General features: G+C 46.9%; 1 protein-coding gene and 1 long non-coding RNA gene across 2 annotated transcripts; one reads left to right on the top strand and one right to left on the bottom strand.

The window, feature by feature from the left end:
- The first annotated feature begins 11486 nt into the window (after positions 1 to 11486).
- Positions 11487 to 45904, top strand: SLC35H1 (solute carrier family 35 member H1). The gene is made up of 10 exons (XM_075349776.1): positions 11487 to 11810; positions 14899 to 15067; positions 16421 to 16571; positions 20028 to 20091; positions 20184 to 20256; positions 36096 to 36264; positions 38237 to 38320; positions 38706 to 38881; positions 43832 to 43961; positions 44065 to 45904. The coding sequence occupies exons 2-10, from the start codon at positions 14924 to 14926 to the stop codon at positions 44139 to 44141; spliced, it is 1068 nt and encodes a 355-aa protein (XP_075205891.1). The 5' UTR covers positions 11487 to 11810; positions 14899 to 14923; the 3' UTR covers positions 44142 to 45904.
- A 3178-nt stretch (positions 45905 to 49082) lies between these two features.
- LOC142311393 (uncharacterized) lies at positions 49083 to 74833 on the bottom strand. The gene is made up of 3 exons (XR_012754265.1): positions 74722 to 74833; positions 49317 to 49460; positions 49083 to 49227 (listed from the first exon to the last, which is right to left on the bottom strand). It is a non-coding gene; the product is annotated as an uncharacterized LOC142311393 (long non-coding RNA).
- Between the last annotated feature and the right edge of the window lie 41817 nt (positions 74834 to 116650).

Genomic DNA, 116650 nt, shown 5'->3' with positions numbered 1-116650 from the left:
TAATACACTATTCAACAACACAAAGAAATGGCATATTGATGCATAATTGCCGACAGTAACCAAATGGACACTCTTGAAGCCCTATGAATACTTCTGGTATATACAAAAGGAGGATGTAAATGTTTGTGAACACCGCTTTAAGGTAATCTGTCAGCAGGATTCAACTTCCAAGGCTGTGTGCGCACTTTGCTTTTTTTCATGCGTTGCTGCAGCGTTTTAATGCAAAATTGCATGCGTTTTGATTTCCAGGCAAAGTCTATGGAAAATAATGCTTTCTTGTGCGCACAATGCATTTACAAACGCTGCATTTTAGTTGCGGAAAATTTGTTAAAATCCCTGCGTTTGAAGAAGCAACATGTCAATTATTTCTTTATCGTTCCTATGGGAGACCCAGACATTGGGTGTATAGCTTCTGCCTCCGGAGGACACACAAAGTACTACACTAAAAAAGTGTAGCTCCTCCCTCTGAGCATATACACCCCCTGGATAACCAAATCTAGCCAGTTCATTGCTTTGTGTTCAGGAGGCATACATCCACACAGGCATTCTCATCTGATTTTTCATTTTGGAAAGTTTTTGAAGAAAAGCGGGTCCAAGCCTGGACTCCCGGCATGTCCCTTCTCACCCCACTGTGTCGGCGGTGTTGTTAAGGTTGATTCCAGGGCTGGAGCCTTACATGCCGCGCTCCTTCACCATCCCTCGGGCTCTGGCTTGAAGTGGGAGCCAGCACGGTTCTCCCTGCTTTGCAGGAGGCCGGTCTCCATCCGCAGCCCTTCAGGATCCTGCTGGACGGAGCACTCATCCCCAGGGACTTGAAACCCTGCGTCTCACAAGCTAAGTATCTGAGACGTTTATGTTCGGGGGGTCCCTTGTATTTTATTGTTGGGGAGAGTGTGCTGTGTAACTGTTCTGACATTTCCGGCCGGTTCTCTGGTTGTCTCCTGAGAACCGCGCCGATGGAGCCTGCGCGCCGGCCGCATCGCTTAAATTTAGGCCCCGGCTTCGCCTGAGGCCTAGTTTCGATTTCACTGCCCTTGCATGTCAATCATGCAGAGGGACAGTGCGGCTCCGCCCAGCGGCTGTTCGGCACAGGGGAGGGACACTCCTCTCTGAGTAAATGTCCCCTCCCCTGTAAATCTCCTTGGCCCTCCAGATCCCGCTCTCAGAGTAGGTCCCGCCCCCCCTCCTCGCTCCGGCGCCATTTTATCAGCGTTCTCTCAGCGATCGGCGCTGGCTGCAGCATCCCTGCTAATCTGTCTGGGGGTCCGGGCTGTGGGATCTGGAGGGCACACAAACGGTCTGGTAAGCCACAACCTCCGGTTGTGGACCTGCTTATATACTCTCTGGGGGTCATTCTGGCTCAGAGCCCCCACTTCAGCAGCATGTCTCACACAAGGAGCAAGGCTGCAAGGCTGTACTCAATATGCACTGCATGTAAGCTCGTGCTGCCTGAACCGAGCGCATATCCACATTGTGATGCCTGCTCTAACCTGACAATGCCTCAGCCTGGAATCGCACCCACAGTGGTCCCTCCGGCTGCTCCGGCTCCGGTGGCTGAACCCCCGGCTTGGGTAGAATCCTTCTCTAGGTCAATCTCCCAGTCTTTTGCCGACTCCATGGGACAGCTGTCCCGGACTTTGCTGAACATGCATCAGCCCCCTTCTCAGGGCGCCTCTGCTGCTAGGGCTCTCTCAGCGGAGCTCACAGAGGATTCTTCATCTGGTCCCAGACCCCGTCCTCCTAAGAGGAGACGCAGGGCTCCCTCTCTTTCCTCGTCCCGCGGCTCTGATTCAAGAGCTGACTCGCAGGACGAGGAGGATGCCGTTACTGGGGGCTCGGAGGCGGCCTCCATGTGCCCCATTGATCTGTCCGAAAGTGACTCAGATGTTAGTGATTTGATTGCGTCCATTAATTCTGTACTGGACCTCAATCCGCCAGTATCAGAGGAGCAACCCTCTCTGGCAGAAAAGCACCAGTTTACCTTGCCTAAGAGGACAAGGAGTGTGTTCTTTAACCATTCCAGTTTTCAGGCCACTGTGACCAAGCCTAGGGCCTGTCCTGACAAATGCTTCCCAAAGCGTAGTTCTGATGACCGTTTTCCCTTTCCACCAGAGGTGGTCAAGGAGTGGGCTCATTCACCAAAGGTAGACCCTCCGGTGTCTAGACTCTCAGCCTGGACAGTTGTATCAGTGGCTGATGGCACCTCTCTTAAAGATTCCACTGACCGCCAGGTTGACCTTCTGGTCAAATCTGTATATGAGGCGGCAGGGGCCTCGTTCTCCCCATCTTTTGCAGCAGTGTGGGCTCTCAAAGCCATCTTTGCTTCTCTAGAGGAGATGCATTCCCTCACCAGGGAATCTATGCCCGAAATGGTTGCCTTAACTTCCCAAGCTTCAGCTTTTTCATTCTATGCCATGTCTGCCATGCTGGAAGCTTCTCACCGCACTGCGGTGGCTTCGGCTAATTCCCTCGCTATCCGCAGGATCTTGTGGCTTCGAGAGTGGAAGGCAGACGCTTCTACAAAGAAGTACCTTGCTGGGCTCCCTTTTGCTGGGTCCAGGCTGTTCGGTGAACAACTGTATGAAATTATTAAGGAAGCTACTGGCGGGAAGAGTACTTCCATGCCACAAACTAAAACCAGGAAACCTGTCCAGGGCAGGAACCAGTTGAGGTTTCGTTCCTCCAACTGGTCGTCCTCTAAGCCCTCGGCCTCGTCCACTAACTCAGCCAAGGACCAAAAACCCAACTGGCGCACGAAGCTGCGTCCTCAGAAGACCGCAGGAGCTGCTGCCACTAAGGCAGCCTCCTCTTGACTATCTGGCCGCGCCAGCAACGTCCTTGGTCGGTGGCAGGCTCTCCCACTTTGGCGACGTGTGGTTTCAACACGTCTCCGATCAGTGGGTGCGAGATATCATCTCCTACGGCTACAGGATAGAATTCTCTTCCAGCCCGCCAAACAGATTTTTTTCTGTCAACTCTCCCCTGCTCCAAGGCCGCCGCCTTCTCTCAGGCCGTGGCATCCTTGCAGGCCAACGGAGTAATTGTACCGGTTCCCGCCCGGGAACGGTTCAGAGGTTTCTACTCAAATCTCTTCCTAGTTCCCAAAAAGGACGGTTCCTTCCGGCCCATCCTGGATCTCAAGCTTCTCAACAAGCATGTTCAGGTGCGGCATTTTCGCATGGAGTCTCTGCGATCAGTCATTGCCTCAATGACCCAAGGAGATTTCCTGGCATCCATCGACATCAGAGATGCCTATCTGCATGTGCCAATTGTAGTTTCACACCAGCGTTGGCTACGTTTTGCAATCGGAGAGGAACATTTCCAATTCGTGGCTCTCCCCTTCGGGTTAGCCACGGCCCCTCGAGTATTCACCAAGGTCATGGCAGCAGTGGTTGCGGTTCTGCACCTCCAGGGGTTGGCAGTGATTCCTTACCTGGACGACCTTCTAGTCAAGGCTTCATCCAGTGCAGACTGTCAGCGGAGTGTCTCGCTCACTCTCGCCACTCTAGTCCAATTCGGGTGGCTTGTCAATCTGCCCAAATCCACTCTGACTCCGACCCAGAAGCTCACGTACCTAGGGATGCAATTCGAGACTCTGCCGGCACTTGTGAAGCTGCCCTTAGTCAAACAGCAGTCCCTCCATCTGGCGGTGCGCTCTTTGCTGAGGCCCCGCCGTCATTCCATCAGGCACCTAATGCAGGTGCTGGGTCAGATGGTGGCGTCAATGGAAGCGGTTCCCTTTGCCCAGTTCCATCTGCGTCCTCTGCAGCTGGACATTCTCCTCTGTTGGGACAAGCGGACTTCTTCCTTGCACAGGTTAGTGGCTCTGTCGCCACAGACCAGGGGATCCCTTCAGTGGTGGCTTCGGCCCCTCTCTCTGTCTCAGGGACGCTCCTTCCTGGCCCCGTCCTGGGTGATCCTCACCACGGATGCCAGTCTATCCGGCTGGGGAGCAGTATATCTCCACCACAGAGCGCAAGGGCACTTGGACTCCGTCCGAATCAGCCCTCTCGATCAATGTGCTGGAAATCAGAGCTGTGCTTCTAGCTCTCTTAGCCTTTCACCACCTGCTGGCGGGCAAGCACATCCGAGTCCAGTCAGACAACGCGACAGCGGTTGCCTACATCAATCACCAAGGCGGGACACGCAGCCGCCTGGCAATGTTGGAGGTTCAACGCATCCTTCATTGGACGGAGGACTCCAAGTCCACCATATCCGCAGTCCACATCCCAGGCGTGGAAAACTGGGAGGCAGATTATCTCAGCCGTCAAACCGTGGACAGTGGCGAGTCTTCCCTGCATCCGGCAGTGTTTCGGTCAATCTGCCACAAGTGGGGCACTCCGGAAGTGGATCTAATGGCATCCCGGCACAACAACAAGGTTCCGGTTTACGTGGCTCGCTCCCACAATCCTCAGGCCTTTGCAGCGGACGCTCTGGTTCAAGATTGGTCCCAGTTTCGTCTGTCCCACGTGTTTCCCCCTCTAGCTCTCTTGCCCAGAGTCCTGCGCAAGATCAGAATGGAGGGCCGTCGGGTCATCCTCATTGCTCCGGACTGGCCCAGGCGAGCTTGGTACCCAGACCTGCTCCATCTGTCCGTAGAGGTGCCGTGGCATCTCCCGGACCGTCCAGACCTTCTCTCACAAGGTCCGTTTTTCCGCCAGAATTCTGCGGCTCTCAGATTGACGGCGTGGCTCTTGAGTCCTGGATCTTGACGACTTCTGGTATTCCTCCTGAAGTCATCTCCACTATGACTCGGGCTCGGAAGTCTTCCTCGGCCAAAATCTATCACAGGACCTGGAGAATTTTCCTGTCCTGGTGTCGCTCTTCCGGCCATGCTCCTTGGCCTTTTTCCTTGCCGACCCTCCTGTCCTTTCTACAGTCCGGTCTGCAGCTAGGACTATCCCTCAATTCCCTCAAGGGACAGGTCTCGGCTCTGTCAGTGTTGTTCCAGCGGCGTATCGCCCGGCTGGCTCAGGTGCGCACCTTCATGCAGGGCGCGTCTCACATCATTCCGCCTTACCGGCTGCCCTTGGATCCCTGGGACCTCAATCTGGTCCTCACGGCCTTGCAGAAACCCCCCTTTGAGCCTCTTAGGGAGGTTTCTTTGTCTCGTCTTTCACAGAAAGTGGTCTTTCTAGTGGCCATAACTTCCCTCAGGAGAGTCTGTGATTTGGCTGCGCTCTCTTCGGAGTCACCTTTTTTGGTTTTTCATCAAGACAAGGTGGTTCTCCGTCCGACTCCGGACTTTCTCCCTAAGGTGGTTTCTCCTTTCCACCTTAACCAGGACATTTCCCTGCCTTCCTTTTGTCCGGCTCCTGTTCATCGCTTTGAAAAAGCGTTGCATACTCTGGATCTGGTGCGGGCGCTCCGGATCTATGTGTCTCGCACCGCTGTTCTTAGACGGTGCACCTCTCTTTTTGTGCTAACCACAGGTCGGCGTAAGGGCCTCTCGGCTTCTAAGCCGACCTTAGCTCGTTGGATTAGGTCGGCCATTTCCGATGCCTACCAGTGTACTCAGGTGCCTCCCCCGCCGGGGATCAAGGCACACTCGACCAGAGCTGTCGGTGCCTCTTGGGCTTTCAGGCACCAGGCTACGGCTCAGCAGGTCTGTCAGGCTGCCACTTGGACTAGTCTGCATACCTTTTCAAAGCACTACCAAGTGCATGCTCATGCTTCGGCAGATGCGAGCTTGGGCAGACGCATCCTTCAGGCGGCTGTCGCCCATTTGTGAAGTTAGGTTCCACCTACTTCCCAGTTTTCTGTTTATTCCCACCCATGGACTGCTTTGAGACGTCCCAATGTCTGGGTCTCCCATAGGAACGATAAAGAAAAAGAGAATTTTGTTTACTTACCGTAAATTCTTTTTCTTATAGTTCCGTATTGGGAGACCCAGCACCCTCCCTGTTGCCTGTTGGCAGTTTCTTGTTCCGCGTGTTATCACCGGCTGTTGTAGACAGAGGTACCGGTTATTCCGGTTCTTGCTCTATCTCTACTTGTGGGTGGCTATTCTCCTTCAGCTTTTGCACTAAACTGGCTAGATTTGGTTATCCAGGGGGTGTATATGCTCAGAGGGAGGAGCTACACTTTTTTAGTGTAGTACTTTGTGTGTCCTCCGGAGGCAGAAGTTATACACCCAATGTCTGGGTCTCCCAATACGGAACTATAAGAAAAAGAATTTACGGTAAGTAAACAAAATTCTCTTTTTTTGCCATTTTGGCAGCGTTTTAATAACTTTGAAGTCAATGAGAAATGTCTAAACGCATATTTTTCAAGAAAGATTCTGGTTCACTTGCTTTATACTAGCGATCTGCATGTGTTTTTGACATAATAAACGCAGGTCTCTCTCCATATCGGTCTCTCTCTCTCTCACTCTCTCCATATCGGTCTCTCCCTCCCACCCCGTCTCTCATACTCACCGATCCACGATCCCCGGCGCGGCACTGCACGGCGTTCACACTGTGGTGGCTTCTAATCTTTTGAAAATGCCGGCTGCTCATTAATCCATCACGTATTCCTTGCTTCCCCCGCCCACCGGCGCCTATGATTGGTTGCAGTCAGACACGCCCCCACACTGAGTGACAGGTGCCTCACTGCAACCAATCACAGCCGCCGGTGGGCATGTCTATATCGAGCAGTTAAAAAAAAAATAATTAAAAAAAAAAAAGATGAGCAGTCCCCCCCAATTTGGATACCAGCCAGGGTAAAGCTACACGGCTGAAGGTTGGTATTCTCAGGATGGGGAGCCCCCCAGCCTAATAATATCAGCCAGCAGCCGCCCGGAATTGCCGCATCCATTAGATGCGACAGTCCCGGGACTCTACCCAGCTGATCCCGAATTGCCATGGTGCTGTGGCAAATGGGGTAATAAGGAGTTAGTGGCAGCAGCCCATAGCTGCCACTAAGTCCTAGGTTAATCATGGCAGGCGTCTCCCCGAGATACCTTCCATGATTAACCTGTAAGTTAAAGAAAATAAACACACATATCCAAAAAATCCTTTATTTGTAATGAAAGAGAAAAAAAAAACATTTTTCACCACTTTATTAATCCCTCAGAAACAACTCCAGGTCCGACGTAATACACGCAAGGTCCCACGACGCTTCCAGCTCTGCTACATCGGAAGCTGACAGGAGCGGCAGTAGAACACCGCTGCTCCTGTGAGCTCCATGCAGCAACTGAAGTGAGTCGCGCGATCAGCTGTGCTGTCACTGAGGTTACTCGTGGCCACCGCTCTCAGGTGGAGGACTGCAGCTGTGGCCGCGAGTAACCTGAGTGACAGCACAGCTGATTGCGTGGCTCACTGCAGTCACTCAGGGGATTTGCAATTACAGATGAGTCCTTCACGTGTGACCGCAAATCAGGCTGCCACACAGAGAGAGCCGCGCGATGTCAGTGAAATCGGGTGAAGCTCTGACGTTACTGCTGCGGACTCCTGTGTCCTGGCACTGACCTCGGAGGTTCATCTGAGTTCCTGACAGCACACAGAGACAGAGCCGTGGGATGACAATGAAGTCAGGTGCAGTTCATCAGAGTTCATTCTCATCGCCCGACTCTGTGTCTGCTGTCAGCGGACATGTAGCAGAGCTGAATTGTCGGGGGAACGCACTGACAAAAATGCATCCCAAACGCATGCAAAATGCATCCAAAATACATTCATTTTGGATGCATTCTTTCTGTCAACATGCAGCGTCACGTCTGCCAGAGGGTGCGTTCTTTTCCACACTGGTCAGGACGCAACGTGCGCACATAGCCTAAATCTTTACATTATTGATATATAAGGCTGAAGAGCTATTTGTAGATCTGAAGCATCTTGCACTCCAGATCTATTCCCAGATACGCGCAGCCTCCTCCTGCTTGACTGACAGCCCCTACGTTGTGTGACTTCAGGCAACGGAGTCGTCAGTCAACCGGGAGACGGTGGCCATGAGCAGGAAATAGAGCTAGAGTGACAGAGGCTTCAGATCTATCATAGCTCTTCAGGCACATTAGTATGTCAATTGAAATGCTGATTTCTCAGCAGTAGAAGAACCGACTAGCCATGTAAGGCATTGCTGGACTTGAATTTCTTTCTACATGTGCATATTAATAGTTTGAAAAGTGAAATATTGTTGACTGATTCCTGCTCCTTGTACACATAGGAAGAGACCTGTCAGGAGGGAAGAAGCCTCTTGGACTTTTCATCACATACAGATGCTGTCTGAATTCTTTCTGTGATATGCTGCAGTGGGTCAGAGTGAAACATACATGGCTGCAATAAGGGAACCAGTCTAATATAAGTTGCCCATGTTTCAAGCAACAGGAATCACCTGACGGGTTCAGTTTAATGTGTCATGATTCTCTACGTTCGCCTTGGCTAGAATATTAGGGATAGAGTGCCTGGGGCAAGTGTCTGTGCAGCTCTCACCGCTTCTCCATACTAATTCTGATTGACAAGTCTTTGCCTATTCACATGAAGAAAAGGCCCGTGAATCCAGCAGACCAGGAGAAGCCGGAGCAGGGCCGCCTAGTGGATGCTCCCTCATTCCCAGGTATTTGTGATTGACGCAAAATTGTAAGAAGGCTTCTATACTTGTGACGTGCTGGGCAAGTTTTTAGAATGTGCCAGGTATCTGCTTTCAGGAAATATACAAATATCCTATAATTTTTCCATTATATTATTCAGGGGTTATTTAAAGAGAGCCTGTCACCAGGTCAAAAGTCACAAGTTTTTCATTTATTTCATTCCTTGTGTTCCCAAGTATTTAGGTTTTTTTTTTTTCTTTAATGGTTCCAGAAATATTGGCCTTTTATTTTAGTACTGATTAGTGATGAGCGAGCACTACCATTCTCGGGTGTTTGATACTCGGAACAAGCAATGAAAGGCTCAGATAGGTGCAACTCATGTACTGAGTATAATGGAAGTCAATAGGAAACTTGAGCATTTTCGGGAAGATCTTCTGGAAAAATGCTCGAGTTCCTCATTGACTTCCATTATACTCTGTGCACAAGTGCAGCCTGTCTGAGTGTCTGACCTGCTTGTTTCGAGCACCTGAGCATAGTAGAGCTCCCATATCACTACTATCGAGCATGTTGGAGCTCACTTATCACTAGTACCGAGCATGGTAGTGCTCGCTCATGACTAGTACCGAGCACCAGAGCTTGATAAAGCTCACTTATCACTAGTACTGAGCATGATAAAGCTTGCAACACTAGTACCAAGCATGGTAGTGCTTGCTCATCAGTAGTACCAAGCACCCTGGCATGGTAGTGCTCGCTCATGACTAGTACCGAGCACCAGAGCTTGATAGAGCTCACTTATCACTAGTACTGAGCATGATAAAGCTTGCAACACTAGTACCACTAGTAACACTAGTATCTACAGTAGCACAGTTTTTAATCCATGTTTCTCCTAAATACTGCTCCAGTCTCTGGGCTTGTGCACATTGCAGCAGCTGTTTTTACCTGGACTACTGGTTGTGGGTGACACAATCACACAAGGTGAGCACCTTTTTACAAGATAACTATGCAGAGCAGTGCATAGACATGACATCGAATCCTGTTAGCCATGCCACCTTTGTAAAGACCATAATCATTGGCAAAAAAGGGAGAGGCCAATATATATGGAACTGTATGGCAAATTTAAGAAAAAGACGAAAAATCTGAATACTTAGGAGTAGTGGGGGTGAAATAAGACCAAAAATAGTCCACTTTTGCTGTGATGAAAGGCCCCCTTTAAGGGGGTAGTCTGGCTCCGCTTACTTCTGCAATGCAAGGTGGGCAGAACTGGGATCTCATGTCTACAGAAAAATGGCTGGTACATATGGCGGCAGAAATCTATTGGCGTTATGGGATTACTCCCTGTAAACGGTAAACCCAAAGTATACTGGGGCTGGGTAGTCACGGTGGCTGGGCAGAATGACCTAGAAGTCTCACCTGGGCACAGGGGTCTAGTACAGAATAATGGAGGTGTTGCGCCCTGGACTAGCTAGGTCGTCACAGGTACTACAACATACACCCCCACCCCGAGACAGACACATCAGCCAGACACAAAATCCTTGTTGCCTCCCTCCAGGTGCTGATGTCCACACCAGGTGGGGTGGAGCCAGGTGGTTGGCCCCACCCACTGAGGAGTTCACAGTCCTGGAGGCGGGAAAAGGAAGGCAGTTAGTTAGTGAGTGGAGTTTAGGAGTAGAGGAGTGAAGGAGTAAACTGACCGTGTCCGGGTGCGTGGCCCGGGCACTAAGAGCAAGGTTGGCAGACGGTGGTGGCCGTCTGCAGGAGAGGAAGATCAATGTGGAACCGTAGGACTGGGGACGGGCGGTGGCCCACCGGTACCGAACCGGGGAGCGAAGTGAAGCCAGCACACACCGGCAGGGCCTGCGGACCCCGACCAGGCTTGGAGTCGCCGTTAAAGAGGTCAAATCCGTTAGTGATCGGAACCCCAGGGGTTTCCTAACAGCCAAGACCCGATAGAAGGCAACCGTCTGACCAGTAGAAGGAAATACAGCTACCGCCACAGCTAGAGTTCCAAGGGCCAGAGCCTGCGGGCAAAAGGGCTCCTCCGGCGCATAAACACGCTGGGGAGCGGGTTACTGTTGGGAAGCCATCGGGACCGAACATACACAAAGGTGCAGGGAAAGGCGGCCACCACCAACTGTCCGGGAGAAGTCACAGCAGCCGGCTGCGGGACCCGTCCAACCAGCCGTTTGGTTTACCAGAGACTTTGCGTGCATCTGTTGCTGAGTGAGTACACCAGTGCCACCCGGCACCGTGCTGCGCTGTCCCCGCGACCCTGCACCTCACCAACCCTGCCTCCCCGTCACCTCACCGGGCCCCGGGCCCACCAACCCCTACCCACGGAGGGGGAGAACAACATCCCAGCTGCTCCCTGCCATCGCTCCTGGGATCCCCGTCACCAGCAGCGGTGGTGCTCAACCTCACCACAACCCGTGGGTGGCGTCACGGACTAAATCCCCAAACCAAACCACCCCTTTCACTCACGGGCGAGGAGCGCCGCTCGAGTCCCCGGATCCGGCCCACCGCTCGAGCCACCGAGCAGCAGCAGCGCCGGACCCGAGCGTTAGCGAGCGCAGCGCCCCGCCGCCCGCGACAGAGGCGCTTGGGCAGGTGCCTGCTGTGCTGGTGGGTGAGGACTTAAAAAAATGACAATTTACTCAATATTTTAGGTATTTATTCTACTATTTTCTCCAGAACTGCAAGACTTGGCTACTTTATCTAAAATCTGACTGAACTCCTAAATGTATACATGGTATGATGCTGAGCAGAATATGGAAAGTCAGGTCTGCATATTATGGCAAAAACGAATCCTGCCGGCATGCCCTGACTCTGGAAGTCATAGTTACAGACTGATGTCAGTCCATATCAGAAGAGGAAGCAGATAACTTCACAGAGGTTGTCTGTGCGCCTGGTGCCTCTACCAACATGGCGGGACACACAGGACGCGAGCGTGACGTCACGGAGCGCCCCCAGAATGCCGTGCGCTGTGAGCCACGTCTTGGCTAAGGAGCGAACCTTGAGTAGCGGTGTCCGGCGGGCGGAGCTGTCCGGGGCTCAGTGCAGGGTGGTGACCCCTCTCCTGAAGCAGTGCACCCTGTCATGTCCGCGCAGCCTGGTCCTGAGCAGTGCTGGACACTTCCCATCTGGTGCAGGAACTGTGACAAAGAGCTTGCAATCGAATAAGTCAGCGGCCATATGGCAGATGCGAGACTGTCAGACTAATACAGGCTGCAGCTAGGAAGCCCCGAGTACAGGGATGAGGCTCCGCACAGCCAGGTCTGGGACTGCAGGGGAGACACGTGCGGACCCGTCTGGGGTAAGTCAGGTCCTGCTGTGCCCCCCATCATTATGTGCCCCCCATGCCCTCTCCCTGTCCCTGCAGTCTGTATACGTGTGATCAGGGCTTGGTGGCATGGGCATGTGTTCTGCACCCAGGAGCTTGGTGAGGTGTGCTCCCACACGTTTATGGGACAGGGGTACTCCCAGCTGTCAGTCATTCATTTCCACTCATTGACCGGCAACCTGTTACAAACTATCCCACAATGCCCGCACAGTACAGTGTGGATCTATTTCTGACAGGTTGTTGCCCTCCCCAGGTCCAGTGCCATCTCTCCTCTGGTGTTTTGACTGCAGCTCTAACGTCACATTGACAAATCACATTACCTCTATCACTGGGCCTGGCCGCTGTGTTGAGACGATATGAGCCTCTGAGCCTAGTGATCGGCTGCAGCGGTAATGCACGCTGTTGACGGGATGACAGTTATTTAGATATGTATCCATCACACAATACCATCAGGGAGGCGTCTGATTGGTGCTGAATTTATTCTGCAGCAAGACAATGATTCCAAACATAAAGCCAGCCATTAGGAACTATCTTCAGCATGAAGAACTACAAGGAGTCCTGGATGTGATGATATGGCCCCCATAGAGCCCCGATCTCAACATGATTGAGTCTGTTTGAGAGAGATTTCCACTGAGGCCTAAGCCACATGGCATGAAAATCGGTGCGAGTGGATGCGATAAAAAAAATCGCATTCCACTCGGACCAATATTACCCTATGTGCCAGCACCCATGAGAGATTATTGTCTCAGCCCTAATCGGACTGAGAAAACAATCGCAGCATGCAGCGACTGTAATGCGATCCTGGTTTCTCTCGTGCCCATTCAAGTCTATAGGGCGAGCGTAAAATCGCACTGCACTCGCAGTACACCAGTGTACCGCGAGAATTGCAATAGCTGGCAACGGAGGAGAGAGGGAGATAAATCCATCCCGCCCCTCCTCAGCGCGCTGGCCCTCCCCTCATCAGAGGCAGTCCACCCCCCGCAGCTGAGGTCCGCTCGCACGGTCGGACCTCCGTCACAGTGACACTTGGCTCTGCTGTGCTGCCAGCTTGCCAAGTGTCATGCGAGGGGATCGCAGTAATCCTCGTGTGGCCCCAGCCATACCTACTTTCTCAGAAGATCAGTGGTTAGTTCTCAAAGATATTTGGAACAACCTCCCTGCTGAGTTCCTTCAAAACCTGCGTATAAGTGTATAAGTGTATCCAGAATGATTGATGCTTTGATGCTCTTTTGAAGCCAAAGGGTGATTACAGCAAATATTAATTTGATTCTACTTTTATCGTTTGTTCACTCACTTTGCATAGCATCTTGCTAAATGCTATACATAAGCTAACACTTCTAATCTTTAAATCATTCTCACTTTGCAGCATTTTTTTTCCACACCTGCCTAAAACATTTCCACAGGATTGTATTTCTTAAACATTTTTGTCAATCTTATATATTTATAATCTCATGATCTGGATTACTATGTATTAGAAATCTTCAATTTTCACACTGGGCACTGAAGCTTTTTTTTTTTTTTTTTTTTAGCACTTTCTGTTACTCAGGGTTTTTCACATGTACATTAGCAGCAATAGACTGTCTCTGACACTATATTTTGTATTGAACCATCTAATGGGAGTGTACAATGGTAATTATGAATGGAGGGGTAGCTGTGACATCGCCTATTGTGATTCGTGAATCCTTGTTGCTAACTATGTATAGAGGTGTTTTGTGATCATAATCCTGTCTCCTAAGGCGTCTCCGGAAATGTGGTCATGAAACGACAAGTATGAGTCTTAAAAAAAGCCCCAATGAAAATTGAAAAATACTGTTTTAAAAAAAGTGCTCCCTTCAAAATGTTTATCCTTTTATATTACAATCATCATATTTTATAACACAGTGTGCTTACAATTGCTCATTTTTGCATTTCTACCCAGTTAATTCTTCTTTTTTGTCTGCTCTTTGAGGAAAACAGGACGTCTGTTGTCCCTGCGTGAATCTTTACCCTCTTCAACGTCTGACCCAGCTGCTGCCCTTCTCTCCCCTTCCATGGATTTTGCAGTGATGCAGGGAAAAGAGACATCCTGTTTCTAAATAGAAATTAAAAGGATTCAGCTAGTCACATGTCGTCGACCTAAAGAAAAACCGAAGAATTAAGTGGGTAGAAGGTCTAAATGAGCAATTATGAGTACACAGAGCTATATAATATGATGATTGCAATATATTAAGAGGATATAAACTTTGATGGGGGTGCTTCTTCAAAAATAGGATATTTTCTGATGGTACAGTCCCTTTGTCACAATGGTGATAATGGATGGTCATTTCAGGTCTCTGTAAACCTTGAAATTGGTGGTTGGTGTGAGGATGGGGGAAGTGTGTATTTCTCAGCAGCCTATCAAAGATTAGCTTTTATTTGCTAAACTGCACTGGAATTAGAAAATGTGGTGGTCACAGCTTGGCTGCAATAGATGACAAGACCTGTTTAGGCTACTTTCACACCTCCGGTTTCTGCAATGCGGCACTCTGCAGAAAAACCGCAACAGTTTTTTTTGCCGCCGGTTGCGATTTTTTTTGCATAGACTTACGGTACATTAGTGCCGTATTGTGCCGCATGGGCTTGCGTTCGGTCCGGTTTTTGCCGCATGCGGCAGATTTAGCCGATGCCGCGGCCGGATCGAACGTTCCCTGCAACGTTTTTTTCTCCGGCAAAAAAAAACGCATCGCGCCGCATCTGGCCGCTGCGGCGCATTTTCAATGCATGCCTATGGATGCCGGATGCGGCGCGATGCGGAAAAAAATCGCTTCCGGCCGCCACATGCGTTTTTTTCCACTTGGCATGCTCTGTAGCGTGCCGCAACCGGAAAAAAACGGACCGGCCGCATGTAAAAACTTATGCAATGGATGCGGTGTTTTCACCGCATCCGTTGCATAGGTTTCACAGCCGGATTGAGCCGCAGTGCTCAAACCGGATGTGTGAAAGTAGCCTTAGTAGTTTAACTCATTAGTCTTAACCACAGATAAGGGGTCACAGTGTCATTAGTACATCTTCATATATTGTTTTGTTTTTTGTTTTTTCACAGCTCCTTTTTGGCTGTAGATATCTGAATGCAAAAATCTGACGGTGATGAGGAGAAGATGGCATTACCTTGCTGGGCTGTAATATGGAAGAGCTTTCTAACTGTGGGCCTGGTTCTTTTCTACTACTCCTTCTCTATTGGCATCACCTTTTACAACAAGTGGCTGCTAAAGGTAGGAGTGTTGTGTTGCCAACCTGCCATATGGTGATCGAAACTGACAGATGTGGAGTTCTCAAAGTCCAGGACCCATCTGGTTTGGCATTACACATGTGGCCAGACGCTCCAATGATCAGCTGTTATATGCTCTGGCGGGGGCCTTATATAAGCCCCTTGAATACTACAGTGGCCGCCAAAGGAGGTGTTGTGCAGTACCTGGCAGCGGCAGTTACACACAGAATGGATCTGTGCTGTGCAGCTCTGTTCAAAGTGTTTACATCTGGCTACAAATTACAGCAGTTGTTGGGGGAGACGAGCCCCCACTGATCTGATATTGATGACCTATTCTACGGATAGGACTACAATTAATGATAAGCGAGTTTCGAAATACTCGGATTCGCGATACTTGTAACGAATACTGTCTAATACTCGCGTTTGCTTTCCGAATAGTGTGTGTAATGCAAGTCAATGGGGAATACTTGCAATCTAACGAGTAACCGGAATTCTGCACTATTTTCTACTCGCACGAATAGTACAGCATTCAGGTTACTTGTTACATTGCGAGTATTCCCCATTGACTTGCATTGCACACAATATTCGGAATGCATACGCGAGCATTAGGCCTAGGACACACAGCGAGAAAAATGGTGCGAGTGGAATGCGATTAAAAAATCGCATTCCATTCGGACCAATATTAACCTATGTGTCAGCTCCCATGAGTGATTTTCTCAAACCAAATCAGACCGAGAAAACAGTCTCAGCATGCTGTGGGTGGAATGCGATCCTGTTCCAGCCGCACTCATACAAGTCTTTGGGGTGAGAGAAACATCGCACTGCTCTCGCGTTACACCGGTGTAATGCGAGAGCAGTGCGATTCTCGCATCAGCCGGCAACGGAGATGATAGGGAGATAAATCCCTCCCTCCCCTCCACAGCGCCGGCCCTCCCCTCCACAACTGTGGTCTGATCACATGATCGGACCACAGTCGCATGACACTCGGCTCCCGCTATGTTGCGAGCGTGAGCCGAGTGTCATGCGAGGACTCTCAAAAATTCCCATGTGGCCTCAGCCTTAGACAGTACTCGTTACGAGTATCGCACATCCGAGTATTTTGAAATTCACTCATCATTATCTACAATATGTTGTGACTGGACAACCCTTTTAAAGGAAATTGCTAACTGCATTCTTTTTGGGATTAGTACCCATTATATAGCAGACAGTCCTGGCACATATATAGTCCTGTTTGCACTCGCATGGTTTCAGCCGTATATTAGGTGCAAAATGACAAAGCCATTGCTCCTTATTATATAGTGTTATACATTTATACACTCTCCAAATAACACTTTTTCCATTCTTTGCTTTATTACAGCAATTTCACTTCCCTCTGTTCATGACCCTTGTTCATCTCCTGATGATCTTCATTTTGTCTGCATTAAGTAGGACATTGATGTCATGTGTCAGTGGACGGACACGAGTTATCCTGCCATGGTCAGACTACCTCAAAAAGGTGGCCCCCACAGGTAACCTCACATTATTACATGCGGACTGTTTTTACAAATGTATATCTCATAGAAAATGTAATGATATTGACAGAATGGCTTCTCTCTACAATGCTGTCATATCCTCCGAGAATTTGCAGATATGTTATATAATTTAGCATCAGTTGACATGTTGTATACCGTATTTTCCAGCGTGTAAGACGACTGGGCATATAAGACGACCCCCAACTTTTCCAGTTAAAATATAGAGTTTGGGATATACCATATATACTCGAGTATATGACGACCCGAGTAATGAGCCCATTGTTTAGTAATGTGCCCATCCTTGTGCCCCCCTTGTAGTAATGAGCCCATTGTTTAGTATTGTCTTCCCAGTGGTCCCAGTCTTGTCCCCTATTATGCCGTTGTTTCCACACAAAAAAAATATTGTCACCTCTCCTTCGTTACCACGGTGTCCTCAGCTTCTTTTGGCAAACCGCAGGCCCATAGACCCTTCCGTGATAGCGTCTAGTGCACGGAGCCGCCGCTGCAGTCTACTGTCATGGCTTTACTGCAGTTGAATGCTTTTCGGTGCCATAAATCAGTCAACTGCAGTAAAGTGCTGACAGCAGCGGCCCTGTGTACAGGATGCGATCATGGAGGAGTGAGTCTTGCAGACCTCAGGCACATAGATCCCTCCATGATCGTGTCCTGTACACGGGGCCACCGCCGCTGCTGTCAGCGCTTTACTGCAGTTGACTGATTTATGGCACTGCAAAGCATTCAACTGCAGTAAAGTCAAGACGGCAGCCTGCAGTAGCGGCTCCATGCATTGTACGCTATCACAGAGGGGTCTATGGGCCTGCGGTCTGCCAGAAGAAGCGGGTAAGAGGGCACCGCGGGAACGGAGGAGAGGTGAGAATATTTTTTATTGTGGGTAAACAATGGCATAATAGGGAACAAGACGGGGACCAGTAGGAGGGCAATAATAAACAATGGGCTCATGCAGCACCGTGCACTGCTGTATAAGACGACCCCCGACTTTTGAGAAGATTTTCAGTGGAAAATATGGTACACAATATATAGATAAAAGAAGTATTGAGACACATCATATTCATTGAATTCAGGTTTTCTATTCTGTCCCATTGCAGATGTATAAACCTCAGCCCCTAGCCATGCTGTCTGCTGATACTAGGATTTGTAAAAGAATGGCCCATTTTAAAGATGTCAGCGTTGTCCTATAATAGGACATCACTGGAGTCACAAGCCAGATCCTGAAGTCCCCCCCCCCCCCCCCCCTCCCCCTCCCCCTCTCCCTCCCTAAATATTCCACAATACTTTGTGAGTGGTATTCTTGGAATTATTCAGGAATCACGTACAGTATGCGGTAGACCAGTGTGAGGCACATCATGAATAGTCATCCGTGCCCAGCGGACTCAAAAACCGCAGCGTACAAACCTCTGGAAGTAGCACAAAAACTGTGCCAAGAGCCCTTACGTTACCAGCCACAAGCTTCAGAGCTTTGCTAAGCACACTGACACTGGGACGTGCGAACATATTCTGTGACAAATCCCACGTCTGTATCTGGCATTCTGATGGATGAGTCTGGGTTTGGTGAATGCAGGAGAATATTCCCCACCTGATAGCAGGTTTGGAGGAGGGATTCTGCTAATGGGTTTGTTTTACAGGGGTTGTTATAGGCCCCTTAGTAACTGTGAGTGCAAATCTTAATGTTAGAACTGTAGGCATGGACCGCATGTCCAAAATCATACACTGAGCCAATGCCACTAGGCAAAAATTACAAAACGGAACATGAGGTTCTTGGCCACAGGGAAAGAACCACAGCAACAATGGCCGCCATACAGAAATAACATCAAATGGAAAGGTCTAAAGTTGTAGTCTTCACAAAGTCTGCTGCTTCTGTGTTTTGTGTTTTTAGATATCTTTTAGTTAGATGTTTCTATGGTTTCTGAAGGACAATTATCAGCATCTCATAAGTTTTTACTCTTTTCTTGACAAATACGTCAAGTTTATGAAAAAATTCAATGCTTAGTGTTGACCCTGACTAGCTGTAGAGAACCTGTCAGAACCCATATGGCCTCCAACCCAGCAGCGTTCACATCTGTATGACAATTCCCTACCTAACCAGCCCTGTATAATGATACTTAACTAAATGTTTAAAAATAACAAACAAAAAAAAAAACCATTTATACAGTGGAACATTGATTTACGAGAGCAATCTGTTCTGGGAGTGTGCTTGTAAACCAAGTTACTTGTCTAGCAAAGCAAGATTTCCCATAGGAAATAATATAATCTTAGACAATTCGTTCCACAACTTGTGCAGTGTGCCATCCTGGTCCCCTATTGTGCCATTACACACACACACACACACACACACACACACACACACACACACACACACACACACACACTATGCTCACTTTACCTTCCGTTCCCTCGCCGGCCTCCTGGTTCTTGTAGTTCACTGGTACAGGATGTGTATCGGGTAACCATTGCGACCGATGCCGGAGCTTCCGCTGCCAGAGCGCTGACGTCAAAGGCAGGAGCCGCTTGCCTCTGGTCAGCGCGCTTCCTTTGAGAAGCGGCTGACAGCGGAAGTTCCTCCATCGTCGTGATGGTTACCCAGTACACCTCCTGTACCGGTGAACTACAAGAACAAGGAGGTTGGTGAGGGAACGGGAGGTAAGGTGAGCATAATCTGTGTGTTTGTGAGGACTGCAAGAGCGGATCAGAGCGCGGTGAAAGTACGGAACCGGAAGTGTGCGGTATTTGCTCGTACAGCAAAGCTTGCTCATAAACACAGTTACAAATTTACTACAAACTTTGCTCGTAATGCAAAATACTCACACACAAAGTTACTCGTAAACAGAGTTTCCACTGTATATATTTTTCCCTATGCTAATTAGGCCTTTGACTAGTTGAAGGGGCATTGTTTCCCCAGACTAGTTGGTCCTCTTATCATATTATCACGCCCCTGTAGGCATAACAACATATTTTCCACTAGCCGGCGTTGCCTCCAGCTCCTAGAAATCTCGCGCATGTGTGTGGCTCATATTGACAGTGTAACTGTGCCTTTGACTCTAGGTGTACACGCCCTGACTTCTGAGAGGTGCTCTGTGCGTGACCGGAAAATCAGAAGTTGTTTTCCTTTTCAGACTGCATTTTAGTATAATGCACAATAGTACCCTCAGTAGCTCCAACAGCTGCAGCAGGCGTAAGGTCATTCTGAACCAGGGCTATAAAGAGATGAGCGTCAGACGATGATGGCTGACACATACTGCCAGAGCAGGAAGACGGGAGTGGTAAATTGCACCAGAGCTGGACTACATAGAGAAAGACATGACAAACTTCAAAAAGCAAACCTGATTGCATAGCAGTAGAACAATGATAATACAATACTGTAAAATTTCCAGTTCACGGTGCATGACATGACAGTAAAGAACATACCTTTTTATAATTATTTTTTTCTGTTTTCAGCCGTGGCCACCGCTTTGGATATTGGACTTTCCAATTGGAGCTTCCTGTACATCACCGTGTCTCTGTGAGTTCAACCAGATCATGTAATGGAATCAATCAAATCGTAATGGGAAAATGGGAACAATATTTGTAAATTGCCTTTTGTGTGGTCTCCAGGTACACCATGACCAAGTCTTCTGCTGTTCTCTTCATCCTCTTCTTCTCACTGCTCTTCAAGTTGGAGGAATTGGTGAGTGACAGATGCCAGGTGGAGATGATGTATGGGTTCAATGAGTTGTGTCATCGAAATTACATAATAGAATGATGATCATCTGCTAAAATAATTACTTTAATTAATGCATTCCAATAGAGATGAAGTAAGATTGTGGTAATTTATCAGGCTAAAATAAGGTCGTAATTAGGGTGAGGATTAGGATATAGTGTTTAATGGAGAGGACCAAGGACACACAACTATGTGGTGGGAGCAGCTCCAGGGGCTTTGGAAGATTAATATTTGAATTCCCCAACCCAACCCATCTTCTGCCACTAAATCCAGATTCATTATGAATAAAGAACTGGCCACTCATGTTCTCATCGATGTCCATTCAAGTTTATCAGAATTGGGTTGGCTGTGTCCCTTAATGCCATACGAGTGGTACCCAAAATTTCGGACCTTTTTTGGAATGATCATATTTTGTAACTTTGCATTCTTTAACCCCTTCACGACCTTTGACGGATCTAGCCGTCATGGTGCCCTGGTACTTAAAGACCCATGACTGATACATCCGTCATGGCGAAATCGCGGCCCCGAAGCCCCGGGCACCGCGATCGGTTTTAAAAAAACTGTAGATTCGGGAAGGAGAGGACTTGTACCTGACCTCAGGAGGGGTGGTGTCTCCTTCCCGGACCTACGGAGGCTGAGATTGGCTGAGCGGCGTTCGTCAGCCAATCACAGCCAGTGTTATGTTTCAGCCATTGAAAATGGCTGAAGCATTGAAATCCAGCTATGTCAGTGCAGCTGCAGCACTGGCCATTGGCTGGAGCTCAGTGAGCTTTACTGCACCCGCCCCCAGCTCTGATTGGAGAGATCGGCCTTGTGACCGATCTCTCCAAGCACCGTGCATCTGGGACCGGGTGAGCTCGCTGAAGGAGATCGCTCTCCTTAGCTTCTCCCTCCGTGGAATCTGAGGAGAGCGATCCCTGCGGGTGCCCATCTGTGAGTCACAACCCCCGATCCACCGCTGCCCTGCTCCATCTGCTTCGCCCCTGCTCTCCCGCTGCGCCCCTGCCTCTGACGCCGCTACTCTCCCGCTGCGCCCTTACATGTGACGCCGCTACTTTCCCGCTGCGCCCCCCGCATGTTACGCCGCTACTCAGCAGTAAGAGAGCAGCGGCGTCAGATGCAGGGGAGGGCGCAGCGGGAGGAGAGCAGCGGCGTCAGATGCATGGGGGCATCTGACGCCGCTGCTCTACTCACGCTGCGCCCCCCCCTGCATCTGATGCCGCTGCTTTCTTTCTGCTGCCTCCTTGTATCCGCCGCTGCGCCGCCCCTCCACCGCCCCTGCATCAGCCACTGCACTCTCCCTATCAGCCGCTCCACCACCCCTGCATCTGCCGCTGCACTTTCCCCATCAGCCACTGCACTCTCCATTTGCCAAAAATCTCTAATTTATCAACAAATACAGTATAGAAATCGTGCTGGCTCCTTCTTTTTGAATTTTTTTTGGCAGGTGGTTAGCCTCCACCAGGCCGTGTACCCTATTTTGGTTGTTCTATCTGTAAACTGGTTTAGCTATTGGTGACTGTTCACACACAGCCACCGGCCCTGTCCACAGGCTTTTTAATCTTAGCAGCACTTGCCTGGGCCTGTCCCGCCCACAGCTGTGACTCCGTCACAGGTACGGGAATGAAAAGCACCAGGTAAGTGCTGCCTCAAGCAGTTCTGCATTTGATGTGTGAGGCCATATGGCACCCCAAACAAAATATAATATTTAGTGTAGGACTGCCCCATGGGATTTGCCGTGATGTTTGCGGGGTGGCTCAAAATATTGCAATGTTTTGCCAAAAATCTCTAATTTATCAACAAATACAGTATAGAAATTGTGCTGGCTCCTTCTTTTTAAACTCTCCCCATCTGCCGCCGCACTCTCCCCATCTGCTGCCGCGCCCCTGCATCTGCCACCTCACTCCCCCATCAGCCTCTGCCCCCTCCCTGATCTGCTGCCTGCTCGCTCCCATCCCTTTAATCCTCTGCCCCCTCTCCCACCTCTCCCTCTCCCGGATCTGCTGCAATCCTGCTGCCTAGATCCATTCTGTAAGGTAGCTATCCCCAATCTCACCTCCCACTCCCCTTCCACCCTTCCCCTCGCCCCCCCCTTCCTCCGCCGCTCCTGCATCCAATGTGCCCTCACCCATCCTCCGCCGCTCCTCCATCCGCCGCGCCCTCTCCCATCCTCCGCCGCGCCCTCTTCCATCCTCCATCCATCTTTTTTTCCATCCCACCTAGTCCCCCCCCCCCCCCCCCTTTTTTTGCAACACATCCGTGCGTTCGTCCTGATTTTTTTTCCCTTTAAACTAAGAGAGAATTACAAATAAACTTAGTTTAGGGCCAGTAAAATTATACTGTAGTAATTGTCAACTACAGTATTTTTTACTGAATATTGTAAGGGTCAGCCCAGTGCCACACATGAGAGCGATGCACAAGTCTCACACCGCATCATCCGGCACGGTCGCTCTCTTTCAGACAGGAGTGTGCGACTGTGCCGGGTGATGCGATGCGAGATTTGTGCATCGCTCTCACGTGTGGCACTTGCCTTAGTGCCAGTTGCAGGCGCATATATACCGTATATACTGGCGTATAAGACGACTTTTTACCCCCTTAAAATAATGGCTACAGTGGGGGGTCGTCTTATACGCCGGAACGCAGCCTTTGATCTCCTGCACCTGCTCATATAATATGCACAGCCGCTGTCCATCTCCAATGGTGCTGAAATCGCACGCAGTGATGGGCTGAGGGAGCGGTGCATATTATATGAGCCTGCGTCCCAGTGTGATCGCACATGTCCCCCATGTGTTAGATTTGGCCCCCAGGCTGCTGCTCCTTCTAAAATAAAAAAGCTTTACTTACCCCTGCAGCGTGTCTCCCTGTGTCCCTGCTTCCACTGTGATCAGGCAGAGAGCTCAGGCTGCTGTGCCGATCACATGACCGCACTGAGAACCAGGAAGTGGAAGAACAGAAGCACGGAGCCAGACAGGAGGGAGCTCAGCGCTGGGGGAGATAAGGAAAGAGGGTTTTATTTTACTTTGGGCAGCAGCCTAGGGGCCATATCTGACACAGGGGGACTTGTGCGATCTATAGGGGCCATGGGCAGCACTATGGGGGCGATATCTGACACAGGGGGACTTGTGCGATCTATATAGGGGCCATGGGCAGCACTATGGGGGAGTTATCTAACACAGGGGGACTTGTGCCCATTATGGGCCCCGGTGAGCTGCTTCTAACCCCCCAGATGTATGCCCTGCCAATCCTCCCCCCCGCCGATGCCGCGGGTGCTGTACCCGCCGAGCCGCGGGTGCAGGCCCCACAGAGCAGCAGAGTTGTGTGTGTTTGTCTGTATGTAGCAGAGTTGTATGTGTTTGTCTGTATGTAGCAGAGTTGTATGTGTTTGTCTGTATGTAGCAGAGTTGTATGTGTTTGTCTGTATGTAGCAGAGTTCTATGTGTTTGTCTGCATGTAGCAGAGTTGTATGTGTTTGTCTGTATGTAGCAGAGTTGTGTGTGTTTGTCTGCATGTAGCAGAGTTGTATGTGTTTGTCTGTATGTAGCAGAGTTGTATGTGTTTGTCTGTATGTAGCAGAGTTGTATGTGTTTGTCTGCATGTAGCAGAGTTGTATGTGTTTGTCTGTATGTAGCAGAGTTGTGTGTGTTTGTCTGCATGTAGCAGAGTTGTATGTGTTTGTCTGTATGTAGCAGAGTTGTATGTGTTTGTCTGTATGTAGCAGAGTTGTATGTGTTTGAAAGTATGTAGCAGAGTTGTGTGTGTTTGTCTGCATGTAGCAGAGTTGTATGTGTTTGTCTGTATGTAGCAGAATTGTATGTGTTTGTCTGTATGTAGCAGAGTTGTATGTCTGTATGTAGCAGAGTTGTATGTGTTTGTCTGTATGTAGCAGAGTTGTATGTGTTTGTCTGTATGTAGCAGAGTTGTATGTGTTTGAAAGTATGTAGCAGAGTTGTGTGTGTTTGTCTGCATGTAGCAGAGTTGTATGTGTTTGTCTGTATGTAGCAGAGTTGTATGTGTTTGTCTGTATGTAGCAGAGTTGTATGTGTTTGTATGTAGCAGAGTTGTGTGTGTGTTTGTCTGTATGTAGCAGAGTTGTGTGTGTTTGTCTGTTTGTAGCAGAGTTGTGTGTGTTTGTCTGTTTGTAGCAGAGTTGTGTGTGTTTGTCTGTTTGTAGCAGAGTTGTGTGTGTTTGTCTGTTTGTAGCAGAGTTGTGTGTGTCTGTTTGTAGCAGAGTGTAGTACCATTGTTTCAGTCCAGTTGTGGCTTTATACAGCAGGGAGGAGCATTCCTTGCTGTACTAAGTGAACATTGGAGCGATTGATCTGTCAATGGCCCTTTAAAAACATATTGTACGGCTCTCGCGGAATTAAAATTAACATGTTTCAATCAAAGCAGACTTTTTTTCATTTGGGAGCGGGGTAGTCTTATACAGTGAGTATATCCCAAATTCTATATTTTTAGGGCAGAAGTTGGGGGTCGTCTTATACGCCCAGTCGTCTTATACGCCGGCATATACGGTATATTATATATATATATATATATATATATATATATAATATATATATATATATATATATAATATATATATATAATATTTATATATATATTTTTTTTTTTTTTTACTGACGTCTGTATTTTTTATTTTGCCAAACTAATATTTCTTTGTATGGGGGTTTTAATTTCCAACATGGGTCACATGTGGGGGAGCTCCACTGTTTGGGCACATAAGGGGGATCTCCAAACGCAACATGGTGCGGCTAACTATTCCAGCTAATTTTCCATTTAAAAAGTCAAATGACGCTCCTTCCCTCTGGAGCTCTGCCGTGCGCCCAAACAGTGGTTTTCTGACACATATGAGGTATCGGCGTACTCAGAACAAATTGCCCAACAAATTTTGCGGTCCATTTTATCCTGTTACCCCTGTAAAAATTAAAAAATTGAGCCTAAAATAACATTTTTGTGGAAAAAAAAGTACTTTTTTGTTTTTATGCCTCAATGTATGAAGCACGTGAGGGTTCAAAGTGCTCATTACCCATCTAGATTTATGCCATGGGGGGGGTCTAGTTTCCAAAATGAGGTCACTTGTGGGGGAGCTCCATTGTTTAGGCACCTCAGGGGGTCTCCCAATGCAACATGGCGTACGCTAATAATTCCAACCAATTTTGCTGTGAAATGGCGCTCCTTCTCTTCTGAGCCCCGCCGTGTGCCCAGACAATTACTTTCGACCACATATGAGGTATCTGTGTACTCAGGAGAAATTGCACAATACATTTTATGGTGCATTTTTTCCTGATACCCTTGTGGAAAAAAAGCTACCTGGTTGAAATAACAATTTCATGGTAAAAATAAATAAATAAATTATATATATATATATATATATATATATATATATATATATATATATATATATATAATGTATATTAATGTATATGTGTGTATGTATGTATGTATTATTTATATTTATATTTTCACGACTGAACATTCTAAACTATTGTGAAGCCTCCAGGGGTTCAAAGTGTTCAGTAAACATCTAGATAAATTCCATGAGAGGTCTAGTTTCCAAAATGAGGTCACTTGTGGGGGAGCTCCATTGTTTAGGCACCTCAGGGGGTCTCCAAACACAACATGGCATCCACTAACGATTCCAGACAATTTTGCGTTTGAAAAGTCAAATGTCGCTCCTTGCCTTCCGAGCCCTGCTGTGCGCCCAAACATTTGATTTCCACCACATATGAGGTATCTGTGTACTCAGGAGAAAATGCACAATACATTTTATGTTGCAATTTTTCCTGATACCCTTGTGAAAAAAATAGCTACCTGGTTGAAGTAACAATTTCGTGGTAATTTTTTTTTTTTTTTTTTTTTTTATTTTCACGGCTCAAAGTTATTAACTTTTGTGAAGCCCCCAGAGGTTCAAAGTGCTCAATAAACATCTAGATAAATTCCAAGAGGGGTCTAGTTTCCAAAATGGGGTCACTTGTGGGGGAGCTCCATTGTTTAGGCACCTCAGGGGGTCTCCAAAAGCAACATCGCATCTGCTAATTATTCCAGACAATTTTGCTTTCAAAAATTCAAATGATGCTCCTTCTCTTCCGAGCCTTGCCGTGCGCTTAAACAATTGAATTCCCCCATATATGAGATATCGGTGTACTCAGGAGAAATTGCACAATGAATTTTATGGTGCATTTTTCCTGATACCCTTGTAAAAATGCTAAATTTTATGGCTAAAGTAACATTTTTTTTTCTTTGTCGCTCCATTGGGAGACCCAGACAATTGGGTGTATAGCTTCTGCCTCCGGAGGCCACACAAAGTATTACACTTTAAAAAGTGTAACCCCTCCCCTCTGCCTATACACCCTCCCGTGCATCACGGGCTCCTCAGTTTTATGCTTTGTGTTGAAGGAGGCACACATTCACTCAAGCTCCCATTTTAGTCAGCAGCAGCTGCTGATTGTATCGGATGGAAGAAAAGAGGGCCCCAACAGGGCCCCGGGCATGCTCCCTTCTCACCCCACTAAGTCGGCGGTGCTGTTAAGGTTGAGGTACCCATTGCGGGTACAAAGGCTGGAGCCACATGCCGTTTTTCCTTCCCCATCCCTTAGAGGCTCTGGGAGAAGTGGGATCCTAACCGGTCACCATTCACTGGGACCGGGCTCCCTCCGCAGCCCCTGGGGGAATCTGACGGACAGGAGACTGGGTATCATCATGGACAGGCCCTGCATCTAAAAGGTACTCTGTGTCCCCTTGGGGACGGTGCATGGAGCGCCTGTGTTACAGACGCTGCAGCGGCTGCTGTTTTTTTTGTGACGACCGGGACTACCGCGCCGACCGCGCCTGTTTGCCGGCCGCGTTATTAAATTTAGTCCCCGGCTTCTGCGGCCTAGTACCATAACTCCCGCCCCCGGGCCTGCCAGTCAGGGGTATGGGCGGGACGGTCGACTAGACGTCGGCAGTGAGGGCTGGAGCATACTTAGGTGTTCTCCTCCCCCCTCACTGAGCACTGTGGGGCACCAGATTCCCACACCTTATTAGTCACGCCCTCCTCCCCTGAGAGCTCTGGCAGCCATATTTACAATCACTTCTGCCGGTGGAGGATTTCAGAACGAGCTCTACAGCTCTGGGAGGTCCAGGCAGGGAATCTGGTGGACACACAACTGCTTTGGGCGGTCGGTAAGCCACACCGGTTACCCGGTGCTGGCCCCCCTTGGGTGCCGAAGTGTGTATATATATATATATATATATATATATTTATATTATATTATATTATATTATATATAATTTTGTATACATTTTGTATACATTTTCTCTGTTCGGCCGCATTGTTTTGCTTTTGGCTATATACCCTCAGTGATCACTCTGAGGAGACTACAGCATGTCGTCCGCAAAGAGCAAGGGTGCCAAGGCACAGGCTTATTTTGCAACCTGTACCTCTTGTGCGGCTATGTTACCTGCAGGTTCCACCTACCCTCACTGTGTGCAATGCTCGGCCCCTGTGGCACTCACTCAGCCGGAGCCTCGGGCACTGGTGGGACCCTCGGCTCAGGTAGAACCGCCGGCTTCCACTGTCCAGGTGGCAGGGACAGAGTTTGCAGTTTTGGCTGAGAAACTCTCTGAGTCGCTTTCACAATCCATGGCTCAGTCTATGGACAGATGGTCTGCTAGGATACTAGAAGCCTTGCAGTCCAGATCGGTTACACAGGCCCTGGGCACTGTGAGTTCATCACCCCCAGGCCCCTCTCGGTCGGCGCAGCAGAGTGCTCCTGGGGTGACACCTAGGTCCCACGGGGAGGACTCCGACACGGACCGCAGTCCCAGACCGGCTAAGCGGGCTCGCTGGGAACCTTCCCCGGCTTCATCACGCTGTTCGGGGTCTCAGCATGAGGACTCTCTGGAGGATGAAGCGGAGGTCGCAGCTCAGGGCTCTGATCCTGACGTTGCTCTCAATCTTGATACACCTGAAGGGGACGCCATAGTAAATGACCTTATAGCGTCCATCAACCAGGTGCTAGATCTTTCTCCCCCAACTCCACCTATAGAGGAGTCGGCTTCACAGCAGGAGAAGCACCAGTTTAGGTTTCCCAAACGTACACGGAGTGCGTTTTTCGATCACTCTAACTTCAGAGATGCTGTCCAGAAGCACAGAGCATTTCCGGACAAGCGCTTTACTAAGCGCCTTAATGACACACGTTACCCCTTCCCCCCTGACGTAGTTAAGGGTTGGGCTCTGTGTCCCAAGGTGGATCCTCCAGTCTCTAGACTGGCGGCTAGATCCGTAGTATCAGTGGCAGATGGTTCATCGCTCAAGGATGCCACTGACAGGCAAATAGAGCTACTGATGAAATCCATCTATGAAGCCATAGGCGCGTCTTTTGCTCCTGCCTTTGCAGCCGTGTGGGCACTCCAAGCTATCTCAGCTTGTCTGTCTGAGATTAATGCAGTCACACGTACCTCTGCTCCGCAAGTTGTGTCTTTGACTTCTCAGGCATCAGCTTTTTCGTCCTACGCCATGAACGCTGTCCTGGACTCTGCGAGCCGTACAGCGGTAGCGTCCGCCAATTCGGTGGCAGTCCGCTGGGCCATGTGGCTACGCGAATGGAAGGCAGACTCTGCTTCCAAGAAGTTCTTAACCGGTTTGCCATTTTCTGGCGACCGTTTGTTTGGCGAGCAATTGGATGAAATTATTAAACAATCCAAGGGAAAGGACTCGTCCTTACCCCAGTCCAAACCAAAAAGACCTCAGCAACGAAAAATTCAATCGAGGTTTCGGTCCTTTCGGCCCTCAGCCAGGTCCCAATCCTCCACGTCCAACAGGTCAGAGAAAGGCCAGAGGACCTCTTCTGCATGGCGGTCTAAGTCACGTCCTCCAAAGACCGCCGGAGGAACCGCCTCCAAGGCGGCCTCCTCATGACTTTCGGCCTCCCCAAATCGCATCCTCGGTCGGTGGCAGGCTCTCCCGCTTTTGCGACGCCTGGTGGCCACATGTCCAAGACTGATGGGTGAGAGACATTCTGTCGCACGGTTACAGGATAGAGCTCAGCTCTCGTCCTCCGACTCGTTTCTTCAGAACATCTCCGCCCCCCGAGCGAGCCGATGCACTTTTTCAGTTTGTGGCACTGCCTTTCGGCCTGGCGACAGCCCCACGGGTCTTCACCAAGGTCATGGCATCCGTGGTGGCGGTCCTACACTCTCAGGGCCACTCGGTGATCCCTTACTTAGACGATCTCCTAGTCAAGGCACCCTCCCGGGTGGCATGTCAACACAGCCTGACCATTGCTCTGGAGACTCTCCAGAGGTTCGGGTGGATCATCAATTTCCCAAAGTCAAAATTGACACCGACCCAATCACTGACTTACCTCGGGATGGAGTTTCATACTCTCTCAGCGATAGTGAAGCTTCCGCTGGACAAACAGCGTTCGCTGCAGACAGGGGTGCACTCTCTCCTTCGGACCCAGTCACACCCCTTGAGGCGCCTTATGCACTTCCTAGGGAAGATGGTAGCAGCAATGGAGGCAGTTCCCTTTTGCGCAGTTTCATCTGCGTCCACTTCAATGGGACATTCTCCGCAAATGGGACAGGAGGTCGACGTCCCTAGACAGGAACGTCTCTCTTTCACTGGCAGCCAAAACCTCTCTTCAGTGGTGGCTTCTTCCCACTTCTTTGTCGAAGGGAAAATCATTCCTGCCCACATCCTGGGCTGTGGTCACGACGGACGCGAGTCTGTCAGGGTGGGGAGCAGTTTTCCTCCACCACAGGGCTCAGGGAACCTGGACTCCGACAGAGTCCTCCCTTCAGATCAATGTTCTGGAGATAAGGGCAGTGTATCTAGCCCTAAAGGCGTTCCATCGGTGGCTGGAGGGCAGACAGATCCGCATACAGGCGGACAACGCCACGGCGGTCGCGTACATCAACCACCAGGGCGGCACACGCAGTCGTCAAGCCTTCCAAGAAGTTCGGCGGATTCTGCTGTGGGCGGAAGCCACAGCCTCCACCATCTCCGCAGTTCACATCCCGGGCGTAAAAAACTGGGAAGCAGACTTTCTCAGTCGCCAGGGCATGGACGCAGGGGAATGGTCTCTTCACCCGGACGTGTTTCAAGAGATCTGTTGCCGCTGGGGAACGCCGGACGTCGATCTCATGGCGTCTCGGCACAACAACAAAGTCCCGGCATTCATGGCACGGTCTCAAGATCACAGAGCTCTGGCGGCGGACGCATTAGTTCAGGATTGGTCGCAGTTTCGACTGCCTTATGTATTTCCTCCTCTGGCACTGCTGCCCAGAGTGTTGCGCAAGATCAGGTCCGACTGCCGCCGCGCCATCCTCGTCGCTCCAGACTGGCCGAGGAGGTCGTGGTACCCGGATCGGTGGCACCTCACGGTGGGTCAACCGTGGGCACTCCCAGACCGACCAGACTTGCTGTCTCAAGGGCCATTTTTCCATCTGAATTCTGCGGCCCTCAACCTGACTGTGTGGCCATTGAGTCCTGGCTCCTAGCGTCCTCAGGGTTATCTCAAGATGTCATTGCCACTATGAGACAAGCCAGGAAACCAACGTCCGCCAAGATCTATCACAGGGCTTGGAGGATCTTCTTATCCTGGTGCTCTGATCGGGGTTTTACCCCCTGGCCGTTTGCCTTACCCACTTTTCTTTCTTTCCTTCAATCCGGAATGGACAAGGGTTTGTCTCTCGGCTCTCTCAAGGGACAAGTATCGGCGCTTTCCGTGTTTTTTCAAAAGCGTCTAGCCAGGCTTCCGCAGGTCCGCACGTTCCTGCAGGGAGTTTGCCACATAGTCCCACCTTACAAGCGTCCGCTGGAACCCTGGGATCTTAACAGGGTGCTAACGGCTCTTCAGAAACCACCTTTCGAGCCGATGCGGGATGTCTCTCTATCACGCCTTTCGCAGAAGGTGGCCTTCCTAGTGGCAGTCACATCACTTCGGAGAGTGTCTGAGCTAGCAGCGCTGTCATGCAAAGCCCCCTTCCTGGTGTTTCACCAGGATAAGGTGGTTCTGCGTCCGGTCCCGGAATTTCTCCCTAAGGTGGTATCCCCTTTTCATCTCAATCAGGATATCTCCTTACCTTCCTTTTGCCCTCATCCAGTTCACCAATGTGAAAAGGATTTGCACTTGTTAGATCTCATGAGAGCACTCCGGCTCTACATTTCTCGCACGGCGCCCCTGCGCCGTTCGGATGCGCTCTTGTCCTTGTCGCTGGCCAGCGTAAGGGGTCGCAGGCTTCCAAGTCAACCTTGGCTCGGTGGATCAAGGAACCGATTCTTGAAGCCTACCGTTCTTCTGGGCTTCCGATTCCTTCAGGGCTGAAAGCCCATTCTACCAGAGCCGTGGGTGCATCCTGGGCATTGCGGCACCAGGCTACGGCTCAGCAGGTGTGTCAGGCGGCTACCTGGTCGAGTCTGCACACTTTCACTGCACACTTTCACGAAACACTATCAGGTGCATGCCTATGCTTCGGCAGATGCCAGCCTAGGTAGGCGAGTCCTTCAGGCGGCGGTCGCCCACCTGTAAGAGGGGGCCGTTTTTCGGCTCTTTTTATCGAGGTATTCTTTTACCCACCCAGGGACTGCTTTTGGACGTCCCGATTGTCTGGGTCTCCCAATGGAGCGACAAAGAAGAAGGGAATTTTGTTTACTTACCGTAAATTCCTTTTCTTCTAGCTCCTATTGGGAGACCCAGCACCCGCCCCTGTTCCCTTCGGGCTGTTGTTCTTTTGTGTACACATGTTGTTCATGTTGAATTGTTCTTTTGGTTCATGGTTTCAGTTCTCCGAACATCCTTCGGATTGAATTTACCTTAGACCAATTTATAAGTTTCCTCCTTCCTGCTTTTGCACCAAAACTGAGGAGCCCGTGATGCACGGGAGGGTGTATAGGCAGAGGGGAGGGGTTACACTTTTTAAAGTGTAATACTTTGTGTGGCCTCCGGAGGCAGAAGCTATACACCCAATTGTCTGGGTCTCCCAATAGGAGCTAGAAGAAAAGGAATTTACGGTAAGTAAACAAAATTCCCTTCTTTTTTTACACAAAAAAGTAAAATTTTCATTTTTTCCTTCCACATTGCTTTGGTTGCTGTAAAGCTCCTAAAGGGTTAATAAACTTTTTGGATGTAGTTTTGAGCAGTGTGAGGGGTGCAGATTTTAGAATGGGGTCACTTTTGGGTATTTTCTGTCACCTAGGCCTCTCAAAGTCACTCCAAATGTGATGTGATGTACCTAAAAATCTTTTTTTGTAAATTTTGTTGGAAAAATGAAAAATTGCTGATGAACTTTGAACCCTTCTAACTTCCTAACGGAAAAAAAAATTGTTTCGAAAATTGCCCTGGTGTAAAGTAGACAAGTGGGAAATGTTATTTAGTAACTATTTTGTGTGACATATCTCACAGATTTATGGGCATAACATTTCAAATTTTGAAAATTGAGAAATTTTCGACAAATTTCCAAAATTTTCACACATAAACGCAAAAAATATCGGCCTAAATTTACCACTGTCATGAAGTACAATATGTCATGAAAAAACAATCTCCGAATCGCTAGGATCCGTTGAAGCGTTCCAGAGTTATAACCTGTCAAAGTGACACTGGTCAGAAATGTAAAAAATGGCCCGGTCTTTAAGGTGAAAACAGGCTGGGGGCTGAAGGGGTTAAAGGGGTTGTCTTGGATTTTTCCATTGATGACCTATCCTTAGGCTAGGTCATCAATGTCTGATCGGTTGGTGTGCGACACCCGTAACTCCTGCTGCTTAGCTATTCCTGTGGCCTGTGGCTGCCAGAGGTGCTCAGTTTCATAGCTGCACAGCTTCCTCAACTGTATAATGGCCACGGTTGGGTACTGCACATTCACTTTCTATTGAAATCAATCCCATCTCCGCCTATTGGATATTGTTGACCTATCCTAACATTAGGCCATCAGTGTAAAAGGCCCCAACAACCCTCATAAGGAAGCAGTTGCATTAGATGCGAATATTTATATTATTATTATTATTATAGCGCCATTTATTCCATATTATTCCATGATATTTCAATCAAATGGCATTTTAATTCTGAATTCAACATAAAAAAAATCAACAATCTGTAGTAGTAAACACGAGACATTTATAAAGAGTACATTGCATAACATAAACCTTCAAAAAGTGCTCACAGTTTTGCACATCACTGTAGATTTGAGTGGCGAGAGCCATAATCATTCTCAGCCATAAATGCATGTGATTCATTATCTGATTGAGTGTAGCAGATGGCCACCACCTCACTTAAGCTGGTGTCACACATAACGACGACGACAACGACGTCGCTGCTACGTCACCATTTTCTGTGACGTTGCAGCGACGTCCCGTCGCTGTCGCTGTGTGTGACATCCAGCAACGACCTGGCCCCTGCTGTGAGGTCGCCGGTCGTTGCTGAATGTCCAGCTTCATTTTTTGGTCGTCACTCTCCCGCTGTGACACACACATCGCTGTGTGTGACAGCGAGAGAGCGACGAAATGAAGCGATCAGGAGCCGGCACTGGCAGCTGCGGTAAGCTGTAACCAGCGTAAACATCGGGTAACCAAGGGAAGACCTTTCCCTGGTTACCCGATGTTTACGCTGGTTACCAGCCTCCGCTCTTGCTGCCAGCGCCGGCTCCTGCACTGTGACATGTGGCTGCAGTATGCATCGGGTAATTAACCCGATGCATACTGTAGCAAGGAGAGCAAGGAGCCAGCGCTAAGCGCGGCTCCCTGCTCTCTGAACTGTGACATGTAGATGCAGCACACATCGGGTTAATTAACCCGATGTGTGCTGCAGGAGAGCAAGGAGCCAGCGCTAAGCGCGGCTCCCTGCTCTCTGAACTGTGACATGTAGCTGCAGCACACATCGGGTTAATTAACCCGATGTGTGCTGCAGGAGAGCAAGGAGCCAGCGCTAAGCGCGGTTCCCTGCTCTCTGCACATGTAGCACAGCGACGTTATGATCGCTGCTTCTGCTGTGTTTGACAGCTAAGCAGCGATCATAACAGCGACTTACAAGGTCGCTGTTACGTCACCGAAAATGGTGACGTAACAGCGACGTCGTTGTCGCTGTCGTTTAGTGTGACACCAGCTTAAGTGTGGCCCCTGTTCTTCAGGTCGGCTGGCCCCTAAGTGAATACACCCTATGTAACTATTGATTCTGCCCTTAGTAATGGGCAGATATGTGACTGTATGCAAACAATGTGCCTGTAGGGAAAGATCATTTGTCTCCTGTCACTCATGATATACCCATATATGTGAATCGCTGGAGGCTAAGGTTATCATATATTGTTGTCATAACAATTAAGGCCAATGCACACAGCCAAAAGGCCATTATGCTTTGCCTCTGTTTTACAGTCATGGCATATCGCAAAGATCTGTGCAGGAAGACGCGTCATTAAATCAGCACCACAGCTCTCTAATGTGCAGATTCATTGGGGATCCTAAGAGTTGGACCTCAACTTATCATTAAAGAAGTGGTTCACCCCTTTTCATTACTGGCCACATAGATATTATGTTGAGAAACAAGGTTTCTCTCAAATACCTTGTGTTGCCAATAGTGCCTGTGAGCAGTGCTATTGCGGAACACTCATCCCCATCCCATGACCTCCAGGCTCCGTGACCTCTGATGTACGATGATGTCACGTCAACTTCCTGTTAACCCGACATCACCGTGGCCGGCCCCAGTCTACTTGAGTCACTGGGCTGTGGGCGGAGTTTCACTGCTTGTCACAGCCTAGCGTCTCCCCTTCTTGCGCGCTCTGCAGTGAGGGAGTAGGGGAATGATGGGCTGTGCTGAGCGGTGAAACGCCATCCACAGCCCAGTCACTAAGGTAGACTGCAGCCAGCCTCAGTTGACGTGACATCACTGGACATCAGAGGTCACAGTGCCTGGGGGTCACTTGAAGGGGCTGAGCAGACTGCAGTAGCGCAGCTCACAGGTACTATTGGCAACACAAGGTATTTGAGAGAAGCCTTGTTTCTCAAAAATTATATCGATTTGGCCAGTAATGAAAAGGGCTGAACCAACCCTTTTCAAGTGATGCCATATTTTATCATTATGGATAATTCTTTCGGTCTATATATAGCGCAATAAGGATATTTGCTGGTGATAGTTATTTGAACTTTATTAATTAGGCACTCCTATTATTACAACGCGTTTCAGCAGAATTGCTTTCATCAGGTAAAATAGGAGCAGTATCAAGATACTGCTCCTATTTTACCTGATGAAAGCAATTCTGCTGAAACGCGTTGTAATAATAGGAGTGCCTAATTAATAAAGTTCAAATAACCATCACCAGCAAATATCCTTATTGCGCTATATATAGACCGAAAGAATTATCCATATACCCCCTCCCTATTGGGAATCGGTAATAGCTGCAAAGGACCTGCTGACATATCAAAAAACCCAGCTGGTTAGCTGGAGGATTGAGGAACAAAAACCTGAATTCCATGGTGCCGGTGGAAATCAGTAGCCGACATTGATACCCTAAATTTGGACTCCTGAAGCCTGGACACAGGATCTGTTCGGAGGAACTCCAGTCTGATAAGCTGACACTGAAGTTGTGCGGGGGCGCACAACCAACAAAGGTGAGCAATTCTAATATTATAAACGTTAAAAAGGATTCCACGGGCGCTTCTCATAGTGCGCTTGTTTTATTATATATTTTATCATTATGTCATTGTTTTGAAGGATGGGGGGGCAAACCCTTTTTCCGCAATCTTTGCTTCATTAGCAGTACTTTTAATAAGTGGATTTTTTGGAGTCTTTACACAGTCATCTGACATTTTTCATGTATCCTGTCTCATGTAGAAACCAGCTCTTATCTTGGTGGTGCTGCTGATTTCTGGAGGCCTCTTCATGTTCACATTCAAGTCAACACAGTTTGATGGCAGAGGCTTTTTTCTGGTTCTTGCTGCATCATGCCTGGGTGGCATTAGATGGACTCTTACTCAGATCCTCATGCAGAAAGCAGAATTGGGTAAGTGTCAGCCATGGTACAACACTGTGTGTGTGTGTGTGTGTGTGTGTGTGTGTGTGTGTGTGTGTGTGTGTGGTCTGTCCATACAGGTAATGCTAATTATTAACAAACTCGCCATCAGTATTCATATAATACTTATACAGCGGGTGAAATCAGTAATGAACATGACTCCAGTTTTCTAAGTAAATATATTTCTAAAGGTGCTATTGACATGAATTTCTCAACAGATGTCAGTAACAACCCATCCAATCCACACAGGCAAATAATTCAAACCATAAATTTAATGATGTGTAATAATGAGAAATGACACCAGGAAAAAAGTGTTCAACTTACTGTCATTTTATTTAATACTTCGTGCAAAAGCCTTTGATGATGATGACAGCTTCAAGGTGCCTCCTATATGGAGAAACTAGTTGAATGCATTGCTCAGGTGTAATTTTTAGCCTATTCTTCGACACAAACTTTCTTCAAATCATGAAGGTTCCGTGGGCTTCTATGAAGTCTGAGTTTAGTTCCTTCTATGTATTTTCTATTGGATTCAGGTCAGGTGATTAGCTGGACCATTCTAGCAGCTCTATTTTCTTTTTCTGAACTCAATTGAGCGTTTCCTTGGCTGTGCGTTTACGATTTGAAATGTCCACCCTTGTTTGATCTTCATCATCCTGGTAGATGGTCTCATATATTTGTTTAATTAAATGATATTGCTAGATCCAAACTTCACTGTTGGTATGGTGTTTTTTTGGGTGATATGCATACAGTGGCTCTTTTCTTCCAAACATGGTGTGTATTATGTCATCCAAAACAGTTACATTTTGATCTCATCTGACCAGACTACATTCTCCCAGTATTTTATAGGCTTGTTTTAAATGTTGAGCAAACATTAAACACGCTTGAACATGCTTTTTGTTCAGCAGTGAAGTTTTGTGTGGTGAGTGTGCATAAAGGCCATGGAGGTTGAGTGCATTACTTATTGGAGTGGGGGGGGGGGGTTCAAAAATTATTCCTGCTAATTCTTGGTCTTTTTGTAGCTCTCCACAAGTGGTTCTTGGACAACTCTTCTGATAATTCGTTTCACTCCTCTATATTGCTTCAATCACCTGGTCAGGGCCAAGTTTGGTGAAGTTTTTTCCACTTCTGGATTGTGGCTCAAACAGTGGTCACTGGAGCCTTCAGTAGTTTAGAAACTCTTCTGTAACGAATGCCATCATTAGGTTTTCCAACTTTAAGGTTGCGAAGGTCTTGAGACGGCTCACTGGTTTTACCCATCATGAATAGTTTGTGTGGATCCTTGCTAATGAGACACATTTTTATAGGCCATCTGTTGGATCAGTTGATATTATTCTTTCAAGAAGTGATAGGATTGCTTTCTAACTACTGATAGATTTCAGCTGGTGTCATGCCTTTTCATGGTTCTTTGCACCTTTCTCTCTTCATGTGTTCAACACTTTTTCCTTGTGGTTTTTTTTTTTTGTTTTTTTATATAAAATTTTATATATATATATATTTTCTTACACATTAATTTATGGACCTCTATCTTGTGTGGATTGGATGGGTTGTTACTGACACCTGGTGAGAAATTATGTCAATAGCATTTTTAGAAAATTGGTGACTTTTTCAATACTTTTTTTTTTTTTTTTTTTTTTAACCTGCTGTATCTACAGAGTATTTGTTACTGATGAAGATCAATTATATTTAGAAAATGGGAAAAGAGAAAAAAATTAGGCAAATGCAATCATTTGCAGGGCACATCATGACGTTGCTTTGGTGATATCTAATGAGGTTCCAATGCTTTAAATAGCATCTGAAATAATTGCCGTGCCTGATGCAGGGATCGTGTCTGTCAGATTCTGATCCCATGTGTCATGCACAGGTTATATGTATGTTCCTGTTGCACAGGTTATTTTTACTTTCCTGCTTCTGTAGATATTCTACATGCTTTTTTTTTTTTTTTATTCCATTTTCTTTATTCCAGGTTTACAGAATCCCATAGACACCATGTTTCATTTACAACCCCTGATGTTCCTCAGCCTATTTCCACTATTCGTTGGCATTGAAGGTGAATTTTTAGAGACTACTTTACTATTGTAATTAATGGATTGTTCAGTAATGGTGTTGGGTATATTCACAATTACTCCTACCAGGTACACAGTGAACAACCAAAACTCAATAGTAAATGTGAATTAATTTGTCTTTTCTCAAGTTTTTTGTCTTTGGTTCTTAATCATATTAGTTTTTTGCCATTTAGTTAACAATAAATGACTATGGAAGCTTGTATGATGGTTGTCACCCAGCTTTCCTAGACTTCTGAATGGCAAATCTGACTTATGCATTGATGCGTCCCCCTTTCAGATTATAAGTGACACGTTCACCAGTTTTTAGCGTTTATGTATAAACTCTCACAATCCAATGGTAAACTCCAGTTATTGTTTCCACTTTTGTAGGTCTGCACGTTTCCACTTCAACCCAGCTTTTTCGCTATCAAGATGTCCACAGCCTGCTGCTTTTACTAGCTACCCTTGGCCTAGGAGGATTGCTTGCCTTTGGCCTTGGATATTCAGAATTTCTTCTGGTGTCAAAAACATCCAGTCTTACCCTTTCCATCGCTGGCATCTTCAAGGTACAGCTCTACATATGTGATGTTGGCCATATGTTGTTTATCCCACTTCTCTGGTCACTAGAAAATTATTTTAAAGGGAGTTCTACCTTCTAACTGTCATTTTGCATTTTACCATAACCTTAATCAGTGTTTTACAAAGATAGATCATGTACCCATTATAGTCAATGGAGCTGCTCACATATCCATGTTTTTTGCAGGCAGCGTGTTCTCACAAAATCAAATGTCCGGGTTTTTTTTTTTTTTATCCTTATCGCAGATCAAAATTACCCACACAAGTCAATGGGTCTGTGAAAAATCGCTGACTGCTACAAGAGGACTTGGCACACCAAAATTTACTATAAGGACTTTATTATACACTCAATCCAAGCAAACCTAAAATGTGACATTTGGACCCCTATATTGAAGACCAACATATAGGGGTCAAAACTTTTTTTTACATTTTTTGGGGATAGTCTGTATAATAATGTCCTTATATTCAATTTTGGTGTGCCAAGTCCTCTTGTATCTAATATTAAAAGCTGAGGACAAAGAGCGCAAATAGGTTCTTGCCAGATATTAAAATAGCGATGTGTAACAGTATATACTCATTTTCTAAGGGTGTGAGGGTCACAACCACTAAGCGAGCGTAAAGACAATGGCGACTGCTGCAGCCCCACGTGTAGGAATCCTCAGTGCTGGAGAGGAGAAGTGAGGGTTAATGCCGCACTGCCGGCAAGAAGAAGGAGGAAGAAATTGTTGATCAGTGTCACCAAGAAGGAGGAAAAAATTGTTGATTTTAATAATAAAAATGTTTTTATTCCATAGGTCAATGCATTTCCGGGCTCAAGACCCCTTCTTCAGAACCAAAAAAAGAAGAAAAATCAACAATACATTCTTTTTTGGTCCTGAAGAAGGGGTCTTGAGCCCGGAAACGCATTGACCTATGGAATAAAAACATTTTTTATTATTAAATCAATATTTTTTTTTTTCCTTCTTCTTGGCGACAGGGAGGCATTAACCCCTACTTCACCTCTCCAGTACTGAAGACTGTATCTAATGACAGGTTTGAACGCTTCTTGAGCACCCATAATTCATAATTCCAATTGTGCCATATACCTCATTCCACTTAGCATATGGATAGCATCGGCATAGATTCTCTGTACTGTCCCTTGATCAACACTGCAGTGGATAGGGGAAGTTTTGCAATGTACTTTTTTTTTTTTTTTAAATATATATGAAAATCACTGTCGAAAGGGTAAAGGATAACACTGATGACACTGCCCTTTTTTGTATACGTAAAAAATTCACTGACGTCTGAATAAGGCCTTATAGTCTCTCCGGCTGAGTAGTACTAATTTTTAATTGCATTGCATCAAGCTGTGCCAATTCCTACGGCACGTTGCTGAGACGCATTGGGTGGTCAACTGGTATACTGCACCCCTCACCTCAGATGCAGAAATGAGCAGCTCTGGAATTCTACTCTTAAGGTAGTGCAGTGCAGCCTCTTCTAGATGTTACACTGAAGGCTGCAAAAAGCACAAGACTAAAGAGTCGTAATGTATAAGGGCTTCCCGACTGTCCCTCAACAGAAGATGTCTGGTTTACTGGATATCGGAGGCTTTTTGTTCTGCCTAAAGATAAGCTTCATCCAGAGGAGTCGGTGAGCTTCTCCTTCATAGACAACATGGCAGCGCTCCTGTCTGTGTGAGAGTCACGGAAGATAGCTGTCTGCCAACTGATTGTACTGCTGACCGCTATGTCCTGTGTTTGGGGACCATAAAGGGGTTGTCTGGTGAAAACCTATATTATCACCTATTGACAAAATAGATGGTAGCATGCTGATCAGTGGGCATCTGACTGCTTGGACCTGCGGCAGTTGTCAAATGGAGAACTTTTATACTCATTAAAAAATGGGGCAGCTGTAGCCAAATCATTTAAAATGGATGCCTGTACACTGCTGACAGTCTAATGGGACGAAAGGTCTCCATTCTGCTTACCAGTGGGGATCACAGCGGTGTGACCAGCGCCAGTCAGAAAGTTATCGCCTATCTACAGGAACTCGTTTTGCCTTGACGCTCCCTTTTAATTCTATTCATACTTGGAAGCATTGTTATAAGATAATTATGTTTTCTCCATAAATATCAAGGTCTTAGTATTAAGCTCTGTACTATAAATGTATTGTAAATTACATACTCCTGGTTCTTGAACAGTTTTTATATTGTTGGTAGCACATTACCGGTTTACACAAGTAGGTGTAATGCAGAAAACTTTCTTTTAGGCCCCACATAAGCTGTGATCAGCACCACTTTACTTGTTTATTGACTGGTCTTTACCATATTTACAATGACCAGTGATCTGGAACGAGATCCTATGATCACTTGTTCAGCCATGCCTTTGTTATTCTACTATGATGCTTGCAGTATTAGATCACTCTGGCTCATTATGATTTATTATTATAGCGACATTTATACCATGGTGCTTTACAAGTGTAAAGGGTATACGTAAAAAGTACAGTGGAACCTTGGGTAACGAGAACAATCCGTTCTGGGAGTGTGCTTGTTAACCAAGTTACTCGTTCAGCAAAGCAAGATTTCCCATAGGAAATGATTGCAATGCAGACAATTCATTCCACAACTTGTTAAATGTCCCATCCTGGTCCCCTATTGTGTCATTCCACACAAGCACGCATGCACACGCACATATTATGCTCACCTTACCTTCCGGTCCTTCGCCGGTCTCCTGGGACTTGCTGTTCTCCGGTACGGGCTGTGTATCGGGTTACCAAACCGATGAGGGAGGAACTTCCGCTGCCAGAGTGCTGACGGCAAAGGCAGGAGACGCTTGCCTCTGATTGGTCAGCACGCTGCCTTTGAGTAGCGGTGACAGGAAGTTCCTGCTTCGTCGCTATGGTTGCCGATGCACAGCCTGGAGTGGAGCGGCGAACTACAGGACCCAGGAGGCCGGCGATGGAACTAAAGGTACACATATTATGCTCACCTTACCTTCCGTTCCATCGCCGGCCTCCTGGGTCTTGTAGTTCGCCGCGAGGACGTCGCGATTTACCGGCGGACTACAAGAACCATGAGGTCGGCGGTGAAACGGAAGGTAAGGTAAGTATAATACTGTGAGCATAAAACTGTATGTGTGTCTGTATGTGTGCTTGTGTGGACTGCAAGTGCGGGTTAGAGCGCGGTGGATGTACGGAACCGGAAGTGTGTGCGGTGAGTATTTTGCTCGTACAGCAAAGCTTTCTCATAAACAGAGTTACAAATTTACAGAAAGCTTTGCTTGTTAAGCGAAATTCTCGTTAAGTGGGTTACTCGTTAAGCGAGGTTCCACTGTACAACAATCATGAACATTAGAAAAACAGACTGGTACAGGAGGAGAGAGGACCCTGCCTGCGAGGGCTCAGTCTACAGGGGATGGGAGAGGGTACAGTAAGTGAGGACCGAGCTAGTTGCACAGTGGTGTACTGTTCTGAGTTATTGTAGGTTGTAGGCTTGTCGGAAGAGGTGGGTCTTCATGTTCCTTTTGAAGGTTTCCACAGTAGGAGAGAGTCATATATGCTAGGGTAGAGCGTTCCAGAGTATGGAGGAAGCACGGGAGAAATCTTGTATGTGATGGTGGGAAGAGGAGATGGATGTCTTGTGAGGATCTGAGGTTGCGTGCAGGTAGGTACCGGAAGACTAGGTCACAGGTGTATGGAGGAGACAGGTTGTGGATGGCTTTGTATGTCATGGTTAGTGTTTTGAATTGGAGACTTTGGGCAATGGGAATCCAGTTGAGAGATTGGCAGAGATGAGAGCCTGGTGAATAACAAATGGACTGGTGGATTAATCGGGCCGCAGAGTTTAGGATCAATTGGAGGGGTGCAAGAGTGTTGGAAGGGAGGCCACAGAGCAGGAGGTTGCTATAGTCGAGGTGGGAGATGAGGGCATTCACTAGTGTTTTTGCTGATTCTTGGTTAAGGAATGCACGAATCCGGGAGCTATTTTTGAGCTGTTGGCAGAAAGTGAAGAGGGCTTGGATATGTGGCTTGAAGGATAGAGCAGAGTCGAGGGTTACTCCGACGCAATGAGTTTGCAAGACTGTGGAGAGTGAGCAGCCATCAACTTTGATGGATAGGCTTGTTGGAGGGGTTGAGAGAGAAGGAAGAAAGATAATGAATTCAGTTTTGTCCATGTTAAGCGTTAGGAATTGCGCCGAGAAGAAAGATGAAATAGCAGAGGAGGGACATTTTGGTTAGTAAAGAGGAGATGTCTGGTCCAGGGAGGTAGATCTGCGTATCAGCTTAGAGGTGATATTGAAAGCCATGGGACTCTGAGATGGCCCAGGCTGAAGCTGTAAATGGAAAAGATGAGGGGTCCAAGAACAGAACCTTGGGGGACACTAACAGACAGGGGGCGAGATGAGGAAGTGGTGTGAGAGTGGGAGACTCTGACAGTTCGATCTGTTAGGTATGATAAGATCCAAGAAAGTGCCAACTCTGTAATACCCAGAGATGAGAGAATCTGTAATAGGAGGGAATGGTCTACTGTGTCGAAAGCAGAGGACAGATCCAGGAGGAGGAGAACAGAGCAGTGTTTCTTTGCTTTGGCAGTTAGTAGGTCATTGGTGACTTTAGTTAGGGCAGTTTCAGTGGAGTGATACGGTCTGAAGCCAGATTGTAACCGGTCAAAGAGGGAGCAGTAGGAGAGGTGGGGAGGACAGTTCAAGATGGACGTCCTGTTACAGTAGTTTTGAGGTGCAGGGGAGAAATGATATGGGGTGATAGCTAGATACAGATTGTGGGTCAAGGGAGAGCTTTTTTTAGGATGGGTGTGATGAAGGGAATACACCATTTATTAGTTATAAGTTGAAGGAGATGGGTTAGGGTCGGGAAAAGGACTGCGATCGTTAGGTGACTGTGATAATTACCGACTTACATTTAGTGGCCTTGTTATCTAACGCTGTCTGACATTTTGTTCTCAGGAGCTCTGCGTTTTGTTGTTGGCAACACATCTCTTTGGTGATAAATTGAGCCTACTCAACTGGTCGGGATTTGCCGTCTGCATCTCTGGCATTGCCTTGCATGTTGCATTAAGGACCACCCATTCTAAAGGTAGTTGTTACATACATGATTGTATATATATATATATATTTGTTATCACAGAGATTATTCATCTTTCTAATTATTTTCTTTCTGTTCTATGAAATTTCTAAAGAACACAGAGCGTCTCTAAGCACAGACATGGAACTTCTCCTACGGGGCGGTGACGAAGAAGATGATGAGGAGACGTGACTTTTTCACTTATGCAGGACTTGATCCGGAGCCATTAGTCTAGGTTCAACTTTAAAAATTCAAAGGGAATGATCATGTGAATCTTCTCGGCACAGTACAGATCTTGTGCTATAGTCAACTACGTGTGAAGAGCGGTGAACCATATGGTCTCCTTCCAAGAGCTCGGAGGCGAGACTGGGACATATACAGTCCATGGAGACTGAGAGCTGGCTTCTCATTATTTAGTACATGCTTCTCCAAGTGTAGGACCTGCTGCCTAACTGCCATCTATTTATTTGGTTTACACTGATCCTTCTCCTAAGTTTTGGAGTTATACTCGGGGAACATCACATTCCTTCTGAAGACCAGACATTTGGCTGCTGTGACAGGTGTGGTCTCGGGAATGGTCACTGCCATATTCCTATTATCTGGTAATGAATAGAGATGTACAATGATAATATTTGTATGGAGGTGGATATAAATTTAATGTGGGAGCGCCTATGTTCAACTCTACAGCATACCTGTCATTCCAAGCAACTTATCAAATTAATAGGTTGTGTGGACACGAGGAAAAACACTGTTTCTGGCCAATATATGCCTTGTAATGTGAATTATTAACCCTAGAACGCACAAGCAATTCAATCTATCATAAAAAACAAATGACCTAGCAGGCCTGCGAGGCCCCAGGTATGCGTTCTAGGGTTAAGCAGAGATGAGCTGCTACGAGGTTTCTCATACACTGCACACCGAGACATGAGGGATTCCTGCTATATGTAACACATGTTCAGAAGCCGCAGTATAGAAGACCTTATCCAGCACTAGGGTGAGATAAAACACTCACTAGAACACAGCAGCAAGATCTGTCTTTTTGCCTTAGTCACTCTTCCCCCACCTTGCTCCATAGATTCTAATAAGTACCTGTTATCTGAACCTTCAGTGAGCTGACTGCTCTTCTTGTTTTCACCAAAATTGATGTTTTTCAGAATGAACGATGGGCCCAGACTATAGGGGAGGAGTAGAAGTGGCTTATAAGAGGGGAAGTGGCTCATAAGTGGTGAACAGAGCAACATTTTTCTTTTTTAGATATTTTTCAGTTTCTTATATAGTCATTTGAACTAGTGATTTAAGTCAGTAATTTAAACACCATTTTACAGCCTACATATAGAATAAATCTATTGTAAGTGTATTACTTTATCTGTATAGTTTCTGATCACAATCTGTTATATAGTCCAGAGCTATATTCACAGTTCTACTGGCTTTGTTGCCTTGTCTTCACAGTTTACTATGTTGTTTGATATGCTGAGAAGTAAAGTCTTTACAATCTATTGCACTAGAATTTAAAGAAGGGAACGATACTGCCCCATGTTATAATCCGAGATTGGCTCGGTTGATTGTGTGTGTGTGTGTGTGTGTGTGTGTGTGTGTGTGTGTGTGTGTACAAGTTTTATTTGTATTCCCAGTAGCAACCAGCAGAATTGTGAGTGCAGCTCTGGAGTATAAAACAGGCTATAACTGAAGATCAGTGCTATACAATTGATGCATTACATTTACATAATTGCGCAACTTTTTAATTAGCTTCTATATCTATGAGAACTGTAACATAACTTTGCTCAGAAGTGAACATAAGCTGTAGGTTGCAGCTTTTAGGAAGGAAATAATATGGCAGAATTTGTTCTTATCTGTCAAGATCTTTAACCTATTCATTAAAGGGTAAAGCCAATATTTTACATTGTGATATTTGTGTGCTAAAATTATTTTTATGGAAATATAGCAATTCAACACTTTTTTTGCCTCTTTTGTTTCAAGACTGTCATACAGGACTCATTAGTGGGTGTGTGGTCCCTATCGAGTGATCGACTTTGGTTCCTGTCCACTCCAGACATCCATTGGGGTCCTCTAGTATCATCAAATTTTAATGTCCTTTTTCATTTAAAAAAATCTTTAAAGTGAAGATATTGTCAGCATATGACCTCGTTTAAATGCGTTTTTTTTTAACTGTCAATGCTCCCCCCCCCCCCCCCACTCTCCCATGTCACAATCTGTACTAAAAATACCAATCTAGCAATTTTAACATTTGCCTGTGGGGCTTTTTTAGACTTTTAACTTTCCACTATTTCAGGAAATTTACATACACATTAGCCACAATGAACAGATTCTAACTTTCATTGGTATGGAGGCATCTAATGATCAAGTGCAAATGGTGTTGTGAAGTGAGAGAGAGCTGGTTCAGCTTTGGCATTATAGGAAATGAATGGTGGATTCTGTGATATCCGCTTGAATACATCCATTATCTGTCATTGTAATCCTGCCCTTGCTGATCAGGAGCCTACTGAAAACTATTCTTGAAAGGTCAGGAAGTAGAAGTCTAAAATAGTGACCACTGTGCTAATTTTGCCATAAAAAAAAAATGAAAATTACAATTATTAATAAAATTAAAATACATTTTATATCATATACACATACAGAGTACAGACTAAAAGTTTGGACACACCTTCTCATCTCTAGAACAAGTTTTAAGAGGAGACTTTGTGCAGCAGGCCTTCATGGTAAAATAGCTGCTAGGAAACCACTGCTAAGGACAGGCAGCAAGCAGAAGAGACTTGTATGTGCTAAAGAACACAAGGAATGGACATTACACCAGTGGAAATCTGTGCTTTGGTCTGATGAGTCCAAATTTGAGATCTTTGGATCCAACCACCGTGTCTTTGTAGAAAAGGTGAACAGATGGACTCTACATGGCTGGTTCCCACAGTGAAGTATGGAGGAGGAGGTGTGATGGTGTGGGGGTGCTTTGCTGGTGACACTGTTGGGGATTTATTAACCCCTTCAGCCCCGGGGCACTTTCCGTTTTTGCGTTTTTTGCTCCCCTTCTTCCGAGAGCCGTAACTTTTTTATTTTTCCGTCAATCTTGCCATATGAGGGCTTGTTTTTTGCGGGACAAGTTGTACTTTTAAATGAAACCATAAGTTTTACCATATGGTGTACTGGAAAGCAGCAAAAAAATTCCAAGTGTGGAAAAATTGCAAAAAAAGTGTGATGGCACAATAGTTTTTGGGATGTTTTATTCACGGTGTTCACTATATGGTAAAACTGATGTGTGGGTATGATGCCTGAGGTCGGTGCGAGTTTGTAGACACCAAACATGTATAGGTTTACTTGTATCTAAGGGGTTAAAACAAATTCACAAGTTTGTCCAATAAAAGTGGCGCGCGTTTTGCGCCATTTTCCAAAACACGTAGCGTTCTTATTTTTTGGGATCTATGGCTCAGTGACGGCTTATTTTTTGCATCTCGAGCTGATGTTTCTAATGGTAGCATTTTTGCGCAGATGCTACGTTTTGATCGCCTGTTATTGCATTTTGCGTAAAACTTGCGGCGACCAAAAAACGTAATTTTGGCGTTTGGAATTTTTTTGCCACTACGTCGTTTACCAATCAGATTAATTGATTTTATATTTTGATAGATCGGGCATTTCTGAACGCGGCGATACCAAATATGTGTATATTTTATTTATTTTTTAACCCTTTAATTTTCAATGGGGGGAAAGGGGAGTGATCTGAACTTTTAGGTTTTTTGTTTTTTTTTTAATTTTTTAAAACTTTTTTTTTTACTTTTACTAGTCCCCCTAGGGGGCTATAGCGATCAGCAATCCGATTGCTGATCGCTATCTGCTGATTACAGCTATACCGCTGTAAACAGCAGAAATAGTCACTTTCTTTTTTTCCTCTGCTCCGTGCCGAGGAAGAATGAAAGTGAAACTTCATAGCAGCAGGCGTCATCACATGACCCTGTGCTACGATGGCAATCACCGAACGTCACGTGATCACTCACGTGACGTCCGGAGGGGGCGGCGGTATGTAAAAAACATGGCCGCGCGCATATAGATCTCGCTGCCAGACTTTGGCAGCGAGATCTAAGGGGTTAATATTCCGGGTGGAATGCGATTCCACTCGGAACATGTAGGCACACATGTCAGCTGTTGAAAACAGCTGATATGTGTGCCGATCCACGCCGCCGCCTGCCCGCGGCAGGGGGCGGGGCTTACCGGGACACGATCCATGACGGAAAGATCCGTCCATGGTCGTGAAGGGGTTAAAAATTGAAGGCATACTGAACCAGCATGGCTACCACAGCATCTTGCAGCGGCGTGCTATTCCATACGGTTTGCGTTTAGTTGGATCATCATTTATTTTTCAACAGGACAATGACCCCAAACACACCTCCAGGCTGTGTAAGGGCTATTTGACTAAGAAGGAGAGTGATGGGGGTGCTATGCCAGATGACCTGGTCTCCACAGTCACCAGACCTGAACCCAATCGAGATGGTTTGGGGTGAGCTGGACCGCAGAGTGAAGGCAAAAGGGCCAACAAGTGCTAAGCATCTCTGGGAACTCCTTCAAGACTGTTGGAAAACCATTTCCGGTGACTACCTCTTGAAGCTCATCAAGAGAATGCCAAGAGTGTGCAAAGCAGTAATCAAAGAAAAAGGTGGCTACTTTGAAGAACCTACAATATAAGACATATTTTCAGTTGTTTCACACTTTTAAGTATTTCATTCCACATGTTTTCATTCATAGTTTTGATGTCTTCAATGTGAATTTACAATTTTTAGAGTCCTGAAAATAAAGAAAACTCTTTGAATGAGAATGTGTGTGTGTGTATGTATAATATATATTTACTATTTTTTATTGCAAAATTAGCATTGGTCACTATGGCTATTTTAGTCAGATAACTGTTGTATTCATAGCTGATAACACAGAATCCACCATTTCCTATAATGCCCGAGATGAACCAGCTCTCCCTCACCTCCACAGTAGCCTTTGCACACGCTCATTAGATGCCTCAATTCCAATGGGTGTGATATATAATATTACAAAAACCTGATATATACAATGTCATTTTCTGATGATGGCTTTCTTTTCAAGTTGTTTAGCAGTTAAAGATTATCTGCAGCAGGTGTAATCTCAGTTATTAATTCCTTTATTTTACATTTAGGTTCACGATAAGCGGCATCACATTATGTGGTGACAATGTCAGTGGTGTTTGTGGAGGGTAATGTTTCTGTAGTTCCATTTCCAGGTGCCGGAGTTGACTGTATAGTAGTAGTATCTGTAGGCAGAAAAAGAGACAAAAACTGTAAGTTGCGTTTTCCCCAAGAGCCTTCCAGACACAGACAGGCACAGTCATCATTGTATTACCTATCGTTGTGCAGGAATTTATCCCACAAGTATTAGGGCAGCACTTCATATCATCTTCGCACTCTTCATGCCGCTCACATTCCTTGCCGCACATCCCCAGCACGCCATCCTGAGGCAGAGGACAGATGGTAGTGTCTAATGGAGCTGGTAAGAATAAAACAAACAGTGTGCGTTCAGAGACAGAGGTAACCAGTGCAGCTATGTAGTCCAGTGCATGAGGCAGCCAGTTACAATGACTGGTTCCAGTTGAGAGATTTCTTACCAAATGGTTTACTGGTTGCATCAGAGTTTGACAAACGATGCTACCCCGAGAGCATGAAGGCAATTTTCAGACGTCCGTGTTTCAGGTACGTGTCATCCGTTTTTAACACTGATGCCACACGTTCCCATGTTATTCTACACTCTAAAGCCAGCTTTACACACTGCAATGTATCTTACAATGTGTCGGCGGGGTCACGTCGTAAGTGACGCACATCCGGCATCGTAAGCTACATTGCAGTGTGTGACAGGTACGTGCAATTGAACGGTAAAACATTCATCGCATGCACGTCGTTGAATCCTGACGAATTGCACGTCAGGTTGTTCAATGTTCGGGTATGTGTGTGTGACGGGGGTTAATCGTTTGTGCGGCACGTTCAACAAATTGAATGTGCCACACATACGATGGGGGCGTTGCAAATCGCATACGATATCGTATGCGAAATTGCAACGTGTAAAGCGGGCTTTACTCACACGGTCGTGTTTTCACACAAACCGTGTGACCCCGCTATTCGCCGCATGCACATACGCAGACATGTCCGTTTTTTCTCCGGCAGCACAGGTGTCACACGGATCGCACACTGATGTGATCCGTTGGACATCAGTGTGACATGTACTGGAGAAAACACAGGTCTTTTAAATAAAAAGATTTTCTTTATTCACCTGTATCCAGCGATGCGGTCTTTGGCTCTGCTACCTCCTGCTCCTGACCGCCGCTCATTATACCTACTGAATATTCACTCCACTGAGGAGCAGGAAGCCGGAGCATCGCTGGGGACATTAGTGCCGGGGACCACATTACTGGGGACGTGTGTGTGTGTGTGTGTGTGTGTGTGTGTGTGTATATATATATATATATATAGATATAGATATAGATATAGATATATAGATATAGATATAGATATATAGAGATATAGATATAGATATATAGAGATATAGATATAGATATAGATATAGATATATAGAGATATAGATATAGATATAGATATATAGATATAGATATATATATATATAGAGATATAGATATATATAATATATAATATATAGAGCCGGGACAGCATCGGAGACTCATCAGGGTTCCCAATGAACTCTGATGAACCCATGAAGCTGCGGCGCGGGGGTGTCATCAGGATGTTATCACAGTTCATTGGGAACTCCAATGACCTCATGGACGTCACTGCACACACACTGCTTTGTGAAGACTCACCTGTCCCCGTGATGCTCCCGCTTCCAGCTCCTGAGTGCGGTCAATAATCGGTGAGTATAATTAGCGGGGGTCAGAAGCGGGAGGCACCAGAGCCGAAGAAAACAGCGCTGGATACAGGTGAATATTGAAAATCTTTTAATTTCAAAGACATGTGTTTTCTCCGGTACGTGTCACACACTTATGACTATAACCATGCGTGTGACTTGTACCTGTTTAAAGACGGACGTCTGAAACCGGCCTAAGACAAAGGGCAGATTATGGGGAAGATCTCCAAATCCAGGCCAGGTACAGCCGCAAGTAGACTATGTGCAGAATTATTAGGCAAGTGAGTATTTTTACCATTTTATTTTTGTTTTAATTCTTTTATTTTTTTTTCTTTCTTCTACATATTTTCCATCTCCAAGATGCTTATTAGATGAAGCAGATCAGGTGATGTGTATTTGTGTAATGAGGAAGGGTGAGGCCTAAGGATATCAAGGAATCTAGAGTATGATCTCCAGCACTTCAAAGTGCTGGAGATCATATTCTAGATTCCTTGTCTGTGTTCTGCCTGAGGCCAGGGCAGCTCCGTGCACCAACACCGATCCTGACCTGGACTTTAGGAAGGGTGAGCTGAACTACTTTTTCTATTTTCTGTCTAAGGATATAAACACCCTTTATCAAGATGTGCAGAATTATTAGGCAGCTTGATTTCGTTAGGCAAAATGGACCAAAGATATATTTAACAGATTATTAAAAGTCAAAAATTGTTACAAGTCTGTGAGGGATGCATGACCCTTGCAATTAAGGTATTGCAGCGTGATCACAGAGTTTTGTTGCAAATAGTCAGCAAGGTCACAAAAAATGTGTTGTGTAAAGGCGCACATTAACTGCTAGGATTTGAGAAGAATTGAATGTGAAGCAACCAGGAACCCATTATCCTCTATTCAGTCTGGTCATATTCTACAACTGTATCCACTCTGGAGGGCCCAAAACTTCACGGTGTTAGTGCTCAGAGACCTAGCCAAAGTAGGAAAGACTGAATCCCGACTACCACTGAACAATACACAGAAATTGAAACGTCAAGAGTGGGCAAAGAAATATCTGAAGACACAATTTTCAAAATGTTACGGACTGATGAGATGAGTTGACTCTTGACTGACCAGATGGAGGGGCCATGGCTGGATCAGTAACAGGTACAGACTTTCACTTTGCCTCAAATGCCAGCAAGGTGAAGATGTGGTACTGCTATGGGTTGGTAATATTTAAAGATTAGCTAGTTGGACCTTTTTGGGTTGAAGATTGTCTCAAAATAAACTCCCAAACTTACTACTAGTTTTCGCAGAACAGTTTCTTCAGTGGTACAGGAAAAGCTCATCATCTTCCAAGAAAACCATAATTTTTATGCCAGACAATGCTCCATTGCATGTATCAACGTCTCCACTGCCTGACTAGACTGGAGACTCGGATTACATTTTAATCAATAGATCTTGGATTAATTAGTTCCACAATTGGACATGTAAAAAAAAAAAAAATCTAGTGCTGAGATCTTATAAATGCTCTGGCTATGTACTGTGTAATGGCTGTGTCTGACTGTACAGGGGCATGGTCTGATCATACCACATCTCCTGGGCAGGAAGATGGGGGTCATGGAGGGAAAGAGTATACAGATAGGACAGCATGAGTTCACAAGTGTGGGGTAAATCATGTTTAAAAACAGGCAGGGTAATGTTTTACATCACAGAAAAAATCGGCTGCAATCCGAGCCTGTCCGGTCTGTATGCTCATCTGCTTCCTTCATGCTTTTAAGATAAGAGTCCAATATGTATATATATTAGCTGTAGTACCAGGCGTTGTCCAGGATAGTAACTGTCTGTCGGTCGGTCTCGTTCCCTGTCGGTCGGTCTCGTTCCCCATCTGTCTCTGTCTCGTTCCCCGTCTGTCTCTGTCTCGTTCCCCGTCTGTCTCTGTCTCGTTCCCCGTCTGTCTCTGTCTCGTTCCCCGTCTGTCTCTGTCTCGTTCCCCGTCTGTCTCTGTCTCGTTCGCCGTCTGTCTCTGTCTCGTTCCCCATCTGTCTCTGTCTCGTTCCCCGTCTCTTTACTTGTCTCTGTCTGTCTCTATCAGTCTCCCCACCGACATCTTGTTACCTCAAACATAAATTCTTATATGAACAATTTATTTTGTCCTATAGCAACCAATTACAGCTCCTATTAATAACCTAATAGCTCGCAGCTCCATTGACTTTAATGGAGGCAGGTTTTTTGTAGAGTAACTGTAAAGCACGGGGTTAAATTTTCCCGTCAAAACATAGTCTATGATGTTCCCTGAGTCACATGGGATGTCTGTAAAATTTCGTGATTGTAAATGCGACGGTGCAGATTCCTTTAGCGGACATACATACATATATACACTCAGCTTTATATATTAGATATATATGTGTATGTTTGTCTTTTACAAACATTTTTGGTCACTAACATGCATCAGTGAGTTCTGAAGTCCTTGACCTTCAAAGCAAACAGACCGACATCTTGACTGGCCTCATAAGTACTTTAATGGAAAAATAAACATACTTCAGAACATCTAAGGGATTGTTGTTATAGCATATTTGCTGCCACTTCTGTTTAATCAGGTAATGAAAGGGAATGAGCTGACTAAATGTTAATTTGTGTTCACTGGGTTATAATAGTGTATACAGTGCCTTGAAAAAGTGTTCATTCCCTGTGAACGTTTCCAAAATTTTTCATGTTACACCCATAAACTTGTGTATTTTATTAGGGTGTTATGTGCTATAACAAGTATTTGTGAAGTGCAAAGGAAATGATAAATAGTTTTCTAAATATTTAAAAAAAATAAATAAAATATGAAAATAGTGATGTTCATTTATATTCAGTCCCCTTGTAGGCAAATGCTTCTAAATAAACTTGTGAGTGTTTGAGGACATTACCGATCAAACAGTATCATGAAAGCCAAGGAACATACCAGCCAGGTCAGGGATAAAGTTGTGGAGAAGAGTAAAGCAGGGTTAGGTTAAAAAAAAAAAAATGTTGTGCACTGTTATATTCATCCAAATATGTAAGCAATATGGCACAGTTGCAACGCTACCAAAACTTGACCGTCTACCTAAACTGACATCCCAAGCAAGGAGAGGCCCATGGTCACTCTGGAGGATCTGATGAGGGCCACAGCTCAGGTGAGAGAATCTATCCAAAGGACAACTATTAATCATACCCTACTAACAAAAAGTTAGGGATATTTGGATTTGGAGTGAAATTTAAGGATGATCCTTAAATGCACTCTAACCTTTTCAGGTTAACTCAATGTGACCACCTCAATTTTGAATGCACATATCCAATTGATCAACGTTTCAGTACTTTGTGCAGTGTTCTCTAACAAGGAGCTTAATGGCAAAATTCAAAATAGGTGTTTTGATTTATGAATCTCCCTATAAATTACGGGGTTCAATTACAATTGGTATTTAAACAGTCCTCTTCACGCTGTTCAGATTTTGATATCATGAGATGAAGACGACACCTAACAATTGATCAACATTACCTCGCCATTACGAGTTTTCAAGCAGGTGTCCACTGAGCTTTAGTGTACCACAGAGTGTTAGCAGGTTGCAACAGAGGTACAGAGAAATTGGAAGAGTCACAGACAGGCATAGAAATGGACATTCTTTGGCCACATCCCACACTGATGACAGCTTTTTTTTGTGACCAAGACTCCTTAGAACCGGTTGATGAATGCCACACAACTCTAGACACATTTAAGGTACCGTATTTTTCGGACCATAAGACGCACTTTTTTCCCCCCAAATGTTGGGGGAAAGTTGGGGGTGCGTCTTATGGTCTGACTGTGGCTGCGGGGAATGAGGGTGGAGCGGGTCATCGGGGGGACGAGCAGGCTACTATAGCAGCCTGCCGTGACCACGTGTGCCCGCTCATTACATATGCACGCCCATCCTCCCGCCCATTTCTTAGCGCAGAAGCCGGCGCTGACAGGTGGGCGGGAGGACGAGCGGGGACGCGCGCATAGTAAAGAGCCGGTCCACATGATCACCCCTGGCAATTACAGCCTGGAGTGATCATGTGCGGCTGTATTCACTGCCCCCCACACATCATTATCAGCGCGGGGTGCTGTGAATCAGTACATTCATCCGTCCCAGTGTGTGGAGCCGTTCCCCTGCAGCACGCGATGTCTTCCTGTCTGTGCCGGTCAGCTGATCTGTGCTGATCAGCTGATCGGCACAGACAGGAAGACATTGCGTGCTGCAGGGGAACGGCTCCACACACGCAGGTCAGCGGCGCAGAGAGGAAGATGATCGGTGCTGGAGGGAGTGAGGAAAAGGTGAGTATAAACGTTTGTTTTTTTTTCTCTGTGCCATAGGATACAGGCCATATACCAGGATGGTATATGAGCACGATGTGGGCATATAGCAGGATGGGAGTATATGAACAGGATGGAAGTATATGAACAGGATGGGGGTATATGAACAGGATGGATGGGGGGTATATGAACAGGATGGAAGTATATGAACAGGATGGATGGGGGGTATATGAACAGGATGGGGGTATATGAACAGGATGGGAGTATATGAGCAGGACGGATGGGGGGTATATGAAGGATGGGGGGTATATGAACAGGATGGGGGTATATGAACAGGATGGGGGCTATATGAACAGGATGGATGGGGGCTATATGAACAGGATGGGGGTATATGAACAGGATGGGGGCTATATGAACAGGATGGATGGGGGCTATATGAACAGGATGGGGGTATATGAACAGGATGGGGGTATATGAACAGGATGGGGTATATGAATAGGATGGGGGAATATGAGCAGGATGCTGGTATATAAGCAGGATGGGGGTTTATAGCAGGATCATATACAAGGCAGGAGGATCATTACCAGGATGGGGTACCTTAGTAGAGAATTTGGGGACATTACCCCCATAACAGTGTCAGCAGCAGATCCTCGCCCCATAACAGTGTGTCATGACCACATTTTTTTGCTTAAAGTTTTATTTTCCTCCTCTAAAACCAGGGTGCGTCTTATAGTCCGGTGCATCTTCTAGTCCAAAAAATACGGTAGGTGATAGGCACCGAAGTATCATGTCAGACCATTCAAAATTGTTTACACAGAGTGGTCTGCGTGCTATACTACCTGCAAGAGTACCTAACCATACTAGCAGGCACAGGTGTCCTCATCTTGTTGGACAAGGGACCAGTGGGCCTCAGTGCTGTTAACTGACGAAAGTCTATTCACGCTGAGCAGAAATGATGGTCACCAACGATGTTGGAGATGTCAAGAAGAGTGCTATGAATCAGCCATTATTGTCACCAGACGAGCCTTTGGTGGTGGTGGTGTTACTGTGTGGGCAGGTGTGTCTAGTCATTACAGAACTGCCCTACACTTGAGTGGTACAGTGACAAACCCCGTACTACTTGAAAAAACATCATTAATCCAGTTATTGTGCCTCTGTATGAACAACACAGGCCTATTTTCATTTTGAGCAGCTATGCTACAGCTCACCTGAGGTTGAATCATTAGTGAACGGCTCCTGGACACTGGGGTACCTCAAATGGAGTGGCCTGCACTTTCTCCAGACCTGAATCCCATAGAAAACCTATGGGATCAGCTGAGTTGCTATGTAGAGGCTTGTAACTGTAACCATAACCTCAATGACCTGAAGGCCCCCCCTTCAGGAAAAGTGGGATGCCATGCCTCCACAGACAACAACTCGATTTGTAAACAGCATGAGACATTGATGTCAAGCTGTAATTGATGTGCATGGCCATATGATAAGTTATTGAGACATTGACAATTTTGGGGGGTATACCCACCACTGGTGTTGTCTTTTGTTTTAATAAATAGTTTGAAATGAAATCACCATTGCACGCTACTTAAATGCTATACTTTCATGATAAAATATCACTGTTGCGTGAATATTTTATGTTTTACATAAATTTCACATGAAAGCCAGATATCCCTAAATTGTTAAGTAGTCGTATACTTCACAAATATGGCCTTTATGGCAAGAAGAAAGCCAATTATGAAAGTAAACTATAATAAGTCAGTTTACAGTTACCAAAAAGCCATGTAGGGGACTGATCATGTAGAAGAAGGTGCTCCAGTCAGATGAGATCAAAGTATAACGTTTTTCAGCTAAATGCAAAGAGCTGTTTGGTGGAAAACTAACATACATCACCCTGAAAACACCATCCCCACCATCAAGCATTTAATGGCAGCATCATGCTGTGGGGAGGCTTTTCTTCTGTAGGGACAGTGAAGCTGGTCAGAGTTGATGGAAATATGGATGGTATACAGGGCAATCCTGGAGGAAAACCTGTTAGAGGCTGCTAAAGACTTGAGACTGGGGCATAGGTTCACCATCCAGCAAGACAACGACCCTAAACATATTACCAGAGCTACAATAGAATAGTTTAGATCTAGGCATATTCATATGTTTGAATGACCCAGTCAAAATCCAGACCTAAATCCCATTAAGAATTTGTGGGAGCAATTGAAAGTTGCTGTTCACTGACGCTCTCCATCCAATTTCACTGAGTCAAGGCTATTTGCAAAAAGGAATGACCAAAATATAGCCTCTAGATGTGTAAAGCGTGTAGAGATGTACCCCAAAGGACTTTCAGCAGTTATTTGTCACAAAGATTTTTTGAGCCATCACCAACTGTCATGGAGTCAGAATCTGTAGTCTGTGATCAGTGCAGGGAGACGCAAGCATTGAGCATTGACCCACAGGCTTAGGCAGGCTAGCAAGCGTTAATGTCTGGTAGGCTCCTTGTTAGTCTCTTTTGATCACATGCCCTGGTGTAAGCCAATCATGTTTGCTCCCCTCCTATATATGTTGGCTAGACTATTTTATTAATGATAGCTATAGTTTATCTATACTGAAGTATTGAAGTAGTAGTAGTAGTAGTGAAGTATTGTAATCCAGACTTAGGGGTGCTTCACACACAGCGAGATCGCTGCCGAGATCGCTGCTGAGTCACGCTTTTTGTGACGCAGCAGTGACCTCATTAGCGATCTCGCTGTGTGTGACACTGAGCAGCGATCTGGCCCCTGCTGCGAGATCGCTGCTCGTTACACACAGCCCTGGTTCGTTTTCTTCAAAGGCGCTCTCCCGCTGTGACGCACAGATCGCTGTGTGTGACAGCGAGAGAGCGACGAATGAAGCGAGCAGGGAGCAGGAGCCGGCGTCTGGCAGCTGCGGAGGCTGGTAAGTAAGATAAACATCGGGTAACCAAGGTGGTTACCCGATATTTACCTTAGTTACCAGCCTCCACAGCTCTCACGCTGCCTGTGCTGCCGACTCCGGCTCTCTGCACATGTAGCTGCATTACACATCGGGTTAATTAACCCGATGTGTACTGTAGCTAGGAGAGCAAGGAGCCAGCGCTAAGCAGTGTGCGCGGCTCCCTGCTCTCTGCACATGTAGCTGCATTACACATCGGGTTAATTAACCCGATGTGTACTGTAGCTAGGAGAGCAAGGAGCCAGCGCTCAGTGTGCGCGGCTCCCTGCTCCCTGCACACACAGCTAAGCGGTGTGCGCTGGTAACTAATGTAAACATCGGGTAACCATACCCGATGTTTACCTTAGTTACCAGTGTCCGCAGCTTCCAGACGCCGGCTCCGTGCAAGCGCAGCGTCGCTTGCACGTCGCTGCTGGCTGGGGGCTGTTCACTGGTGAGATCTGCCTGTTTGACAGCTCACCAGCGACCATGTAGCGATGCAGCAGCGATCCTGCCCAGGTCAGATCGCTGGTCGGATCGCTGCTGCATCGCTAAAGTGTGAAGGTACCCTTACTGGTGGTGGTTGTGCTTTATTGCTGTGAGTGGTGGTAGTGTTAACTTTTGTCTTTATGTTGCTATCTTCCTGCTCTTGCTGTTCTCCTTAGTCTATTACTGTTTGTTCTTGTAATTTGAAGGTAATAGATTAGATCTGGTAGGGAGTATAGCCAAGCACAGGACTCGGGTATCTCCACCATTAGGGGTAACCCTGGGGTTTTGGATAGCCTAGGGTCCCTTAGCAGGAGGGACAGCATAGGAGCTCCCTGTCCTTCGCTATCCTACAGGCACACTGTGACATAATTGCAGGGAAAGGTGGTCCTGCAAAGTATTGACTTAGAGGCCTATATATCAGAAAAATTCCAGTTACTTATCTGCTGGCTGGAATGATTAGACCATCCCGACGTGTTTCTCCCCCCTAGAATTTCGGGGTTCATCAGGGGATATTAAAGAGACTTGAAAGAATGTCCAAAGATTATTTAGGCCATCTTATTCAACTATTATTCGTCCTGCAGCAGGAGAATCCAGAGATAACTACCTATAGGGGGTCCCAGCAATCAGACAGCCTGTAGTACCTGGTGACCAGCATTTCACCATCTGATATATAGGCCCTGTTATGTACAAGTGTGGGATCAAATTATGACCATGCATATTTATATTATAACAGTACATACGACTATATGATGTGTATTCAGCACTTTGCACTTGGTGGTAGTATCAGGTTTATCTCCTTCAGTGATATGGGCTCTGAGGGTCAGCCGCTGATGAGTAGGGGCACCTGAAATGTAAAGGTGATTCAACCTCCGCTGATAGGTAGGGGCAATCCTAGGGAATTTTAGGTCCCAATCCCTGAATACCTCAATATCAGCTACTATCATTGGAGTAAGAGTGGCACTATATTGCACACAATCATCTTTGCCCACTACCCAACCCTATACCTCACTATGTTGTTTTAACCACTTTATGACATCTGTCTGGTTTTTCCTATATGGACATTTTTTCTGTATGGTTATAATAAATATTTTTGTATTAACGGATTTTAAATAAAAACTGTTTTTAGAGTTTTTTTCTTGGTTTTTGGTTATAACATATTAACATTAGTGATGAGCGAGCACTACCATGCTCTGGTGCTCAGTACTCGTTAAGAGCCGTGGATGGGCGCGACTCGAGCACCTGAAGAAAATGGAAGTCAGTGAGGGACTCGAGCATTTTTCCGGAAGATTTCTCAAAAAAATGAAATGAGTTCCCCTTTGACTTCCATTATAATCGGGTGGTAAAGTCGCGCTCATCCGCTCATCAACTGCTCTTATCGAGTACCGAGCATGGTGGTGCTCGCTCATCATAAATTAACTCTAAAAAACTGGCAGAAATGCATAGATAAATCGGGACCTGGGACTGCACAAAAAGGGCATATGACAACCCCACAGTCTATAATGTGTTCAAGCATGGATGGAACTGCTGGGCATTGCAGGTCCAGCCCTGAAGACCTCAGTCGTCGCCACAAGACAATGATGTAAATTGTGTTGATGTGAATAATGTGTTAATACTTATTTTATTTATGTCACCATCTAGTGGCCGGTTTTAGGTACTGTAAGGTATTGGATGTTGCCTAGCGACAGGGTCAGTAAGATAATAGTTAAGAATATTGGGAAGAGTTAGATATTTGGAGACGTAAAATACGTAGAGTTGTTGAGTTAGATCCAAGTTGAAGAAGTTGTGTGGAAGCCTCCTTAACACAGGATGCCCAGAGACAGGGGTGGTTGTGGCAAGGCCCCAAAACCAGTGTTAGAGGCTCAAGCACAGGACAGCAGAGTACCCCTATCCCACTGTAATGAGGACCAGACTGTGTCCAGCACTAATAGTACTATAGCAGAGGACTGACAGACTTGGGCGAACAGGTCGGCATGGAGAAACCAGTAAACCAGCTTTGTCCAATGGAGGTCAGAAACAGCAGGAATGAGATCCCAAGAGTTGAAGGTGACCATGGCCATGCACGACTCTATGACTTTACTGAGCAGAACCATGGTGTCAGATAGCGAGGGAGAGGACAGTGTAACAGCAGCAGTAGTACCAATAACTATGGAGCAGTCTGCAGTAGGAGCATACTCTGAAGTCGAATGTTCCGTACCTACAATGTTCAAGTCTTGTGCCCACAGTAATGATGTGAAAGAAATACTGTGTGTAACCATTAGGCTAGACTCACACGAGCGTATGTCATCCGATGCGAGAGCAACGGATGCGATATGCTAATGACCCCCAGGCTCAGGCTCTGCTGTTAGCGTGAGTCGAGTGTCATGCGACTGTGACCCGATCTTGCGATTGGGTCACAGCTGCGAAGCTGAGAGCGGGCGCTGCGGAGGAGAGTGAGGGATTAATCCCCCATCTTCTCCATTGTCAGCCTGTGCATATATCGCACTGCACTGGGATAACATCCGAGTGCAATCTGATGTATCTCTCGCACCCATTTACTTGAATGGTTGCGAGTGATACGGCTCTTGCAGAAAATCGCAGCATGCTGCTACTTTTCTCGCGTCCAGATTCTGGAGGCGAGAAAAGCTGACTAACTGCTCTCCCTCATTGACTAGCATTGGTCAGAGTGCAATGTGAGATTTTCTCACATTGCACTTGTCTGATTTCCAATTTGCACTCATACCCTTTGTAAAAGACTGTTGAATGATAACAATGCATCTGTGTCAATTAATTTCTCTCAGGAGACTCCTGGTTCGAACAAGGGCCTGAGCAGAGGTATGGCTTGCATATACCAAGCCCACACACCCCACGAGGACCCCCTCGCCACCAACCATCCCTTCCTCCATACTCTGTGGAGGGGACCAGGGAGTGGGAGACCTGAAGAAGTCCCTCACCTGCGACCATCCTTGGGGCCCGGCTCACGCCCCTGGCCTCCTCTCTTCAGAACACAAGACATTTCACCTGCAGCACCATCACAAGACAAATTGAAGCAGTGAAATAAATGGCCATTAAAATAATTGTCTATAATACTAATCGGTAGTATGGCCAAGTTCTCCTTGATTATCAGATGAGGATCTTGAACAGGGGACGCATCATATCAGCACTGTGGTACAAACAGCACTTAAAGAGTAACTGTTATATTCCTTTTTTTTCATAAATTAGAAGTTAGTGTGAAAAAAACCTTTTCAATATATATATTAGAGAACTCTGCTTACTTCTCCCCCTAGAGCAGACCTGGGCAAGGGGTGGCCCGCGGGCCACATTCGGCCTGCCTACTCTCTGTGATCGGCCCGGCTGGTTCAGGGCGTCCTTGCTGGCCGGTCACTGATGAGGGCAATCTGACCTGTTGTCCGGAGCTCCAGGCTCCGGGAGGCCTGTGGTCAGATTGCCCTCATCACACGCTGCGTGCCGGGCAGGGAACAGAGGACAGATCCTGCAGCGCCGCACAGTGTAGGCAGCGGAACGCAGGGATCTCTCCTCTGTTCCCTGCCCGGCAACTTTTCTCTGTGACACACGCGTGCCCTGATATCGTCAGTATGGCGCGCGCGTGTGTCATTTGAAAAGTTCCCGCCCGGCAGGAGAAGAAGCTTCAGCGGAGGGGACCCGTACGGAGAGAAGCAGCTGCGGCGGCTCCTAGCAATACAGCATCGGCGCAGCCTGTGCATGTAAAAGAGAAGCCGCTCAGCGGGGGGCTCGTACGGAGGAGCCTGAGGAGGGGACAATAAGAAGAGAGGTGAGTGGTTACTAGTAACCTGCGGGGACAATGGGGGGCGAGGGGGGTAACTGTTGACAAATATTTGGGGTGTAGGGGTGTAGTATATGGGAATATATTTTTACAGGTGTGGTGTATGGGGGGGTGTAGTGGTGTAGTATATAGTGGTGTAGTTTTATAGGAGTGTAGTGGTGTAGTATAATACAGGTGTATATAGGGGTGTATTGGTGTAGTATAATACAGGTGTATATAGGGGTGTACTGGTGTAGTATAATACAGGTGTATATAGGGGTGTACTGGTGTAGTATAATACAGGTGTATATAGGGGTGTAGTGGTGTAGTATAATACAGGTGTATATAGGGGTGTAGTGGTGTAGTATAATACAGGTGTATATAGGGGTGTAGTATAATACAGGTGTATATAGGGATGTAGTGGTATAGTATAATACAAGTGTAGTATATAAGGGTGTAGTGCTGCAGTTTATTACAGGTGTAGTATATAGTGATGTAGTATATTACAGGTGTATATAGGGGTGTAGTGAAGTAGTATATAGTGGTATAGTATATAGAGGTGTAATTTATTACAGGTGTAGTGTATACTGATGTATATTACAGGTGTAGTATGTGGCGGGTGTAGTGATGTAGTATATGGGGATTGTGTATGTATGTATACATTGTGTGTATATGTATATATATAATATATACACACAGTATATATATGCGTGTGTGTGTGTGTATATATATCCAAGTTAATTATATTGGTCCGGCCCTGTAAAACCATCCCAATTTCTCATGCGGCCCCATGGGAAAATTAATTGCCCACCCCTGCCCTAGCGTGATCATTAATTCTCAAATCTGGAGTAACATCTGTGTTCTGTAAAATACAGGTATTCTCATTACTGAGACAGGAGATGACAGTTGGTTCTCATAAAGTTCTATGGAGAACTGTAACTGGTTTCAGGAGAATATTCTGTGTCCGTCTCTTTCTCACTCTCTCCAAAGACTTTTAAAAGCACCAAATGTCATCTCCTATCTCAGTAATGGGAATATAGCATAGCCACACAAACAGGTTTTTTGCACGATGACTGGTGGTTTTGAATAATACCATTCATGTTATATATAAAATACTGGAGTGTGTGTATAACTTTCATCTTGCAATAAAAATTACCTGATAACTTTTCTACATTACAAAAACCCAAACAAAAACAATTTGTCTTCAGCTGCCATTCTTTGAAAGCCATACATTTTTATTTTCAGGATGTTTTAGTGAGGCGAGTTATCCTTTTTATTGTACCATTTTGGGGTCTGGGTGGTCACACGGAGGTCAGTGCAGCAGATGGGTGAGGAATGTAGGACACAGATAGTTAACTGGGGGACTGAAGCCCCAGGCAACCAAAAGATGACTTGGAGACTGCAGACAGGTTGCAAAGTTACTGGTGGCCGCACTCAGTAAGGCTGTGTACGCACTTTGCGTTTCCACCTGCGTTTAAGCTGCTTTTTAGGTCTGTTTTGAACTGCAGCGTTTTCATGCCAAAAGGCATGCATTTTGGTTTTCCATAATAGTCTATGGAAAATGGGAATTTTCAGACCGCACTTTGCGTTTTAAAATGCAGTTTAATTTGCATAATTTGTGGCAAAAACCATGCGTTCAAAGAAGCAGCAAGTCAATTGTTTTTGCCATATCTGCTGCATTTTGCTAACATTGAAGTCAATGAGAAGTAGCAAAAAGCAAGAAATATCAAAATTCTAGCGTTTAACCTGCTTTTTAGCTGCAGAAACAAGGCGTTTTAAACTATATAAACACATGCTTTTCTGACATTAAAATAATGAATTATGGTAATATGTCCCTTTACACACACACATAGTCCGACAATTAAATTAATGAAAATTAGGATTTTATTGCTATTTTAGCAATAAATATTATAAAACCGCTATAATTTCATGAAATATAACTATTTTCTTTATTAATTCAAAAATTATATGTTTTGCTATTTTTTTCTTTCATTTTGTTTGACTATTTAATCTTTATTTAGCAGTGTCTTGATGTTCAAACCGCAAGGGAAAAAGCATGTAAAAAAAAGCGCTGAAAACGCATCTAAAACGCAGTAAATACACATGCGTTTTTAGCGCTAATTTAAGGAAAAAGGCAACTTTGACTAAATCAATTAATTCCAAAACATGCGTTTAGAAATGCAACTAGGACGACGCAAAGTGCGGACATAGCCTAAGAAGGTGTCTTGGAGACCACAGACAGGTTGCAGAGTTACTGAAGGCTGCTGACAAACAGAAGGCTGCTGACAAACAGAAGGCAATTTGGAAACCACAGACAGGTTGCAGAGTTACTGAAGGCCACAGGCAGACAGAAGGCATCTTGGAGACAGCAGACAGATAGCAGACAAACTTCAGAAGTAACAAGAAAGTCTAAATAACATGGAAACTGCTGGTGGCTAGGAGACGACCTGGAAACTGCCAGCGGCCAAGCAACAGAGGTCCTAGAAGACTGGGACCAGGTAGTAGACAAAACTGCAGACTAACAATGAAGTCTGACTACCAAGGGAGCTGCACGTTCTACTCAGAATTGGTGTATCTAGCCGGGATAATTGAACCCAGTAATCTGGCGGGACGCCAGTCCCTGTATAATTCTATAGGGACCAGAATTCGGCACTTTAAATTGGTGGTAGAAGAGATAGATAGGGTGATTGGAGCAAGGGCATTATAATTACCAAGTCGCTGGCGCAGCTGTAACTGCTCCCGCGGCCGCTCATTCACTTCCAGGGCCGCTCAATAGCCTCACTTCTTTACTTCTTCATTCACTGCTTCCTCCGCACACCGGCGGCTGTGATTGGTTGCAGTCAGACCGCGCCCACACCCTGCATGGCAGTATGTCTGACTGCTTCCAATCACAGACCCTGTCTGCAGGTTTATTGTGGTACAAAAATAAATAAATAAATAAAAAATTGGCATAGGCTCTCCCTTATTATGATATCCAGCACAGATAAAGCCTACAGCTACAGGTTGCAGACCACAGCCGGGCACTTATCTTTACTGTGTATCACAATAAGAGTAACTCAATGTAGCTTTTAAAAAAAAATATTTAAATAAAGAATTTTAAAAAACGGAGTGCGGTCCCCCCCAATTTTGATACCCAGCCAAGATAAAGTCAGACACCTGGGGACTGGTATTTTCAGGCTGAGGAGACCTGTAGGAATATGGGCACAACAATCCGGGCAACCTTGTGAGACTACTGATTTGACACTGCCCTCTGCTGGACAAAGAAAGAATAGCTAGAAGACCAGAAGTAACCTAGGAATTAAAAACCGGGCAATTGATTCCTGAGGGAAGGTCTAGGAGAGAAGGACCAGTTCAGCAAGAGGCAAGGGAAGAGAAAGAGGATGGAGGAGCGACCGGAAGAGAAGTTCTGTCTCGAAGGAGAGCAAGCGAAGGGACGTGGATACAGAGGTGAGGAAGGACGCCTCCTATGCAGGAGAGTCGACCAACACGATGACGGCTCCGTAGCAGATGGAAACAAGCAGCTCGAAAGACAGAACTCCCCGAACTGCCAGACAAGTCCCCGAGTGCAGCCTGCAAGACAAAACCCCCTGCACCACCAGGCAAGTTCGCAAGTACAGCCTGCAGGACCCAGACCCCCACTGCGCCGGTCAAGACCGAGACCCCCACTATACCAGTCAAGACCCACGGCCCAGACTACGTGGTCAAACCACAGACGTCGCCAGTCCAGATAGCCGGCCGTAGGTGCCCCGTATCCGCTGGGCTGTCACCTCCTGCCCAGCTGTGCAGTAATTAATGCGGGGATTGTGATGATAGTAATTTAAGTTAGTTTGTTTCTGGATATAGCTATTATAACCCAATAAGACATAGGTTTAGTATCTTAGGAATACAGACGTAGGCCCTGACTGGTCCATACTCTTCTCCATAGTAGTTAACGTGGGCCACAAGTTAGTAGAGAGGAGTGTTCCTACTCTGAAGTTTTGCAGACTGAGTCTTTATTGATTGCTGTGTTGTTAATTCCTAGCATAACCGAAAACTGTAATATTTCCCTTGTGATAAGTTTCCCCTGTAGTTTGCCAACCACTGCTTGTATATGAATAAATATTGTTCCGTCACCACTGTGTCTTTCTTCTGTGCACTGCATCCCGGGCCTGCTGTTACAGACCCATGGGTATTGCCCCCCAGTCTAAAAATAGCAGCCCACCAGTGACTATGGAAGGGGAATACATGGAATAGCAGAAACTGCTGTGTGAATACTGACATGAAAAATTCAATAGCTATGTGTAAGAATGAAATGTGAAAAATGGAACCTGCATTACTGCCATGAATATATGAATAAAGAGAAATTTAGCTACTGAATTGATCAATGCAGAAGAGCCCCAACACTACGCCAAAGTATTTCTCTACGTTGGGGTCCCTAGCTTGTGTGTGTCCTCTCATGCAGTTAAAAAACTTACCGTGTATGGGAAGCTGAGACCCAGGCTATATATGCGTATAATGTGGATTGGCAATAGGTGTGTATGGGGAGGGTTCACAAACGAAAAACTACTAACATTAAGGAATAACGTTTGGAACTCCATTCTATGTCTGAACTGGGTGCAAAAAACCTAAAAAACATCACTATGGGGAGATAAGGTATGCACACCAGTGACTATGGAAGGGGAATACATGGAATAGCAGAAACTGCTGTGTGAATACTGACATGAAAAATTCAATAGCTATGTGTAAGAATGAAATGTGAAAAATGGAACCTGCATTACTGCCATGAATATATGAATAAAGAGAAATTTAGCTACTGAATTGATCAATGCAGAAGAGCCCCAACACTACGCCAAAGTATTTCTCTACGTTGGGGTCCCTAGCTTGTGTGTGTCCTCTCATGCAGTTAAAAAACTTACCGTGTATGGGAAGCTGAGACCCAGGCTATATATGCGTATAATGTGGATTGGCAATAGGTGTGTATGGGGAGGGTTCACAAACGAAAAACTACTAACATTAAGGAATAACGTTTGGAACTCCATTCTATGTCTGAACTGGGTGCAAAAAACCTAAAAAACATCACTATGGGGAGATAAGGTATGCACACCAGTGACTATGGAAGGGGAATACATGGAATAGCAGAAACTGCTGTGTGAATACTGACATGAAAAATTCAATAGCTATGTGTAAGAATGAAATGTGAAAAATGGAACCTGCATTACTGCCATGAATATATGAATAAAGAGAACCCTCCCCATACACACCTATTGCCAATCCACATTATACGCATATATAGCCTGGGTCTCAGCTTCCCATACACGGTAAGTTTATTAACTGCATGAGAGGACACACACAAGCTAGGGACCCCAACGTAGAGAAATACTTTGGCGTAGTGTTGGGGCTCTTCTGCATTGATCAATTCAGTAGCTAAATTTCTCTTTATTCATATATTCATGGCAGTAATGCAGGTTCCATTTTTCACATTTCATTCTTACACATAGCTATTGAATTTTTCATGTCAGTATTCACACAGCAGTTTCTGCTATTCCATGTATTCCCCTTCCATAGTCACTGGTGTGCATACCTTATCTCCCCATAGTGATGTTTTTTAGGTTTTTTGCACCCAGTTCAGACATAGAATGGAGTTCCAAACGTTATTCCTTAATGTTAGTAGTTTTTCGTTTGTGAACCCTCCCCATACACACCTATTGCCAATCCACATTATACGCATATATAGCCTGGGTCTCAGCTTCCCATACACGGTAAGTTTTTTAACTGCATGAGAGGACACACACAAGCTAGGGACCCCAACGTAGAGAAATACTTTGGCGTAGTGTTGGGGCTCTTCTGCATTGATCAATTCAGTAGCTAAATTTCTCTTTATTCATATATTCATGGCAGTAATGCAGGTTCCATTTTTCACATTTCATTCTTACACATAGCTATTGAATTTTTCATGTCAGTATTCACACAGCAGTTTCTGCTATTCCATGTATTCCCCTTCCATAGTCACTGGTGTGCATACCTTATCTCCCCATAGTGATGTTTTTTAGGTTTTTTTGCACCCAGTTCAGACATAGAATGGAGTTCCAAACGTTATTCCTTAATGTTAGTAGTTTTTCGTTTGTGAACCCTCCCCATACACACCTATTGCCAATCCACATTATACGCATATATAGCCTGGGTCTCAGCTTCCCATACACGGTAAGTTTTTTAACTGCATGAGAGGACACACACAAGCTAGGGACCCCAACGTAGAGAAATACTTTGGCGTAGTGTTGGGGCTCTTCTGCATTGATCAATTCAGTAGCTAAATTTCTCTTTATTCATATATTCATGGCAGTAATGCAGGTTCCATTTTTCACATTTCATTCTTACACATAGCTATTGAATTTTTCATGTCAGTATTCACACAGCAGTTTCTGCTATTCCATGTATTCCCCTTCCATAGTCACTGGTGTGCATACCTTATCTCCCCATAGTGATGTTTTTTAGGTTTTTTGCACCCAGTTCAGACATAGAATGGAGTTCCAAACGTTATTCCTTAATGTTAGTAGTTTTTCGTTTGTGAACCCTCCCCATACACACCTATTGCCAATCCACATTATACGCATATATAGCCTGGGTCTCAGCTTCCCATACACGGTAAGTTTTTTAACTGCATGAGAGGACACACACAAGCTAGGGACCCCAACGTAGAGAAATACTTTGGCGTAGTGTTGGGGCTCTTCTGCATTGATCAATTCAGTAGCTAAATTTCTCTTTATTCATATATTCATGGCAGTAATGCAGGTTCCATTTTTCACATTTCATTCTTACACATAGCTATTGAATTTTTCATGTCAGTATTCACACAGCAGTTTCTGCTATTCCATGTATTCCCCTTCCATAGTCACTGGTGTGCATACCTTATCTCCCCATAGTGATGTTTTTTAGGTTTTTTGCACCCAGTTCAGACATAGAATGGAGTTCCAAACGTTATTCCTTAATGTTAGTAGTTTTTCGTTTGTGAACCCTCCCCATACACACCTATTGCCAATCCACATTATACGCATATATAGCCTGGGTCTCAGCTTCCCATACACGGTAAGTTTTTTAACTGCATGAGAGGACACACACAAGCTAGGGACCCCAACGTAGAGAAATACTTTGGCGTAGTGTTGGGGCTCTTCTGCATTGATCAATTCAGTAGCTAAATTTCTCTTTATTCATATATTCATGGCAGTAATGCAGGTTCCATTTTTCACATTTCATTCTTACACATAGCTATTGAATTTTTCATGTCAGTATTCACACAGCAGTTTCTGCTATTCCATGTATTCCCCTTCCATAGTCACTGGTGTGCATACCTTATCTCCCCATAGTGATGTTTTTTAGGTTTTTTGCACCCAGTTCAGACATAGAATGGAGTTCCAAACGTTATTCCTTAATGTTAGTAGTTTTTCGTTTGTGAACCCTCCCCATACACACCTATTGCCAATCCACATTATACGCATATATAGCCTGGGTCTCAGCTTCCCATACACGGTAAGTTTTTTAACTGCATGAGAGGACACACACAAGCTAGGGACCCCAACGTAGAGAAATACTTTGGCGTAGTGTTGGGGCTCTTCTGCATTGATCAATTCAGTAGCTAAATTTCTCTTTATTCATATATTCATGGCAGTAATGCAGGTTCCATTTTTCACATTTCATTCTTACACATAGCTATTGAATTTTTCATGTCAGTATTCACACAGCAGTTTCTGCTATTCCATGTATTCCCCTTCCATAGTCACTGGTGTGCATACCTTATCTCCCCATAGTGATGTTTTTTAGGTTTTTTGCACCCAGTTCAGACATAGAATGGAGTTCCAAACGTTATTCCTTAATAAAAATAGCAGCCTGCAGCTGCCCAGGATTGTCGCATCCATTAGATGCAACAATCTCGGAACTTTAACTAGCTCTTTCTAATTGCCCTGGTGCAGTGGCAGTTGGGGGTAATAAGGGGTTAAGGTTAGTTCACAGCTACCACTAAGCCCTAGATTAGTAATGGGTTGCATCTATGAGACCCCCCCATTACTAATTTGTAAGTGAAAAGAAATAGACTTAAATGGGGAACGGTATCCAGCCAGATACCTGGGATCAATTCTGGGCCCGAACCGTTTTTTTTTTTTTCAGACATGCCAACCCCGGGTATCCGTGAGTCCGCCCATCACTATATTACTAAAAAAACATGGGACAAAAACGCGCACAAAACTAAGCTTTTTTTGATGCGGTTTCTGGCACAAGGTACATTTTTGGGTGACAACACAAAACTACAGCATGCAAACATACCCTAGGGACTTTGTCAGCACAGAATGACTGTCCAAACAAGGTACAGGTGCTCAGTGCATCACAGCGAGGGCCAAATATTTAACTACACTTTCCCAACTGCTTGTTTTCCCTTTATTTCCACCCCCTTTGTCCTTGATTGACAGCTCTGAATGCATAGAGCAGAGAAGTGCTGAGATATAGGGAAAACAAGCAAGTGGGAAAGTGCTCTTAAATGTTTGGCCCCATCATGATGCAATGAGCATCTGTGTTTGGTATGAACAGTCATCCTGTGCTGATAGAGGTCCTTTAATACCAAGACCTAGGTGTGTGTCTTGGAACCCCTTATACAGTGTGTCCACCCATATCCTGTCCACCGCCATTAACTTGAGGATGGCGGCAGCTATAGCCATAGAAGTGGTATCTAGGTATAGTAAAGTAGCCATGGCTACGCAATGAAATCACCTATAGCGCCACCTGGTGGAAAACAACGGAGTTAGCATTTTTATCTTGAAAACTGAATGAGATACAGAAAAAAAGTGAATTACAAAGTTGTAGGGCATCATCAATTCAATACGAATCGACATGTTCTATTCTTTATATTTCCATTCCTCCCATCCTGCGTACAAAGGGTCCAATATAGAGCAACAAGTTGAAATACTTTGCACTATTTTGGAACCTTTGTCAGCAGCAGGACTGGGTAAATGAAAATAGTCTATTGAAGGACAGTAAATTGAGAGTGACCACAAAGAGAGAAAAAAACAAACACATAGTATACTAGTAAGTTGCGTTACTGAGAAGAATTCAAGGTAAATGCCCCTGATGGAAGGTATTTGTGGCGGTATGGGCATATACCGTTCACGACTGAGAGGGGGTTATAGTGAGTTTATAATGGTAGTGCTCCATCTGCTTATCAAGAGTGGGTACTCTCAGAAGTTTAGAGTGACTGGGAGTACATTGATTTTTTTTGTAGTAGTAATAGGCTTTCTTCACACACTACTATGTCATCAGTATTTGGATGCCAAAACCAGAACTGTTCCCAAAAGAGAGAACAGGTGTCAGTCTTTCAAGTATAGTTATTATGTGTCTGTTCCACTCGTGGTTTTGGCATACAAACACTGACGTGGGAATAAGCCCTTAGGTGAGGTTCCCACAATAAGTTTTTGTCAGTCTTAGGCTATGTTCCCAAGAGAACAGGATCAGCTGAGCTTTTGACCTTAGTTTACTTGTGATTTTTCACTGTGTTTTGTGTGCGTTTTTTTACGCTGCGTTTTTGTCTCTGTTTGGTGTTATCCTATAAGTAAGGGTGGACTCAGACGAGCGTATGGCATCGGATGCGATATGCTAATGACCCCCAGCTCAGGCTTTGCTGTGCGCGTGAGCAGGGTGTCATGCGATGGTGAGCCGATCCTGCAATCAGGTCACAGCTGTGAAGCTGAGGACGGGCGCTGCGGAGGAGAGGGAGCCATTAATCCCCCATCTCCTCCATTGTCAGCCTGTGCGTATATCGCACTGTACTGGGGTAACATCCGAGTGCAGTCCAATGTATCTCTAGCACCCATTCACTTGAATGGGTGCGAGGGGTACGGCTCTAGCAGAAAATCGCAGCATGAGAAAAGCTGACTAACTGCTCCCCCTCATTGACTAGCATTGGTCAGAGATTTTCTCACATTGCACTTGTCTGATTTCCGATTTGCACTCGTACCCTTTGTAAAAGACTGTTGAATGATAACAATGCATCTGTGTCAATTAATTTCTCTCAGGAGACTCCTGGTTCGAACAAGGGCCTGAGCAGAGGTATGGCTTGCATATACTAAGTCCACACACCCCACGAGGACCCCCTCGCCACCAACCATCCCTTACTCCATTCTCTGTGGAGGGTACGGCTCTAGCAGAAAGTCGCAGCATGAGAAAAGCTGACTAACTGCTGTCCCTCATTGACTAAAATAAGTCCGAGTGCAATGCGAGATTTTCTCGCATTGCACTCATCCGATTTTCACGCTCGTGTGAGCGTACCCTAAAGCTGATTGTTTTTAAACTTCCTGGTATTGACATCATTAGGTGTAGATTACATGCATTTTTGGTGCTTTTCCACCTTGTAAACTCACCAAAAACGCATTTGTGTTGCTTGCATGCACATTTTCCATATCTAATGCAAGTCTATGGGGTAAGTCCGCAAAGAAAACTGAGCATTCCCACAAGAGAAATTGACTTGCTGTGGCTTAGAAAAATGCTCTGCAGATCAGTTTACGCAGCATAAAAAAGCAGAGTGGATATGAGATCCCTATTAATCCCATCCACTTTGCTTGTACTGTAAAACACAGCATTTTGGACACAGCAAAAATACTGAGTCCAAAACGCGCGTAACACTGATCATGGGAATGTACCCTTAAAATGATGGGATTTTTAGAAATCTCATACCACGGTGCTTTTTTTTATACTGTGTTAAAGGGGTATTCCCAGCTCCAATATCCTATTCCAATATGTAGTAGGTATAATAATGATAATATTAGCAAATACCTACAATTAGAAATGTAGTATAGTTCTCCTGATATAGCCATGTCTCTTACCTCATGTGCAGGGAATTGCAGCTTAGGTATCCATGAATAAGTCCACTCATATAGTGACACTTAGCTGGTTGCTCATGGTTGTAACCATGGATACCTAAGCTGCAATGCCCTGCACATGAGGTAAGATATAGGGTGCACTCACACGAGCGTTGAAATTGAAGTTGAAAATCTCACATTGCACTCTGACCAATGTTAGTCAATGAGTGAGAGCAGTTGGTCAGCTTTTCTCGCATCCAGATTCTGGATGTGAGAAAAGCGGCAACATGCTGCGATTTTCTGCGAGAGCTGTATCACTCGCACCCATCCAAGTGAATGGGTGCAAGAGAAACATTGGACTGCACTCGGATGTTATCCCAGTGCAGTGCGATATACGCACAGGCTCACAATGGAGGAGATGGGGGATTAACCCCTACCTCCCCTCTGCCCTCCCCTCTGCAGCGCCCGCCCTCAGCTTCGCAGCTGTGACCCGATTACAGGATTGGGTCACAGTCGCATTACACTCGGCTCACACTCGCAGCAGACCCTGAGGCGGGGGTCATTAGCATATCGCATCCGATGGTCTTGCATCGGATGCCATACGCTCGTGTGAGTCCAGCCATATGGCTATATCAGGAGAACTATACTACATGTCAAATTGGAGGTATTTGCTGATATTATTATTATTATTATTATTATTATTACACCTACTACATATTGGGATAGGCTCTTGGGTAGAGGAATACCCCTATAAGTGACCTGTGGTGCATGTTCGAATTACGCAACATAACAGTTCCTCTTGTGGGTATGCTGAGATTTATGTGAAAATTTTACCCATAGAATTGCATAAGATTTGGAAAAGCCGCAGGAAATAAACGCACAAGCGTTGGCGGTGTGTTTCCACTGCAGAGACGCATGACAACCGCGTGTAATCTGCATGTGACTGTATCACTAACCTATTGTCAGAAGCAAAAACTGCAAAGTATCAAAAACAAAGAAGCTTTAGAAAAAACAGTACACACTAAGAAGAGACAAAAAAAGTAGTGTCAAAAACGCCTATGAAAAACACACTTGAAAACACAATGAAAGAAAAAAAAAAAAAACAAATAACCCAATTTTGCTGATTTGGGCAGAAGACATCACAAACTCACCAAGTACTCATGGTGGGAACACAGGCTTAGGCTATGTGCACATGCTGCGTTATTTTGACGTTGCGATTAGGTGCATTTTTGGCTGCGTTTTGCTGCGTTTTTGATCTCTGCGTTTTTCCAATGCATTGCATGGGGGGAAAACGCAGAAAAACGCAGGAAAGAATTGACATGTCCATTTTTTTTAAGCTCAAAAATGCAGCTTAAAAAAACAGTTGTGTGCGGACAGCAAAAATGAAAACCCATAGACTTTGCTGGGGAAGCAAAGTCATGCAGTTTTGAGGCCAAAACCGCACCCGAAAAACGCACTGTGTGAACTTACCCTTACGGATTGAGCTGACCTACAAAGGAAGACGCTGAGTCCTGTGTGATCATGGGAGCCGCAGCTGTCATTGATGCAGCACAGGACATCAGTGTAGCCCCAGCCTGTGCTTGAGGATAAAGTTTTAGGACAAGATCCTGCTACTAACGCCTCTATTTCTCCAGGACTCACCGGTTTCCTCGGCTATCCTCTTCGGCACACACACGGAGAAAAGCAGGAGGAGCGTTACACACTTGGTGCTTTTCATCTTGCTGTATCTGCTTCTTACAAAATGTAATCGTTACCAGGTGAGGCAAGGTTATTAATAGTCTCCCCCTCCTACCTGTCCGGCACCATCCATCATCATTATCATGCCAGAGAGCTTAGAGACGTGACACGTTTACCACAATACTAGCCAAAGAAGATTTAATATTCACAGCTTGATTGGACGGTGAGCGATCGCTATAGGAATAAATTCTGTCCTCTAGTTGAGTTTTAATAATTCGATTTAGAACTAATGTAAAAGAAAACTATACAAAAACTCCAAATGGAAGCGATATGAGGAGATCACTGACGGTATATAAAATATGGAAATCCTTTAATGAAGAAAGATTAAAAACAGCTTGGTCGGTAAGTGGAAGCCATCTCTGACGCGTTTCCGGCGCCTCTCGCACCATTAGTCATAGATATAATGCTACAGAAGTGAAAGGTTCATTTAAAATCACAGACAACCAATAAAAACACCTTATAACAAAAATGTGAGAATTCATAAATATATACCATACAAAAATGAGTAAATTAATACAATAACATGGTGTCATTACAAGAATTCATGGCGTTAGGCTGTTTGGTATTTAATTTTAAAATCCATTGCATTTCTGGCCAAAATATTTTTATCTTCCAATTGTTGGGCGTGTAACTCTTTCGATACCATAGCACTGCAAGCCTATTTTTTTCACTTAATGAAAAAGTATAGTGTTTTGCCATGTTTTTTATTTTATTATGGTGTCTACGGTTGGATCTAAGAGGCACCCCAAGAGGTCATTGTTTGTTCTCCGTGTGCCATGACAACCATCGTCTCCTTGTGATTTCGTAATGGGGTGCCAATAGAGGTGAGAGAGGGAACCCCCTCCCTCCAGCAACCTTTCAAATGTTGCGATCGCTATCATTCACAGCATCTGGAGGGTTAATCAGCCAGGGACGGTGTGGGCACCATCACTGGGTGTTACTGCAGAAAGCTGTCAGCTGTGCCATATGTGGTGATCGTGCAGGAAGTGTTGATATTTCAGTGCCTACTGCATGATCAAGCTGTGATTGGTTAGTCAGATAGACCATAGCGATCTGAGCATGGGACTGCCGACATGGGTCCCCGCAACTGTTCACATGGCAGTCAGCTGTCAATGACAGCTGTCGGCACACAACTCTCACTGTGTGTTTTCACACAGTGACAGTTTAAAGCCATAATGTACATAGCACGTCATGTTGCGGGAACTCACACCTGCTCATGAAGTGTTATGTACGTCATTGTTTATTTAGGGGTTAATATACTCCCCTACTGTCGATTTCTCCAGGATCCAACACCATTCTGCTCCTCTTCTCAGTGATATCACCACTCTCCAGGTCACACTGTGTTCTACGTGACCTGGAAATGGCTTTTACAGTGTAAGTCTATGGATTATAATTACGAGGTTCCAAAGGCTTACATTGTAAAAAAGATTTCCACTCATGCATATGTATCGCCCCGGTGTTAATCGGGATACTCGGATCCGGGATTGTCGTGGCTCGAGGGGTCCGGACCCGGCTTGGCGGACACTCTGATCCATAAAAGGAGTTATTTACAGGGGAAACGTTTGTGACGTCACCTGTGGGTTGCGGTAATGGGAGTACCGCCGCTGCTGAAGGGAGGGTCAGGGGCAGATGGTGTGAAGCAGCAAGGTGTCAGTCCCTCCGCAGGTAGGGAAGGCCCTGTATTTGTAGATTATACAAAACTATGTAAGATAGTTAACACAAAGGAGGACAGTTTGCAACTACAGATGGATTTGAGTAAATTGGAGAATTGGGCTGAAAAATGGCAAATAAGGTTTAACACAGATAAGTGTAAGGTTATGCACATGGAAAGGAGAAACAGATGCTACAATTACTTACTAAATGGGAAACTGATGGGGAAATCAGACATGGAAAAAGACTTAGGCATCTTAGTCAATAAGAAGCTCAACTGGAGTGCCCAGTGTCAGGCAGCAGCCACCAAAGCAAATAGGGTGATGGGATGCATTAGAAGAGGTCTGGGGGCACGAGATGAAAACATCATTCTCCCTCTGTACAAATCACTAGTCAGACCACACTTGGAGTATTGTGTGCAATTTTGGGCGCCGGTGCTCAAGAAAGACATTACTGAGCTTGAACGGGTTCAGAGGCGGGCAGCTAAAATAATCAATGGAGTGGGTGCATTACAATATCCAGAAAGGTTATCAAAATTAGGTCTATTTACTCTAGAAAAGAGAAGACTTAAGGCCCCGTCGCACACAGAGATAAATCTTTGGCAGATCTGTGGTTGCAGTGAAATCATGGACATATTGTTCCATTTGTACACAGCCACAAACCTGGCACTGATTGTCCACAATTTCACTGCAACCACAGATCTGCCGCAGATTTATCTCTGTGTGTGACAGGGCCTTTAGGGGAGACCTAATAAATATGTACAAGTATATCAGTGGGCCATACAGAGATCTCTCCCATGATCTGTTTGTACCAAGGACTGTGACAAGAACAACAGGGCATTCTCTTCGTTTGGAGGAAAGAAAATTTCTGCATAGAAGAGGGTTCTTCACGGTAAGAGCATTAAGGCTCTGGAGCTCTCTTCCTGAGGAAGTGGTGATGGCAAACTGACTGAATGAATTTAAAGCGGGCTTTACACGCTACAATATATCTTACGATGTGTCGGCGGGGTCACGTCGTAAGTGACGCACATCCGGCATAGTAAGTTATATTGTAGCGTGTGACAGCTACGTGCGATTGCGATTGAACGTTAAAACGTTCATCGCATGCACGTCGTTCAATTGCTAAAAATTGAACGTGAGGTTGTTCAATGTTCCCGAGGTAGCACACATCGCAGTGTGTGACATCCCGGAACGATGAACAGATCTTACCTGCGTCCCGCGGCTCCCGCCGGCAATGCGGAAGGAAGGAGGTGGGCGGGATGTTTACGTCCCGCTCATCTCCGCCCCTCCGCTTCTATTGGCCGGCTGCCGCGTGACGTCAATGTTACGCCGAACGTCCCTCCCACTCCAGGAAGTGGACGTTCGCCACCCACATCGAGGTCGTATGGAAGGGTAAGTACGTGTGACGGGAAATAATCGTTTGTGCGACATGTTCAACAAATTGAACATGCCGCACATACGATGGGGGCGGTTACGATCGCATACGATATCGTATGCTTAATCGTAACGTGTATAGCAGGCTTTAGAAAGGAATGGATGCTTTTCTTAATAGCAAGAGTATAGAAGGTTATGAATAGCATAATATTACAGGTAGATAGTTGACCCAGCTTAGGAGTCGGGAAATAATTTTTTTCCCTATGAAAAAAACTGGCTTCTACTCTGTGGGTTTTTGCCTTCCACAGGTTCAACACTGCAGAACAGTGGCACTAAAAATAGGCTGAACTAGATAGACATAAGGTGTTCCTTCAGCCTTAGAAACTATGTTACTACCTTACTATGTTACTATGTTACTTGAACAGGACTGGTCCTAATTCATTAGAATATGCTGTGAAATAATTCTGAGAATCTCTATATACTGTGAACTTGTCAAACACAATGGAGTTGCCTGTAATCAGCTTTAAAAGTCAAATACAGCGCGGTGATTAGCTTATAGGTGTCATTCTTACTATCCCTTTAAGTATGGGAGAGGTAATGAAGTTAGAGGAGGTCTGCCCTCAAAAAACATTTCTCACTGACGCACTTTAGAGTTACAAGTTGGAGTGTAAAGCGGGCTTTACTCGTTATCACCTCCTCACCACCATGATGTTCAATAAGCCGCTTAGTGATCAGTGGTGGTCCCATTTCTTACCTATTCTATAGATAGGTGGGGTACATAGGGTTATGGCAGGTTAGTACAGGAGAGATTATATCATGATGTAACAGATGAATTACTAAATTTAGGTATAATCTGCTTGACATTGACTAATAATCTAGATGATATCTCAGTATGCTTATACTTGGGCGGACCACTCTGTTAATATCCATGATAAGTATACTGTGGGAAAAGATTTAATGTCCATGACTTCCTTAACAGTGAACTTTAATCACTAACCCATTGAACCTGCCATGTTGACATACGTTATGGTAATCTACTGTATGAGATATGAAATTAATATGCTGAGATTGAATCAATTGCTTAATTTGATATTTTAACCATTCTGTGTAATGTTTGTTAGTAGAGGGATGCAGATTATCTCTTTTGGAAATGAATGAACATTATTGTTGCCAGTTTTCCCTATTGATTCATACAGTAGGAGTGCGCATTAAATTTGCAGTAACAATTCCTTCTGGTGTCTTTGGTTTAAAAACACAAAAGGTTTCTAGTTGTAAACTTCAAAGTCATCGAGGTATGAAATGGGTAATTTCACGATAACCACTCCTGTTAATATGCCCTAGTAGATAGAGTTGCCCTCACTTGGACCCTTCTTTGTGACCCACTCTGTAGGAGCTGCTCCCTTAGCGGTAGGCCTGCGCAGCATGTGTAGTGTGTGAATGGCCATCTTATTAAAGTATTCTGAGAAATGTAGGCAGATATTTATCCAACATGCAATACCATCATAGAGGCATCTGATTGTCTCCATTTTTTTCTGCAGCAGGCCAACAATCCCAAACATACAGCCAATGTCATTAAAAGCTATTTTGAGCGTGAAGAACAAAAAGTCTTGGAAATGATGATATGACCCCTGATCTCAACATCATCAAGTCTATCTGGGATTTCATGGAGAGAAAGTAGGATTTGCATAAACCTGCATCCACAGAAGATCTGTGGTTACTTCTCCAAGATGTTTGGAACAACCTCCTTCAAATACTGTGCACAAATATACCAAGAAGAATTGATGCTATTTTAAAGACAATGGGTTGGCATACCAAATATTGATTTGATTTAGATTTATTTTTGTTCATTCACTTTGCATTTTATTATTTTTTTTTAAAATAACCTATTACTATAGGAGGGGGAACCTTAGTTTGATATTATAGAAGCTCAAATGCCAATATTGCTATATGTCGGCTGAACCGAGTCAATATTAAAGAGGTGATCCACTACTCAGCATTAGTGGCCACATTGATGTAAAGCTCATAGGGAAGGCTTTTCTCAAATACCTTGGGTAGTAAATTCTACTTATGACTGGCGTCCTTGCGATCCATGTGTGAAGCCACATTGCAGCGATTGCCTCCGGGTCCTCAGGGACTTCTCTCCACCCTCTGGGACGCTGCAGGGTCTTCACGTGCTGGAAATCTTCTGGCCACAGGTAAGTCAATAGGAATCGTGACACCACTCTCGGTTTTGCGGTCAGGGTGATAGGGGATCGCCACTGCTGTTTAACGAGCATCTGGGGATGATGGTGTTTGCAGCTTGGTGTTATGGCCTCCCGAGAGTGAGGCTGGCCCCAGGGGCTCGGGTGTATGTGCGTAGTACCACAGGTCACAGAAGAACTCACACACAGTCCAGAAATGTCTTTCAGGGTTTTTACTCACATTCAGATGGTAGAGTTAGGCAACCCGGGTGATGCTATGATGAACCAGGTGGAACCAGGTATCCTTCAGGCTGATGCAGGAGTGACTGTCAACTCGCCTTCCTAGCCCTTCTTGTTTGGGGTGATCCCTGACTTAGAGTATTGCGGGAATCGCCCAGGGAAGTCGCAACTGCCTTTCTCCCCTTTCTGGCCCGTTTGCTGGCAACATCAAGTTTAGCATTTTAAGGCTGACAAGAATCCATCATAGTTTTTTTTTTTATGTAGAAAAACCCCCATTAATTCCTTATTGTTCCATATGCTTGACTGTTTTGCAGTCAAGGAGGTGCAGACACTCAGAAAAGAAGTCAAGCTGGGCATCCCCAAATCCTACCCGAAATCCTACCTTGATTGATATCTTTGAGGACAGGGGTACAACATATTAAGCGTAGTCCTCAGGGGCGTCATTAATGCCGGTTTAAAGGGGAAGTTTGTTTCAATATTCACAATTTCTAGACCCTTTTGTTGGATCTTGACAGATTGACGACTTAAAATAGATATGAAATTAGAATCCAAACCCCATAACTAAAAACAGTCCATAAACAGAAATGGCACTATTTTTGTGGAAAATGAAGACTTGATCCTGTAATCCCAGGCAACCCCTAATGTCTGACCCCAAGTCTCATTGGAGTATGAGATGTTCCTCCTTAGGCGGGCTTTGCACGTTGCGACATCGCAAGCCGATGCTGCGATGTCGCACGCGATAGTCCCCGCCCCTGTCGCAGGTATGATATCTTGTGATAGCTGGCGTAGCGATAAATATCGCTACGCCAGCTTCACATGCACTCACCTGCCGTGCGACTGTCGCTCTGGCCGGCGACCCGCCTCCTTCCTAAGGGGGCGGGTCGTGTGGCGTCACAGCGACTTCACATGGCAGGTGGCCAATGGCGGCGGAGGGGCGGAGATGAGCAGGATGTAAACATCCCACCCACCTCCTTCCTTCCGCATAGCCACTGGCGGCAGGTAAGGAGATGTTCCTCGTTCCTGCGGCTTCAGACACAGCGATGTGTGCTGCTGCAGGAACGAGGAACTACATCGTACCTGTCGCGGCACCGGCATTATGGAAATGTCGGAGCCTGCACCAATGATGCGATAACGACGCTTTTGCGCTCGTTCATCATATCATCTGGGATTTACACACTACGACATCGCAAGTGACGCTGGATGTGCGTCACTTTCGTTTTGACCCCACCGACATTGCACCTGCTTAGAGTCCTCCACCTAGAGAGCTGCTTTCATATACAGCGTTGGTTATTATTACTGCCGGAATGTGACATGATGTTTGCTCATATTTTATATGTTAATACCAGTGATGTCTTTACTTTATAGAAGTCATTTATCAACTCAAAAATGTTAAGTACAAGGCTTAGTAAGATGACCAGCATAACTGGCCATGTTTATCATCTATAAATTGATCAACCTCTGACAATGATCCCATGGTTCTATGTCTATTTTAAAAGAATATATAAGTCAAGATTTGAACTTGTGCCAGTCATTAAATTATTCATATGACTATATTCTGTGATCACACCCCATATCAACAGGTGCGTAATATACATATGAGTAATATGGGAATATTACAAATACCTCTGTGCTTTGTTGATTTATGATGCAAAGGAGAAGTTACAAAAAGCCAATGTACTGGATCAAGATGAAGGTCGGTTTATTTGTCAATGCGTTTCAAAGTGGTCATATTTCTTCTTTCAGGACAACCACTGAATCTGGTTGTGCCCATTCCAAAGCAGAAGACATTGAAGGGGGTGTATAGTTATCTTTTCAAATACTCATATTGAATCTAATACTATGCTTAGATAGCGCCTCGGCTTCCTTCTGTTTCTTTCTCCGAGATCTGAGATGTCTTGACATTAGAACATGACATTTTTTGTTTTACAGAACATACTCTGCACTATAGAAAAGCAGAATGTCCACATAGGGGTCACTAGTTATTTTGTCTTTGACTCCTCATTATAAAATTAAAGTGACTGATTCAAGCTTATAGGATGCAATGCTCATGATTATGCAATATGTGGGGTCTTAGGTATTAAGTGCCTTAAAAATGTTTAAGGTGTTAGAATTTGCTCTAAAAATCATAAAAAACTGCATGGCTTTTAAGTGTAAAAATGTGTAAGATAGTTGAAAATGGATGGAATCCACTGCAATATTTTGGACTGCTACCGCCCTCAATTTAGGCTATATGTGACTGATAAACCTGTTCAGGTAGATATACCATGTTTATTACCAGAAAATAAGCCACTGTCTCATAATATTTTTGGTCCCGAAAAATGCACTAGGACTTATTTTCGGGGTAGGGCTTATTCTTGAGGAAACACGGTTGGGGGTAAGACCTGTACGTCTGCATGGCTCCCAGGTCCTCCTGAAATCTTTGCTCCCAGCAGATATGATCCACAGTGGTCCTCCCCTGCTTCTTGGCTGGCACATTCATAAACATCAGATCACACACACACATATGCCTATGTGACGCCCCTGGACTATTCAGGTTGTCACAGGGTACTGCACAAACTGCCCTCCCCATGCAGTATTCAACCCCCCATGGTTCTGGGTCTCCATACTGCAGTACTGCCTCCACCAGCATTCACAAATCCTAGATACACCTTGCACTGGTGTGCCTGACAGGTGTTGTCAGGCACACCAGTGGGCTGCTTAAGCAGGAATATGGCCGCCCACCTAGGGGTCAGACAGGGAGGTGGGAGGTGTTCAGTTCAGTTCAGTTCAGTGGTAGCCCTCGAGCTGTGAGGAGCTCTGAGGAAGCTGAGAGTTGGAGCTCCAAGGGGAGAAGTAAACTAGGTCGCAGATGGTGGTCTGGACCTAGAGGAATCGGACCCCCGGTCACTGGGGATTGAGGCTTGGTGCCTGGGACCCGTCAAGGAGGACGGTCAGCAGCCTGGTCCTATCACCGGTCCAGGACCGAAGGCACGACGGGGTACACGGACCCTAGGTCGGGGAAAAGCTTCAGGCGACCCGGCAATTAACCTGCGGAGAACGGGACCTTTATGGACTGTTCCCACCAGCTCAGAGATCGGGGGCACTAGAGCAACGAGAGAAATAGGGCTTTCCTAGCAAGCAGCCCACTGAAATCCCAAGTGTGAACCCTTGAGAGCAGGCTCCTCCACTTAGCCACAGTGGGGAGTGGGGCCCGGACACCTCCAAGCTACCGGGCCACAACGGACAATCTAAAACTTAGTGCCAGGAGGCAAGTTACGGACCACTGGCAATACTGTAGGGGACGGGACCCGGACGAGCTCACCTCGAGAGGCAGCGGCGTTCAGAGACTTGGCTTACCCTGTTGTCAGCGTCTGCTGCATTGCTGAGTGAGTACCCGACTGACCCCTGCACTACGTCCCCGCATCATCCCACCGGAGTCCCGGGGCCTACCCCTACCCGTGCAGGGCAACGTCACCTAGCTACCCCACTCCATCACCCCGGGTACTCCCAACGGCAGCGGCGGTATTCCCAATTACCGTACACCACGGGTGGCATCACGAACTATACCAAATCCCTTGTAAATACTCCCTTTCCATTTGAGTATGGCCCCTAAGCCCCCGGGTCCGGAGACCCTCGAGCCATGAACTATCACCACCCTCGGATCCGAGCAGTTCGATCCGCTGCAGGGGCAGCACACATACACACATCAGATCGCACACCCACAAACATCAGATCGAACACACACATTAGATTGCACACACATAATATCCGATGATACCCCTTGCTTCCGGATGGTAGGGGAACCTGAGACGCAGTGCATTGGAGCATGAGGACCTGCGGTGGAATGCATGATGGACCCACAGTGGAATGCATCCATGCATTCCACCACAGGTACTTCATGCATTCCACCGCAGGTCTTCTCCCTCCACTGCACTGCATCCCAGGGTCCCCTTCCAGCTACAAGCAATCGGTATGAGTGTGTGTGTGCGATCTGATGTGTGTGGGTGTGAAATCTGATGTGTGTGGGTGTGAACTCCACCGCAGCTCCTTGAAGCATTCCACTGCAGTCCTCCCTTTTGGCGTCTGGTGAGTATGATTGCCGGGTCTTCTGTCTTCTTTGTTCTCTCTTTTGGGGATGTATGCTTTCTATAATGAAGTGTCCTGCAATATTCTTTATCATTTTTAGCTGCATGGTCACTTCATTATTGATCCACGACTAGGGCTTATTTTCAGGATAAGACTTATATTTAAGCCTTACACCAAAAAGGCTGAAAACTCCTGCTAGGACTTAATTTCGGGGTAGGGCTTACTTTCAGGGAAACACAGTACTACCTAAATACCAAAGTTACCTTATTGCTATGTAAATATCATTATAATTAGTGATGAGCGTGACAAGCTGTCAGATGCTCGGACAGGCTCGATTTGTGTATCAAATATAAGGAAAGTTAATGACAACATTGGTTAAATCTTAGTTAGTACCAGGGTAAGAGTGGTGGACTATGGCTGTCGTATTCCTGCCTCTGAAGACACCAATTGCATTATTGTCGTAATGTGAATATTGTCTTGCGTCTTTTGTATATAGTATGTTATGTGAACTGTGATGTATTGTAATCTTTTCCTGTGTAATGTATAATGTAACTAATAGTAGATATCATATGTAGTAATGAGTTGCAAATATGACTTGTTTAGGAAGTTGTCGGACTGTAGGGTAAGCAACAGTTATGTGTTGGGACTAGCCCACCATGGAATGGTCAAGTTAAAAGGTTCATTCTGGAAAGTTCAGAAGACCTAGTAAACAAAAGTAACAGACTTATAGTCAGTCGTTGTGAAGACTGCATACAGTGGGTGGTCTGTGGCAACAAAGGAGAAGGAGAGGAACCAGAAGGTGAGATAGCGTAAACCTCAAGTGTTCACAGAGACATGGTGTGTGAGCAGCATTGCAACGAGAGACTGATCCTCGAACGGAGTGGCCCCAAACAATAGGACCCAGAGGACAGGACTCTAGTGGACAGGCCCTTTAATCGTCGAGGTACCAGGTTAATTTTAATTGGAGGGGACTCAGGACCAGTAAGGTTTGAAGCAACCCAGTAGCAACTTAGACTGTATCTAAACATGCCTTGCAAAACTGTAATGTGCTAGAAGATATGTGCCCCCTCTATGGAGTGTGAAATTGTTGCAAAGAATAAACCGTTGAGTAAAGTGTTGTTTGAAAAGAACTGTTAGTCTCCTTGTGCGTACGAGTCTTTGTACTGTTCTGGCCAGCCAACGTCAGTGGCAATATGTGGCCCACAAAGCTTCACAGCCCACACCACACAAGTCTACACACCCAGCTAGGACCATTCATTTTATGCAGCGTGCCAGGTCATCCAGAGTCAATCCCTCACCCATGATTACAGCCCCGCGTTATGCTACACCAGAACTGAGTGAGTATTTGCATTATGTCCTTATATCTTTGTGTTAACACCTTTAGATGAAAAGCTCAGCATACGGTAGATCAGCTAGGTGTTCCCTGTAGCTTTTCAGAAGGCATAAAATAGGAGACTTTCCTGTCAGTAGTTGACAGCTTTGTAGACAGGCACAGGAGGAGGTTGTTCTTCATAAACACAACCACCATTAATTAGGTGACTAGTAGTGGGATAGAATATGTGGGGCTTAGAGGTCACAGAGAAAATTAAGAACACCAGCCTGAGTGGTATCATGTGAGGTCTGTCACTGGAGGAAGAGAAGCGTTATTAAAATGGGGGGATTGCCGCAGCAGACATGGAGGTTTATTCTAGTTTGTCAATAAATGTATGTACTTGGAAGGGGCTAAGAAATGCCTGCCTGCAAGTGCCAAGCTGTTAGCAGCATCAGAGAAGTCTGGAAGTGATTTCCAGAGTGTAAAGAAGAGCACCACTCTAGTAAAGGTCAGTAGGCTCAAGTGCCTGTGTGAGGAACCCTGTTGTGTCTACTAGGATATCTAGGGCACAAGGTTCAGGCACATGACTGCAGGATATTGCTGACATAAAGCGGAGACCAAGAAAAGGGATTATGACTATTACAAGAGAAATTTTTGTTGAGCTGCTGAGAAAATGACAAACAGACCATTACAGAGTGAATGACGTGTTGCTGACAAAGTTGCCAACAAATTGTTTCAAGTGTCAGCAATGTGCTGCAGGTGGAAACCAATTATGGCAAGTGCTAACCGTATACGCCTGTTCAAATCAACCTGTTAACTTATGTGAGACATTTACATAGTATCTGTCTGCATACTCGAAGCTTGAGACTGGCAGATTTGTTCTTGGGGAATACAATCCCGAACCTCTACACAGTACTCCCTGTCATCAAAAATGTCTGAAGCGCATCACGTGCCTATTTGTGTGTGGTTCCTCCAATTGACTTCACAATATGAAACCATCAATAATGTGGACTTCCAGTGCTTTACACGCTGCAACATCGCTAGCGATAGCTAGCGATGTCGTGCGCGATAGCACCCGCCCCCGTCGTTCGTGCGACATTTGGTGATCGATGCCGTAGCTAACATTATCGCTACGGCAGCGTCACACACACATACTGTTACGTCCGGGTGGTGGAAGCACTGGACCGTACACCGATGTCCCCTGAGAAGGCAGCCAAGCTGGTCACCCCGCCAGAGGGTCTTGATGCACGGCAGCCGGAGCACTATAGGTAGCTGGACAGTCCGTAGAGAAGCAGGAAAGGTGGATGATGCTGAACCCACGGAGTTCTGGACGGTAGTCCGGGTGACGAGGCTCAGATCCGAGGCCGGGTGATAGGGTCAGGCGGGATCCGGAACCTGCTGAGCGATGGAACGGGTCACCGAGCGGAGCCAGAGACTGGAGACTGGCGGAGCTGCAGAGGTGGTGGAACATCCGCCGAAGTCACCGTCAGGGTCCAGGGATGGAGTTGGTTCGGAGCAACTGGCGTGGCAGGATAGGCTCTACGAGACAGGACAGGGTTAATACACGGCAAAGCACAGAGCAAAGCAATACGGGGACCTGAACACTAGCTTGCTAAACACGTAGAACAGGCCCCGCCCACCAGGAAAGAGAAACCTTATATACCCTGTACCTGTCTATGCAATATCCTGTTTCTGGGTGCTGGCCCTTTAAGAAAGGGTCAATGACCGCGCGCGCGCCCTAATGGGCATGCGCGAGGCCCGTGTGCCAGAAGCCAGTCCAGGAAGCGGTGAGGAGGACGCAGGAGCACCCGGCTGGGAGTCCCTTGTCACAGAGGAGCGCCGGGAGCGGGGAGCCGGACGCATGGAGGCTGCAGGCGGGGAAGAGGAGACCGGGACCGGAGTGGTAAGTAGGGAACGCCGCCGGGGAGCGGGGAGCGGGCCACGGGAACCGGAGAACGGGGCCAGGGGACCGGGAAGCGTGACAGTACCCCCCCACGCCCCCCTCCCCGCAAGCGGGACAGGAAGGCATGAATCAGAGGAGTGCCAACGTTCTCCCGGGGCTCCCAGGACCGATCCTCGGGACCATAACCCGCCCAGTCCACCAGGAAGTACTGCCGACCTCGCACGGTCTTCATGGCCACGATATCTCTTACCGCATAGATGTCGTCGTCGGCAATAGGAGGAGGAGCAGCACCGACCTCAGCCGAGAAGGGACCAAGGACAACAGGCTTGAGTAAGGAGACATGGAAGGAGTTGGGTATCCGCATCGTGGCCGGGAGTTGCAGCTTGTATGAGACTGCATTGATCTTGCTGATGATCTTAAACGGCCCGATGTAGCGAGGACCCAACTTGTACGAGGGTAACTTCAATCGGACATATCTGGATGCAAGCCAGACCAGATCACCTGGGGAGAAACACGGGGGATCCAGGCGCCTCTTGTCCGCATGTCTCTTCATCCGCAATGAAGCACGTTCTAGGGATGACTTGACAGAGTTCCATATAGCTGAAAAGTCCCGAACGAGAGCATCTGCTGCGGGGACGTCGGAAGCCGAGGATACTGGCGACGGAACAGAAGGCTGCAATCCATACACGATCTGAAAGGGAGAGCTGGAGGTAGACTCACTGATGTGCTGGTTATGGGAGAACTCAGCCCAAGGTAGGAGCGTGGACCAGTCGTCATGATGGATGTTGACGTAGTGGCGCAGGAAGGAGGTCAGGATCTGATTGACCCGTTCCACTTGGCCATTCGACTGAGGATGGTAGGCCGAAGAAAAGTCCAAGGTCACTCCTAGATGTTTGCAGAGAGCCCTCCAGAAGCGTGAGGTAAACTGAGTTCCTCTGTCAGACACTATGTGTGCGGGGAAGCCATGCAATCGGAATATGTGCTGTATGAAGGAGTCAGCTAGTTCCTGGGCAGAGGGCAGTCCAGCCATGGGAACGAAGTGAGCCATTTTTGAGAAGCGATCCACCACAACCCATATGACCGTATGTCCGGAGGATAAGGGTAAGTCCGTGATAAAGTCCATTGCGATATGTTGCCACGGAACGGAAGGAATGGGCAGAGGCAGAAGACGTCCATAGGGTAAGTGCTTGGGTGTCTTGTTCCGGGCACAGGATGGACAGGCCGAGACGAAGGTTGCGACGTCTTTACGGAGGGACGGCCACCAGTAGTGACGGACAATCGTACTCCAAGTCTTCTTCTGACCAGCATGTCCGGCGATCTTAGAAGCATGGCCCCAGTGAAGGACTCTCTGTCTGTCAGTATCTGAGACATAGGTCTTCCCAGGGGGTATCTGAGTCAGAGCGACAGGAGCCACCGGAATGATTTTACTGGGGTTGATGATGGGCTGGTATGTCTCCTCCTCCAACTCCACGGGCACGAGGGATCTGGACAGAGCGTCTGCCCGCACGTTCTTATCCGCAGGCCGAAAATGGAGTTGGAAATCAAATCGAGCAAAGAACAAGTACCAGCGGGCTTGTCGTGGATTCAGTCTTTGGGCAGACCGCAGGTACTCCAGATTCTTGTGGTCCGTGTATATGATTACAGGGTATACAGCTCCTTCCAGGAGGTAGCGCCATTCCTCCAAGGCCAGCTTCACGGCCAGTAGCTCCCGATCCCCAATGGTGTAGTTGCGTTCGGGTGCCGAGAAGCTCTTGGAGAAGAATCCACATGTGACCATCTTTCCGGAGGGAGAGTTCTGCATCAACACTGCCCCGGCTCCTGAGGAGGAGGCATCCACCTCTAAGGTGAACTGTCGGTTCAATTCAGGGCGATGGAGAACCGAGGAAGAAGCAAACGCCTGTTTCAAGGAGCAGAACGCGGCATCGGCCGCCGGAGACCAGTCCTTAGGATTAGCTCCTTTTTTAGTCAAGGCAGAGAGAGGTGCTGTCAAGGCAGAGAAATGCGGGATGAACTGACGGTAGTAGTTCGCAAAGCCGAGAAAGCGTTGGATAGCCTTCAGTCCGGAAGGAGGAGGCCAGTTGATGATGGCAGATACTTTCTCTGGGTCCATCTGCAGGCCAGTGTCCGAGATTACATAACCCAGGAAGGGAAGAGATGACTTTTCGAAGATGCATTTCTCATACTTGGCGTACAGTCGATTCTCTCTAAGCCTCTGGAGAACTAGCTGCACGTTCTCTCGATGGGTTTGTAGATCCGGAGAGAAGACCAGGATGTCGTCCAGATACACCACGACACAGACATAGAGAAGGTCTCTGAACACGTCGTTCACCAGTTCTTGGAAGACGGCCGGAGCGTTACACAGACCAAAGGGCATGACACAATACTCATAGTGCCTATCCCGAGTGTTGAATGCAGTTTTCCATTCGTCTCCGGAACGAATGCAAACCAGATTATAGGCCCCACGAAGGTCCAACTTGGTGAATACTCGGGCCCCTCGGAGCCGATCGAATAGTTCAGGGATAAGCGGCAGAGGGTATTTGTTCTTTACGGTGATCTGGTTTAATCCCCGGTAGTCAATGCAAGGGCGCAGATCTCCTTCCTTCTTCTTGACGAAGAAAAACCCCGCTCCGGCAGGGGACGAGGACCTCCGAATGAACCCCTTAGCTAGGCTCTCGGTGATATAGGCTGACATAGCCCGTGTTTCAGCAGGGGACAAAGGGTATATCCTTCCTCTAGGAGGCGTAGTTCCTGGCAGTAAATCGATAGCACAGTCGTAGGGACGATGAGGCGGTAACACCTCTGACTCTTTCTTATCAAACACGTCCGTGAAGGACCAGTAGGCAGAAGGCAGTCCTGGTAGAGACTCTGGAACCGGAGGGCGTCGGACGGGCTAGATGGATTTCAGACATCTCTCGTGACACGAGGAGCCCCATCGGGTGATTTCACCTGTACTCCAGCTGACCGATGGTTCGTGTGTCCGTAACCATGGCAGTCCCAGCAGGATCTGATGAGACATGCGCGGAAGGACGTAGAAGGTGATCTTCTCGGTGTGCAGAGCACCGATCCTTACTTCCACAGGCTTGGTGACCAGGGAGACGGTGTCAGAGAGGGGTTTCCCATCAACAGAGGCGATCACCAGCGGTTTCTCTAGTGGGAGGACAGGCACCTGGTACTTATCCACCGTGGCCTGCTGGATGAAGTTACCTGCTGCTCCGGAATCGAGATACGCCTCTGCCGTGAACCGGGTCTCTTCAGTAGTGACTTGTATAGTCCAGGTAACGGAGTCTGAGAGAGTCCCAGCACCTAGGATGGCTTCTCCTACCAAGCCTAGGCGTTGGAGTTTCCCGGCTTCTCGGGACAAGAGCGTAGCAGGTGGGTGCCACCACCGCAGTAGAAGCAGAGACCCTTTGCTAGTCGTTCCGCTCGGCGTTGTTCCGACTGCTTCAGGCGGTCAATCTGCATGGGCTCGGAGGTAGACACGCCAGGTGACGCCAACTGGGGAGCGATGGACTTCCGTGGTGGGGAGGAGTGCCGTATCGGACGCCTCTCGCGAGACACTTCCTTGGATCGTTCCTGAAAGCGAAGATCCACTCGAGTCGCTAGGGCAATCAGGGCATCCAAGGTGGAAGGCACGTCACGTCCAGCCAGCTCATCTTTAATACGACCCGAGAGTCCTTCCCAGAAGGCGGCGGTTAGTGCCTCATTGTTCCACCCGAGTTCCAAAGCCAAGGTGCGAAAACGGATGGCATATTGGCCCACAGTCAGAGTCCCCTGACGTAGCTGGAGGAGAGATGAGGCAGACGCGGAGGCGCGTCCGGGCTCGTCAAAGGTGCCACGAAATGCCTGCAGGAACTCCTGGATGTTGGTGGTCACCGGATCCTCCTTCTCCCACAAGGGGTTCATCCAGGCCAGTGCCTCTCCCTCTAGATGGGACATCATGAACGCGACCTTGGCTTGGTCGGAGGCAAACAAGTGCGGCAGCAGCTTGAAATGGAGAGAGCATTGATTGATGAATCCCCTGCAGGTCTTGGGATCTCCGGCGTACCGGGGTGGTGAGGCCAAACGAAGTCTGGAAGCATCCGAGGAGGCTGCCACGGGAGCTGTGGCCGTGGATTGTACAGTGGAAGCTTGAGATGTTGATGATGTGACCGACGCTTGTAGCGTGTTCAGGCGGGCGTCCACAGAAGACATGAAGTTCAGCATGCGGGTCTGGGTCTCACGCTGGCGTGTGAGTTCCTCCTGCAAGGCCGCTAGTGCTTCGGCGGGATCCATGGCCTGTTCTAGCTGTTACGTCCGGGTGGTGGAAGCACTGGACCGTACACCGATGTCCCCTGAGAAGGCAGCCAAGCTGGTCACCCCGCCAGAGGGTCTTGATGCACGGCAGCCGGAGCACTATAGGTAGCTGGACAGTCCGTAGAGAAGCAGGAAAGGTGGATGATGCTGAACCCACGGAGTTCTGGACGGTAGTCCGGGTGACGAGGCTCAGGGTCCGAGGCCGGGTGATAGGGTCAGGCGGGATCCGGAACCTGCTGAGCGATGGAACAGGTCACCGAGCGGAGCCAGAGACTGGAGACTGGCAGAGCTGCAGAGGTGGTGGAACATCCGCCGAAGTCACCATCAGGGTCCAGGGATGGAGTTGGTTCGGAGCAACTGGCGTGGCAGGATAGGCTCTACGAGACAGGACAGGGTTAATACACGGCAAAGCACAGAGCAAAGCAATACGGGAACCTGAACACTAGCTTGCTAAACACGTAGAACAGGCCCCGCCCACCAGGAAAGAGAAACCTTATATACCCTGTACCTGTCTATGCAATATCCTGTTTCTGGGTGCTGGCCCTTTAAGAAAGGGTCAATGACCGCGCGCGCGCCCTAATGCGCATGCGCGAGGCCCGTGTGCCAGAAGCCAGTCCAGGAAGCGGTGAGGAGGAAGCAGGAGCGCCCGGCTGGGAGTCCCTTGTCACAGAGGAGCGCCGGGAGCGGGGAGCCGGACTCATGGAGGCTGCAGGCGGGGAAGAGGAGACCGGGACCGGAGTGGTAAGTAGGGAACGCCGCCGGGGAGCGGGGAGCGGGCCACAGGAACCGGAGAACGGGGCCAGGGGACCGGGAAGCGTGACACATACCTTTCCAGCGACGTCGCTGTGACCGCTGAACAATCCCTCCTTCAAGGGGGAGGTGCGTTCGGCGTCATAGCGACGTCACTGCGGCATCACTAAGCAGCCGCCCAATAGCAGAGGAGGGGCGGAGATGAGCGGCCGGAACATGCCGCCCACCTCCTTCCTTCCTCATTGCCGGTGGATGCAGGTAAGGAGATGTTCGTCGTTCCTGCAGCGTCACACATAGCGATGTGTGCTGCCGCAGGAACGACGATCAACCAGCGGCATGCACCACCAACGATATTATTAAAAGGAGCGACGTGTCAACGATGAACGATTTTTGATGTTTTTGCAATCGTTGATCGTCGCTCCTTGGTGTCACACACTGCGATGTCGCTAACGGCGCCGGATGTGCGTCACTAACGACGTGACCCCGACGATATATCGTTAGCGATGTCGCAGCGTTTAAAGCACCCTTTAGTGTATATATACAGTGCTCAGCATAAATGAGTACATCCCAATGGATTTGTCAAAAAAACATTAATTTTTTTCCAGAAGCAACATGTTTATGAGATACCATAATACAAAATACTCATGTAAATGTGGACCATTGATGGCAAACATGATATATTATTTTGTATACTCAAAAAAGTAATTTTCCTAATAAATTCATGCAAGATCATGTTACAAAAATGTTACACCCTAATCAAAGTCTTAGGAGTAAAGCTAAAATATAGACTACAAAATTATAATTAACAAGAATTCAACCACAGGTAGCTCTGATTAAACATGTGTATGGCAGACACTTTATGATAAAAGATGTTGCAAAACAAAGAAAGCACCTTCCCATTTCATGCTGCCAGCAATGGCACCACATGGAAAAGAAATGTCACCAGACATTTTACACAAGGAAAGTGAAGGCTACAAGAAGATCATCAAAGCTTTACTATTCTACACTACAGAGGAATGGCATGCATGAGTGTCATCTATAAAGAAAGCCTCTCCTAAAGCATATATACAAAAAAACCTGCCTACAATTTGCCAGAGCTCATGCTGAAAAATATGAAGACTACTGGGACTCTATAGTCTGGAATTATGAGACAAAGACAATAATTGTGGAAACTGATGGCATCAAACCTGTATACTGTTGCAAGGTGAAGAGTAGAAAGAAAAATGCATGGTGCCTACAGTGAAACATGGTGGTGGCAGTGTCCTTATGTGGGGCTGCATGAGTGCTGCTAGTGTTGGGGAGCTACATTTCATTGACAATATAAGGAATTCACAGATGTACTACTTTATATTGAAAGAGAAGCTACTACCATCATTTCATGCCCTTGGCAGATGTCCACTTTTTCAATATGGCAACGTTCTAAAACAATAAAAATCTGTTGAATTTAGTGACTATGTATGTCTCTTCAACTGAACCGAATCGAACACCTATGCGGAGTTCTGAAGAAACATTTTAAACTCTTAGGAAGCCTTTGCAGGTGTTTTGTGGTAATAATTCTAATTTTCTGAGATGACTTTTGGGTGTTCATTGGCTGTAAGCCATAATCATCAACATTAACAGAAATAAACACTTGAATAGATCACTCTGTTTGTAATGACTGTACATAATATACCATATGCGTATCCCTGCTTGTATTGAAGTACTTAAATAAATTAACTTTTTGATGATATTCTAATTTATTGAGATGCACCTGTATATATATATATATATATATATATATATATCTATATATATATATATATATACAGTTGAAACCAGAAGTTTACATACAATATCTAAAAAGACACACATGCAGGTTTTTCTCACTATCTGACATAAAATCAGAATAAATGAATAAATGTTTGCCAAATTAGGCCAATTAGGAACCAAAATCATTTATATTTGCCAAATGCCAGAATAATGAGAGATATCATGTTTTAAGGCAGTTTTATTACTTTCTGCAAAGTCAAACGTTTACATACACTAAGAGCACTATGCCTTTAAACAATATGGGACATCCCATATGGTAATGTCATGTCTTTGAAAGCTTCTGATAGGTTTACTGGTAGCATCTGAGTTAATTAGAGACACACCTGTGGATGTATTTTAATGCACACCTGAAACACACTGCTTCTTTGTGTAGCATCATGGGAAAGTCAAAAGAAATCAGCCATGATCTCTGCAAGAGAATTGAGAACTTGCACAAGTCTGGTTCATCCTTGGGTGCAATTTCCAGATACCTGAAGGTGCCTCGTTAATCTGTACAAACAATTATACGCAAGTACAAACAAGATGGGACTGTCCAGCCATCATACCGCTCAGGAAGGAGACAGGTTCTGGTACCAGAAATGAACGTGCTTCGGTCAGACATGTGCATATCAACCCAAGAACCAAAGCAAAAAACCTTGTGAAGATGCTGGCAGAAGCTGGTAAGATTGTGTCATTAACCACAGTGAAACAAGTACTGTATCAACATGGGCTGAAAGGACACTCTGCCTTGAATAAGCTATTACTCCAAATGAAACATTAAAAAGCCAGATTAATGTTTGCAAATGCACATAGGAACAAAGGCCTTCATTTTGAAAGACACGTCCTGTGGTCTAACGAAACTAAAATTAAACCGTTTGGCCATAATGACCATCGTTACGTTTGTAGGCAAAAGGGAGAAGGTTTGAAGCCTAAGAACATCATCTCGGGTGGCAGCATCATGTTGTGTGGTTGTTTTGCTGCAAGAGTGACTGATGCACTTCACAAAATAGATGGCATCATGAAGAAAGAAGATTGTCTGGAAATACTGAAGCAACATTTCAAGACATCAGCTAGAAACTTAAAGCTTAGGCAGAAATGGGTCTTCCAAATGGACAATGACTAGCATATTGCCAACTGGTTCCAAAGTGCCTTAAGGATAACAAAGTCAATGTTTTGGAGTGGCCCTCACAAAGCCCTGATATCAATCCTATTCAAAATTTATGGGCAAAGCTGAAAAGACAAGTGCGAGCAAGGCAACCTACAATCATGGCTCAGTTACACCAATTCTGTCAGAAGGAATAGGCCCAACTTCCTACAAACTATTGTGAGAAGCTTGTGGAAGGATATCCAAGATGTTTGACCCAAGTTATACAGTTTAAGTGCAATGGTATCAAATAGTAATGAAATGCATGTAAACCTTTAACTTTGCAGAAAGTAATAAAAATGCCTTCAAACAGTCTCTCTGTTACAGTTGCTGTGGCACTGGAGACTATGTTCGGATTTCTTGCTACTGCACATGTGCGAGCACTGGAGACTATGTTCGAATTTCTTGCTACTGCACATGTGCAAGCGCTGGAGACTAAGTCCTATCTTGGAGCCATTGCACATGTGCGGGTGACATCATCGCTGACACGAGGTCACATGTCTCTGACACCTTTTAAGCTGATTGGCCACTGGTCATGTCCTTGTGACACGTGGTCACATGTCTCTGACACCTTCTATGCCAATTGGTTGCCTGTCATGTGCTTGTGACGCTTTGCACGGTGATAGGCAAGCGTGACGTCATTGCTGTCATTCTGGCAGCGGATTGGCTCTGGTGTCCTCCATCTTGGATGAGGCACAGTGTCTATATAAGACCCTGACGCACGCCGCCCGGCGCTCAGTCCTCTTGGTTCATGCATGAAAGTAGATGCTCTGTGCACATCCCTCTAGGCATCTCTCTGTCTATGCTAGGTGAGCGCTACCGGCAGGGTAGCATTCTTATACCTTACAGCTTCGGCTGCGGTCCGTATCCTTACATCTTAGTGGAGCGGACATAGGCAGGTGCCTGAGGCACATGGTCCGGCTGGGCCTTGTGATTCTACTCGTAGGTGGACGTTGCCGCTAGGGTAACGTTCCTTATACTGCGTCTGGCAGTTGTTCGTATCCTCGCACACTAGGGGAGCGAACAGAGGTAGGAGCTTTGTGCGGCTTATGCTGCTGTCCATCTCTTTTGCACCACTAGTGGAGCGGACCTAGGCAGGTGCCATATCTAGTGGTTCATGTCCTCGCACACTAGTGGAGCGAACACAGGTAGGAGCTTTGTGCGGCTTACGCTGCTGTCCGTCTCCTGGCCCCGCTAGAGGAACGGACCTAGGTAGGTGCCATTTCACACTCACTGCTTTTGTCTCTGTGACCATTAACAGAGACAATACCACACACCCTCCAAGCAAGGGAGGAATTGCTTTATTTCCTAATTATATTCCTCTGTGAGTTTAACAGAGGTATTGCACTCTGCACTTGTTGTATTACTATTTACAGTGGCACACTTATATACCCCTTATCCTCTGCCATAGTCTGCAGCAGAGTCTTTCCACGGTGGACCCTGACTGTCTGATATTCCTTTGGGTTTTATTATCAGACAGCCCCCCGTAACACTCTCTCTCATTATTTTGGTATTTGGCAAATATAAATAATTCCGTAATCCTGCTTGACCTAAACGGGAAAGGTTTATTCTGATTTCATGTCAGATAGTGAGAAAAACATTAATATGTGTCTGTTTTGATTATGTATGTAAACATCTGGTTTCAGCTGTACATAGATATATATACAGTACAGACCAAACGTTTGGACACACCTTCTCATTCAAAGCGTTTTCTTTATTTTCATGACTCTGAAAATTGTAGATTCACATTGAAGGCATCAAAACTATGAATTAACACATGTGGAATGAAATACTTAACAAAGAAGTGTGAAACAACTGAAAATATATCTTATATTCTAGGTTCTTCAAAGTAGCCACCTTTTGCTTTGATTACTGCTTTGCACACTCTTGGCATTCTCTTGATGAGCTTCAAGAGGTAGTCACAGGAAATGGTTTTCACTTCACAGGTGTGCCCTGTCAGGTTTAATAAGTGGGATTTTTTGCCTTATAAATAGGGTTGGGACCATCAGTTGTGTTGTGCAGAAGTCTGGTGGATACACAGCTGATAGTCCTACTAAATAGACTGTTAGAATTTGTATTATGGTAAGAAAAAAAGCAGCTAAGTAAAGAAAAATGAGTGCCCATCATTACTTTAAGAAATTAAGGTCAGTCAGTCAGAAAAATTTGGAAAACTTTGAAAGTGTCCCCAAGTGCAGTGGCAAAAACCATGAAATGCTACAAAGAAACTGGCTCACATGAGGACCGCCCCAGGAAAGGAAGACCAAGAGTCACCTCTGCTGCGGAGGATAAGTTTATCCGAGTCACCAGCCTTAGAAATCGCAGGTTAACAACAGCTCAGATTAGAGACCAGGTTAATGCCACACAGAGTTCTAGCAGCAGACACATCTCTAGAACAACTGTTAAAAGGAAACTTTGTGTAGCAGGCCTTCATGGTAAAATATCTGCTTGGAAACCACTGCTAAGGACAGGCAACAAGCAGAAGAGACTTGTTTGGGCTAAAGAACACAAGGAATGGACATTAGACCAGTGGAAATCTGTGCTTTGGTCTGATGAGTCCAAATTTGACATCTTTGGATCCAACCACTGTGTCTTATTGTGACGCAGAAAAGGTGAACGGATGGACTCTACATGCCCGGTTCCCACCGTGAAGCATGGAGGAGGAGGTGTGATGGTGTGGGGTTGCTTTGCTGGTGACACTGTGGGGATTTATTCAAAATTGAAGGCATATTGAACCAGAATGGCTACCACAGCATCTTGCAGTGGCATGCTATTCAATCCAGTTTGCGTTTAGTTGGACCATCATTTATTTTTCAACAGGACAATGACCCCAAACACACCTCCAGGCTGTGTAAGGGCTATTTGACTTAGGCCCGTTTCACACATCAGTGAAAAACACTGACGTTCTTCACTGGCGTGTAAAACATGCACATGTCCCTCCGTGTTCCGTGATTCACGGCACACGTGGGTTGTCCATGTGCAATCCGTGATCCGTGATTGCACATGGACATTACTCACCTGCCTTCATTACTGCTATCCACGGTGCCGAAGTCTCCTTCTCTGCAGCGTCCGCCCACCGCTCTGCAGCTGCTACTTCCTGGTCGGCTTTGCTTGCTCTCATGAATATTCATGAGCCAGGCAGAAGTTGAAGAGAATGGAGCAGGCACAGCGAATCGCAGGCAAGGTAAGTTGAAAATATTTAATATTTAATATGTCCGTGATTTTATGGTACGTGTTTCACTGATCACACACGGATCACACCATAGTGTGATCCGTGGGTCATCAGTGATGCCATAAAAAAACTGACTTGTCTCCGTGCAGAATCACGGCCACGGGTGCACGCTGCATGGAGACAAGTTCAGTGGAAAATCACTGATGTGTGAGCAGACCCATTGATTAAAATGGGTCTGCGTATGTCAGTGATTCTGGTACGTTTAAAAAAAAGCACAAACGTACCAGAATCACTGACGTGTGAAAGAGGCCTAAGAAGGAGAGTGATGGGGTGCTATGCCAGATGACCTGGCCTCCACAGTCACCAGACCTGAAACCAATTGAGACGTTCCGGGGTGAGCTGGACCGCAGAGTGGAGGCAAAAGGGCCAACAAGTGCTAAGCATCTCTGGGAACTACTTCAAGACTGTTGGAAGACCATTTACAGTGACTACCTCTTGAAGCTCATCAAGAGAATGCCAAGAGTGTGTAAAGCAGTAATCAAAGCAAAAGGTGGCTACTTTGAAGAACCTAGAATATAAGACATATTTTCAGTTGTTTCACACTTTTTTGTTAAGTACCTCATTCCACATGTGTTAATTCATAGTTTTGATGCCTTCAATGTAAATCAGCAATTTTCAGAGTAATGAAAATAAAAAAAAACCTTTGAATGAGGTGTGTCCAAACTTTTGGTCAGGTGGGAACATCTATCCACAGCACAACTATTAGTCATATACTCCACAAATCTTGCCTTTTGGAAGAGTGGTAAGGAGAAAGAAATTTTTGAAAGCAAGCCATAAGACATCCTGTTTGCAGTCTGCTAAAAGCCATGTAGGAGGAGACACAGCATGTGGAAGATGGTGCTCTGGTATCACGTGGTATGAACTGACTAACTAGGGACACCTATACTGGCCCTCATACTGGGGTCCCTACACTGTTCTTTATCTCAGAGGTATGCTTGGAGGTAGCGAGGTCTGAGCCGCCACCACTAAAATAACCGTGTTGCCAGTAAAGGGAGGCAGATCCATAATAAAATCCATGGATGTATCCATCCAGGGTTTGCTTGGTATACCTAAAGGTAGCAAACACCCAGAAGGATGGGAGTGCAAAGGTTTGGCCGGCGGACAGATGGTACATGCAGATTCATAGGAGACCACATCCCTACAGATCATAGGCCACCAAAAACAACGCAATAGAAGAACTAATGTAGCTTTCAATCCAGGGTGACCAGCAAAAACCGAATCATGGTGCTCTCCCAAAACCTTAAGCCGAATGTTCAGGGGAACAAATGACTTGTTTGCTGGAACTCCTGCTGGTGCTTCATCCTGGGCCTCAGCAATCTCAGACTCCACCTCAATACTGAGTGCTGACACAACTTCCCCTTTCTGTAGAATGGGCACCGGTTCCTCTTGAGGTTCCCTCCGGAACACCTGGAAAGAGCATTCTCCTTGATGTTTTTAGAAACCGGGCGGTAGGTGACAAAAAAGTTAAATCTGTTAAAAAACAAGGACCACTGAGCTTGTCTCAGAGAGAGACGCTTATCAAGAGGTTCTTGTGATCCGTGATAATCGTAACCGAGTGCACGGTTCCCACCAGAGAGTGTCACCATTCCTCAAATACCAACTTGATGGCAAATAATTCCCTGTTACTTATGTCATAGTTACGCTTGGCTGGGCACAACTTCCTGGAAAAAAAAAATCACATGGGTGAAGCTTACGCAATGACGGACCCTGCAACAATACAGCCCCCACCTCAGATGCGTCCACCTCAATTGTAAAAGAAAGAGACACATCGGGCTGTATAAGTATTGTTGTTGGCACAAAACACTTTCTCAGACACTCAAATACGCACAAAGCACTGTCAGACCAGTCAAGGAAGTTCATCCCTTTCTTCGTTATATCGAGCTGAGGTCTGGCAGTAGCAGAGACATTTTTAATAAGTTCTTTGTAATAGTTAGCGAACCCCAAGAACTGTTGTAACGCGTTAAGGTTCTCAGCACAGTCCCAATTTAAAATACCCTGCACCTTGGAGGGGTCCACCCTGAAACCAGACACAGAAATTATGTAACCCAAAATAGGCAACTTCTGAACTGTGAATACACACTTTTCAAGTTTATCATAAATCTTGTTTGCCCTAAGTACCTGCAACACTTGTTTAATATTTAATATGTTTCTTATGAGACTCTAGAATCTAGAGTCTAGATATTGAGAGTAGATAAGAATGTCGTCCAGGTAAATAACAATAAATATACCCAACAGGTGCGCAAATACATCATTAATAAAGTGTCGGAATACAGCAAGCACGTTGGTTAACCCAAAAGGCATTACAAGATTTTCATAGTGACCTTCTGGTGTATTAAACATTGTCTTCCTTTCCTCCATCTTATGGACCCTGAGGAGGTTATAGACCCCCCCTGAAGTTGAACTTAGAAAACTACTTAGCACTGGAAATTTGGTTAAAAAGGTCCGAAACAAATGGCATGTTATATGGATCACGAACCGTAATCTGGTTCAGCTCCCGAAAATCCAACATGGTCGTAATTCACCACCTTTTTTCTTTCCAAAAAAAACCCCAGCCACGACTGGGCAGGATGGAGGCCTAATATGCCGATTGGCCAAGCTCTAAGACATGTACTCCTTGAGAGTCTCTCTGTGCTGGACAGATTGTACAGCCTGCACTCGGGAAAGCTAGTTTCTGACTTCAACCTTATCGTGCAGTCGTACAGTCTGTGTGGTGCAAACTCCTGGCAACCCTACTCCGAGAACACATCCTTGTACTCAGACAACGACTCAGGAATACTAGGTATAACAACCGAAACACAGGTTCCCAGACAGTAGGCCTTACAGTACGGGCTCCACTGTATGTACAATATCCTGCTTCTTCCAGTCAAATACAGGGTTGTATAAAGTGAGCTATGGGAACCCCAGTATGACTCGTGCAGGTAGGTCTTTGAGCACCTGGCAAGGGAACAGCTCACTGTGGAGGACCCCAATACAGAGTTCCAAATCGTGAACACACTCCTTGAAGAACCTCTGGGCAACAATCTGTATAGCTTTGGGTAACTCATCCACCCCTAACCCCAAAGAATGGGCAAAATGCTCATCAATTATATTTGCCCTGGTCCCACTGTCCATAAATACCTTAATGGTGACCTCATGGCCTCCAATCATTACCCTAACAGGTAACAAACACTGAGTAGTTGTAATGGAGGATATGCGTAGGCCCAGGTAGGAATCCCACAATCCACCTGAGCCTAGCAATTTTCTGACTGTCAGCCTTTTTTAGGTATGAGAGGACACACGTTTTTTAAGTGGCCCCTTTTGCCACAGAAAAAGAATGCCCCACCAGATCTACGAGAAGAGGACTCTCCCTTCACCTGAGTCATCCCACCAAGCTGAATGGGCTTGCCAGAGGTCTCCAGGGGTGTCACTGGCGGGGCTGCCCCCTCCCAGATAGACAAGGTAATAATAATGATAATCTTTATTTCTATACCACTAACATATTCCGCAGCGCTTTACAATTCAGAGGTTCATATACAAGCAAGTAACAGTTACAGAAGATACAATAATTAGGGCAAAAATAAAGACAATCCTGCTCGTAAGAGCTTACAATCTACAATGAGATGGGGTGGGGGGGAACTAAGTACAGGTGCTTATTTACAATCATGAGATCTCTGGCAGAACCAGGGATCAATACGAATTACCAACGCCATCGCAGATTCCAGAGAGGGAGGAGTCTCATACATGACCAAGGCCTCCTTAACCCTCTCAGAAACACCGTGAAAGAGGAATTTGGTGCAGTAATCCTCCGCTGATCAATTCCCCTATTTTAGTGATCAGATGTTGGTACCTTATCGGGGTCATCATACATGCCCGAGTGCCAAAAGAAAAATGTCCACTGAACCAATCACAGGGGAATCAAGGTGCAAAGAAAAGGCCCAAAATTGTGGATCCCTGCTTAGGAGTGAAACTACTATCCTCACCCCCTGGGCCTCATCTCCAGAAGAGAAAAGATACAGTTTTTAAGTACAACTTACAGGCTTTCTGGAAGAAGATAAACCGACTACGATCCCCAGCAAACCACTCCGGAAGAGGCAGTTTGGGCTCAGGAGCACTGGCCATCAATCCTGTCTGCCCTGTAGGTCAAGATTGGATATGCAGCTGAACCACCCCCCTCAGCTCTGTTACCTGGAGTGTTAACGCCTACATTTTTTAGCCAGGTTGGTGACAGGATCCATGGGTATAACAGGTTGGGCCAAAAATAATATCACGGAATATGAACTGACTAAATAGGGACACCTATACTGGCCCTCAGATTGGGGTACCTGTGCTGTCCCTTATCTCAGAGATACGCTTGGAGGCAGCGAGCTTTGAGCTGCCAGCATGACCTTGACTCCTGTCTGAGCACTGTTCTTAAGGCCCCGTCACACACAGCAACATCGCTAGCAACATCGCTGCTAACGAACAACTTTTGTGACGTTGCTAGCGATGTTGCTGTGTGTGACATCCAGCAACAACCTGGCCCCTGCTGTGAGGTCGTTGGTTGTTGCTGAATGTCCTGGGCCATTTTTTAGTTGTTGCTGTCCCGCTGTGAAGCACAGATCGCTGTGTGTGACAGCGAGACAGCAACAACTAAATGTGCAGGCAGCAGGATCCGGCTTCTGCGGAGGCTGGTAACCAATGTAAACATCGGGTAACCAAGAAGCCCTGTTCTTGGTTACCCAATATTTACCTTTGATACCAGCCTCCGCCGCTCTCACTGTCAGTGCCGGCTCCTGCTCTGTGCACATGTAGCTGCAGGGCACATCGGGTTAATTAACCCGATGTGTGCTGTAACTAGGAGAGCAAGGAGCCAGCGCTCAGTGTGCGCTGCTCCCTGCTCTGTGCACATTTAGCTGTAGCACACATCGGGTAATTAACCCCATGTGTGCTGTAGCTAGGAGAGCAAGGAGCCAGCGCTAAGCATTGTGCGCTGCTCCCTGCTCTGTGCACATGAGGCTGCAGCACACATCGGGTAATTAACCCGATGTGTGCTGTAACTAGGAGAGCAGGGAGCCAGCGCTCAGTGTGCGCTGCTCCCTGCTCTCTGCAGTGTGGCTGGTCACTGGTTGCTGGTGAGCTCACCAGCAACTCGTGTAGCGACGCTCCAGCGATCCCTGCCAGGTCAGGTTGCTGGTGGGATCGCTGGAGCGTCGCAGTGTGACATCTCACCAGCAACCTCCTAGCAACTTACCAGCGATCCCTATCGTTGTTGGGATCGCTGGTAAGTTGCTTAGTGTGACTGGACCTTTACCCACCACCCTTGAGGCAGGTTGGACACACCATAACAAACCTTACAAAATGACATGGACAGGAAAAAACCCAAAACTCGTAGACACTGCACACAAGCACAAAGGAGAGACTATACGTATAGGCAGGGCTGTATTTTGCCTTCATGCTGCCCTAGGCACTTTAAGTGGTCGCGCCCCTTAGTGACAACGTAAGACTGAGTTTTCGCACACGGCATCTGTTTAAGGCAGATCTACTCTGTAAAACACTTGAAAAAGTATCAATGAGAAATGAAGGGCACTAACCCCCCCCCCCCACCCAATGGGGATCACCACGGGCACATCAAAACATAGCATGAGTATAAAATATTCCCACCACACCGTCCCCACTTATATACTGTAACTGTCACACTGCCCCTAACAAACTACACACTGCCATCCTCCCAGCTTCCCCCAGCATCAGCCTACCCACCAACACCTTCCTCAATTATGAAATATCATGCTGCCCCCTCCTCACAATGTCCCATGCATGCTGCCCCCTCCTCATAATGTCCCATGCCTGCTGCCCCCTCCTCACAATGTCCAATGCATGCTGCCCCCTCCTCACAATGTCCCATGCATGCTGCCCCCTCCTCACAATGTCCCATGCATGCTGCCCCCTCCTCCCAATGTCCCATGCATGCTGCCCCTTCCTCACAGTGTCCCATGCATGCTGCCCCCTCCTCACAATGTCCCATGCATGCTGCCCCCTCCTCACAGTGTCCCATGCATGCTGCCCCCTCCTCACAATGTCCAATGCATGCTGCCCCCTCCTCACAATGTCCCATGCATTCTGCCCCCTCCTCCCAATGTCCCATGCATGCTGCCCCCTCCTCACAGTGTCCCATGCATGCTGCTCCCTCCTCACAATGTCCCATGCATGCTGCCCCCTCCTCACAATGTCCCATGCATGCTGCCCCCTCCTCACAGTGTCCCATGCATACTGCTCCCTTCTCACAATGTCCCATGCATGCTGTCCCCCCTCACAATGTCCCATGCATGCTGCTCCCTCCTCACAGTTTCCCATGCATGCTGCCCCCTCCTCACAATGTCCCATGCATGCTGCCCCCTCCTCACAATGTCCCATGCGTGCTGCCCCATCCTCACAATGTCCCATGCATGCTGCCCCCTCCTCACAATGTCCCATGCATGCTTCCCCTCCTCACAATGTCCCATACATGCTTCCCCGCCCTCACAATGTCCCATGCATGCTGCCCCCTGCTCACAATGTCCCATGCATGCTGCCCCCTCCTTAAAATGTCCCATGCATGCTGCCCCCTCCTCAAAATGTCCCATGCATGCTGCCCCCTCCTCACAATCTCCCATGCATGCTTCCCCCTCCTCACAGTGTCCCATGCATGCTTCCCCCTCCTCACAGTGTCCCATGCATGCTGCTCCCTCCTCACAATGTCTCATGCATGCTGCCCCCTCCTCACAATGTCCCATGCATGCTGCCCCCCTCCTCACAGTGTCCCATGCATGCTGCTCCCTCCTCACAATGTCCCATGCATGCTGCCCCTCCTCACAATGTCCCATGCATGCTGCCCCCTCCTCACAATGTCCCATGCATGCTGTTCCCTCCTCACAATGTCCCATGCATGCTGCCCATCTCCATGAGCTCCTAATGCTGCCTTCCTCTTTTCCATAATGACACCTCCATGCTGCCCCATTCATCATACTAAGACCACCACACTAGTGCTTATGCTGAGACACCCCTCCCACACACACACACACACACTACCCCACTCTTGAAATTGACTCCCATACATTGCTCCACTCCATACTGAGCCCACACATGCTGCCTCTTCTCCATAATGAGCTCCCAATGCTGCCCCCCTCTCATTCTGAGTCCTTACATTCCCCCCCATCGATTTTGTCATTGCACCATCCCTCAACCCTTGTCCTCTGTCTCAAGGATTGGCCCCTCTCTCCCATTCCCCCAGCAGCAGCTGCTCTCCCCTGCCTTCAGCAGCAGCCTCTCCCCCAGCATCAGCCTCTCTACCCCCAGCCCCCCCAGCATCAACCTCTCTCCCCCCAGTGTCCCCCAGCATCAGCCTCTCTCCCCCCAGCCTCCCCCAGCTTCAGCCTCTCTCCCCCCAGCCTCCCCCAGCTTCAGCCTCTCTCCCCCCAGCCTCCCCAGCTTCAGCCTCTCTCCCCCAGCTTCCTCCAGCATCAGCCTCTCTCCCACAGCTTCCCCCAGCATCAGCCTCTCTCCCCCAGCTTCCCCCAGCATCAGCCTCTCTCCCCCAGCTTCCCCCAGCATCAGCCTCTCTCCCCCAGCTTCCCCCAGCATCAGCCTCTCTGCCCCCAGCATCAGCCTCTCTGCCCCCAGCCTCCCCCAGCATCAGCCTCACTCCTCCCAGCCTCCCCCAGCATCAGCCTCCACCCTCCCAGCCTCCCCCAGCATCAGCCTCCCCACTCCCAGCCTCCTCCAGCATCAGCCTCTCTCCTCCCAGCTTCCCCCAGCATCAGCCTCCCCCAGCATCAGCCTCTCTTCTCCCAGCCTCCCCCAGCATCAGCCTCTCTCCTCCCAGCCTCCCCCAGCATCAGCCTCCCTCAGCATCAGCCTCCCTCCTCCCAGCCTCCCCCAGCATCAGCCTCCCCCCTCCTAGCCGCCCCCAGCATCAGCCTCTCTCCTCCAAGCCTCCCCCAGTATCAGCCTTCCTCAGCATCAGCCTCTCTCCTCTGAGCCTCCCGCAGCATCAGCCTCTCCCAGCATCAGCCTCCCTCAGCATCAGCCTCTTTCCTCCCAGCCTCCCCCAGCATCAGCCTCTCTCCTCCCAGCCTCTCCCAGCATCAGCCTCTCTCCTCCCAGCCTCCCCCAGCATCAGCCTCCCTCAGCATCAGCCTCCCTCCTCCCAGCCTCCCCCAGCATCAGCCTCTCTCCTCCCAGCCTCCCCCCTCCCAGCCTCCCTCAGCATCAGCCTCCCTCCTCCCAGCCTCCCCCAGCATCAGCCTCCCTCCTCCCAGCCTCCCCCAGCATCAGCCTCCCCCAGCATCAGCCTCCCCCAGCATCAGCCTCTCTCCTCCCAGCTTCCCCCAGCATCAGCCATTCTCCTCCCAAACTCTCCCAGCATCAGCCTCCCCCAGCATCAGCCTCTCTCCTCCCAGCCTCCCCCAGCATCAGCCTCCCTCAGCATCAGCCTCTCTCCTCCCAGCCTCCCCCAGCATCAGCCTCCCTCAGCATTAGCCTCCCTTCTCCCAGCCTCCCCCAGCATCAGCCTCCCTCCTCCCAGCCTCCCCCAGCATCAGCCTCCCCCAGCATCAGCCTCTCTCCTCCCAGCCTCCCCCAGCATCAGCCTCTCTCCTCCCAGCCTCCCCCAGCATCAGCCTCCCTCCTCCCAGCCTCCCCCAGCATCAGCCTCCCTCCTCCCAGCCTCCCTCAGCATCAGCCTCCCTCCTCCCAGCCTCCCCAGCATCAGCCTCCCTCCTCCCAGCCTCCCCCAGCATCAGCCTCCCCCAGCATCAGTCTCTCTCCTCCCAGCCTCCCCCAGCATCAGCCTCCCTCAGCATCAACCTCCCTCCTCCCAGCCTCCCCCAGCATCAGCCTCCCCCCTCCCAGCCTCCCCCAGCATCAGCCTTCCCCCTCCTAGCCTCCCCCAGCATCAGCCTCCCCCCTCCTAGCCTCCCCCAGCATCAGCCTCCCCCCTCTTAGCCTCCCCCAGTATCAGCCTCCCTCCTCCCAGCCTCCCCAAGCACCAGCTTCCCTCCTCCCAGCCTCCCCCAGCATCAGCCTCCCCCAGCATCAGCCTCTCTCCTCCCAGCCTCCCCCAGCATCAGCCTCCCTCAGCATCAGCCTCCCTCCTCCCAGCCTCCCCCAGCATCAGACTCTCTCCTCCCAGCCTCCCCCAGTATCAGCTTCTCTTCCCCCAAGTCTCCCCCAGTATCATCCTCTCTCCTCCCAGCCTCCCCCAGCATCAGCCTCTCTCCTCCCAGCCTCCCCCAGCATCAGCCTCCCTCCTCCCAGCCTCCCCCAGCATCAGCCTCCCTCCTCCCAGCCTCCCTCAGCATCAGCCTCCCTCCTCCCAGCCTCCCCCAGCATCAGCCTCCCTCCTCCCAGCCTCCCCCAGCATCAGCCTCCCCCAGCATCAGTCTCTCTCCTCCCAGCCTCCCCCAGCATCAGCCTCCCTCAGGATCAGCCTCCCTCCTCCCAGCCTCCCCCAGCATCAGCCTCCCCCAGCATCAGCCTTCCCCCTCCTAGCCTCCCCCAGCATCAGCCTCCCCCCTCCTAGCCTCCCCCAGCATCAGCCTCCCCCCTCCCAGCCTCCCCCAGTATCAGCCTCCCTCCTCCCAGCCTCCCCAAGCACCAGCTTCCCTCCTCCCAGCCTCCCCCAGCATCAGCCTCCCCCCCCATCAGCTTCTCTCCTCCCAGCCTCCCCCAGCATCAGCCTCCCTCAGCATCAGCCTCCCTCCTCCCAGCCTCCCCCAGCGTCAGCCTCCCCCCTCCCAGCCTTCCGCAACATCAGCCTCCCCCCTCCCAGCCTCCCCCAGCATCAGACTCTCTCCTCCCAGCCTCCCCCAGTATCAGCTTCTCTTCCCCCAAGTCTCCCCCAGTATCAGCCTCTCTCCTCCCACCCCATACGCAGATCTCCAGTCTGCATTAGAGACACCCCCACGCTCCTTATGAATCTTCAGCTCAGCGAGCACTTACCTGCTCCAGGGCCCACCGTCATCTTCCTGGCTCACGTGAGTATCCTCTTCTGACACCGGCTTCCATCGCGGCGTCCTCTGCGGCGTCCTGCTGTAAGCTCTGCATGTGAAATCCACACAGCATTGGACGCAGCACAGAGGAAGGAGCTGATTGGCGCGCCTGTGACCCCGAAAGTGCAGGCGCCGGCAGTTCCGGGGTCAATCAGCTCTCTGTGCACGGCCGCCGCAGTTTGTCTGCATTCGCGTCTTAATTGACGCGGATACAAATAAATAAAGGTGCGCCTCTCCCCCCTCCCCCCTCCGAAAATACAGCGGATTTAATGAATGCGTAAAAAAAAAATTTTTTTTTTACTGCTAGAAGGTACCGCCCCCCTGCATCCTGCCACCCCAGGCACGGGACCACGGGTGCCTAATGGTAAATACGGCCCTGCGTATAGGGGAGGGAATAAAGTTTAAGAAGGAAGTAAATGCACAATGGGCAAACTTCCACAACACTCTAAAAGCAAACTACTGGTCACCAAGAATAGGTTTGCCACAAAAACAGGAATCACATGGCGCATAAGCTGAAGCTATTATCGGCAGCAACAGACTACCAAACCTTACATAGAGAGGAGAAAGCTGAAAAGGAATTAGCAACCCGAGTCTCAAGGAGCCACACACCACTCCCCAGAAATTAACTCTTGCAGTTCTGGAAAGCAATGGAAAAGACTCAGTCGACGCTTGGCTGAGGCTGAGGAACTAGGAGAGATCAGGTTGCTGTCGGACTGTGTAAAGTGAACAGAGTTTGATGCTGTCGCAGCACTTCGCGAGTGTGGCCCTGACCAACACATGACATCTTGTCAGATGAGATCACAGTAGAACGTTTTAGGCTAAATGCAAAATGTGGTTGAAAACTAACACTGCACATCATCCTGAAAACACCATCCCTATTGTCAAATGTAGCCATGCAGTGGGGAGGCTTTTCTTCAGCAGGGACAGGGAAGCTGGTCAGAATTAATGGCAAGATGCATGGAGCTAAATACAGGGCAATCCTGAAGGAAAACCTGTTGCAGGCTGCAAAAGTCTTGAGACTGGGGCATAGGTTCACCTTGCAACAGGACAATGACACTAAACATACAGCCAGAGCTACAATGTAATATTTAGATCAAAGCATATTCCTGTGTCACAGTCCAGAGCTAAATCCCATTGAATTTCTGTGGCAAGCAAAGTATTAACTAAAGGGGCTGAATATAAATGCACATCACAATTTTCAGATTTACATTTTTTAAAATATTTAGAAAACCATGTATCATTTCCTTTACCCTTACTACTTTCTGCTTAGTGTTGGTATATCGCATAAAATATAAAATATATTTCTGTTTATGGGTGTAGCATGAAAAAAATGTGGAAAAGTTTACATGGTATGAATACTTTATCAAAGCACTGGAGAGAAAGCGAGGGAGATATGTTTACTATTGTCGCTTTCTTTAGTCATAAACATTGAGATTATTAAATTATGTAATGAAGAAGCAGACTTCTCACTAATGATCGTCTTCACTTAACATAATACCTGCATGTTGCAACACGAATAGAAAAAACAGTGATATATAAATATTACACTCTCGGTAAATTTCCTAAACTTGATTGGCAGGCATCCAATTAGGACATATAGATTCAGGTAATGAAGTTATAAGTATATAAACACTTAATCATCACCTGTCATTATCTTCTAAAGGGAATTTTCATTTAACCAGGGCCTACCTTAACAATAGCTGCCTTATGTAAAAAGTGTAGTGTCATGATAAGATGACCAATGTTTCACAGAAATCAAATTACAGCTATTTGCTTAATTACTACTTTTTTACATTGTCTGCTAAGTGGACTTATTCTACATGACAGACAAGTTCTTGTTTTAATTCCTAAGATTGGAGGTATAATTGCACATTTTAAACCCTTTGATCACCAAAGCCAAGATTGACGACTGCATGATTAAAAGGGATTCCTCTCTCTGCAGTAAACCATGGGATCCAGATTGAAGTTCAGGGACAAATAATCTATTTCATCTTATTAATGAAGTGTCATGTGGGTGCAACTATGAAACCAAAGTTTATCCAGCACAACCAAAGTAACAAAATAGACAACCTTTATTTCATAACTGTCTCTATCCAGAATAAAAACTCCTAAGTCAGTGGCGTACCGTCAATAGAGGCAGACCACAGACCACGCCACTGCTACGGGGCCCGTGAGCTGGAGGGGCCCGGAGGCGGCTGCCCGCTGTGTATGCATTTTCATTTTCATGCCCCGGGGCCGTCACCAAGCAGCTGATTAAGGCTGCTGGGTGCCGGCACTGTTTGTATAGCTGTAGGCTGGCCACAACACAGAGATGCAGTCTCACCCACACTCACTACACACAGCGCGGCCTGTGCTGAAGAAGAGGGTGTGGCCAGGCAGCTTCCTCTTCCAGTCAGAGAGCAGTGAGAGATGCCAGGAGGAGAACAGCCAATCAGGAGAGGGGGCGGAGCTTGTTCAGTACAGCACGGCAGAAACAAAGATGAACAGGAAAACAGAGTGGAGGAGGAGTAGAGACCATTGAAAAGAGAAAAGAGCAAACAGAGAGCAGAAAAACAGTGAGTGAGCAGCGGAGAACAGAAGGAATATAAAGAAAAAGGAGAGGAGAGGAGGAGAGGCCAGGAGGACTGACAGGAAGTGCATGCAACAGGAAGGCCGGAGCCACTATCATCATCTCTCACAGCACAGGAGCAGGTGAGTATTATAATGTACAAATATCTGTAACACTACAGAAAGAAACTGCCCTGTACTGTGCCATCACTGTGTGTGTGTTGCTCCTGTGTTGTACCATGACTGTGTGTGTGTGCGTGGCCCCTGTGCTGTGCCATCACTGTGTGTGTGTTGCCCCTGTGCTGTGCCATCACTGTGTGTGTGTTGCCCCTGTGCTGTGCCATCACTGTGTGTGTGTTGCCCCTGCACTGTGCCATCACTGTGTGTGTGTGTTGCTCCTGGGCTATGCCATCACTGTGTGTGTGTGTGTGTGTTGCTCTGGGCTGTGCCATCACTGTGTGTGTTGCTCCTGGACTGTGCCATCACTGTGTGTGTTGCTCCTGAGCTGTGCCATCACTGTGTGTGTGTTGCTCCTGGGCTGTGCCATCAGTGTGTGTGTGTGTGTGTGTGTGTATTATCCCTGTACTTTGCAGAGTTTTACTATAGATCCTAAGGCTATGAAGAGGGTCATAATCGTTACCATTATTTGGGGGAGACAGATGTGAACATTTATATTGTGTGCGGTGAGGGGCACAAAGGAGGACATCGCTACTTTAGGCCAAGTTCACACACTGCAGATTCTTTGGGGATTTGCGGTGTGAACCCATTGGTCTTGGTGCAGTGGACTTTGCTCAGTAACAGGTCGATGTTTATTTTCAGAGACCTGAGAAGTTTGAAATGCGTAGTTTTATTGTACATCATGGAATTTTTATTCTGGATGGAAGCAATTATGGAATAAAAATTGTCTTTTTACTACTTTGTTGGTGCTGGTGCTGGATTACTTTTTTTTTCTATTTTGACTACTTCCTACATAACAGGCCTGGGTATTCCATGCATTACCACCTTTCATTTGTTGGGATTCCTGCATCTGTCGTGCGCTGATAAACTCCCTTTCTTTTTATTTGTACACAGGTTCTGTTTAACTGGAATTTGGGGCCCTCAGTCAGATTTAAGATTCTGTTTACACAGATTAACTGGCGGCATACAACTACCGTAAATTCGTAAACCTTTACCGCTCAGCGGTCATTTGAATGCTCATTTAGGCAGGCAGACCGAAGTAAGCGATGCTAGATCGCTCAGTGTGCATAGGCTGCCTTAGTTTGCAACAGTAGGTTATGAGTCCTGTTTACATCGGACAATGCGCCTCCGAGAACAATGATCTTTTGTGCTGCATATAAGGTCATTTCACACGTTGAACAAGCATTTTACTCATTCATAGAGTAATCAGCAGCCTGTTTAGATGTCAAGATAATTGTTAAACAAGTGGTTTCCCCAGCATTCGTTCATGATTATTTTTCAGTGTAAATGTACCTTTCTTTATACCAAATTGACACTGAAAAACATAGTCAACTGGTTGAATAACAGTCCACCTATGTACCAATGTAGAAAGAATGTGATAACAGTCAGTATCTTCCAGGCAACGAGATACCAAAGATATGAAGAAAACTCTACGCATTGAGCAAATGTGTGTCACGTTTCTACAGCGTCAGCGTCCGCTCTCTGCGACTTCTGCTTCGATCATCAGGCACCGCAGTATTCCCGCCGTGGGCAGTGCTGGTTATAGGGGAGGAGTCAGTTCCAGGGGCTCTGGTGGGCACAGGCTCCGCCCATCCAATAAGCTGGGTTTCACTGGGACCTGCAGTATGACTGGCTGTCTGTTATGGCGTGTGCCTTCCAGCTGAAGTTACCACCTTTCAGCCACAGCCAATGGGAAAGCACCACATCCTTCTTATTCCTTCTCCAGTCTGCTGGTAAGTGCCATATATAGTCGTGCAGTATACTGCTGAGCCTCTGGTTCACACCCTGCTATTGAACTTTGAACCCTGTGTTTTTAACCTCTGCCTGTTTACAGACTACTCTCCTGCCTGCCATGACTTGTACTTCACTGCCATCTCCGGTTTGACCTTAGGCTGATTTCCTGACTACTCCCTTACCTGCCGATTTTGTCCCTTTTGTACCTCCTGGTTTTGACCCTGCCTGATGACTACTCTTTTCTGGATTGTAGCCTTCCATAGGCAGCGATCTCCTGGGCCCTATTGTAATTCCAGATTCCTGTACGAGGGTTAAAGAGTTTCAGGGTTCTTGGGATCCTGCTGAGTGGGCAGCTAGCCTTTAGTCTGTCCTTGACAGCCATCCTTAGTCTGTGGTCCCGGGCAAACATCACAATGTGGAGGATATCGGAGAGAAATGTTTTACACTGTTGCTTTAACCATACACATTGAGAGCATTCATTAGTTTAGTGATTCGGGGAAATAATTGGACATTTGATGACAAATACAATCCGTTTGTTTTGGACATTGACTGGAAATACAGTATGTGTCCTAAATAGGGTGCTTAGTGCATCTGCCCTTGTAGGATACAGCATCATCACAATATTGAACAAGTCCATCTTTTCCATGAGTGTTGTTCCACGAGTGCAAGTCTAAATCTCCCGACAAAAGCCAAAGGGTAATTTGTGGACAATGTATGTCTGACCTATAAAGCTGCCTACGTCAGGCTTAGTGACCCAGCTTCTGTTGCTTGTATACTGTAGCCTCTTAACTGACTTTCTAGACTTAAGGTCCAGTCACACTAAGCAACTTACCAGCGATCCCAACAACGATAGGGATCGCTGGTAAGTTGCTAGGAGGTTGCTGGTGAGATGTCACACTGCGACGCTCCAGCGATCCCACCAGCAACCTGACCTGGCAGGGATCGCTGGAGCGTCGCTACACGAGTTGCTGGTGAGCTCACCAGCAACCAGTGACCAGCCCCCAGCGCCGCGTGGAAGATGCTGCGCTTGGTAACTAAGGTAAATGTCGGGTAACCAACCCGATATTTACCTTGGGTTACCAGTGCACGGAGCTACACGTGCAGAGAACAGGGAGCAGCGCACACCGCTTAGCGCTGGCTCCCTGCTCTCCTAGTTACAGCACACATCGGGTTAATTACCCGATGTGTGCTGCAGCTAAATGTGCACAGAGCAGGGAGCATCGCACAATGCTTAGCGCTGGCTCTCTGCTCTCCTAGCTACAGCACACATCGGATTAATTAACCCGATGTGTCCTGCAGCTACATGTGCACAGAGCAGGATCCGGCACTGACAATGAGAGCGGCGGAGGCTGGTAACAAAGGTAAATATCAGGTAACCAGGGACAGGGCTTCTTGGTTACCCGATGTTTACTGTGGTTACCAGCCTCCGCAGAAGCCGGATCCTGCTGCCTGCACATTTAGTTGTTGCTGTCTCGCTGTCACACACAGCGATCTGTGCTTCACAGCGGGACAGCAACAACTAAAAAATGGCCCAGGACATTCAGCAACAACCAACAACCTCACAGCAGGGGCCAGGTTGTTGCTGGATGTCACACACAGCAACATCGCTAGCAACGTCACAAAAGTTGTTCGTTAGCAGCGATGTTGCTAGCGATGCTGCTTAGTGTGACGGGGCCCTTTTGTGACTGGAATGTCTGATTACTCTTCTGTCTGTCATGCCTGCCTGATTTATTTGACTTGATTTGGGCTAATCCCCTGACTATTCTCTTGCATTCCTAACATGCGTCAATGTTAACACCTCATGTATAAAAAGTGGTTCCACAAGTAAATGAAGTCCCTGTTATAGGTCTATTGGCAGGTCAGGTGTTTGAGGGTCAAAGGAGGCACACATTATTCACCTTTCTTTTTACCAGGTATGGTATTGTATTACAGCTCTGGTGCCATTATGTTGGATTATCCCTTTGTGTTCTAACATGGTTTTCTTTCCATAATGTTTAATTAAAGCCTTACTCCACTGCCTGTTGTTTCTGACTGATACCTTGGACTGGACTTGAACCTGGCTTCACTTTTGGTATTCAATTCTGGCATTGTTTCTTACTTTATAGTTCAGACCTGGCTAACTACCACATCTTCCCTCATGTCACTCCACTGGCTAGCAACTACTCAATAAAAAAATGCAAACTGGGGGTCTATGCAACAAAGATAGACCAGATTCCTGTACAGGGCTGGAGTGGAAATAGCTCAGCGTGTGTCGCGGGCGGAGGGGACGCACTTGCCACGCTCGGGTCTGGGGCTTCTGCTGCTGCTGCTCGGTGGCTCGAGTGGTGGACCGGACCCGGGGACTCGAGCAGCGCTTCTCACCCGTGAGTGAAAAGGGGGTGGTTTGGTTAGGGAGATTGTTCGTGACGCCACCCACGGGTCGTGGTGATAATGGCCCCACCGCTGCTGGTAACGGGGATACCGGGAGAGATGGTAGGGTGCAGCTGAGATGTTGTCCCCTCTGTGGGTAGGGGGGTTTGGCGTTCAAAGGGCCCGGTGGTGGTGACGGGGAGGCTGGATGGCTGGGGTGCAGGGTTGCAGGACAGCGCGGCGCGGTGCCGGACGGCACTGGTGTACTCAGTCAGACAATCACTGACAGAGTCTCTGGTAAACCAAAACGGCTGGATGGACGGGTCCCGCAGCCGGCTGCAGTGTTGTTGTTGTGCTCTCCCCGGACGGCTGATGGGTGGCTGTCTTTCCCTGTACCTTTTAGAATGTTCTGACTCCTGTGGTTGCCCACCGGTAGTCTGCTCCCCGGCGTATAGGTGCCGTAGGAGCCTGTTTTGCCCGCAGGCGCTGGCCCTTGGATCTCTAGCTTGTGGCGGTGGCTGTATATCCTCTCTGGGAGGACGGTTGCCTTCAATCGGGACTTGGTAGTTGGGAAACCCCTGGGGTTCCTGTCACATTCGGATTTGACTATTGACGGCAGCTCCAAGCCTGGTTGGGGTCCGATGGCCCTGCCTGTGTGCTTAGCTTCACTCCGTTCCCTGGTCCGGTACCGGCGGGCCGACGCCTGACCCCGGTCCTTACGGCTCTGCGGAGTTCCACTAACTCCTGCAGACGGCCACCACCGTCTGCCAACCTTGCTGTCAGTGTCTGGGCTCCAACCCAGACACCCAAGTGTTCACTCCTCTCACTTTCACCTCCAAGACTGAACTGTCACTTTTCCCGCCTCCAGGCCTGTGAACTCCTTGGTAGGTGGGGCCAACCGCCTGACTCCGCCCCCCATGGTGTGGACATCAGACTCTGGAGGGAGGGCAACAAGGGTTTTTGGTTTGGCTGGTGTGACTGCCTAGGGTGGGGGTGTGTCTGTTGCTATGTATGTGACTACCTGGCTAGTCCAGGGCGTCACACGTGCGTCTTCCGGTGGTCGCCTACTTGAACTGACAGTTTTACTACTTAAAGGGTTATTCCCATATCCAAAAT

Source organism: Anomaloglossus baeobatrachus, chromosome 5 (assembly GCF_048569485.1).
Source record: "Anomaloglossus baeobatrachus isolate aAnoBae1 chromosome 5, aAnoBae1.hap1, whole genome shotgun sequence".
Lineage (NCBI taxonomy): Eukaryota > Metazoa > Chordata > Amphibia > Anura > Aromobatidae > Anomaloglossus > Anomaloglossus baeobatrachus.
The sequence above is the reverse complement of the archived record's forward strand: the minus strand, read 5'-3'. Positions and strand labels throughout refer to the sequence as shown.

Bases quoted from the DNA above. Each gene is read 5' to 3' on its own strand.
- SLC35H1 (XM_075349776.1), top strand. From the start codon at position 14,924: ATGCAAAAATCTGACGGTGATGAGGAGAAGATGGCATTACCTTGCTGG. The intron at 15,068-16,420 runs GTAGGAGTGTTG...GCTTTATTACAG, and splicing joins ACAACAAGTGGCTGCTAAAG to CAATTTCACTTCCCTCTGTT. The intron at 16,572-20,027 runs GTAACCTCACAT...TTCTGTTTTCAG, and splicing joins CAAAAAGGTGGCCCCCACAG to CCGTGGCCACCGCTTTGGAT.